General features: G+C 39.7%; 13 protein-coding genes and 1 pseudogene across 17 annotated transcripts in view; 7 read left to right on the forward strand and 7 right to left on the reverse strand.

Annotated features, from left to right (window-relative positions):
• Window positions 1–15,629: 15,629 nt before the first annotated feature.
• Window positions 15,630–20,923, reverse strand: ccdc51 (coiled-coil domain containing 51). Of its 2 annotated transcripts, none has more exons than XM_085407075.1 (7): window positions 20,796–20,923; window positions 20,227–20,307; window positions 19,946–20,147; window positions 19,706–19,843; window positions 19,425–19,589; window positions 18,471–18,677; window positions 15,630–17,874 (listed from the first exon to the last, which is right to left on the reverse strand). In XM_085407075.1, the coding sequence occupies exons 2-7, from the start codon at window positions 20,229–20,231 to the stop codon at window positions 17,311–17,313; spliced, it is 1,281 nt and encodes a 426-aa protein (XP_085263201.1). In that variant the 5' UTR covers window positions 20,232–20,307; window positions 20,796–20,923; the 3' UTR covers window positions 15,630–17,310. The 2 variants fall into 2 exon arrangements, with proteins under 2 accessions (XP_085263201.1, XP_085263200.1); XM_085407074.1 differs by having other exon boundaries at window positions 15,638–17,874; window positions 19,946–20,153.
• On the forward strand, window positions 20,900–24,316 carry tma7 (translation machinery associated 7 homolog). Its single transcript, XM_085407077.1, has 4 exons — window positions 20,900–21,035; window positions 21,889–21,944; window positions 22,498–22,585; window positions 23,621–24,316. The coding sequence occupies exons 1-4, from the start codon at window positions 21,020–21,022 to the stop codon at window positions 23,653–23,655; spliced, it is 195 nt and encodes a 64-aa protein (XP_085263203.1). The 5' UTR covers window positions 20,900–21,019; the 3' UTR covers window positions 23,656–24,316.
• On the reverse strand, window positions 22,850–33,596 carry dnase1l4.1 (deoxyribonuclease 1 like 4, tandem duplicate 1). The gene is made up of 9 exons (XM_085407076.1): window positions 33,516–33,596; window positions 32,523–32,611; window positions 31,838–31,918; window positions 31,394–31,506; window positions 29,605–29,717; window positions 28,669–28,826; window positions 28,317–28,413; window positions 27,063–27,106; window positions 22,850–23,613 (listed from the first exon to the last, which is right to left on the reverse strand). Exons 1-9 carry the CDS (start codon window positions 33,594–33,596, stop codon window positions 23,514–23,516), a joined length of 876 nt encoding a protein of 291 aa, XP_085263202.1. The 3' UTR covers window positions 22,850–23,513.
• Window positions 24,638–26,683, reverse strand: LOC146670236 (high mobility group protein B2 pseudogene; annotated as a pseudogene).
• A 5,570-nt stretch (window positions 33,597–39,166) lies between the features above and the next one.
• LOC146670237 (nuclear factor 7, ovary-like) lies at window positions 39,167–41,623 on the forward strand. Its single transcript, XM_085407985.1, has one exon. The coding sequence runs from the start codon at window positions 39,479–39,481 to the stop codon at window positions 40,883–40,885; it is 1,407 nt and encodes a 468-aa protein (XP_085264111.1). The 5' UTR covers window positions 39,167–39,478; the 3' UTR covers window positions 40,886–41,623.
• A 1,259-nt stretch (window positions 41,624–42,882) lies between these two features.
• LOC146670238 (uncharacterized) lies at window positions 42,883–44,049 on the reverse strand. Its single transcript, XM_085407825.1, has 2 exons — window positions 43,952–44,049; window positions 42,883–43,849 (listed from the first exon to the last, which is right to left on the reverse strand). Exons 1-2 carry the CDS (start codon window positions 44,047–44,049, stop codon window positions 42,883–42,885), a joined length of 1,065 nt encoding a protein of 354 aa, XP_085263951.1.
• Window positions 44,050–45,718: 1,669 nt separating this feature from the next.
• Window positions 45,719–50,011, forward strand: LOC146670239 (E3 ubiquitin-protein ligase TRIM39-like). Its single transcript, XM_085407078.1, has one exon. The coding sequence runs from the start codon at window positions 46,048–46,050 to the stop codon at window positions 47,449–47,451; it is 1,404 nt and encodes a 467-aa protein (XP_085263204.1). The 5' UTR covers window positions 45,719–46,047; the 3' UTR covers window positions 47,452–50,011.
• A 595-nt stretch (window positions 50,012–50,606) lies between these two features.
• LOC146670240 (secretory carrier-associated membrane protein 3-like) lies at window positions 50,607–58,386 on the reverse strand. Its single transcript, XM_085407826.1, has 5 exons — window positions 58,372–58,386; window positions 53,973–54,111; window positions 51,792–51,957; window positions 51,554–51,655; window positions 50,607–50,970 (listed from the first exon to the last, which is right to left on the reverse strand). Exons 1-5 carry the CDS (start codon window positions 58,384–58,386, stop codon window positions 50,844–50,846), a joined length of 549 nt encoding a protein of 182 aa, XP_085263952.1. The 3' UTR covers window positions 50,607–50,843.
• Window positions 57,137–63,026, reverse strand: LOC146670241 (uncharacterized). The gene is made up of 2 exons (XM_085407079.1): window positions 60,310–63,026; window positions 57,137–59,548 (listed from the first exon to the last, which is right to left on the reverse strand). Exon 2 carries the CDS (start codon window positions 59,278–59,280, stop codon window positions 58,444–58,446), a length of 837 nt encoding a protein of 278 aa, XP_085263205.1. The 5' UTR covers window positions 59,281–59,548; window positions 60,310–63,026; the 3' UTR covers window positions 57,137–58,443.
• Window positions 63,027–66,656: 3,630 nt separating this feature from the next.
• Window positions 66,657–70,218, forward strand: LOC146670242 (complement C1q tumor necrosis factor-related protein 4-like). Its single transcript, XM_085407986.1, has 7 exons — window positions 66,657–66,723; window positions 67,333–67,537; window positions 68,149–68,322; window positions 68,712–68,791; window positions 69,231–69,347; window positions 69,513–69,602; window positions 69,789–70,218. The coding sequence occupies exons 2-7, from the start codon at window positions 67,351–67,353 to the stop codon at window positions 69,939–69,941; spliced, it is 801 nt and encodes a 266-aa protein (XP_085264112.1). The 5' UTR covers window positions 66,657–66,723; window positions 67,333–67,350; the 3' UTR covers window positions 69,942–70,218.
• Window positions 70,219–74,552: 4,334 nt separating this feature from the next.
• LOC146670243 (complement C1q subcomponent subunit C-like) lies at window positions 74,553–79,471 on the forward strand. Of its 2 annotated transcripts, XM_085407987.1 has the most exons (7): window positions 74,556–74,674; window positions 75,470–75,587; window positions 75,684–75,746; window positions 76,243–76,396; window positions 77,239–77,379; window positions 78,603–78,729; window positions 78,833–79,471. In XM_085407987.1, exons 2-7 carry the CDS (start codon window positions 75,482–75,484, stop codon window positions 78,965–78,967), a joined length of 726 nt encoding a protein of 241 aa, XP_085264113.1. In that variant the 5' UTR covers window positions 74,556–74,674; window positions 75,470–75,481; the 3' UTR covers window positions 78,968–79,471. The 2 variants fall into 2 exon arrangements, with proteins under 2 accessions (XP_085264114.1, XP_085264113.1); XM_085407988.1 differs by lacking the exon at window positions 77,239–77,379 and having other exon boundaries at window positions 74,553–74,674.
• A 3,553-nt stretch (window positions 79,472–83,024) lies between these two features.
• c1qb (complement component 1, q subcomponent, B chain) lies at window positions 83,025–87,191 on the forward strand. Its single transcript, XM_085407989.1, has 5 exons — window positions 83,025–83,154; window positions 83,584–83,749; window positions 83,997–84,213; window positions 85,773–85,893; window positions 86,719–87,191. The coding sequence occupies exons 1-5, from the start codon at window positions 83,152–83,154 to the stop codon at window positions 86,926–86,928; spliced, it is 717 nt and encodes a 238-aa protein (XP_085264115.1). The 5' UTR covers window positions 83,025–83,151; the 3' UTR covers window positions 86,929–87,191.
• A 5,279-nt stretch (window positions 87,192–92,470) lies between these two features.
• LOC146670245 (protein SPMIP1) lies at window positions 92,471–100,974 on the reverse strand. The gene is made up of 5 exons (XM_085407080.1): window positions 100,867–100,974; window positions 100,187–100,374; window positions 99,623–99,800; window positions 94,214–94,316; window positions 92,471–93,213 (listed from the first exon to the last, which is right to left on the reverse strand). The coding sequence occupies exons 2-5, from the start codon at window positions 100,369–100,371 to the stop codon at window positions 93,095–93,097; spliced, it is 585 nt and encodes a 194-aa protein (XP_085263206.1). The 5' UTR covers window positions 100,372–100,374; window positions 100,867–100,974; the 3' UTR covers window positions 92,471–93,094.
• A 14,031-nt stretch (window positions 100,975–115,005) lies between these two features.
• The window catches only part of mtss1 (MTSS I-BAR domain containing 1), a 78,331-nt gene continuing 62,320 nt past the window's right edge, over window positions 115,006–131,016 (forward strand). For all 3 annotated transcript variants that reach the window (XM_085407083.1, XM_085407081.1, XM_085407082.1), the window contains exon 1: window positions 115,006–115,815. In XM_085407083.1, coding sequence (XP_085263209.1) covers window positions 115,744–115,815 — 72 coding nt within the window. In that variant the 5' untranslated portion in view covers window positions 115,006–115,743. The remainder of the gene's footprint in view (window positions 115,816–131,016) is intronic.

Here is a 131,016-nt window from a genome sequence, read left to right on the forward strand (position 1 = left end):
TAATTATATAATATTTTTGGGCATCTTTTTCTTTATTACATGGGACATGTTCAGAAAGTGGGGAAAGAGTGAGATGGAAAGAACACTGGAGAAGGACTGCAGCCTTTAGTACACAGACTGACTGCTCAGCCAGGTGAGTTGTTTTTAGGTATATGGGTGATCAAATTGTAGATCAAATGGAGTTACTCAGACTGCAGGCTAAACTGACCCCTGACCCTGTAAGACCCCTTTCCCCTCCCTCTCTCTTCAGTCCAGCCTCAGTCTGGTTCATACCCTCTTATTGACAGAGGAGTTTGTTGAAAATTGGATTAAACTATTATATAAATTAGCTTATGTATTAATTTTTTCTTTGTGCAGAGAGGCTGACTGATTGGTGTGGATGTAGTTCTTTGCTGTAGGGGCAGAAACAGCACTCTTTGTCCACGTGCTTGGCAACAAACCTTCTCACAAACTTAACACTGTCCATCTTCCAACGACCATCTTCCTCTTGGCTGAGGGGAACAAGTCTGATGTTTGATGTTGACATAGCAGCTACACTTCCCAGTAACTTGTGCAACAGTTTGAACTATCGATCTTGGTTCTTTAGAAATATTTGCATGAGACATTTAAATGTGTGACATTTAAATTTCTCAGACTCGCATTGAGCTTCTTGAACATTTTCATTTTAGTGTGCGTAAGTTACGGAGGACCAAAATGGCCAAAATCAAAAATAAAGGCATAGGATTTTAAAAAGTACTTATTTTTATACTATGTTTACGTGGATATTATTTTTTGAATCAATTATGTATTTTAAATCAGTAGTTTCAGTCCTTCATACTCGGTCAATCTACTGAGGGATTCAACCCTTTTTAGGTGTCATGAAGCTTCTGACAGCAGATGAGAGGCTTAACAAATTAAAAAGGCTGCATTTTAAGGCAAGTGTGCATATGTGGGTTTTTGACTTGGTATAATCTTTCTCACACTGTGGTTGTTGTGTAATTGCTTAATTCCAGAGTAATGTCAAGTCAAGTCAAGTCAAGTTTATTTATAGAGCACATTTAAAAACAACCAAGGCTGACCAAAGTGCTGTACAGTAAATACAGATAAAAATACAATAGAACACAATTTCGTAATAACACCTCGCTGATAAAAATAAAATAAAAATATATAAAACAAATAAATTAAACCTTTCTAAAAGCCAGTGAAAAGAGGTGAGTTTTAAGAGCGGTTTTAAAAGTTTCTAGGCTTTTGGAGAGTCTGACGTGAGGAGGTAAACTGTTCCACAGTCTGGGTGCAGCCACAGCAAACGCCCTCTCTCCCTTTGTCTTTAATGTCAAATACAAATACTATATACAACTGAGTAAAAATACAACGATGACAGAAAGGATTATTGCCGTTTAATCAAAAAACAGGATGGGCCTTTTCAAGCCCTGACACCTGTGAGTCATCTGATTTTGTTCAGTGATTTTTAAACAAGCTGAATGAAGTGACCCAACGTGGAAGTGAGTCTGATTATCAAGCTAAGCTATCACTATTTCATAAGTAGAAAAAATAACTTGTTTTTCTCCTTTGTATGGGAGATGGTTTCAGTGACAAAATAGTGTGCTCTAGCCTGTTTGGTGTGTTATGTGAGATTAGTATTAGAGGAAAACAGATCTAATTACAGAAAGTTACAGTAGCCTTAATGTGTGTTTTCAGTGTTAGAAGAAGTTATGAAGAACACACATAGGTTTAACTTTTTCTGTTTTCTTTTAAAGGTGTGGAGCCAGTTCGGCCTTGGTGACTCATGAGAGCTGGCCTACATTTCAGCAGGTTTGAGAACCAAACATTTTAATGTGTTTTTTAGGGACAGTTGGGGTAACTTACGTGGAATGAAAATCACTAGCCAGACTCCACAGGCTCCATGTGAGTTTAGCCATTATTGTTTGCTGCAGTGCCAAAACCACTGGCAGTGAACCTGAGTTTTTGGACCTGATTTTTTATTTTATTTTTTGGGAACTACTACTGGTTATTTTTTATTGGAAATGTTTGGGATTGGTTCAAAATTGGGATCATTGATTCAGTGGAAAAACGGTAATAAATGACAGAAATACTGATCTATAACTGGAAGAAAGAAACCAGAAAAATAAGAGACTCTGAATATTTGTAACTTCAGAAAACTGGTCAGACTTTCACTAGAATGGCTGATGTGTAATTAAGTAACTGAAAAAATTCTGTTAGACAGATTAACTATTTCAGGCACAAAAAAACTATTGTAACTTATAATTAAGTTCTAAAGGATTCTGTTACCCATGACATGCACACATAGGTCTGTGTGTACATGTTGTTGGTAGAAGGACAGTACTATTGTTCATTTTAAATAAATATATTATCTTAAACTGTCATGCCATGAGTCCCGTTTCCTACTTCAGTATATTAAAGTTGCTCTCTGTCTTAAAAGTAATTGTACACAGAGAGCATTTGATGCACATGTATATGCAGCAATGCTGAATTAACGTTTACAAAAGTTTCCTATAAGAATGAGTGAATAAATTTTGATGATAAGCTCCAGTTTGGGAATTGCAATTCTGTTGCATATTTAACAGGAAGTTTAACATGAACCTGATTTTTAAAAATGTATTTTCCCCGAAAAGCATGCCTGCTTATCTATTAGCAGCTCCAGTTTATACGTCCAGTGGTATGCTGGCTAACAATTAGCGAATTGTTGCGATACTGAAGATAACTTAAAAACCTGATAATTTTCACGTGACCTCTGTGTCACAGGACGCAACATCAGTACTGCACATCTTTTACTGCACACATCCCCCTGCAACTCTCCCTCGCAGCCTAAAGTTTGCATACCTTTAATGTACATAAATGCATGCAAAGGAGTTCTTACTAAATTATCCAAAAATGTATTTTCATATGGTTGTGTACTAAAACCCCTCCCATGCAGTGCATACGCAGTAATCTGACATCACAGGTAATATTTCTGTATATTTTTGTAGCTATTCCAGTTGCAGGGCATCATGAAGGAAAACCAGGGTCAACATGAGGCGCTCCAGTGTAATCCTCACCTGGTTACAGTCTGTAGACTGTGATTCAGTGGATGGAGATGCATATTTTTGTCAGCTATCTCTGTTTCAGTGAATTTAAGCAGCCTAGAGTCTCTAATGACGCTGGCCAGGTGCCTCCGTATGTGGAAGATAAGAGAGATTTATGAGATTTCACATCTCTTAATATAACCAATACTCCATCAAACAGCTTTTTAAACAAAGTGTTTGCCTTTTTGGAGACGAGATGAGAAGGTGAAAACTAATCTTACTGTGTTTAATCTAAGTAATCTAGAAAAGTTGTGAGACTTGTTGTCATCAGCACAAGCAGTTTATTGTTGCTTTGAATCACTTTGCAGTCTCTTCTGTCCTGTCTTTGGTCATTCTGAGTCTCTTTGTTTTTCTTTGTGAGTAAAAAAACGATTTCCTTGGATATTTTAAACTGCTCACGTCCTAACTCATTAATACTTTCTTGCTGATTTTAAACCAAATTTTCCAAACTTTCCTTTCCTCCTTTCCCTTTTTATCTTTCGTCCATTCTTGGGTTTGACCTTTCTCACAGTACTCTGTGCTTATCTGATTAACACATTAACATTTCAGAGTCTAAAGTGCACTTTTTTTTTTACCCTTGTTTCTTTTGCTCGCATTAGTTTCCCCGCTCTAATAGTGTTAATCATTAAAAGGCTATTTTCTTAGATTTTTCCACTGAAGGGCCTGCTACTCATTAAAGATTTTTTCGTGAAAGCCAAGACTTCAGTTCAGTGTTCATGTGAATTTGTTTGGATTGATTGTTTCAACAGTGTGTCAGCTATTGATTACAACTGCAAACTTAGATGTGAGGTTTGCATTTTTTCAATTATTTTTTTTTTAAAAGGGGCAAAAATTAAACAAAATCCATCATTTGATGAAGTCTTTATGCAACAACTTGAGTGTTTTTGTGGTCCTTATAACCCCACTAATATACTGGAGATCCTCCTCATCCTTTCTACTTTTAAATGATCTTTTACTCTCTGCATTGAGGGCAATGACCAATGTTGCAACACTCATATCTGTTTTTATCTGTACTTAATCTGAAATACTATTATCTCCAATCTGGTTCATTTGTTTTTAGGTAGCTACTGAGTTAGAAAAACAAAAACTATCATAGTTTTTACAGCTGTCTTTATAGCTGCTTTTTTATTTTCTCTGGTCGAGCTGTCAGGCTAACACTAAGCTTTCCCACCTTTTTCAGTGGTGCAACAGGTTTTTTCCAAACACTGAAAATAGGGAGGGAGGTTTGTGAGCATCTCTGGGCTCCTCTGGATTATGTGGTGGTTTTGAAGCGCAGTATTTTTGCAGGATTCATCTTGAAAGTTCACACAATGGTTAAAAAGAAAAAAACAAACAGTTAATGTCAGGGATTCCAGAATAAAAACTAAGCAAGTGTACTTAGTACGGGAAATTTCTGCTCAAGCAGAATATTTTACTTGTGTCATTTCCAGAAGGGTTGTCAAACTAAGGCTCACAGAGCAAACTAGTCCAATAGTTCGTGCTTTACTCAGGCCCACTTCTTGGCTCTGTAGAAGCAGGGGGAGGTCATTAGTTTTGGACTTTTTACTGTCTTTTGTAGCAGGAAGCAAGAAGAATTGATGTCAAGAAAGTGTTTGTATAAATGAATACTTTTGTCTGAGCAAGAAGTCTAAATCACCATTGTGTTTTACAGCCTGCAGCAGCAGCAGTTATGGACACTGGTCTGACTAAATGTGGAAAAACGCAATGGAAAAACAATTTTTCATAATCTACTTCTACCTCTTTATGCTCTAACATGTTTCTTTAACTACTTTTCCTCGTGTAGCTCGTTGAGATCATATTGGAAGGTATTTGGAGTTCATGTGGCTCACGAACTCTCGCCTGGAGAAAAATAAGCAGGATTGCAGAATTACAGAATCCAACAGAATACAGATTTACTGCATGTCTATAAAATACAGCAAAATATTATTATTAGAGTTAATAATAAATGAACCATTACATGATAAGAAAATGCATTGGCTACCAAAACGCAGAGATCAGAAGCAGATTTACATACAAAAAAAACACAAAACAGAAGGCCAGTGTAACTGAAACTGGAATTCATAAACAAGACTGCCAACAGGAGGGTTACAATACAGAAGACAGCAAATGAAAAAACTACTGTATACTATACACAGGAAACTACCTGAGAACGGGTAGAACCAATGAGTGCATGGTCAAACAATCAGAAAGGAGGAAAAAGGTATTAATCTAAAGAGAATGAAAATAAAATAAAACAGAATATTGCTAAATCAAAGACACGAAAACGGAAACACTGAAAAGAGCAAAAACTATGAAACATGAAGGAGAAAACTACAATAATAAAAACGAAAACAAAACCAAAGCAGAAACCTGGCATTTGCTTTGGCAGGTAACAGTTGCTTAATGTTGGTAAAGAGCTTTAGGGTCAATGAATATTTTTCTTAGGCAAAAGAATCAAAATTGGAGCAATTAATTTAAAACATTAGATTGCAGAGGACTGAGCCAAAGTCTGAGGTAAGTTCAAATGTCCAACAGGACTGAACATGTAATGGTGACTCTGCAGGTCTTAATGAGGGGATGGATCAACACAGATTAACAAAATGAATGTTCAGGGCTTGGATTTCTCTTGTGTTTTGCTTCTTTTGAAGCTCAGCCCAGTCGGCTCTTTTATCTCCTCTCATTTTCCTTGTTGCTCCAAATCTGGTCAATAAGCCAACAGTGTTGCTAAGGGACAGATAAACACCCCTATTACTGTGAATAGATATTAACCCTATTTCCCGTCTGCCCCACCCATGCACAGTATTTATGAACACAATAAATTAGTTTAAACTCAAGGACACTGATATTTCGAGCATCTTGTTGAAGCACTGGCTGGAAAGCGAGTATGTACGAGAGCTGGAATCAGCATTGGCTGAGGAAATGGATTTGCACTAATGCAAGGTCTAAGCATGGTGTATGTACAAACAATAATATCCTGGGCTGGAAAAGAAAACCAAGCCAGGAGCATTCAGACTAGAAGTGGACCAAAAAACTGAAAGATAAAAACTCCTACACCAGAAATTTCATGCCCTTTCTACAAGCCCTACATATCCACATCTACCTGGTTTATTCCATGAGTTTACCAATAAACCCGGCTCTGCCATTATTACCCTCACCTGTGTTTTTCCTGCTGTGACAAGTTAAAATATTATTTTTACTGTTGCTATTGCTACTAATTCTGATGCTGGTGCAGATGTTGTTATTTCATCTACTATGACAAAGGACTTTTCCCATAAACGTTACTTGTATTATGTTATTTCATTGTACGGTCATTTCAAAATCCTCAAAGACCCTCAGAGCTACAGAAGCACCAGAACAGATCACATGATCACATGTGTCTACTGCCAGAGCACAGAGTACAAACCAGCTGGGATTTCTTCCAAGTTGGGTAATTTCACTAACCGATCTTTACCTGCCAAATACCATAATACCTAAGGATGTGTACATGCAAGCACCTGAATGGGTAATGTAGCACATTACATAACAGAAAATGTAAAGCCTGGTTCAACCTGTTTTTTTCCAGAGCCCCCAGTGTTCAAGCAAATAAAGGCATGGCGTTGCTATGTGGAGAGTTAAGGCTCTTGTGAACGCAACCTGAGCATTCAAAGACCACAGTACCACTCCTCAGTACTTAAACTGATTATTAAAAAGAAATGTAGAGGAACACCCACGGACACATAAACAAATATTCCCTCTGTTGTTTGACTTTGTGATTCTTTGTCAATGAGCTGACTTCAACAGGTCACACACACACACGCACATACGTTTGCTACGTGCAGAACACACACACTAGTTCTCTAATCCCTCAGCCTGCTGAACTTGCTGACCCCGGCGCTTCAACAAAGAAGTGAAACCCTCTGTATTCACGTGTTCAACTCAGATATTTCCTTTTTGTGGATTCTGAGCTCCAAACGGTTCTTAAAAAAGCTCAAAACTCAGCTGCAAAAGGGCATGAACATAAAGCAACTACAAGCGTTTTTCTCGTGGGCACCTCACCTCTGCTTACACCCCTAAACCTGTTGTGCTTTTGATCTTCAGCGTTTGCAGAAGGGCAAATTAATTTTTTGCAGAACAGATCTTAGATGATTACTGTTACATTTGGTGCTGCCATCAAATTTAAAATTTTATTGGTTTAAACATTCAACATTTTTTCTGTGTTCTATTTTGAAAATGTGAGTTTATGAGATTTGCAAATCATTGTATTGAGTTTTTTTTTTCACACACACTTTCACACAACAACCAATATCTTTTGGAATTGGGGTTGTATGAAAGGCAAGCTTCATTTTTCTGACTCCTGCCTGATTGTTGCTCTGGATCAGCTTGGAGTGAGGTGCGTTTGATGTGTCTCCGTTTCGCCCATCTGTTCCCTGTTCTGATCTTTCCGCACTCTTATCTTATCAACAGTCAAGTAAATAATGATTTTTTTATAGAGCACCTCTTACAGGCATACAGTCACAAAGCACCTTACAAAAAACACATTTAGAAAAGACATTCATTATGGATACAAATAATAGAAAAAACCCACAATAAACCAGAAAACAATCTGAACAGAAGGCCTGGTTAAGCAGAAAAGCTTTCACCTGCTTTTCTAAAAAGGTCACAGAGTTAACAAAACATAGCTGTAGTGGTAAGCTGTTCCAGGTTGTAGCTGCCACAGACTGATCGTCAGTCTTGTATGAGGAATAAATAATACTTTTTGATCCAGCAAACAAAGACTGCTGTGCCTCACTTCAACAGACTGGAAATGTATTTTTTTCAATCTGTTGTTCAAAGTTTACATATCTGATCTCCTTGCCTCCAGCAAAACTGCTGCTTTTTAGGTGTTTAAGTAGATAAAGTCCTGCAGCTACCATGTTCACCTGGCTACTGCCTGGCACTATAAATACAGACTTGTGTATCACTGGAATTGCTGCCTGACTTTAGGCGTAGCCTAGATTTGTTAATCTATTGATGCATGAGAGTCATTCATCGGGGTCCAAGTTGAGCATAGTCAGGATATGTATTTTCAGTTATCTGGCTAATGAGCATGGACACATCTACTGGCAGAGGGGGCAACTACAATAATAGAAACATTTGAGGAGGTTGAATACAGGTGGTTACAGGCGAAGACAGTGAGCGATTTAAAAAAGCACTGTGCGGTAGATTAGTATGAAAAGCACTGAATGAATGGTTGTGCATTAGGATCTTTGGTGACTAAGAGTGGAAAAAGTGCTGTATTCTAGCTTAGACAAGCATCAAATAGAAAAACAGAACTCAAACCAGCAAGCTTTGGATTAGGTCAACAAGTCCAGCCTTGTTGTGGAATCATGTCTCTATAAAAAGGCTTATACTGAACAATAATTGTCAGCAACAAAGAGGAAAATAATAAAGAAATAAAGCTGCTCTGCAAAATCTTTATTATCTCTGTAAGAAAGAAAGGATCTTTGCAACACCCCCGGGGTTAAACCTGAAGATACTGTGCTAGAGGATACCCGTGCATCAGTCTGTGCCTCTGGCTTACACAAGAATTTATATGACTGATGAAAAATCTTTTATTTGCATACATGCTGGAAATGTTTTTATTACTACTGAATACCTTTTACTTACTTTCCCTTTGACACAGTGTCTGCTCTTCTCACAGGGCACGACAGGTTTAAAATGCAGGTTAGACCAGATGTTTTGTTCATCCAGCGTGTGAAAATCCTTTTTTTTCATTTTCAGAAACTTTTTAAAAAACGTTGGTGGTGATTTCTAAGAGCTGGTTGTATAACCTCTCTAAGTCTGCACAGCGTCATTTTAAGGGTCGAACTTGTTTGTTGTGTAGGTGAGTTTCATAACACTCTGCTTTACCTTCTAGGTATTTTTTAATTAATTTACAGTGTGATTGTTAATTATAGTGCAATCACTGTGTGTAAACACTGTGCTTGCATAATGCTAACATTAATAGCTTCCCACAAACACTTCTCTTTATCAGATATATATTGAAAGAACAGGAGTTACATCCTGCAGTAAAAATCACAGCAATTAACAGGATGAGTGTGTCTCATGCTGTTGATGAGACACACTTAACAACAGTATTACAAACATAAAGGTAACAAAATATCAGCAGTTTTGTATTTCTACCGGTTTTCATGTACTTGGTTCAGTTATTGTTCATAAACCGTATCTAAAGTATGTCAACAAAAAGGGCGTCTGTAAGTTTAAGAGGTGCATTTGATAGAAACATGTGACTTTGCACATGTGTCAGTGGGCCAAATGTAGCCCACATCTGCATTTCCCTACGAGTCAAATTTGTCCTTCATTGAAGTTGCTGAGTCAGTGTGTGTGTGTCTGCTGCAGCTCAGCGAGGTTCACCGACATGTCTGATGTGTCCCATTTTGGGCTCTTCAGGACCACAAAACAACCTGCTGACGCCCACGTCAAGCCTGGTGGACTAGATGTTGCTCTAAAGAGCATTCACCAAACATCTGCCTGCTCATAACTTAGCCCACATGTGCCTGCTAATCAGGGCGTTACACCTCATGTAGGTTTTTTAGCTTTCGATTAGAAAATATCTTTTCAGTTAATTTGAATTCAAGTCTAGTTTTTCTTCTTTAAGGTGACTTAAATTGTTTTGTTTTTATTACATATTATGACTATAATAACCTTGACCCCCCCCCCCCCCCCACTAGAATAAAACACACTAGAAAAAAAGAGGACAATGCAATAATCAAGATAAATACGCTAATTAATCATTTTTTAATAGATGCTACGTGCTGTTTGTGTTTATAGTCAGAGGTTTTCAAACTTTTCCACAGTGAACTATGCTATGAACAAGTCGTTTTGTTTTTATCTCTAAAGCAATTGAGGTCAAAGTTTTTACACTCAAACAGCAGTAAAACTTTTCCATCATGTTCCTTAAGTGATAAAACGGCAAAGAGAGCTTTTCAAGCTGTTTTAAATCATCTCACTGACTTTTATTGCAGTTGCACAGTGTGCATTTTCTCTGATACAGCTAGAGCTGGTTTGGGGGAATTTTTTGTGTAGTGTCCACACTAATGCTGCATTAACATTGGCTGTGCAGTGTTTGTTGACACAACAAAGTGGAAATGAAAAAAAAATTATAAATTGATGGCCTAAATTTTTTGCTAATTGTAAAATCAGCAAAAAAAAATTGTGATACAAACTGATCATCTCTAAAAGATTTCATTTTTGTAAGTCTGGAAGTAGCAGCTTGGATTTGTGGTGTCTTTTTGCAGGGTTGCTGTTTGTGTATGTGTGTGTGTTAAGTGTTGAGATTACAGGAATTGCAGAAGACCGGGTCAGTGCTCTGCAGGGCTATTTGAATCCCTCCTTCCATGGCTTTGGCCCTGCTCCCGCTCTGCTCCACTCCTGTGACCGTCTCTGTGGTGTCCCACCACTGTCACCCAGTTTATCTGAGATTTCATTTTAATTTGCTTTTGCACATGCAACATGTATCCACGCACAACTTAATACCATTAATACGGATTTACAAACATCATCATTTTGTGTTTAATGAATCTTTGATGATCCTTATTCTGACCTGACCACAGAATCAGTGTCTTCTATTCTAACCTCTCCACGTCCAAGGGTAGGATCAAAGCAGTGTCAAAGGATGCCAGGAGCTGAATTAAAGGCAGTTCAATTCTTTTTTATGTACATAGCACCCAATCATGACAACAGTCACCTTATATTGTAAGGGAAGTTATCATCATCATAATCATCATCATCATTATTATTATTATTATTATTGTTATTATTATTACTATTAGTAGTAGTAGTAGTAGTAGTAGTAGTGGGGCTAGTAGTAATCTATAGCAGTAATCTGCAGTGGAAACGTCTTTGCTGGTTTCCTGTGTCTGGGTTTCCTCTGTATCTCATGCACAAGGCAAAGTGACAGGTGACCTTTTTATTGGCTTTTTTGACAAGGTTGAGGGTTTTCATCATTCTTTTTATCTTCACCTGATTTTGAATGGATGGAAATGAGCCTAACAAAAGTGGAGAATGATAGGAGAGAGGCTGTAGGACTGCTGTACCGAGAGGGAAAGGGACAGATCATAGTGAATTTAAAGAAAATTTGAAGAATTCAGGCAGACAGATTATTGGATAAATGCAGTGATGCAAAATTTTGAATGAGACTATTTCGACACTGTAGGAAAACAGAGATTAGCAGCACAAATAGCTCAGCCATGAAAAGGAACAGAGACGAGAGAAAATTGATCTTCCTCGTTGAATTTAAATACAAATTTCCCTGCAGTCTGAACCTGAAGAGTGTTTTTGCTGAAACTAATTCAAACAGTTGATGTGGCATTTAGGTAGTTTTTAGGAGAAATGGGAGATTTGACTTTCAACTGATTTTGCTTTGAGTTTCTTTAAGGTGAGCCGTGCGGTTCAGAGTCTTGCTGAAATGCTGCTGGTTTCTGTCATTGCGTGCTGTCACAAAGAGCAACCCTTCAAATTGTAGCATTATCGTTTAATGCACTTGACAAAAATCTTCTAAATGTATTTAATGTAGGCTCAAAGCGACGACACTGAAAGCCTGAGCTCACAAACTGTGAGTAAAATGGTTTGTGCTCCTTCTTTGAGTGTGACTCGCTGCAGTTCAGAGGACAGTGCAGTGAAATTGTTTCATCAATAAAGAACAGATTGTGAGTTTTCTCTCTCTCACACAGAGTGGCTGAAGTGCGTGACCTGGATACCGCTGTCATGTGAGGAGGCACGTTACTAGACTTTTCCCTCCCCCTCACATTATTCGGAGCCCTTCACTGTCTCTGTTCCTCTTCGTCCTCCTCTCTGTTTATTGTTTTACTTGCATTCTCACTCTTTCATGCTCAGTTTGATATATTTACATACTGACAGGTTTACATTTCCCCCCTCTTACTGTGCTTTGGTTTTAATTTCAAAATCAGGTGAAGAAATAAATAATAACAGAGAAATAAAGAACTGAATTAATGAAAAGATATAGCAGAAAGGTGGGAGGACGAGGAGTGAGGTCGCACTATCATGAGATTATAATGACCTAAAATAGTTCAGGAAGGGTCGACACTTGTCTGAGAACTTTTGGAATTTGCCTCAGAGAGAATGTTTGATCTTATCAAGTTTAAGAAAAGACACTGTGCCAAGGATGCACTGTGTGTGGGAGTGGGCACTGCTTTGCAAATCATTTCATTCTGCTTTCATCTAAATTTCACACAGCATCTTATCTTGTTTGGAACTGGGGTTGCATATATGAAGCATTATGAGACCATATCATTAACATTTTTTGTCATGCTACATGACTGAATGAGGCACCACTGAAATTCCAGCTTTAGCTTCAATTCCAGCATCAAAATTATGAGTATTCCTCATTCTGAAGATAGGAATACTCCAACCATTTTTGCCAAACTGTCAATCTGAAACGTATCCATAGGCTGTTTTACAGGCTGGTCTCTGGACTTGTGTTGTTTTTGTTGTTGTATGACAAGATGACACTCTGTAAGCTTGGTTAGCTGGTCGATGAGCTGCACAGGTAAAATGTACAGACACAAATAACTGCTAATTAGTGCTAAATAACAGGTGGACAAACTGAAGCACATATTTCTGAGATGGCCAGTACTTCACAGGAAGTCATGTTATTATTCAGACAATTCTATTTAAAATTCCCCAAAATAGAACAACAGCACAAACACGGCGGTGTTCCCACTTTTCAGCATGTTCCATGAAGCCATTTCTAGAAGACAGAAGGATGTAAACTCATCATGAGGCTGCTGCTGCCTTGAGAGAAACTTGTGATGGCATAGTTTCAAGGAATAAAGTCAAGCATACAATATGTTTGCTGTTGAGAGACTTTCAGTCACGAGAACAGCACCGAGATGCTTGGATGTGAGTCTTTGGGACCTTTTTCGGCATGAAGTCAGGAACAAGAAGGGAAAAGGTCAAACACTATAGACGTTCTCCTTACAAAGTGAGCATCACACTTCTTTATGCATCTCATCTTTATTTTGTGGTGTTTTTGTGATACGATTCAATTTGCTTCTGCAACACTGCAATTTCAAATTTTACTGAGATCTTTGCGTCTTAACAGATGACCCAACATGCACTGAGTTTTAAGCGCTGACTCTCTTTCCTCTAAGGAGGAATGCTTTGTTTTTGTTTGACTCATTCTTCTTCCTCAGCACCTGTGTTTCCCACCATGCTCAAATGTCTTCATTTCTCTCTGGGATTCAGTTTGTCGTGCAAGAAGCAGCTAATGTAGCCCCAGTCAGAGGTCTGATGAGCTCACTCCATGAATACTTTGTTTCTTTTCTTTTTTCTTTGCCTGTCCCATTTGGTTCTTTAGCCTCAGAATTGTTGTCTGAAGACCAACAAGGATACCCAATGGATTTATTTTGCCGAATGGATCATCGTGGCATTGCCGTATTGGTCCATTTGATCGACCTTTGTTTTTATTATTTATTATATTTTATTTTCAAATGTTACAGACGGGACAGACATGAGTGAGGGATAGGAAAGGGAGAAAGAAAGAGGAAGGAAAAGAAAAACAGAAGGGGAGAGGGACAGTGAGAAAGGGGGGGAGAAAAAAAATCTCCTGGATCACCTGTTGAGAGAAGAAGAATAGAAAACAAGCAAAAAAAAACAACCCCCAAAGCAATATACTAAACACAACACCATCACATTAATCTAGCTAAGTGTAAACAGCAGTAAATACTAAAAATTCAATGTTGTTGTGCAGCACGCAGGACAGACAGCGCACAATGTGCTTTGAAGTAGCAGCCAAGAAAGGTGTAATTTAAGTCTACGAACAGTGAACACCCGTGTGCACACCTGTGTGGATCAGCGCACTTGTATTCAAATGGTTTCCACATGTAATGGTCTGCAAGAGGATGTAGAGAGCCATAGCCCTGTCCCCTAGGGCATGAAGCAGGCATGGAGGAGATCCAGGCCCCAGACATCCAGAGGCCTCAGAGTACGAGAGCCCAAGGAGGACCACCGGAGGGGCATCCGTGCCACCCTCATGGGAAGGGCTGAGGATCCCCAGACGAGGCGTCACCCAGTAGCCACCGAGCAGAAGCTAGAGGGGGCTGCACCGGCGTACCCGCCGGCTCTGCCGGCAGCCAGCTGTGCCAGAATGAACCGAGCCGCAGGCCCAGAGGCCGGAGGCCCGAGGGCCCCCCGCACCCCGGAGGAGGCCTGACCGAGCAACAGGCACCAGGCCCCGCCAGGTAGCCACCGGGAGTGAGCTGGTACATACCTGAGTGCCCAGCCCCGGACACCAAGAACCACCAATGCACCGACCCCTGAGGGCATCAGTCACCGGCAGGGAGTGTGCTGAGGGGAGATAGGCCTTGGAGGGCCTGGGAGTTCCCAGAGAGGTGGAGTCTAAGACCTGACCTGACATATAGACACAGACAAACAGGCACACACAGACACAAACATGCATTCCCACCCTCATGCACACATATACAAACACTCAGCACTCACCCAACATAAGGACTGACATAAATGGACATGTACACACAATCACACTCCCAAAACATACTCTATACCCCGGGTCCAGGTACCCTCGCCCCCAGAGGGGGAAACAGAACCCAGACCCAAGAGATGTTACCCTTCGCCCCGGGGTGGAGGCAAGCAGACCGTCCCAGGCTCCGCAGCAGCAGGGAGGCCAATCGGACAGAATACTTTGTTTCTAAGCCAAAAGTCTTTGCCATGATTAAAATTTTAATCCTTTTCAGCCCAAAATATTTATTGAGCTTCAAAGAGCTTAAAGAACAAGTTTATTTTCCAAATCACCATCAACATTAATCAGTTAATAAAAATGAGTGTGTGTCCTTGTTCTAAATAAAGACCAACACCTGCTGCAGTAGATTTACAAAGAGACGCGCCAAATTTGGACGCGTGAACATGCAAACTTTCCTTGTTTCCACAACACGTGACATGCTTTAGCTACAAGGATTTACTCACAGTCGCTTTCATTTTTAAAAGAGAAAGATAATGCGCACAAACCAGTTCTTCCAAACAAGACTGGGAAAAAACAAACTTTGTTTTTTTTGTCCGTGAAGATTTCATGAACAATGCTTCAGCAGTTAAAGTCACCAGAAGCAACACTGTTAGAATAAATTCAGACCAATAAAAAAGTTTTATTTTGAACTGTGACTCGTGCAAAGGCCAATAATAAAAATATAGAGCTGGTAATGAGCATAGCAGGTTGTCTTTAAGGACTATAAGGTCATTCAGGATAAGCGTCCCCTCCCTTGAATGAGCACAATATGCTGTGCAGCGATAAAAAGCAGCGTAATAGCGGCCTTTCCGACTTGTTCAGCAGACCGGAGAAAGTTGAGAGCGGCTGCCCCCTACTGGTGACAGAGGGCATTACACATTAAGCCTGAAAGTTTTGTTTCAGTTCTAAAAGCTGATCTGCGACAGATGTATAACTTAGGCTTTTTGTGTGTATAAAATATCTTTCTTCATAAAGAATTTCTATGTTTGCTGTGATGAATGATAACAAACTGAATATATTTGTATTTAGTGTTATTATTCAGACATAAGAGCCATTTAAAGACAGTTTTTCTTTCACGAGTTGTTCAGGTAAACAAAGGAAGACAGACATTCAGTATTAGCCTGCAAATCACTCTCTGCAACAGCAGTTTCTTCATATGGATGTTTAATAAACAAGGATCATCGCTCATTTCAGCACAAATAATCAGCTACATAACAGCCCGACACCAACATGACTGCACACGGGTTCAAGTACTGGAGAGGGTTAAGAGGGTGTTACACTGCAGTGCATAGGTGTGGTTGTTCTCAGGTAAATATTTAGTTTTATCTAAAGAACAAAATATATTTTGAAGTCCATCTCAGTGACTTTTCTCATGTTAATGAAAACACAGTTCTCATTATTGTTCGTTTCTATATTTATCCTCATCTTAAACACAATATTATGTCCCATGAAATCAAAGATACAGGTTTTCAGATCTAAATCAAAATGAACATGTCTTTCCTTACATACTAAAATTTCAGCTCCCTTCAGTTTTCCGTCCTGCTTTAGCTTGGAGGTGAATGCCAGTGGTGCAATCATGACCTGTGATGTGGTCCCTCTGAGGTTCAGCTGGTCAACTAACTACATCCAAGGCTGACGAGTATAAGGCTGAATCAAGACGCTGAAAACTCACATGGCACTGCAACCACCTGGCCCCACATCTGATTATGTCCCATTTCTACTTCTGTTTGACGGTGTTGACATCTACAAGTCTTGATTTTATTATTTTTAAGCTACTACTTTGTTCTCTGTATGCCGCCTTCTCACAAAGTACAGAAAATCTGAACTCTTGCACGGTAAGATGCATTTTGGCAGTGTTTTCTGATTTATAATTAAAGTATAATGGAAAGATAAGTACATAGGATATATGCACCACAAAAGGTTTGTCAATACCAGCCTTGAAGTTATCATAATTGATAAAGATTTTTTATCTAACTCTGTCTTTGTGGTCCACTCTTACTGCCGTTGTAGCATTATTTTCAGCTACAGCAGGCAGCTGATTTCAGAGGAGAAAGCTCTCAAGTGTATTGACCTCCTTAGTACCAAAGACCACACAGAGACATTTAGAGACCAGCTTTTAAAAGTAGTGGAAAACTTAGCAGCAAAAGACACGAGAGAATGAACATGGGTAAGAAGCAGGAATAATAAGGCCCCATGAATTTGTCTGTATCAGCTAATCAATCAACCCAACTCACCTAAACAATGTGCTGGAGAACTCGAGTCAGACTTACTATAGTTTTGTATCTGTAAAAGTACAGAATATCACACCAGTTAATTTTTTTCCTTCAGAAGTCTACCTTTTACTTATTATTCTTTTATTTAAACCTATAATGCTAAACTATAATAACCCAGACTCAAGTTTCTTGTGGATATTTGTTGAGAAGTCTGATTCAGCGGTTTGTTCAGTTTAGACAACAAACATCATTTTTAGTTGTTGTAATGTGGGATTCTCTTCTAAGCTGCTAAACGTGACATTCACCAACATTTAGTTTATCTGCCAGCTTGAGATCAGTGAATTTTAAATATTTAGAAGCAGTTAAAATAAGTCCTCAGCCTCATTAGTGCAGTAAGCAGCAGAGGTAGATAATAAACCCAAATCAACACCTGCAGCCAGTTTATTAGATAAACCGAGTTCACTGCGGTTTGTAATTTGCACTCATTTGTTCAGATTATTAGTCCCAGTGCCCGATAGTGTTCCCGTACATTTACATATTCAAACTGGAGGTATCGTATCTAACCAGTTCCTCTGAGCAGCAGGTAGACAGCAGAGATGGTGATGGCAGTGGCGGTGTAGGCAAACACTGCATTATAAAGATTGGTGGTCCTGATTTGTTCTCCCAGAGTCCTCTGAGTCTCCTCCAGACTCCTCACCACTGCCTCAGACTCAGCTCTCTCTGGTCTCTCATGTAGCAGCTGACCAGCTTGTGTCTGAAGCTGTGGTTTGGTCTCCAGCAGCTTCCTCACGGTTGACACTTCACTTTCAACTTTCCCAAGCCCTCGTTCCAGTTGTCCCAGTTTTGGTGGCAGGGACTCTAAGAGGGACTCGGTCCTTTTGCTTCCAGTGTGGAGATCTTTTAAGGCTGAAACAGACACAGAGGGCGAGTGTGGGGCTGTGCCTTCTTTGTCCTGGCGAACAGCTCTCCTCTGTGCGAAGGTTTCACTCAGAGCAACTCTGAGACTGTCAATGAGCGTTCGGAGCTCGTCCTGCTGGGAGCGATGGTTTCCAGCCTGGATTTTCAGGGCTTCCTGCAGGCTCTCTGGACCTTTCTGGGCCTCCAGCAGCAGATTCTTCAGCTCCTGCAGAGGAGAAAAGAGAACGTATATGAGCTGAAATAACTGCTGTCTTGGTGAGGATCAGATAAAGGCAAGTGTTAATTACAGATGGGTGACATATTAAAGGAAAAATCTACATTAAGGAGGCTAGTCCAGTCATTTTTCTAACTTAACCTGTTTTTAAGTCCAAAATTGGCCTCATGAAGGCTCTCTTAAAGGAACATGGCAGTAGGTTTTGCATAGCAAACCTTCCAGAAACAGGAACTACAGTGCTATTGGGTATGGGTATAGTTCCTGAGAAAGTCCACCACTTACTCCATTTCACTCGCAGTTTCAACAACGCTTGTCAACTGTTCTCATTCATCTTTTTCATTTTCTTATTTCTTGTTGGCATTTATAACAGTAAAGCTAAAAACATTAATAAAAAAATATGAGACACTTTTCAAAAACAGGTACAAAGCTTCACATTGTTGTTAGTGTTTAGTAAGACCTAGAGTTTAGGGGAGGGTGTTGGAACAGTGCCAGCGCAGTTGCTTCAGGTAAAAAAAAAAAAAAAGAAATAAAAAAAAAAAAGAATCGGTGCACTGAATGAGGTCCCCTAGTGTAGCACCCCTCCTCACCTGCAGGCGGACTCGGTTCACATATGTTGACCCCATGACTCCGATCAGGGCTCCGAGCACCGAGCCAATGATGGACCAGTTCTTGGTGCGTTCTGCTCTCGTCCTCTCCTTCTCGTGGCTTCCTCTAACGGCCACAGAGAATAAAGAAAACTTCTCCCTCTCTGAACCCTCTGCGTTCTCGTACGCTGTCCGGAGGCGGCGCTCCTCCTGCAGTGACAGAGAGGTGGGGTTCAATTCAATCTTCTTATCAGACATCATTAACCTCCTAGGACCTGGCGTCCACATATGTGGACATCACACTTTGGGTTATTTAGACCAAAATACTCAATTTTGCTCTACAAGGGCCTGATATCCACTTACGAGGAAACTATAGAAACTTTAAACGAATGTCTAACGAATGTTAGAAACCAAAATCAGGTAAAAAAATAAAAATAAAAACCTGGTAATTCTTTGTTCTTACATTCATTGGGTCCCAATACGCCCAAATATCAAAGAGTAATTAAAAATGCATGCCATGGAAAAGTTCAGGTCTTAGGAGATTAATGATGTATGATTGTATAATGTGAACTGTGGTTAACTCAAAATAAAAGCACTTCCACTTCCACTACTGACCTCAAACCAACTATAAAACCTAAACCAACAGTTGATGGACCACGTGTTGTTATGGAAGTCTTGACCTCAATTAAAAATAAATAAAAAATTTGTTTTTAAATCCATGCTTAATAGTCTCCAACAAACCAGTGATACCTGCAGTACGGTATTTAATTTTATTTCTTGTCACTCATGGCAGTAAAGTGAATCTCTGTGGTTTTTCGACTGTCTGTGAGATTTTGGTTTGTTTTAAACAAACCATCTGAAAAACAAATTACAACAAAAGCGACATGAAATTTAAGACATTTAATTTTTAATGACTCAAGGACATGGGTTTTGTGTATTTTAATAGCTTCAGCTCACTTGTAGGAGTTTGTGCTCCATTGTGGCCAGTTCCAGGTAGTGTGGCTCCTCCCTTGAGACTCTGTCCAGTCGGTCTCTGATCTCCTTCAGCCTGCCCTGCTGAGCCTCCAGGCTAGCATGAGCCTCACGAACTATCCCTCTGGCCACCATGAATGCTGCCTCAGCCTGGAAAATACAAAGATCTGTCAGAGAACTGTATAACAAGCACCTGACATTCCTTATTCATTATCCACTAAGTCATGTCGGCACAGACTAAACTTGGACGCCGTGTTTTTACTGACCTCAGTGACCTTTGTCTGAGCCTCGCGGACCTCATTCAGCCCCACAAACTCCTCGTACTTCTCCCACCAGTGGTTTACTGTGGCAGTGGCTGCTTGAGCCGACCTCTGACTCCACTGCCGCCCAAACTCACCTGCATGCTTAAAGATAAGAGAAGAGAGAAAAAGGATGACAGTGTTCAAATTTGTTTCATTGTGTTTTGAAGTTCTGTTGTTACCGTAAGAAGAAGATCCTTTTTGTACCTGTAAGACAGTCAAGGCACGCTCCTTCAGAAGCTCTGATCCTTTTTTCCCTTCAGAAGGGGAAGGCTTGTTTGGAGGTGGTGATGGTGATGAACCAGGCTGATGGAGAGCACTGTAGGTTCGTACCTGAGTGAGTTTGCCAGGCAGTGAGTAGCGGGACAGACAGCATGAGCCATGAACCCAGAGATAGATCTGAGCACCTCTGTACCTGACAGAGTAAAGATAACATTAACCAGTTATATTTACAATCACAAATACAGATACAATGCTCACACCAGTACCTCATTGAGCAGAGCAGCAGCAGTACAGGTTAAGAATAGTCAGAGATTGACCGTCACAGCAGCCAACACTGGAACAGGCACCTGGGAGAATAAAGGGAAAACAATTTAATTTGATTAACTGTCAGCTTTATAAGATTTGTGGCATCTTGCATAAGGCAGTCCGCAGGGGGTGTGCTGTTGTAGAAGACAGACCATCTAGTAATATGGAGCTTCTTCAGATAACTTTTAAACCTCCCAGAAATCCTGCTTAGTAGTAGTGGTTATAGGCACGCTTTCAAAGGCAATTCAGGCACAGTGAGAGCTTAGTCTGCCAATAATAAGTCAAACTCGTTCCCGGTGGGTGCAGGACCTCACGAGCACTGCACTTTGTCACAGATTCGGTTCAAAAAAATGTCTGGATATAATTTTAAATATATCAAGAGTACTTTTCCACCAAGGTTACCTACTTCCTAGCTAGCTAGATGTTGCTCCATGTAGCTACCGGCTAGCTGACTTTTCATAAGTTTTAAACTGTTTTGGGACTCTGGTGATACTGTTATGTACACAGCGATATAACAGAGCAAACATACCCGTTTTCTTCAATTATGTCAGCGGACGCATAAGACACGAATTACGTTTCTTTAGGGTAACAGGATTGTAGCATATTGATGTCAAGTATTTTCTTTGAGACAGGCAACAAGCGGTCATTCTATTTCCGGTTCAACGGGGACCTAACAGCGCGGATTAGCGAGAAGTACCAGTTGTCTTCGCAGCAAACTTTCCTTTCATTTAAATTTTATAACAAGCTGTAACCATGTCTGGAAGAGAAGGTGGGAGATTGCTTCATTTGAGATTCGTCTGTAAAATCTGCACATCTTAAAAGATACTGACGATTTTCAGTTTAGCACGTTTATAGTTGGCTAATGCTAGCTGCCGCTAAAGATAACGTTTTCTCTGACCAATCGGCAGTTAAAAATGTGCCATATTACGATTTTTTTCTGTTTTGGGATATACATACGGAAGATAGAAGATATTTTAGGCCATTTTTTTTAATTATTGGGACTGAATGGACCATTCGACTTATAAATATTATCTCAGGCAACAGACAATATAAACGAAATCTTTAAAAATTTAAATATATTCCTCCTTCTTTCTTCGAATAACCCGTGGTGGTAACTAACATTTGTATTCGAGGCTCAAGGTTTCGCGGTCATCTGGCTGCCTGTTAAGTTAAAGCAGATTTTAAGGAGTTTAGGTTAATTTTTTTTTCCAAGCAAACAAAAGTCAAGAACGCTGTGTTATTTGAATGACGTAACTTGGATCATATTCCTTCGTATATTTCATTTTTATTCACTGGCTATTGTTTATTAGATATTGTAGATTTAGTTATATTTTATATTTTATTTTCATAACAAGGTAATGAAGATTGTTTAAACTTAGTCAATTTATTTTAAAGAGAAACGTTCAGACATTGTAGTCCATTGTTATAGAATGCAATTTTTTCCCCACTGTTTTTATTAGTATACTTTTACTTTGTGGATCTGTTCTTTAAATACGTTTGCCTAGCTTAGGTTTTCATATTTTGTATCTACTTATTGTGTTATTTATTAATTTACTTTTATAGTTCTGAGTTTCATTTTGCTCTCACGGTATTTATGTATCTATGTAAATTTTATTTCTCAGGAGGTAAAAAGAAACCACTGAAGGCTCCCAAGAAACAGAACAAGGACATGGATGACGTATGTATCTGGCTCTTTCCCCCCCTCACCATAGACTGTGTAAAACATTTAATATCAAGCCTCTAAATCATTTGCATCCCTTTGTAATCAAGATAACATGGATAAGACACATTTACATTGCATCATTGCAATATTTTATACATTTCGTTTTTGTTTATTTTTTAAAGTAAAGCTGTTTTCACAGATAATTTGATACGTAAACTTTGATGTATGGATCATTTCGCTAACCCTTTCTGTTTTTTGTGATCTACTTTGTCATTTAATTCTGCTTTAGTAACCTGTATTAATGCCCATTGAAAATTAGAACTGGTGATAAAAATATATTCCTTAACTTGTTGATAACAAAATCAAATCAAATCATTGTTACACAACCCAGTGCGATGTCTTCAGGTGTCAGCTGAGAATCTGATAAATGGAAATCAGATGAAATATTAATTTTTGTTATTTGACTGAAGGGAAGAAATATTCAGAGGTAAATGTCAGCTGTGGTTTGGAATGAGCTGAGCATAAGACAGAAGCGTAGAAAGATTTTAGATTGTATGTGTCTCCGTAGGATGATGTAGCCTTCAAGCAGAAGCAGAAGGACGAACAGAAGGCCCTGGATGCGTTGAAAGCCAAAGCATCAGGAAAAGGACCTTTGAGTAAGAGCTGTGTTTATATTTTTACTTTATTTGTAAAGAACTATGCACAAAAACAAGAAGTGAAGAAATGCACCAGATTTATGTACTCCCGCAACTACTGCTACACTGCTCCGTGATCAGGTGCACACAGGAGTGATAAAATGCAAAATACATACTCAAAGCACAAGTTACAAGTGGAGTAATATAATACATGAATAATACCAATAATACCTGAAAACCTCCAGCCCCAGTCCCACACACAAAAAACAAACCAAGAAAACCCACACACTATAAAACCTTTGTATCTATATCCACCCAACATTCAATCACCAGACCATCCCACGTATATAGAAACAGAAAAAATCCAGATCAGGTTGAATTTATTAATTTTGTTTCATAATGACAAACCTTACATATTTCCAAACATACACATCATGATCATACACACCAGCTGTGGTGTTTCTATAACTGATACGTTACCAGCACACAGTGAGAGTTCAGGAATACAGTGACTTCAGCAAAGTGCTGAGCTGCAGGATTCAGGTGATCTGCCAGTTTCTGTAGCCATTTCAGTTTTCAGGGTTCACTTTTTGCAATTTTCTTATTTCCGTCCATAGACTGCTTTCAGATGTTTGTCAACTTGGTAGCTTAACCTTGCTTAACATTTCTTACCATGGCTACAGTGAAAGCCTCAGGTTAGCCCTGGTGTTTCACTGTACAGCTTGCACTTTCTCTGCAGGTCAGGAAACTGAAACAAACCCCAAACTTGCAGCAAATTTAGTCCAAAGTAGACCTCATGTCTCTCTGATGTTTGTGTCTCCTTTAAAATTCAAATATTTTATACTTTGTTTATGCTATTTTGTTTATGCAGTGATCTCTTCTTTTAAAAAAATAAAGTAAATTTATGTTATTGTTTGAGAAAACCTCTAATTTTAAAGTCTTTCAGTCATCAATATATTTTCAAACTTGAAATCTCACTGGTCACAGTTGTGGCTGCAGTTTTAATTAGATGCTTTCTAACACCCAATCTTTTTGTTTGCTTTCTCTCTCTTTCAGCTGGAGGTGGCATCAAGAAATCTGGGAAGAAGTAAAACCTGAGCTGCTGATTTTTGTTTGATCCTGTTCTCGCTTCCTTCGTCTTTTTGCTGAAAGACTACAGTTTGTTTTGCTCGTTAAAAAATAAACCGCATCAAACTCAAAACCTGCTCGGGTGCTCAACCTTTAGTGGAGTAGTACAGGGAATAAATTTAACGATGTTAGGTTTTCAAGGACAATGGCCCTCCAACTGTGATATTTCACTCATACACACAGATCAGCCACAAATCATTATTGTGTGGAGGCGTTGGCAGTGGATCTCTTTGGGCTCTTTCTGCCCATCGAGCCTGATTAGATTGAGGTCTGGGTATTTTTGGAGGCCAGGCCAACACCTTCATGTTTCTTAAGCAGTTTTTGCTTTGTGTATAGTTCATTGTCCTGCTAGAGGAGGCTGCTGCCATGCACCAATGTTTAGGTAGGCGATGACATCCTGTTCTAATGTTGTGGCTGATCAGCGTATATTGACCAATATCTTTAAATCTAGTTATGAAATGAAATGAAGGCCTGCAGCTTAAGATGTGGAAGGACTGTAAAACTAATGTCCACTGCATTTTGTGTCCATATGAAATTTCTAACCATCACAAACCAGCCCAAGTCCATGAGTTTTGTTATCTTGTAAAGAGGGAGATGCCAATAAAGTTTTTTGTTTTTAATTAATGCTTGTTATTATTTGTTCTTTTTAAAAGAATTTGGTAAGAAATCACTTAAAGCTTAATTATCAAGCTGTGTTTAAAATAACAGTAGTGATGAAGCTTTATTTGAAATGCTATTAAAATGTTTAATCTGTTTCTGGTTTTATTAAATTAAACAACAGCACTTTAGGACTGAAGAGACAACTGAAGTGTTGTAGTTACATACAGATTAAACAAAAAGGCACATACATGCTTGTAGCATTTTTTTTCAACTCAATATTTCTCATTCAGCAATAGAAACTGCTCTCAAAGTATGTATATAAAAGATGTTGCTTCAGTCTGAAAAGTGAAGCCAGTGCAGACATGCCTGGAGACATGTCTAATAGCCAGCAGGGGGTGGCAGAAAGAGTAGTGATTGTATAGGATTATAAAGGAAAGCGCTCACTGCTTTTCCTTTTTGACCTTAGTAAATACTTCAATGAGTTCATGGCCGCAATTGGTAGTTTCAAGTTTCACTGAACACGATATGTTTATTTTGTAAATTATGTTCTCCATTAATGTGAAAAAGCTACGCTAGATCACTCGATTTCATGTTAAGATCTACCGCGTACTTGTGACTTTGGTGAAAGTGGTAGGCAATAGCACTTTGCAAATCAGTGGATGATGTCACAGTGGCACACCTTCCGTCTTTCATCTATACAGTCTTTGAAAGCTACAACCCTGTTTATTAAACCATGAGTTAGACTCTAGCTAACAATTATAAGTAATGCTGAGCCTGAGAACAGATGTGTTAACGCTATTGTATGAAATCACTTTTCCAATATTTCCATCTCCTTTAAAGTAACTCTTATCTTGTGGATTTTGTTGTCCCAATAAATACATAGTATAAATTGTAAAATTGTGATTTTAATATTTATTTCAATTGTGTCGTGTTAAAAGCATAGCTTCACAGTCAGTTTTTTTTAATGGGATATATATACAATTTCATTACAGTAGAAAATTTTAAAATATAACTCTTAAAGGGGACTAAGTGACAAAAACTAAATCCCTGTGATAGGTTTGTAGCATAAACCTATTCGCTGGAACGTTAAGGACAATTTAATTACACAGCAAATTAAGACACGAGTAGGCAAAGTTTTTCATGTTTCTCGTGCACGGGAGAGAACTGGACAAACGCCGCTCCTTCGCTTGACCCCAGTTGCTCTCATCTTCTCCCCCGTAACACTGCTCTTTTATTGAGGTTACATGAATATGCATAGGTGCATTAACATACACACAAAGAGTACCTTGCCTGTGCGTTGTGTAAGTGTGTGTGTGTGGGGGGGGGGTGGGTGGGGGTGGGGTCAGAGTGTGACCCCATAAACAACTTCCCTAACCCTGCTGGTTTGGAAGTCCAGCAGTTCATCTAAACAAAAGGCACTTAGACTAGAACAGATATAGACAGTTTATCCTACCATAAAACAATAAGAGAAGGTATGACCTCTCCCATGCTCCCAGAATGTGGGTGTGAATGCCAGAACACTGTGGAATGCACACCAAGCCTATGCAGACTGCCAAAGATCACACATCCTATCACTACACAATCGATTATACACCTCTAAGCATATATGGTTAAATATTTCTAAGCATAAATGACAATAAACAATATAAATCTAACACCCTGAATTAGAAAAAGAGTACAGCTCAAATGAGGTCAACCGACAGGGACAGCAGGTTATACTGCTGAACTCGTCCAACCCAAAACAAAAACAAACATAAACAAACAAACGCATCACAAACTTCACATCCTCAAACACAGAAACAACTTAGCCATCTTCCCGTCAATATCATTTTCATCCTCGTCATCATCATCTTCATCCTCATCCTCTTCATCCTCATCATCGTCGTCAGCTGGTTCCACATTCTTGGCGCCTTTGGCTCTGTAGGCAGCCACTTCCATCTCATATTTTTCCTTCAGTTTGGCGTACTTGGCCTCATAGGGGGTCTTTTCTGTGGTACTCATCTTTTTCCACATCTCACCAAACTTCTTGGCGATGTCAGTGATGGAGATCCCCGGGTTATCCGCCTTGATCTTTTCACGGTGTTCAGAGGTGAAGATCAAGAAAGCAGAAGGTGGCTTTTTGGGCGCGTTGGGGTCCTTCTTCTTCTTCTTGCCCTTCTTGGCACCTGCAGGTGGTACATAGGACTTCATCTCCTGGTCATACCGGCGCTTGTCATTCTTGGCCATCTCTTTGAACTTTGCCTTCTCCTCAGGTGACATGGACTTCCATTTTTCTGAGCACAGTTTGGAAACCTCTGTTAATATTACTTTGGCTCCTGGGTGCTTCTTCTTGTGCTCCTTATAGAAGTCCACAACAAAGAATGCGTAGGCGGGGGTTTTTCCTTTCAGCTTTTTGGCTGCAATTAATTTGTTCTAATTAATTAATTTTAAACATGTTTGCATGTATAAATATTTTCTTTGAGCAGAAAGTTCATATCACACTTTGAACATGTCAGGAAAAAACAAATTCTGCATCTAGTTGATTTTGAACTCACTCTCTGAACATGATCTGCATATATTCAACGTAAGCATATCTTTCTAACAAATGTCTAAAACGTGTGTAAGTTTTATTTTTTACATTTTTGGGAAAGATTAAAAAAAAAACATTTCTTAATAAGAATGAAAAACTGACTTCACAATTTTAACAGGTCTTGTAGTATTATGGTACATAAGCCTTGGATATGCATAAATATCCTGCTTACCGTTTCTTTCATCTGTCTCAACTATGGACTTCAACTCAACCTCCACTGGATAATGGTCACTCACTTTCAGAGCCTGCAAAAGAAACAAAATGTACTGATTAATAGTTTTTGAACAAATATCGAGGTCTAGCTGAATGTCCCCATGAATCAGCGGTTTGTGCATGGGGTATGTTGTCTGGGGTTGCTAGGGTCTTACAAAAGCAAAATGGTGTTGGGTGAGGGGCCAAGAGAGTGTTTCACAAAACCCTATGAGGACACACTCAAGGGACCAGTTTACCCTCCTGGGACAAGGTTAGGTCTGGGGTGAGAGCTTGATGCTGTGCACCTGGTGTGCAGGTTCAGCCTGAAGAGGCAAAACCTAATGACAGTGACATGATCCTGGGCCATGTTGGCCCAGCATTCTTAGTTTTCATGTGTTTTGGGTTTTGTTCTTTATGTATGCCGTGGTTTCTAGGTTGTTCTGTTAAGATGTTCCTTATTTGATTACCCCCCGTGTGCCCCTCTGTGTATCTGTGAGCCCTCGTTTCCCCTCCTTGTGTTTTATTCCATGTTTTCCCCAGCCTGTTATGTCTGTGCTCTCCTCAGGCTGTCTCTCTTTTCTCTCCAGCAATAAAGCTGTGTTTTTGAGTTCATTCCTGCCTCCGTGAGCTTGCGTTTGGGTCCTCATCCTGCCTGCACACAGCCGCAAACATGACAGACAGTATGGAAAGTATCCATACTGTCATAATGACAGTATGGATACTTTCCATACTGCAGTGGTTTACATTTTCAAAGACAATGAGCTGACAGGCCAAGGGTAGAGTCTTTGTCAAACCCAGGTCATAGAGTTACCAAGGACACTTGAAAAGAGTGACTGTGACACTGTTAATAATTTACCCTAAAGTTTTGTTTGTAAGAATAAAGGTCCGACGTCACTGAACTCTCTCTTTTTTTCTCCCCCTATAAAGACAAGTTGAAAGCTTGCTGATTTTCAACATTTTTGTGGCCATTGATTGACGGCCTCTTAGGAATTTTAATTAAAGCCATAACACCATACCGCAGCTGTACTTTGGTACCGTCTTTAAGCAACCATGCCAGCTTTTACACACCGAGTTCTGTTTTTCATGTCCAGCTATTTCAGTGATCTTTAAACAGACTGAGTGATGTGACAAAAACACAATTATCTGCCTTATAATTTAGTGTCTAAAACCCTTCTGACTAATCATATTCTACGTGTGATATTGCAAATGAGGCAGAGAATATAAGAGTAATTCATTTGGTGAAAACCATTAATCAAAACAGACCTGCTCATCATCGAGATTAAACTCCTCCTTGAAGTTGAAGGCTTTTGCAGATTCTGGTTCCACAGCATTAAGCATGTCATCTCCATAGACCACGATCCTTAACACAGATAGGGAAAAAGGCTTATTTTAAAAACCCATAATACCAAATTTAAATACATAATTAGAAAAAAGCAAGAACATTTAGCACCACTCCATTTTAATGTGGCAAAACAAAAGAATCTACTCCTCCTTATTTCAGATAATTTGAAGAAACAGCGTGATGTGTTTATTTTCTTGCTGACGAACAGATCGATACCAGTCTCACGTCTGTCGATTCAAAATAAAGCTGCAGCCAGCACCTGCTATGCATTACCTGTCATAGGTGTTGGTGTTCTTGGTGCTTGTTGTAGTGTCGACGTTATCTCCAATCAGCCAGTGGAAGTTCTCGTCTTCACGAATGCGAATGGTCTTCATGTCACGGTTGGAAACGTACGAGCCGTCTGCATTGAAGTCACCCAAGATCATAATGTTCTGCAGCACAGACATGAAATATTTGCATTTGAGTGTTTTGCTTTAACTCCTCAATATATATTTGTTTTGTTTTCCCAGTTTAGTGGTTGGATTGGTTCATACGCCTTTTACTACACATCCATCCATCCATCCATCCATCTTCATCCGCTTTGTCCGGGGCCGGGTCGCGGGGGCAGCAGCCTAAGCAAAGAGGCCCAGACCTCCCTCTCCCCAGCCACCTCCTCCAGCTTATCCGGGGGAATACCAAGGCGTTCCCAGGCCAGCCGAGAGATATAATCTCTCCAGCGTGTCCTGGGTCTGCCCCGGGGCCTCCTCCCGGTGGGACATGCCTGGAACACCTCACCCAGGAGGCGCCCAGGGGGCATCCTTGTCAGATGCCCGAACCACCTCAGCTGGCTCCTTTCGATGTGGAGCAGCAGCTGCTCTACTCTGAGCCCCTCCCGGATGGCCGACCTTCTCACCCTATCTCTAAGGGAGAGGCCAGCCACCCTTCGGAGGAAGCTCATTTCTGCCGCTTGTATCCGCGATCTCGTTCTTTCGGTCACTACCCACAGCTCGTGGCCATAGGTGAGGGTAGGGACGTAGATCGACCGGTAAATTGAGAGCTTCGCTTTTACACTCAGCTCCCTCTTCACCACGACGGACCGGTGCAGCGTCCGCATTACTACACAACTCTGTCAAAATCTACAAATTTTCACGAAAGTATGAATTCCTGCTTTCTCTGTTGTGCAACCAACCCAAGCTACAAAGCTTTAGACACTCTCTAACTTCTCCTTACATCAGTTTTCCATTTCGTCTTAATAATCTTGATGACATCGTATAGTTCATCGAGCTCCTCCACAGAGTCCGTTGGTTTGGTGTGAACTGGGATCATAACCAGGTCCTCCACAACTACAGCGAGAACACAAATACACACAGTTTACATCCATGACTCAGTAAAAGGGCTAGATGTTACAGTCCCTGATAATGCATTGCTTTAAATGGAGAGACTCTTGAGGGATCTCTGTTATGAGGAAAGGCAGCCCAGAAACTTTACCAGCAGCAAACATCGTTGTGTGCCTCAACTTTTGGTCTTTTACCCAGGCTAATCTGCCATTTTTTCTTCCTTGGTTAGGTTTAGGAATTAGAGATCTGATCTAGATTATCATATTAAAATTTGGGACACATTGTCAATTGTGGACCTTGGATTCATCGGGTGTTTTGGCCATTATCACTAAACACCCTCATCCAAGGAGGCCCTGCCAGGGTTGATCAGGCCCTGGAGTGTGTCACTGGTTTATGTTATTTCTCTTCTTTCTTCTGTTTAGTTTTCTACAGTTTATTTTCTGTCTATTCACTGCAACTGAGAAATAATACTTACCTCTTTAGCATTTATGGAGCCTCACTTCTTCAAAGGGATAGAAAAGGTGATAGAGAGAAGTAAGACAAGAGGGACAAGATAGGAGAGAGCAGAGAAGAGAGCTGGAAGGGGGGCTGGGGCTGGCTTTCCACACCTCCCCGCTGGATTGGGCTGTACGCTCTACCTCCCCACTGCCTCCCAGAAAAGGGAAGAAGAGCAGAGGGGAGAAGAGGAGAATATTTATTTTCTCTCGCAGTTACCTGACTGCCTTAACTGCCCAAGTGATGTCAGCCCTTTTTAGGCATAGCCAGTGACTGGTCCTCTCAGCAGTGTCCTCTGATCCCAATCTCTCTAAGCAGTTTGGCTGTTGTACTGGCAACACAGCCCCTGCACCCCACTTCCACCTGGTGCACCTTGATCTTCCAGCCTGTGTCCTCTGCCTCAACTGCCAAGTTGGCATAGCGCAGCTTCTTCCGCTCAAATGCTTCCTCAATTGCTTCCTCCCATGGTACCGTCAGCTCAATGATGTACGCATGTTTTTGAGAGTTAGACCAAAGGACGAGGTCTGGTCGCAGAGTAGTTGTTACGATCTCTGTGGGAAAAATTAGCCTCTGATCCAAGTCCACTTGCATCTGCCAATCCCTGGCAGCCTTCAGCAGGCCCAGGTCCTGGGCTGAGGGGCTTGTCCTCGGCTTGTCTCCCTCCCGGACAAATGTTGATGAAAACTGATGCTCCTCTTGGTTCGTGAAAGGTTGAGCGTTGATGGATTTCCTTTTGCACTCAACTTTCTCGGCTAGACACCTGAGGACCTGGTTGTGAATTTGTGCTTGAGTGTATCTGGGACTGTACACAGGGGGCAGGACTACATTCAAGTCTTACTGATTATTTACATTAGTGTAAATTAGTTCAAATTATTGATTGCCTTTTAATAACATTTATGAAATAATTATATATTACTTAATTACCCTAAAGTTAAAACCAGCTGATTTTCTCTCCATACAAATACACACTTCCCCATAATGTGTAAACAGATTTAGATTATCACAGCTTTAAAAAAAAAAACCTGGACCAGAGACTCATCTGTACATCCAGGTTACATAAAGGTGCAGCCAACAGGAAGGCCACAGAAGACATAGTATCAGCTTTAAAGTGAGCTGTTACACTGATTACACACAAGCTTAACTCCCTGTTGATCCTTGCATTTGTTTCCATGACAAACATATCCTACCTGTATTGCTGCATCTTAATTTCAGGATGTAGGGGTCTCTGTTAATAACATCTTTTCCTGTTGTTGCCTCTTCATTAAACTGCTCATGGTTCACCAACGTAACCACATCACTTCTACACACACACACACACACACACACACACACACACACACACACACACACACACACACACACACACACACACACACACACACACACACAGTGTGGATGTTAATAATATAGTCATCTCAACTCTGGCTCTGAGCAATGAAGCACTGTCCACCTGCTTCCGTTTGCATGGACAAGCCAATCTGAAGAAAGTTTGCTTAAAGCAAGAGGGCTTTAAGGAGCACTGCACCAAGGCCCGGCAGAACTGTGAAGCATGCAAAGCTGCTCTAGTGAGTTCAAGAATAAAAATTTGAAGCTGCAAATGAACAGGATGTGTGTTGTCAGTGAACTCTCACTTGTAGATGAACATGAACTGCTCCTTGTAGCGTGTACTGCCCAGACGATCACTGATGTTATAGGTGTATCCCTCGTGGACTCTGAGAAGATATAAGTTGAGAGAAATTTTGTATAATTCTTTAATTTTGGTCCATTAAATCATGTTATGTCCTCTGATTCTCTGAAAAGAATTGGTTCAGGATGAATGTGTAACGCTTTAGTGAAACATTACCTTTTCATTTAACACAAAAAGCAGGTCAAAGTTGAATTTTTTACATTCATTCAAACTTTATTTCCAAATTACAGTTTGCCTGACAATAAGATGAACATGACCAACAACATAAATTGTTAACATCAGCAGTTTTTAGTGTTGTCATTACAGCTGTCACGCTATCAGACTTTAATACATGATTATTGAAGCCGAAAGAATTCCTGATAATAATATTATTGCATAATACTATTATACAGATGCTGCCAATAAGTGTGCTATTTAAAAAAGGAAATGTACCATTGTGTTTATAATACACAAATAACTTCAGAAGTAACTGTGTAAATATTCTTTAATGTAATAATCCTTAAAAATCGTAATCATTTTTGGTTACCATGAGAAAATTGTTATTCTTTGGGCCACCATCATCATGCTTAAACACGAGCACCCTAAACGATAATAACAGCGATGATGCTGGAAACAAAGCATTTCCTTACTTGTTGAGTTCTTTCATGAAGATTTCTATGGACTCTCCGCTGGTGTCCACCACCTCCAGGATCAGAATGATGTCATATCGAGACACAATCTTTGAAACAGAGAGAAAAAAAAAGCTGAACTGATCAGATGCGTTACTACCTTAAAGATAATTGTTCAGTTAAGATTTAGCTCTTCCAGATATGTAAAATATAAACTGACATTTTTCTATGTTTAAAAAAAAAATACTTATGTAAATATTCTGAGTTGCAACAATAAAGCTGAAGAGGTATCAAAAAAAGACAGAGATGGGAACAATCAGAGAAATGCTGAGTGACTTAAATTGTGTGGTTATAGAGGTAATGGTGGTTCTGTGAATGAAGGGCAAGCTGCCACTGAGCGTGGTTACTTGAAGGGACAACAGGCCAGTGGATCCACGTTTAAATTAACACACCCTGATTGTGTGTTTGCTATTGTGGTTCCTAAACAGCCGACACTCAGGGCGGCTGACCTGTACAGTGGCTTGTTGACTAAATATGAAACAGATCTAATACAATAACAATAATAAAACATGGGTTTAAGCAAAGAATTGGAAATGTAACCTCATCACCAGAATAAAAGTAAAGTAAAAACCAGTGATCCAATGATACAGCAAGAAACCACAAGTCAAAATACAACTTACTCCATGTATTTCAGTATATTTTCAGATGCATATATAGGATTACATTTTTACTTAAACAGTGAGTCCTGATACTTATTTTACCACTTTGCAACTCAGCTATTTAATAGAAAGTTTTTATATAATACTTAATTACTTAAATACTTAATAATTGGTAGGAGGGCTGGACTACTTTTCTACATTGTTATCGCCCTCTGTCTTCTTTCCGTGACAAAAAGGCAAAGCTTACTATTTTGTCACATGATCAGACATTTTAATGAAAGCAGGAGCCAGACCTGCAGGTCATTTACAGTTTTGTAAGGTGAAAGTATGTGTGGGCTTTTATACTGGTTATTACCTTAGTCAGGATTTTGAGGACATCAGGGTCTGACACTTTCTTCTTTCCAAACTTCTTAATGTTAAAAGATGCTATTTTCATGATGGCTGCAAAAAGAGGACAAGCATAGCAATCAGAATTATTGTCTGAAGGCCAAGAAAAATTCCCAACAGATATTCCCATTTTTCCAAGTGGACCATTATTGCTTTTGCCATACTGGTCCACTTGATTGTCATAGTTTATTCGATCTACCCGAGCACCCAGCCCCGGACACTGAGAACCACCAACGGGTGGGAGCATCAGCCACTTGCAGCGAGCGTAGTTGGGGAAGATAGGCATTGTATAGGAATTTCTTTTACTTATGTATTAATCACATTATTTTATCGTATAATGCCTTGATGCCACTGGATTTTAACATATCTCACACTCATACAGTAAGATAAATGGTGGGGTCTAGTAAGGACGTTGGGGGAAGCAGACAGCTCCACAGAAAGAAACCTTTGTCTCTTTGAGGACTCTGGGAGGAAGCAAGGGAGTGTGAAACAGCTGTGTACTGCCTTTTGTTCCTGAAGAAGGTATTTAACTGGGAACCATGTTAGGCTCAGTTATACTCATCCAACATGGAGGCACACAGAACTAAACACTGCACACACACTCATACCACCATCATCCCTGTGCCCAAGAACAGCAAACCCTCATCCCTGAACGATTACCGGCCAGTTGCACTGACCTCGGTAGTAATGAAGGTGTTTGAGAGGCTGCTGAAGAACATCATCTCCTCCTCCATCCCAGACACCACAGATCCGCTGCAGTTCGCCTACAGATCCAACAGATCCACAGAGGATGCCATCGCCCACGTCCTACACACCACTCTCAGCCATGTGGACAAGAAACAGGGTAACTATGTGCGAATGCTGTTTGTTGATTACAGTTCAGCGTTTAACACAATAGTGCCCTGCAGACTGTTCACAAAGCTGAGGGATCTGGGACTTAACAGCCGTCTGTGTGCATGGGTGTTGGACTTCCTCACTGGCAGAACTCAGGTGGTGAGGGTGGGCAGGTGCTTCTCCAACAGCATCACCATCAACACAGGAGCACCTCAGGGATGTGTCCTCTCACCACTGCTCTACTCCCTCTACACTTCAGACTGTGTGGTCACCCATGGCTCCAACACCATTGTGAAGTTTGCTGACGACACAGTGGTGTTGGGTGCCATCTCCAACAACGATGAGATGGCCTGCATGGATGAAGTGAAGAATCTGGCATCGTGGTGCCAGGACAACCACCTCCAGCTGAACGTCGGCAAGACCAAGGAGCTGGTGGTGGACTTCAGAAGGGGTCAGCACAGAGACTACAAGCCCATTATCATCAATGGAGCTCCAGTGGAGAGGGTGCAGTCCTTCAAGTATCTTGGTGTCCACATCTCCTCAGACCTGACATGGGCTGCCCACATTCAGGTCCAGACCAAAAAGGCTAGGCAGCGCCTGTATCACCTACGACAACTGAAGAAGTTCAGGGTCTCTCCAAAGATCCTCAGGATTTTCTATACAGGCGCTGTGGAGAGCATCCTCACACAGAACATGACATCGTGGTTTGGGAACAGCTGTGTGAAGGACCAAAAAGCTCTCCAGAGAGTGATCCATACAGCAGAACGCTGCTGCAGGATTGCTCTCCCCCCGCTTCAGGACACCTACACCAGGAGATGCCGGACTAGAGCAGCGCAGATACTGAAGGACCCGTCCCATCCTGGCAACAAACTGTTCCAACTTCTGCAATCTGGTAGAAGGTTCCGCATCTTCCGGGCAAGGACAGAGAGACTCAAGAGGAGCTTCTATCCCCAAGCCATCCGTGCCCTAAACACACACACCCGCCCTCTCACATCATCTATAATTGACTGAGTCAGGACTCTTCCAGACACTAAACCAAGGCACAATGTACATTTCAATTCCTTTAATTTTAAATATGTTTATATTGTCTGTCCTGTAAAATAGTCAGATGTCTATTCACATTAATGTGCAGAATTCACCTGCTTGCTGCTACTGCTGCACATTCACCCAATGTATATATATATATATATATATATATATATATATATATATATATATATATATATATAAATGTTTTTCCTCTACACATGTTGAGGAGCGTGTCAGGCTACATTTCACTGTGTGTTATACTTGTATAACTATGCATGTGACAAATAAAGAACCTTGAACCTTGAACCATACTCCCCAAAAATACTCTGTACCCCAAGGTCCAGGGACCCCCAGAAGAGCAATCCACCCCCAGACCCAGGAAATGGTTCCATTTACTCTGGGGTGGACACAAGCAGACTGCCCCCAGTCCTGCAGCAGCAGGAAGGCCCAACAGCCCAGACCCCAACCAGACGGCCAGCTCCTTCTCCCGCACCCTGCCCCAAATGGCGCACAGAGAATGGGGTTATGAAGACCCCATACAAGGGGCATGGTACCAATGACCCTCTATCAGATAGCAGCTGGCCTCAGCACGGCCCCTCCTGAGAACCCTCAATGTCTACATGTATTTAAAATTGAGAGGTGGGCACCTGCACCAGAGGTGAGGCTGAATAAACCCACTCTGGGCAGCTTTCCCAATCGGCTGAGGCCTTCATGAAACACTACAAAGTTCATATTTTCTGCAAATAACCCATGTTTTTTCCCCACGGGACAATATAAATGTTTGATAGAGTTTATACAACAGGTGTATTCACCTTTATGGAGAAACTAAAAGGATGGACATAAATACATAAAATAATTAATGAAATCAAGTATGAAAGATTAACCTGAAATAAGTAAAAGAAAATCTTGTTCAGACTCCAAAATACATGAATACATTTTAACCTGTTTTTAAATTAGTGTTTGATTAAATCAGATGATTTTTTTCTGTGTTTATTTTTATTTTTAGTCGAAATGTATCTTTTGATTTTAATTTTTCTATTGCATTTGTTTTTCTTATTTGAGGACCTTTTTAAACAACATTAAACATTTTGGAGTTGTTTTTTTTTTGCTGCTGCTGACGTATTTTAACAAATCAGTAAGCTCTTCTCAAAATCCTCCCCACTGAGATCCCTCACATTAGTGTGAGGAACGAAGACAGGAAACCTGTTCTAACAGGTTCAGTCTCCGTCTTTACAGCACTGCTTTCCAAAGCCCCGTCTCCGTTGAGCTGAGTCTATACCTGCAGCTTTACATCAATACTGCACCTTTAATACTCTATCAGTGACTCATATACACTTTTTCCTAACCCACGTACCAGCCAACAAATGTAAAAGGAAATTAAAGGGTTTACTAGAAGTCAAAACACAGTGGGTGTGACACTGACTCCATGCAGCAGTTGTGAGTCTCCAGTGATGCCTTTTCCTGCCAGATATGCTCCTTATAGAAGCAGCTTCTTCAGTTTAACCATCAGCTGTAGGGAGTTTTAATCATTAGAATTAAAGGATCTAAGCCGTCATATATGGTTTTAAATAAAGACTTCAGGTCATGTACAAAGAATGTTTACGACCTAAACACTTTCTACCCTTTCATCAACATGACATTAATCAGAGATGATACTCCTAATATGCTCAAACCTTCCATTTGCAAGGTACAGCCAATCAGAAGAGAAGTTGAAATAAGTTGATTCAGACAGGGGATGAACAGAGCAGCACCGAGGCTTAGCACAAAATAAATATGGATTATTTTTAACTGAATCATGCAAAGCTACACATACAAGAAGTAGTTGATGCGTCAGCTCAACAACAGTCTAGAGAATCATCTGTACTGTGACTGATACTTGCACCTGACATTTACTGTGCTTGTTGTGTCTTTTTAACTACATTTATTAAACTATGCCTAATATGTGTTTCCTCATTCAATTTATATAACTATTTTGATTTTTAACTTTGTTACTGTAGTGTTTCTTTCACTTTGGTTCGTTCCATTTATAAATCTATTCTGACAAAGGCTGCATTCAGTTTTTCTTTTGGTATAAACGTAATACTTTAAGTACACAAGGACAAGTTAGAAAACCTCTAAGTAAAAAAAAAAAAGTTAGGTATGTAAGAACAGAAAAAAATGAGGCAGGTGTCTTGTTGTGATAGGGTGAGATGCTCATCCTTTCAGGACTGCCTCTGAGCAGAGTTGGTTTTGGGTACTCGACTAGCCTGCACGCCTCCTAGATGTTTTGGGCATGTCCAAGTGGAGCAGACTGAGGACACGCTCTGCAGAATGCATCAGCTGACTTGGGGAATCCTTCGAAACGCTGGAGTGTGTGGCGGGGAGAAGGAGATCTGGAGAGGCTCAGACTCAGCTAATGGTGGAAAACTAATAAACAAAATAAAGAATGAACAGTTGTTCACAGGCCTGGGTATGAGTCCACACACATCAAGGTGGATATTAACTGTCAGTGTTCCCGCCCTGGCGCCACTTATTGTTTCCAAGTTGTGGTTTAACCGAGCACAAAAAAATGTTGTCGGACTGGTTTGCTTTTGTGCTCCTATTTAGACACCCGATCAGAAGAGATTGCAGCTGATAACAGCTGCAACAAAGCAAGCAACCTCAATCCTGATGATGTTTTGGTAAAAACTGGGAGAAGGTCAGGGGTTCGAATCCACTGAACGCCTACCCTGAGGCACCCATGAGCAACGTACCGTCCCTACACACTGCTCCCCAGGCGCTGCATTGGTGGCTGCCCACTGCCTCACTGTGTGAATGGGTTAAATGCATTTTTCCACCCAGCAGTGGTGGTAAACTCAAAACAAGACGCAAAAAGAAACTATATCAAAATGGACCATGGACCATGACAGAAAGACCAGCACTCATTTCCTGTTTCAGACACCTGCTCAATGATGACCAAGGTGCACTAACGCCAACAAAGTATTAACTGCAACCCAAATAATCTCCTCTCCTTAAACTTGTCCAGGTTTTTTCCTACTAACCTAAAGGAGCACTTACCAAATCTTTTTTTGCTGTAATACGTCAGTTAGAGGGCAGGTTCAAATGTGTTCTTGGGTCATTTCGTTTGGAGACTTGTCGGTGGTTTGCACCAATCATGTGTGGTTCTCCCTCTGGCTGCATGGATTTTTATTGGGTACTCTGGCTTACTTCCTTCCTCCCTAAGAAATTCATTCTAAATTAGCCATGTGAATGTGACTGTGAGTGATTATCTGCCTCTTTGTGTTGGCCCTGTGATTACAACCAAGCCAGAGCATACCCTGCCTCTTTTCCCACAATCCTGAATTTGATAAGTAAATTTAATCAAATGGATTTGTATATTTGTATTTTTACTGCTCTGTGTAAGTTCACACTGAGATATTTATAATTCCTGCTGGACTCCTTTGTTTTTTTCTTTACTTGACTTTGACATTTGCTTTTCTTGCACTTTTACCTTAATTTCCTACATCTTGGCCTCTTTCATGAGCCACAGTTTGTTCCACCTCTATTTAACATTGTTCATTAAAAGCTTTCATTAAAAAACAAAAAACAAAAAAACAAAAACAGTTATGTATTCATAATAGCAGAAGGAGTCATTGTACTTTGGTAGCCTTTAAAAGGATTGCCATGGAAAAACAAGACAAAACATGGTAATGACAAGGTAAAGGAATCAGGTTTGAATTTGCAAGACAGAGCTCATCCTATTACTCTACCATGACATATTTGCTTACATTATGTGGCAGTCTCCAAGCAGTGTGACAGGCTCCTTTAAGTGAAACCCACTGATGGGTGGGCGAAGCTCCACCTCTAACCGCAGGACCAAAAAACACAGGAAATGTATTTCTCTCAGCTATTGTTCACTGGAAGAGAGGCTCCAACTGAGAGGAAAGGGGAAATAATTCTTCACAGCAGAAGTAAACGTAACACAGCATCGTAATCCTGCATTTCAACCTGCCTTTGACTGAAGAAAAACAAGCAAAGAGAAAGTGAAGTTGAACTTCCTCCTTTCATGCTCTGCGCTGTAGCTTTTTACTTTCAACTGAGAACGAGAGAATGGCTTATAATCCAGAGAAGGACCTGTCCTGTCCTGTCTGCCACGACATCTTTGATATTCCTGTCGTCCTGGCATGCAGCCACAGCTTCTGTAAAACCTGTGTGGAGACCTGGTGGAGAGACAAACCCATAAAAGAGTGTCCGGTTTGTAAGGAAAGACCTTTGCTGGGTGAGCCACCGGTTAGTTCAGCCTTAAAGAACCTGTGTGAGGCCTTCTTACAAAAGAAAGATCAAAATGCTTCTGCATTCTCTGAAACTGTTTGCAGTCTGCACCATGAGAAACTGAGAGTCTTCTGTTTGAATCATCAGCAGCCAGCGTGCCTCGTCTGTCGAGATTCAAAAATACATCTCGGCCACAGCTTCAGACCCGTTAATGAAGCTGCAGAAGATCACAGAAAGGATCTCAAGGAATCCTTGAAACCTTTACAGGAGAAACTGAAAGTGTTTGAAGAAGTTAAAGAAAAGTTTGATGAAGCAGCAGAACACATTAGGGTCCAGGCCCAGCAGGCAGAGAAACAAATTAAGGAGGAGTTTAAGAAGTTGCATCAGTTTCTACAAGATGAAGAGGAGGCCAGAATCACTGCTTTAAAAGAGGAAGAGGAGCAGAAGAATCAAATGATGAAGGGGAAGATTGAAGGTCTGAGCAGAGAGATAGCCGCTCTTTCAGAAATAATCAGAGCCACGGAAGAGGAGCTGAGAGCTGAAGATGTCTCGTTCCTGCAGAACTACAAAGCTGCAGTGGAATTAATCCAGCAGTGCCCTCTGTTGGATGATCCAGAGCTGGCCACAGGAGCTCTGATAGATATGGCCAAACACCTGGGCAACCTAACCTACAACATCTGGAATGAGATGAAGGCGATAGTCTCCTACTTTCCTGTGATTCTGGATCCAAACACAGCTCATCCAGAGCTCATCCTATCAGAAGATCTGACTGCCGTAAGATCTGTAGAGGGGCATCAGCTTCCTGACAATCCGGAGAGGTTTGGCTGCTATTGCATTGTCCTGGGCTCTGAGGGCTTTGACTCAGGCACCCACAGCTGGGATGTTGAGGTTAGAGACTCTACAGGCTGGGTCTTGGGTGTAGCAGCAGAGTCTGTACAAAGAAAAAGTGAAATAAAATCTGGACTTTGGCGGATAATGGGGCTAATTGAAGATAAATATGCAGCATGCTCCCCATCACAACACACCTTTATTCACCCACTGAAGGAGTTCCAGCGGATCAGAGTTCATCTGAACTGGGACGAAGGAAAGCTGTCATTCTCTGATCTCGATACTGACACACACATACACACCTTCATACACACTTTCACGGAGAAGCTGTTTCCATACTTCATCAATAAGAAAGAACACCAGCTAAAAATACTTCCGCTGAAGGTTTCTACAACAGTAAAACTGCTTAATCAATGAAAATGATGGGATTATCAAATACTATAGGTCATTTTATTTGTTCAAAGATCTTTTCTTTGTTCTTGACTTCTGATGAAGCTAATATTGAAAGCATGCTAATGTTACTTAAACGACACATGCTTAAGATTTTGTACTGAGTTTGAATAGGTCAGATCATTTTGTATGGTATGTTAGGCTGGGAAAGAAAAAAAGTCTGAGTTGAATATGATGTCAATTACTATAATGGACATTTCACAATAAAATTCACATCATGTAAATATATTTCTTTCAGTAATGTTGTATCTAATGTAGGTTAATGTAAGCGACTAGCTTATTTGGATTTTGGTATGTATGCCTTCTGGTCCACTGGCATTTTAGATAGCAGCTAAATTGCAACGTGCATGTCTGGTAGCATTGGCAATTTTTAAAACAAAAAGTTGGGCTATAGCAAATGCTTTTGTTTTGTTTTTGTTGTAAAATCAAAGGATTTTTCATTATAAAATGTTTTCAATATTTGTTTGTGTTAGTTTTACAGTGGCTCAATATTCATTTGATACAATAAAGGGATGGCGTCTCATTTCACCACAAAAATCAGTGTTGGCTAATACTAAATATACTGATCATGTATTAGTCTGCTGATGTTTTAAACACTTTGTGGTTCAAGTAGCTTTACAATTGTCCATCCATCCATTTTCTTCCACTTATCCAGGTCAGCGTGGTGTTGTGGTGGGGTGTATGTCAGGCTCCACCACAACACCACTCAGCCAATGCTATGCACTAAGTATGTAGCATTAGCTTATGAGTTTGCACCCTCTATGGTTCTGTGTTCTGTAATTTCCATTTATGTATTTATTCTATGGTGTGTGTTTCTTATAATCTCTCATGCATACTGTATGTCTTGACAAGTGTGTGTATGTGGTGGGGCTGATGTTACACACTTACATAAATATTGTCATGAATAGCAGTCTGAAGACAAACCAGACTTGTGGTTGTGGCAGGAACATTTCTTATATCTCATGTTATATCATTATAAGCAACACAAGCTTCTTCGCTAAAGCAATGGTAGCAAGTTTAACTGTAAATAAATATCTGTACCTGTTTTAAGGAGCTTCATTGTGTTTTATTTTTTCATTTTTTTTTATCAACCAATAGTTTTCCATTCATACGCTTATCTTTTATTCAACTTTTGAAGAATCTGTGCATTCCAGTGATAAAATATCCAAACAGAAAATCCAAGAAGGTGAAGTAAAATTCGGGCGAAGAGATTACTTCTTCTTCTTTGGACTGCTCTTTTTAGGGATCCTCACAGCAGATCATCTAATCCTGTCTCTAGCACCCTCTTCTGTCACACCACTGCTGCTGACAGTTTCAATTTCTAGTTTTTCCAATTCAATTTTTATTGACAGACTTTATGTCCATAGTCCAAAAAAAAGAAAGAAAAAGAAACAAGACAAAACACAACATATAAACCTTAATAAAAAAATATTAAATATTTGTAAAAATATAAAACCATAATATACATAAAATACACAATTACTTAGAAGAAATCAATAAATACACAAACACTTCAGCCAGTGCTTCCTCAGACTAGATGAGTAACTGGAACCACTCACCGCCGGATCTGTGAGTGCTAAAATTATACTGTTACTAGAGCCATCCAGTTGTTCCCTAAAAGTGAACATCAGATTTCTTAAACGTGCTTTAAAAATCCAAACACCCACAGCTACAAACATCTGACTGGCACTACCGCCTCTAGGTATCCTACGAAGGATTCTCATTGCATCATTATATGCAACATGCAGGTTCTGCGTGTCTGTGAAGGTTCTCAGTCATCCAGGTCATCGTAGTCTAAGGAGCTTGGAAAGAAAAGCGTCTGGACTTCTTTAAGTTGCTTGAAGACGTTTCACCTCTCATCCGAGAAGCTTCTTCAGTTCTAAGGTCAAATGGCGGAGAGTCCCAGATTTAAACCCCGTGGGGCTACCCCCAAAAGAGGGACAAAAGGACCCCCTGATGATCCTCTACCTAATCACATGAGCCAAGGTGTGAAAACAGGTGTGGGTCACAATTTCGGGTGAGTTCATTGTGAAACCTATCCCCACCCTATCATGTGATTTCCTGAGGTCAGATGGCCCAGGATGTGAGTGAGTGTTAAGGCGTTTGGGAAGGGATCCCAAAACTGGATTAGAGATGGCAGACAGTTGGTGTCGTAAACCCCCGCCTCTGTTCAAAGATGGTCGCTCACAATGGACATAAATGGCTTCTTTCACTCCTCTTTCAAACCATCTGTCCTCTCTGTCCAAAATGTGAACATTGGCATCCTCAAAAGAGTGACCTTTGTCTTTTTGATGTAGATGGACAGCCGAGTCTTGTCCTGTGGAGGTGGCTCTTCTATGTTGTGCCATGCGCTTGTGAAGTGGCTGTTTGGTCTCTCCAATGTAGAGGTCTGGGCATTCCTCGCTGCACTGTACAGCATACACTATATTGTTAAGTTTGTGTTTAGGAGTTTTGTGTTTGGGATGAACCCGTTTCTGTCTGAGTGTGTTGCTGGGTTTGAAATGCACTGGGATGTCGTGCTTGGAGAAAACTCTCCTGAGTTTTATGTAGCCTGATACACCGGCTACATGAGGGATGACAATGTTGTTGCGTCTGTCTTTCTTATCCTCCCTCGCTGGTGTCTGATCTTCTTTTCTGTGCATCTTTGCTGACTTTATAAACGCCCAATTAGGATAGCCGCACGTTTTGAGTGCTTCCTTTACATGTGTGTGTTCCTTCTTTTTACCTTCAGGCTTAGAGGGAACATGTTCTGCCCGGTGGTGTAGGGTCCTAATTACTCCAAGTTTGTGTTCCAGAGGGTGATGGGAGTCAAAGCGGAGGTACTGGTCCGTGTGTGTGGGCTTCCGGTAAACTTCGATGTTGAGGTTGCCATTCTCTTCAATGTGCACAGCGCAGTCCAGGAAAGGCAAACAGTTGTCCTTTGTGTCTTTCCTGGTGAACTTGATGTTTTTATCCACGGCGTTAATGTGCGCAGTGAAGGATTCCACTTCTTGTGTTTTGATTTTGACCCAGGTGTTGTCTACATATCTGTACCAGTGGCTGGGTGCTCCCCCTTTAAAAGAGCTAAGAGCCTTTCTTTCCACTTCTTCCATGTAAAGGTTGGCTACAACAGGTGACACAGGGGAGCCCATGGCACAGCCATGTTTTTTGTCTGTAGAAACCCTCGTTGTATTTGAAATATGTGGTGGTAAAGCAGAGGTCTAACAGTGTGCAAATCTGATCAGGTGTGAAGTTGCTGCATGCGGGTTCTGCATGCTACATTGTTTGTAGGATGACCACAAGGGGGAAGTATATAGCAGTGTGCAATATGCTTTAAACAAAGCCACTTTAACTGGAAGTGAACAAAAGCTGAATTTGCGTGCAATAATATTTGCCTGCACATAGAGCTTACAACATTGTCTGTATATGTCATCATCATCATTCATCATTCTCAGCTGTATGGACAAATCATCAACATATAAATTAAATAAAATTGGAGATAAAATCCCACCCTGTCTGACACCATTGCTAACACCAAATTCCCCATTTAACCTGCATCTTCTAATGAGTGTACCAGCAAGACAGAATCCTCACAATGTATCGAGGAACTCCCCGTTGCTTCAATTTATCAAGAAGTTTTCTGTGGTTCGCTCGATCAAAAGCTTTGGAGGCATCAATGAAACACATGAGGACAGATTAATTTTTTGCCCTATTCTTTGAGTGCATATATGCACATCCCAGTGCAGTGCTTTTGGAGACAAACTGATTATCCAGGGAAGAGATGAACACACTATCTCTGTCAAACAAGATTCTTTCTAGCACATTAGATAAAATACTGGCTAGTGCAATCGGCCTATAATTATCCAGACAGCTCACTTTTGCAGCTTTATCCTTCATAACTGGTACAAGTAAAATACACAGCATGGAGTCTGGTAGTACTCCACGAATCATAAACCCAGTGAAGCAGAGCGCTAGAAGAGGAGCTAGTCTTAAACTAGCATGTTTTATTCTCTCAGCTGCAGACTCATTGCAGTTTAAGGTTTGACAGTAAATATGTAACTGAATTCAAACATAGGCTTAATCTGTTTGCAAATTTGATATGAGGCCAGGAAATACAGCATATGTGTCCTGTTTTAGGATCATATAGCCTATTAGACTAATGTTTACAGAAAAATAAAACTGTTGTAAAATTGTTTGCTGCCAACAAAAAAAAATAGATGCAAATTTATTCCTTGATTTAAGAATCTATCTTCATTACTGATGCCTATCAGGGAAATGCAAAAACTTTAAACCCTCTTACCCTCCCCACAAAAGTCTGAAGGAACTTCAGGAAGGGTGACACTATTTTCTGGAGAATTGATTGGTAAATACGCAGTGATTTCATATCTGCTGACCTCTAATGTGAAACCTAATCTGGTCCAGAGCAACAGCACAAGTTACAGTGGTGTTCTACAATGGTAAGAAGTGAACCACCATCATAGTACAGAAAAGCCAGGGTTAAGACTAACAAGGAATCCTGCTTCAAAGCACAGGCCTCAGCTCATTTTCTCTTCTTTTTTTGGCAGTTATACTTCTACAGCATGTTTGCAGAATTCTCCTATTATCATTTAAAAATACTTTGTCTTTCTCTTCAAATGTCCCTGGAATTGCATAAAACTATAAGTTGGTGCTACATTTCATACCTTACCTGAATGCAGCAGAAATAAGTGCCTAACCTACTTCTATTTTAGTTGTTACCAAAAATGGGAGGAGCTTCTTTTGTTGGTCTTGTCTAATACAGAAACTATATTTAAGGTGCTGTGCCCTGACATAGTGGCTTAATGTCTGACACACATTCCCTGGAAAAACGTCACCTAAGAAATACCTGGAAACGGTTGTTGCTCATCCAGTAGGGAGAAAGAGACACGCCCTGAGAGGGAGAGAACGATTATCTCATTCAGATCAGACACACGACTTCCTGAGGGGGGAAAGCAACAGCAGCAAATACTGTGAGTACTGCAACTTTAAATTGCTATCCCATCTGTGATTCTAAGAAGGAAAAACAAGAGACTGGGATCTTCCGGGAACTTTCTGGAGGAGTGAGATTAGCCACGAATGACTGCTGTCGCATTGTGCTTTCTGCCTGCCGTGTTTTCAGCTTCAGTGAGATAATGGCTTTCCAGTCTGAGGAGGACCTCTCCTGTACTGTCTGCTTGGATATTTTTAAAGATCCTGTTGTCCTCTCCTGTAGCCACAGCTTCTGTAAAAGCTGTCTGCAGACATGGTGGGGTGATAAAACAGTACATGAGTGCCCACTTTGTAAAAGGAAATCATCGAGGAGTGACCCACCTCGAAACCTGGCATTAGCAAAGGCGTGTAAGGCATTTCAAATGGAGAGAGATCAGAGGGTTTCTGTGGAGTCAGAGGCTCTCTGTTGCCTGCACTCAGAAAAATTCAAACTCTTTTGTCTGGACCATCAGCTGCTGGTGTGTCTTATCTGCAGAGACTCAAAAATGCATACCAACCACAGGTTTAGACCCATCCAAGAATTTGCACAGGAGCAAAAAAAGGGGCTCCAGAAATCCTTGAAGCCTTTACATGAGAAACTGAAAGTATTTGAACAAATTAAAGAAAAGTGTGATAAAACAGCAGAACACATTAAGGTCCAGGCTCGCCACACAGAGAGACAGATTAAAGAGCATTTTAAGAGGATGCACCAGTTTCTACAAGAGGAAGAGGAGGCCAGGATCACTGCACTGAGGGAGGAAGAGGAGCAGAAGTTTAAGACAATACAGGAGAAGATTGAAAGTCTGATCAGAGAGATAGCAGCTCTTTCAGAAACGATTAGAGCCACGGAGGAGGAGCTGAAAGCCGAAGACGTCTCATTCCTGCAGAACTACAACGATGCAGTGAAGTTAGTCCAACAGCAGCCCCTACTGGATGATCCAGAGCTGGCCACAGGAGCTCTGATAGATGTGGCTAAACACCTGGGCAACCTGACCTTCAACATCTGGAACAAAATGAAGAAAATGGTCTCCTACTTTCCTGTGATTCTGGATCCAAACACTGCCAACCCAGAATTTATCCTCTCTGAAGATTTGACAAGTGTAAGTCACGGAGAGCGACAGAAGCTTCCCGAAAACCCAGAGAGGACTGATTATCATCGTTCTGTCCATGGCTGGGAGGGCTTTAACTCAGGGACCCACAGCTGGGATGTTGAAGTGGGAGACAACACAGCCTGGTTTGTTGGAGTGGCAGCCGAATCCATTCAGAAAAGGGAGCGGGTAAAATCAGGATTCTGGCAAATCGAGTTCTATAATGGTAAATACAGCACACGCATACTGGGAGCCCCACCGTCTGCTCTCCGAGTAAAAAAGAAGCTGCAGAGGATCAGAGTTCATCTGGACTGGAACAGAGGAAAGCTGTCATTCTTTGATCCTGATACTGGCTCACACTTACAGAGTTTCACACACTCTTGCACTGACAAGCTGTTTCCATGCATAGGTACTTTAAACGACATGCCACTGAAGATATTGCCAGACAAAATTTCTGTAACAAGAGATTATCTCAGTTAAAGTTTGGTGTATTTGATAAGCAGATGCATTGTCCTTCTGTGCGTGGACAGACACCAAGGTAATGTGTCAAAGTATCACACACATGACCCAGAACCTAAGGTTTCTCAGCAGAAAACTGCAACGAAATGAGAAGATTAATGGTTTTCTTACCCCCCGTAAGTGGTTTTAATGTTACTAATGTTTGCATGCTGTAAAATCTGTAGACTTGACCCCCCAGAAATCAAGAAGTGGGAAATTCTGCCTGCGTTTCAATCATGTTCAAAGTACTTATTTACCTACTTAAGAAGGATAATAGCTGATTTATCCTACAGCAATAAATGAATGGGGTGTATTGCCATGAACAATTATGTCAGGTTTGTTTTGAATTAATGAAGTGTAAACCATGGTATATTGGAAAACTAGTACATCCAATAACAGTATTGAAAAGAAGAAAAATGCGAATTCAAATGCAAGGCTAACATTATGCTAATGTAGACATATGCACTTTTTCTTGTTTTTATAACTCGGTTCTGATCATCTCTCTACAACCCACATTTCAGAAAAAGTAACGGTTGCTTAAGGTTTGTCATTTTCAAGTTAACATTATCAGCTCAGTTTCTCTTGTGATGTCGGGTGGCTGTAGCTCAGGAGGTAGCGCCGGTTAACGACTAGTTTCAAGGTTAGTGGTTCAATCCCTGGTTATTCTAAACTGTATGGATGCTACCCAAGAATGGGTAAATGGGGCATGTTGTATACGGTACTTTGGGTGCTTAGCTAGAATATAAAAGTTCTATATAAGGTCCATGTTAGGGTGATAGAGACACATAGATATAAAGACATCATTTACTACAGCACGGTTTCAACAACAGTGTTAACAATTAAGCTGAAAAGAGGCAATAATGTAGCATACTGAAGTAAAACTACTCTACTTAAAGTTAAATGCACTTTTTATTACTTTAGTTCAGATAATTAGAATACACTTTTTAATGATGTGCACCATACACAAGTTGTTTGTACTTGTAGAAACTATACAACATGTTAAAACACCCAGAACTCACTGTTGTCTCATCTGTGTGCCCCATACACAGCACAAATGTGTGTATCAATTATGTGACAGATCTCCTCTGTTTCTAACCTATGCCTAATTTGCTGTATTTACAGTAACACTGGTTTCATTAACATTTGAATGATAAAATGTAACATGAACTTTGACTGGTAGTCACTGATCACTGCAGAAGTCTTGGAGTCTTTTAGTTTGTTTTAATCTGATCCAAATCAGCGTATGAGTTTGCAAAACTTGGAACATTTTCCTGGTGTTTGGAAAATGTTGAACAGTCTTTGAGCTGCTTCCTGGAAAAAGAGCCCATGCCCGGTGGATTACATGTGATGCCTTTGTTTATTTTATTGCTAGTTGGTACAGTCTATGCATTCTGCACATCCGAAAGAATAACATTTTAACATAACTGGCTTCTTTTTACATACATGTTCTGAAAAATAGCTCAATATAACCAAGTCAGCTTGAAAAACTAGCATGGGTTTGGTAAATACACTTATAGAGTAAGTGCAGTGTTTCCTGCTTGTCTGGTGCCATTTCATAAAATGACCACATGGGGAGGCTGTAGACTTTTTCATTTTCATTTAAAGCCTTGGTTGTCACTGAGACTTTATTGCAGTCAACAGACACTTAAATAGGTACATCTTACTGATACTTTGTTTTGTTCATATTAATGTGACAGCATCATGCAAATTGCTCTTGGTTCTCCTTTGACCTCTGACATCGACGAGGCAGTTTTACTCCTGCTCACTGGACATTTTCTCTTTTTTTGGACCATTCTCTGTAAATATCAGGGATGGTTGTGTGGGAAATTCCCAGCATATATGCAGTTTCTGAAATTAGCCTGCCTTAAATCACCTTTGTTTCCTATTTTGATGCTTTTTTTTTCAGTTCTCACAGATGGGACAGACATGGCTGGGGGATAGGAAAGGGAGAAAGAAGAATGAAGGAAAAGAAAACCAGAGGGGAAGAGGGACAGTGAGAAAGGACACTTAAAAATATATAAATCTCCTCAATTAACCGTTGAGAGAAAAAAAAGGAAAAAAGAGAAAACAAGCAAAAAAGAAGAGAGCGGCATAATAAACACAACACCATCGCATTAATAGCTAACAGCAAATAACAGTAAATACTAAATATTGAACAATGTTGTGCTGCACGCAGGACCGACTGCGCACAATGTGCTTTTGAAACAGCAGCCAAGAAAGGTGTAGTTTGTGTCTGTGAACAGTGAACACCAGTGTGGATCAGCACACTTGTTTCTCCACGTAACGATCTGCTAGAGGGTATTCTGACGCTTGACTTGAACTTCAGAAGGTAGTCTTGACCTGTGTCTACATGATAAAACGATTACATGTTTTGACTTGCTGTCATGTGATTGGCTAATTTTAACTTTAACAAGAAATGGGAAAATGTACAGAAAAGTGAGTTTACATGTGCGGCGTTTGATTTGCACTTTTTGAATGTTACGCAATTGGTGGGTGTGTGTGAAAAAAAGTTTTTTTTCAAAATGCTTAAGAATAAACATTAAAGGTGTCTTTGTTGTTTTCTGTAGTTATTTTTGCACCACATATCTGTTTTTTAAATACTTTTTTTTATACATCCGATCAGCATTTATCGGGTTTGTGAATTTTTGTGTTTTGTTCTTCATATTTTCCTTCTTTACTTTTCAAACATTTCCCTTTTTCCTTTCAAAATATAAGAAATACTTTAAATGCTAATCGCTTCCTTTCATTCAACTGCATATCGTTAACTCTTACTGATGCAGTCAGTCTCAAAACTACACTTTATAAGAGAGCCAGTGTCATCCATACCATCATGAATAGGACTCATCTGGAAATTAATTCTTGTTGAATCTATTTATCTACCTGTCTATTTTTTTTAAGAAAACAAAGGTAATTTAAAAAGTATCAAGCGCGTTGGCAAAATTTGCTTTTACATATCATCTTTTTCATAATGTCTAATAAGCTTCATACAGTTAAACACAATTATTATGACTGAAACACACGCTTATTCTCGCTATTAATAAAAGTAGTATACATGTATGCCTGAATAAAAACAAACAGATGAGATGTTAGAACTCTTTTATTTTTGGAGCAGGCTTCAGGATCTTTATTACCTCCTGAATTTCCTCCTGAATTTAAATATTTTTAATGTTAGATTTAATTCAAAGTCAGCTGTTTAAATAAGAACAGCACATATTACATGAGGGGATATGACAGGTGAAATATTCAGTTTAAAATATACTGACAGCTCTCCAAGTAAGACTCTAAACTGAAATAAAACGGTTCAGTTATGAAGAGCTTAACTTTAATCTCAGCCAAACACTAAGATAAACCAAACATGAACATTTCTAAGTTATCTAAGTGACATCAACCTGAGTTGAACACGACATGACGGTTTCTGCAGTAAAAAGAGTGGCATTGATCATCATGATCGCACCGGCAATGCAACTGAAGCTCAGAGCTGAAAGGCTCACAATCCAACCACTGAAGGACAGAGAGAAACACACAAAGATCAAACATACAAGAACACATACTGTGAAAATAGAGGTTTAAAATAGTATCCTCATTTGTCCCTAAAATTGAATAGGTATTGATAAAACAATATGTAAAGCAGGTATTAAATATGCACTTATTATCATCACCAAATTAAAGACTTTTGAAGAAAATAAGCCTTTTTTCAACTCATTCGATTCATTTTTATGGCTTACAACAACTATACATGCATGATACAGAGAACAAGCAATGCACCTAGAATGAACAAAGTGCATGGGCAAGAACAACAAATGTAGGAATCACATTGCTCAAAAGATTCAGAAAGAATTTTGTATTAGTTCATTAGCCAATATGATTGGACTACCTTTCTCTATAGTTAAAAATAAGATCCAAGTCTTAATACTTCCAAATGAGCAGGATTTCTAGTATTGTTTAGACTTTAACTGAGCCATATACTTTTGGGTTTTAATGCAATAGTTGCTTTTCTATCAGTTTGACCTACTGACTGCCAGCAACCACTCGCCAGCTAGTTTTTAGCTGGGATAACAAAGAGATGTTTGTTTAGGTACCTTACCTGAACCCCCAACCAGGGATGCCGATGGTCATGATGACAAAGACAACCACTTGGGCAAAGAAAATGAAGAAGAAGGCAAAGAAGTTGAAGGAGCTGTCATTCCTAGAAGAGGGAACAATATAATTACTGAGCTGTCTGCACAGTAACTAACAACTCAGACAATTTTTTGTGAGTGTACTGAGCAAAAACCAAAAAGGAAAACAACTCTGAACTTCTTCACCAAGAAGGAGGTACACACCTGAAGGCTTTGTACACAGGTCGATACCAGCAGATAAAGGAGCAGGGAGTGAAAAGTACGACCCACAGGGCGGCGAGGCACAGACCAGAGCGAGCATCACTGGACGAGGTGATGCAGAACAGGGCCAGGGAAGAGGTCAGGTTGAAGAACAGCTTGCCTGTGCAGACTTGACATAGATAAACAACAAAGAGACTATGAATAAAAAGGAAAAGAACTGCAGCCTGACTTTAGGGATCAAAACCAAACAATCCTTCTCCCTTTTGACTCTGGCTGATGCAATATGATGCCATTTTTCACAGGTACTGTTGTCGTCTGCTGCCTGGTCAAGATTTCAGAGTGTGACAGGCTGTTATTAAAAAAGCTCCACACTGTTTTTAAATCTCTTGTTCTTTGCATTTTCACACAGAAACTGCATAATGTAATCTTAATAACACTTTCACAGTTTTCCAGGTGTCCTCAAAATCTGATAATTCTGCAAAAATCTAAATTATAATTATTAATGACACAAGCAGTTACAGGCTGTTTTTACTGGATACACCCTGTGACAGCTCAGTCAGCTGAATTGCATCAGCTCTTAAGAAAAGATGCAATTTGATGCCATCTGTCCATCTGTATGGACAGATGGCAGGAATATGCCAAATATGGTACTTTTGGTGCTGTCCTTTGGCATCTGATACCAGGCAGTATATCCTGCAGGTCTTAAAGCAAACAGTCCCCTCTAAAATCCCCTCTCTGAAACTTCACAAAATGCAGTTAGAAGTTCAATATTTATGCCCTCCATCATGTTTTCCAAAGCCATTCAGTGGTCCAAATTGGAATTTTTGCAAGGCCAATTCTGGCCTCCAGGCCTTATGTTTGACATCTCTGCTTTATCCATTTAAAACTGTAAAAGAACAAAACTAGAACTTGTTTCTGTTTTGTTTCCCTTCTATTTAGCAACATTTACTTTCTCTCTCACTTTCAAAATCCGTGTCAAGTGTCAGTATCAAGGAAATATTAAAGGCTCCTCTTACACTTTTTTCCTGGCCTAATCTAAGAGACAAGGTGTGGAGAAATTCTACAATTTCTCTTTGAAGGACTCAAGGAGAACTTCTGCAAGCTTAACCAGCTGGATTGGTTGTTTTGCAGATGCCCCATGTCAGTGTCCCCAAGTCTTTGATCTAACAGTGAAGCGCGAGTCTTTGTACAAACATTCAAGCTCTTGTGCCAGACAATGTAGGAGAAGTTACGCATGCACGAATCAGTTTACTGTCTCCAACTAGGAAGTCTTAAGTCTTGGAGGGGGGGGGAGGGGGGGGCAGTTATTCTCCCAGGCTGAAGAAGAATAAAGTCAAAAAACACTTTGGTGTCACTGGGATGTCATCAGTTCATTTCCTATTCGTTTAACAGGTGTTACAATGTATGAACACATCTGTTAGAGCCAATCTATAGAGAAATATTTTTGATACTGTTTCAGTTATTATGTTACATGTCGTGTAAGAAAACACAGCCATAAGTAAATTTAAGAATTTCAATGGATGATTATATTTCTCCCACTGAAAACCCTATGTCCAGAGGAACAAAATCAACTTTTGGGGATATTAGAACATTTCTTTGACAAAAAAAAAAGCAATCAGTGACAAGAAGTACTCTTTCTTCTGAAGAGTAGTGTAAGCTCCAGCATTGCAATGTCCTTTTTTAAACCATGACACCAGCACAATGTCACCCCTCAGGGCGTCTTTTTTCAATGCGCAGAGGGAACTTCAGCTACTATCAGCTGCCTTAGGTGCTCCTTAGGTGCTTTTATGAAGCAGATTAGGTTAGCTGGTGTTATCGCCAGGTACTTTATATAGAGTAACCAGTTATCCACCCTTCTTCATGTCATAATGAATCCAGCATCATGCACTCTGCTCCGTTGCACATATAAGTCTGGAAATGTGTTATATCCATGTTGTTATTATCTATTTATAAACTCTGTTGAGTACACAAAGCAATGAAAAAAAAACTGGAGCCCAATTCTTTGTATCTGTGCATATACTTGATCAATAAAGCTGATTCTAAAAAAAAAAAAGAATGTGGCTGGCTTCTTTTACTTGTGAAGCTGTGGGTGCTCAAAAATTGCAATAATCACGTACACAGTAAGAAATAAAAAATAATGTTGGACAACGGTCTTTTAAATCTGAAGGTTTCAAATTCTCTGACTTCTACACTTAACTCCCGTTGCTCCTGCTACGAGGTTGTGTGTCACAAGCTTCCGCTCTATACTCTCCAGCCCCTGGGGTTTCTTTGCCAGCTCCTCCTGCTTCCTCATCAGCTCTGCCTTAGCAGCATTCACTACAGGCTAGCACAGAGTGAATTAGGCATTAGAACTCTATGTCAAAGTTATTATGCATAATTACATATATAGGTCCCAAAGTTGTTCCAATGGTTGTGTTTAGGTATATTGCTGGTTCAAGTGAGTCATTCAGGCAGGTCTGCTTAAAATTGAGGTGGGATCCATAAAGCTGGTGGCATTAAAAAAAATCATACAAATGAAATCCTGTCCTGCTGATTATTTCTGGGATTTCTTTTTAAGCATTCAGCACCCAGATATACACAGCAGAATTTAGTGCAACGCTTCCTTTTAATAGCCATGAAAACACTCCTGCTTTTCTAGATCCAGCTTCCCCTGAACGTTCAGATGGTAAGCTGATATAAACCACAGTAAAGAGGGTCTTTACTGTATAGTGTTTACCTAGGAGTTGTAGGAGCCATATTTGTGAGACTCTGTAGGCGTTGTCATGCTCTTTGGGGTCTGCACAGGTGCAGATGGAGGAATGGTGGAGGAGGCTGTAGCATGGTTAAAAAACAAAACCCGACATCATACTTCAGTCTGACAAAAAATGTGGTCACCAAAAAATTATTCCAAAGAAATTCACTTGGATTTAGTTAGTGAATGAAAGAATTATGAATTAAAGAATTAATTGTTAATTAATTAAAAGTATTAATGTATAAGAGCATACATATACAAATCATACACATTTTAAAACAACACAAAAAAGTAAAATTACACATTTATGTCCACAAGTAATATCTTACTTTTTGTGAACTGATCTTTCTAGATCTTTTCTGAGTACAAAGCTGCAGGGAACAGCATTCAGACCTCTTTATTCTTCATTCTGAAAAGCCTTTTATCCCATATCTCACACACAGCTATATCCTGTGGAGCAATAACCTTCTCTACTCATGGTGGCTTCACTCATTTGACTTTTATGCCCCACTGGGTTAAGCCATTATCATTATCATCATCCTCCCCTTACTTTCAAAATTTACTTTATTTAGAGTCAGTTAGTCAAACCCTTATTTTGTTTTTAAATGTATTTATTTATTTATTTTTTGCAGCACATTATTTATTTTTTTCCTGTTATTTTAGGGAGAAAAAAGGTCAAAAGGTACCAGAACAGAACTTTGGGTGATTCATTTTAACAGACAAGACGTGTATAACTAAATAAACAAAAAAGGATGATATTAATATGATAATATAATAACTCTGGGTTTAAGTAAGGAGTAACATTTTAAAGTGATGTATTTCTAGACCCGGTTTGTAGAGTACGCTTGGGGAGTGTGATCGTGTGTACAGCGTCTCTTTATGTCTGTCTCCACGTTGGTTGAGTGTGGAGTAAGTGCATATGAGAGCATGAGGGTGGGAATGGATGTTTGTATCTGTGTGTGCCTGTATGTCTGTGTCTATATGTCAGGTTGGGTGTCAGGCGCCACCTCTCTGGGGACATCTCAGGCCCTCCAAGGTTTGGAGGCCTATCTCCCCCTACCACCACTTCCCCTGCCAGTGGCGGACTCCCTCAGACATTGGTGCGTTGGTGGTTCTTTGTGTCCGGGGATGGGCGTCCAGGTACACACCGGCTCACTCCTTGGCGGCCGCTTATCGGGGCCTGGAGCCTGGGGCTCGCTCGGGCCACTTCGGAGGTGGGGTGCCCCCGGCCTCTCGGCCTGGGGCTCGGTCACTCAGGCACGGCTGGCTGCCGGCGGAGCTCACGGGCGCGTCACTGCAACTCCCCCTGGCTTCTGCTCCGCGGCTGCTGAGTGAGCCCTCATCTGGGACTCTCCTCAGCTCTTTCTGGGACAGTGGCGCGGCTGCCCCTCTGTTGGTCTTCCATGGTCTCTTGTGTTCTGGGGGCCTCTGGATGTCTGGAGTTTTGATCTCCTCCATACCTGCTTCATGTCCTGGAGGACGGGGCTGTGGCCCCCCCACACCCTCTAGCAGATCATTACATGAAGGAACCTTTTAAAAAAACAAAAAACAAGCGCGTCCATGCTCACAGGTGTACACACGGGTGATCACACCCACAAACTACACCCTTTTTGGCTCCTACCTCAAAGCACACTGTGTTCTGTTGATCTTATGTGCTGCACAATAATGTTTAACATTTAGTATTTACTGTCATATTCCCATATATCATTGTGATGCTGTTTATTCTATTACTCTTGTTCTCTTCTGCTTGCTTTCTTTTTTCTTTCTCAGCAGGTGATCCAGGTGATTGATATATGCATTTTTTTTTCTCTGCCCGTTCTGTTGGTTTTTGTCTTTTGCCCTTCTCCCCCGTCCCTCTTCTCAGCTGTTTCTCTTTCCCTCTTTCTTTCTCCCCTTCTTTCCCCCAGTCAAGTCTGTCCCGTATTCAGTAAGTGAAAATAAAATAAACAATAAAAGGTGAATCAAATGGACCATTACGGCAAGGCTGGGATGGTCAATTTGGTAAAGTAAATCCGTTGGGCATATTTGTTTGCCTTTAGACAACAATTCTGATGGCAAAAGAGCCAAACGGGACAGGCCAAAAAAAAAAAAAAAAAAAGTGATATATTCTCTTCATTTTGCCCATATTTCCTCAAACTTTAACCACCTGGAGTATCATGAAGAAGGCGATGTTTTACCTGTCTTCTATGCCTGGGATTTCTGGTTTAAGCCACTTCAGATCATAATTCTATAAATGCTATATTGACAGCAGTATATTTATAAACACAGTACAAGTATATAGGACAGTATGTTGGACCCCTGTAGTTCTAGGCATCCCCCCCACACACAAATCAATCAAACCATATCTGATGAAAAGAGCTTAAAATGTCTGCTGACTTTGCTTCACAATAGTTTTTAAATGGACTTCAAAAGATCCCAGCAGTGTATTCATATGTGTGGATTTGTGACATTACTGTAAGCAGGAAGTGGCCCATCTGTGTGAGAAATGTAACACCAAAGTCATGGAAGCTTATGCAAAGTTATTTACCACCATTTAACAATATAGGCTTTATTGTAATGTAATTTATTTGTAAATGTTCCATAATTAGGAATCTTATTTTGACATTTTTCAGTGTACAGTTTAAAAAAAATGAATATTACTGATTTAAGTGCTACAGAATCACCAGTTTATGTCTATATTAATGTTACAATTATGCTATTATACTCTATATTATATAATTGACTCATAAATGACTTGAGTCTAATATTTTAATTGCTAGAACAACTTGGTTGCTTGGGGGTTAAAAGCCTTTTTACCTTGTGAAGGTACCACATCTTTACTGTTGCAAAAGTCCCCCACAGATTTCAATTCAGGATTCTCTGAGTGCCATGCTTCTCTATTAGAAAGGACTCTGTTCTGCATTTTAGGAAAAACGGGATTACAGAATGGTGCAATTCACAAATATACTGTAAATATTGTTGTGAGAAGGTATGCAGCTTGTGAGCTCTGCTACAAATGCTACATTTTGCTGGTTAACAAAGATCCGTTAACCAGCAGAACCAGTCCTGGTCCTTCCTCTTAAAGGAGCCCTTTCCCCCCCACAGTTACCATATGCGTGCGCATAGAGAATTATACGATCACTTGGATTCTCTCTCTAATATTCTGGGGTCCTTAGTTTACAGTATAAAATCCCTTGGGATGACTGCTGTATACAGTTAAGGTCAGAAGTACACAGTCATCATGCGCATTAATTTCATGAAATTCAAAGGCTTTTAATTTTTTTAACTGTTCTTTTTCCAGGGTGGAATGACTGTACAGCATACATATTTAATCACTCTATAAAACAAGAATTGGGTGCACTAGTTATTTTGGATTTTCTCTTATCCATACAGGGTAAAATACACTTAAAGGTGATCCTGAAGATTCAACAGTTTCTTTTAGCTTGACAGGGCCGAGACCTATCAACTTCTCATTATTGCACACTTTCTGTAAATCTAATAAACTTCATTTCACTTCAGAAATATCACTGTGTGTGTCTCCTATATGATATATTTAACTGAAATGTTTTATTATAACAACCAACGATTTATACAGGAAAATAATGACTATTAACAAGGTTGTCTAAACTTTTGCATCCCACTGTATATATAAAAATTCCCCGCTCGCCCCTGCGGGCGGTTTATCCTTCAAGCTCGGGTCCTCTACCAGAGGCCTGGGAGCTTGAGGGTCCTGCGCAGTATCTTAGCTGTTCCCAGGACTGCGCTCTTCTGGACAGAGATCTCTGTTGTTGTTCCTGGGATCCGCTGGAACCACTCGCCTAGTTTGGGAGTCCCCGCACCTAGTGCTCAGACTACCACTGGGACCACTGTTACCTTCACCTTCCACATTTTCTCGAGCTCTTCTTTGAGCCCTTGATATTTCTCGAGCTTCTCGTGTTCTTTCTTTCAGATGTTGCTGTCACTGGGAACCACTACATCTATCACTATGTCCGTGTTCTTTTGTTTCTCTACCACCACTATGTCCAGTTGGTTATCCATCACCATTTTGTCCATCTGTATCTGGAAGTCCCACAGGACCTTAGCTTGGTCATTCTCCACCACCCTAGACGGCGTCTCCCATTTTGACCTCGGGACTTCCAGGCTGTATTCGACACAGATGTTTCTGTATACTATGCCAGCCACTTGGTTATGACGTTCCATGCATGGTTGGGTTCCATGTATCTTACTGATGTATTCGTGGATGTTTGTTGTCTCATCCTGGACCGTGGTGCTGACACTCACCAGTCCCCGGCCTCCTTCCTGCTGCTTAGCGTACAACCTCAGGGTGCTGGACTTGGGATGAAACCCTCCATGCATGGTAAGGAGCTTCCTTGTCTTGATGTCAGTGGCTTTTATCTCCTCCTTTGGCCAGCTTATTATCCCAGCAGGGTACCTGATCACGGGCAGGGCGTAGGTGTTGATGGCCCGGATCTTGTTCTTACCGTTCAGCTGACTCCTCAGGACTTGCCTGACCTTCTGCAGGTACTTGGTGGTTGCAGCTTTTCTAGTGACCTCTTCATGGATCCCATTTGCCTGTGGGATTCCCAGGTACTTGTAGCTGTCCTCTATGTCTGCAATGTTGCCTTCTGATAATTCAATCCCCTCAGTTCTGACTACTTTCCCTCTCTTTATTATCATCCAACTACATTTCTCCAGTCCGATTGGCATACTGATATCATTGTTGTATATCCTGGTGGTGTGGATCAGTGAATCATTTTCTCGTTCACTCTTGGCAGTAGGCATGAACCATGTCGGGGCCTGGTGCTGTCCAACTCTTCATACTGGTGACCCTTTCTTGGATGTCTGCCACTGTGATGGTTACTGGACCCTGTTCAGGGAGGTTGCTGTGGTCTGCCCTCAGATCCACTAGTCACTGAGCATTGCCGTTATGGGTTGCGTCCTTCTCCCATATGCTCTTCCAGTATTGTTCCATCTCCAGCCTTGGTGGTGCTGTTCCCATATTGTTCCCCTGCCACTGAGAGTACACCTTGGCTGGTTCTGTGGAGAACAGCTGCACATTTACGCCGACATCATCTTAGTGCAAAGACAAGTGGAAGCAGATAAAAACAACAAGCACGCATGCTACAAACTTTACCCGAGTCATTTAGACAGCCGTTAGGACATGATTCTCCTTATGGGGACCTGATCTGTTTAATATGCTGCTGAGAATATAGCCCAGAAGAAGCGTAGAGTATAACTTTTATTTTGGAAAGAGCCATTTCTCTGTAATTTTTCCAAAGATGAGTGATTTCTCAATTTGTTGTTTCAGCAACATTAAATTAAAAAACTGTACTTTTGAGTTATTTATAATTTTAATAAATGACAAATTAAAAAGGCATGAACATTTTTTTGTATCAAAAAAATATCGAACTGTGACACCAAATTATCGAACCGAACCGTGAATTTTGTGTATCGTTATAGATGTATAGTTTAGTTGAAGATCATAATTCTATAAAAGAGTGAAGTGAAAAGTGAAACAGAAAGCATGAGGACACCAAAATGACTCTGCAGCAACTTACAAAAAGAATTGGAATTAACACTTATTCACAAGAACAATTGTGCTTTACTAAAGATAATATCTCAGAGCTCAGGATTATCTGTGTGAGCATGCTTTCTTAAATATTTGAACCAACTCAACAACCAACTGGTTGCAAACCAGAAGCCAGATGCTTAGAAAATACACAGGAAGCATGAGAAACAGGCTCTCTGGGTCTCTGTGACCTGTGTAACAAAAGCAGCAATAAAAAACTGGTTAAACCAAATAATGCTCACGTCAGTTGTATTGTGAACCAGGTTGTAAAGGTCCAGTGTGGTATCCTATGTGTCTGTTGTGTTGAGTCACTGCAGGGTCAGACAGGACAAAGACAGAGTTATTCAGCATCCTTATTTATCAGTGGGCAAACACTGAGGAGGATCTGGCAGGCCCTAAAATAACTCACATGAGCAACAACACACCATCCATTACCCTGACGTTAGCTTCATGTCCAACATCTCTCACCTGAAAAGGGTAAAACTGAGAACTATAAATAAAAAATGTAAAAGCACAGTGGCTCTTAGAAAGGGAAACATGAAGAAAGTAGCTCTAAATTTAAGAATAAAATATTAGAAGATAAACATCTGGGAGGAAAATGATAAGGCAAGTAAACTTGTTATCAAGTAAATTTAAAATAATTTAACAAACTATAAAGATACGAACAGGGGAAATAAGACAACAATAGAGAAAAGTTGAGAAAAATATAATTCAGTGAGTAAACGAAAGCTTAAATAAAATAATTACTGTTTAGAGTGTAATGTTAACAACAACAACAACAACAACAACATAATTAGAAAGTTGTAATAAATGTCATTAAGCGTAACAGGAAAGTAAGAGAAAGGAAGGCAAAAGTGATTACACTTGAGACCTTTTAAGGAAAATGAAAAGTTTAAATTGAAAGAAAAAAAAAAAAACTGGCTGTGAAAAGAAATAACAGAAGTAAAAGCTGCAGAATACATGGCTGGCCATCCTGCAGCCGCGAATCACTACAGTTGCCTAAGAAAAAAAAGCATTGTCAGATCTCATGAGAAAGAATTAATAAAGGGATCTTTGGTATCTGGAACACTTTCTTTGGTGCTGGTCAGAATGTGTGTAATCTTTTAGCTTGTCTTGATGTCAGTGGCTTCTAAGAAATAACATTTTGAAGAGTTTTAGAGGAGCTTGGCATAGGGTTAGGTCTTAACCCTTCAAACCCCAGGGTGTCAGGCTTGAAGCAGGAGTGTTTGTAAGTTTATAACACTCCCACAACATTAGAGGGACTTTGGCCACCTAATAGGTCATCCCAAATGAAAATTGTGAACAAACCCCAAATTAGAAAATGGGGCATAGACGGTCTTTCCTCTGTGTGGCAGGGTCCAGTTGTCTGTGGATTGACGCATTCAAATTGCCCAAAATGCATACTCTAGCAGGAACTGCTGGACTAAATGACTAACTCTATTCTAGTTATAGTGTGCAGAAGTAGAGTTTGAAGCACTGAGGAGGGGCATGCAGTCTGACTGGGCACTTGGCAATCAAGAGTTGGGTATGGGGCAAACTGAGAATTCTGTTGTTCCTTATTCTACTTGTTTTCCAATTTTGTTGTTGTCATTCAAAGTCTGTTGTTTTCTTTCAACTTCCGTTGTCTTTCATTCAAAGTCTGTTGTTTTCATTCAAAGTCTGCTGTTTTCATTCAAAGTCTGTTTTCATTCAAAGTCTGCTGTTTTCATTCTAATTCAATTTCATTCAAAGTCTGTTGTTTTCATTCTAATTCTGTTCTTCTCATACTAATTCTGTTGTTCCTTATTCTACTTCTGTTGTTCCTTATTCTACTTCTGTTGTTTTCTTCCTAATTTTGTTTTCATTCAAATTCTGCTTTTTTTTTTCTTCAAATTCCGTTGTTTTCATTCAAATTCTACCCGCCTACTACGCTTGCAAAGGTAAAATGATTGGCTAGAATTCAAAGTTTATTACATCTCAGGGAAAAAAGCACCGAAAGAAAGCACCGAAATGTGCGCTGCTTTTCGGTCTGGTTACTACCACATATCATACCGGTACCCATCCCTACTGAGGAGTGACAAAATTTTCTCATGATAGTCTTTCTGGTTTAGCAATACTGTGTACCTGCCCTTGTCTGCTGGAAGGATGATAATGTTATTGTCTCCTCTCCTCCATGCTGATGTTGGATGCTGGGGGCTTCGCATTGCTGAGACAGGCTGAAACCTTCGTCCGTAGTTTCTCTGCTTCCACGTCTGCAATATTGTTGTTTCGAATTGCTGTTTCTGTGGCTGTGATCAGCTCCACTAGCAGGATATGTCTCGGCATCACAGCAAAATTCAACCCTTTAGCAAGGATGTTTTTCTCTGCTTGGGTGAGCTGTCTGTCAGACAAATTCTTCACCCACTTGTCCACATTGTCGGTGTGGCATCCTCTCTCCATGGCCACTGATGACATTCTCCCTATTTTGCTTGCTGGTTTCCGACGAAGTCAAACTTCCTTTGTTACCTGGTCTTAGACTTCTCATGCTGTGCTAGATGAGCCTTCTCAAGGAATTCAAACACCTTTTTAAGAGTATTGTCATCTAGAAGCATTGTAAGTCTCTGTCGGATCTGCTCCTTTCGCCATCTTACAATGCTGTGATTGCAGCCAGTCCCCAACTCTCTGTAAATGGTACTCATGGCCATTGATCAGTAGTCTTTGATCAATGAGCTTTGATCAGTGGTTGTTGATCAATGGTCATGAGACTTTGCATATTAATAATCAAGGAACTGACCTCCCAGCCCATTGTTCCTTCAGTGGTGCTAGTTTCAGTCATTATGCAAATGTACTGTTTATAAGATTGGGGAAACCTGCAGTCAGCTGAGACTGAAGAAGTCACTTGGATGAGTGACAAAACATTTCTCCCACTGAAAACACCAGATGAACAGAATCAAACTTTACTTACCTGGTTGATTGAGCATGCATCAACACATCATTATCCAGCATTTTGCGCATAAATTGTTATTATTAGTTGTCACATCCTGTTTTTGAGAGTTAAAATACATAACATTCATATAAGAAATAAACTGTGTAAACTTGTGTAAACTGTATGTGGTGTTAAATAGGCCTATACTACTGTACTTTAATGTCACTCACAAGGGTGGTACTTCAAGAGCCATATATTTTATTTTATGAGGTGGTACTCATTGTGAAAAGTTTTAGAACCACTGGTCAAAAGAATTACAAGTATATAGTTTCCCTCTGTGTATGTGTGTGTTTGTGTATCAGAAAATAACCTACCAAAAAGCTGTGGTCAACACAAATGGTCATCCTGACACACGCACAGGCATCTTCACCTGCAGAGTACAGGGTACCGATTACTTCGACTTCCACACTGTGGAAACACGCTGAGGAACACAAGACAAAAATATGAGGCAGGGAACTGACTATGGTAAGCAGACAATCTGGCGAAGGTTCAATGTGAGCACTGGTCATAAATACTGCTGAAGTAATTGCCAACAGGTGAGGAGCGAGGAGGGCTCCACCCAGGGGAGGAGAGCCAATGCTGTGGAAAATTACTCAGACTCACCCAGATCATGACAAGAACATTGTGGAGGGCTGCACCAATAAGCCTATAGGACACAGGAGTCGATCTCCAGGCCTCGAGGGCCGGAGTCCTGCAGGTTTTAGATGTGTCCTTGATCCAACACAGCTGATTCAAATGGCTAAATGACCTCCTCAGCATGTCTTGAATTTCTCCAGAAGCCTGGTAATGAACTAATCATTTGATTCAGGTGTGTTGACCCAGGGTGAGATCTAAACCCTGCAGGACAACGGCCCTCGAGGCCTGGAGTGCGACACCCCTGCTATAGGAGATCAAATTAATAAACTGAATGTTACAGCCCTAGCAGGGCCTCCTGAAACTGTCCTTGTGTGGGTGTGGTGTTCTTTCTCCTCCTCTCTTGCACCACCCCTCTGTCTCTCTCTCACTCTTCTCTCTCCCCGGGACACAGCTGCTTTTTATTAGCCTTGTTTACCAAGGACCCAGTCAGCAATCACCTCTCTGAGGCTATATAAGCTGGGGATGACCTGCAAGGGAGGTGGTTTTTTTTTTTTTTTTTTAATACCCCTCTGGTGCTACATGGTTTTTTTTACTAGGTTTTAGAAAGGCTCCTTTGAGTAGTAAGTAGATGGGCTTGCGGTCCCTGGAAGTGTTTCCCCATGGTGAGGAGTTAAGTAAGAAGTGTGGGAAGTGCCTCCCTTATTTGTTTGGTAGTTTTTCCTTTTGCTGTTGCAACTGCTTCCTTTGTTTCATTGGCATTATTGGTAAAACGGTGTTGCCGGCTCTTTAAGTTAAGGTTATTTGTAATAAAACTACATTGTTCGTAATAAAACTATATTTTTATAGAACACCTCTGTCTGTTTTTCTTTTCATTCCATTCCCGGACCCATTTGTTACTGGTCCCCACACTCACACCCGTAGACCACTTTGTGGAGATGTAACACTGAAATAGAAATCACAACACTGCTGAATTAAAGACTAAACTTTTAACATAACTGGCTTGTTTTTACATATCATACATGTTCTGAAAAATAGCTCAATATAACCAAGTCGGCTTAAATACACTTATTTAAATAGAGTAAGTGCATTGTTTCCTGCTTGTCTGGTGCCATTTCATAAAATGACCACATGGGGAGGCTGTAGACTTTTTCATTTTCATTTAAAGCCTTGGTTGTCACTGAGATTTTATTACAGTCAACAGACACTTAAATAGGTACATCTTACTGATACTTTGTTTTGTCCATATTAACGTGACAGCATCATGCAAATTGCTCTCGATTCTCCTTTGACATCTGACGTCAACAAGGCAGTTTTACTCCTGCTCACTGAACATCTTCTCTTTTTTTGGACCATTCTCTGTAAATATCAGGAATGTTTGTGTGGGAAACTCCCAGCATATATGCAGTTTCTGACATCAGCCTGCCTTAAATCACATTCCCCCCCCCCCCCCCCCCCTATTCTTATGCTTGACTAGAACTTCAGAAGGTGGGCTTGACCTGTGTCAACATGATAAAACGCTTACGTGCATTGACTTGCTGTCATGCTGTTATGTGATTGGCTGAGAAATGGAAAAATGGTAAATGGCCTGTATTTGTATAGCGCTTTACTAGTCCCGATTATATAGAAAAAAAAGTACATAGAAAAATATATAGAAAAGGGAGTTTACATATATGGTGTTTGATTTGCACTTTTTGAATGTTATACAATTAGTTATACAATCGAGGTGTGTGTGTGGAAAAAAGTTTTTTCAAAATGCTTAAGAATAAACATTAAAAGTGTCTCTGATGTTTTCTGTGGTTATTTTTGCACCACACATCTGGGTTTTTTTAAATACTTTTTTTATAGATCCAATCAGCGTTTATCTTGTTTGGGAATTTTTGTGTTTTGTTCTTCATATTTTCCTTCTTTACTCAGTTACTTTTTAAACATTTTCATTTTTCCTTTCAAAATATAAGAAATACTTTAAACAAATACTGAAGACTAATGACTTCCTTTCATTTGCATATTTGAGCACATTTTCAATTCAATTCATTTTTGTTTATAAAGCGCCAAATCACAACATCAGTTGCCTCAAGGCGCTTTATATTGTAAGGTAGATGCTACAATAATACATACAGAGAAAACCCAACAGTCATATGACCCCCTATGAGCAAGCACTTTGGCGACATAGGAAAGGAAAAACTCCCTTTTAACAGGAAGAAACCTCCGGCAGAACCAGGCTCAGGGAGGGGCGGGGCCATCTGCTGCGAGCGGTTGGGGTTAGAGAAGGAAGACAGGATTGAAGACATGCTGTGGAAGAGAGACAGAGATTAATAACAAGTACATTTGAATGCAGAGAGGTCTATTAACACATAGTGAGTGAGACAGGTGACTGAAAAGCAAAAACAGTGCATCCTGTGCAGCCTATGGCTATTGCAGCATAACTAAGGGAGGATTCAAAGCCACCTGGTCCAGCCCTAACTACATACTTTTAAAGCCTAATCTTACAAGGTCATTAAGATAAGATCGGGCCTGATTATTTAAGACCTTCTATGTGAGGAGCAGGATTTTGAATTCTATCTATCTATCTATCTATCTATCTATCTATCTATCTATCTATCTATCTATCTATCTATCTATCTATCTATCTATCTATCTATCTATCTATCTATCTATCTATCTATCTATCTATCTATCTATCTATCTATCTATCTACCTTTGAAACTGTGATCAATAAACCACATATCATGAACCATATTTTCTTGTTTTTTAGCATCAGGTGTAACAGATTGTCTTTAAGTTTATAATGACACAGTTTATATTTAACTGAAACAGACTTGTACATCTCACAGTGCAGACAAGTCAAAAAGATCTTTGTGATGCTGAACTGAAACTATAACCTTTATTTAATCACTGTTCTTGTCGGATCATGAGTTTTACTTCCTTCCTTATTTTGCACAGTGTGTGTGTGTGTGTGTGTGTGTGTGTGTGTGTGTGTGTGTGTGTGTGTGTGTGTGTGTGTGTGTGTGTGTGTGCATGTCAGAAAGTGTCAGGATGAACCACTGACTCATTTTTTCAGTTTAATAAGAAGTCTGTTCACCAACAGAAGGAAATCCCGTCCTTCCATTGAAGATCCAACAATCAGAAAACCCGACAGGTGAGTAAAATAACACATCAACACACAGAAAACATGGAATATTGTTAAATATTTGTTTGTCAACAGCAGGGCAGTGTATATAATAGAAATGTTAAATAACTTAAAGATAAAGTTCACAGTGTGATCATCTCTGGACCAACTTTCAAGTCCTTGAGATTGTTAATCAAAGATAAATTAGCTACAATTAATGTGAACAAGAACAAAATCAATTTAAGCTGTTTGTAAACCAGCTTTCCCTTAAACTAAAAGCTTACATCAGCCACTAATTTTGTTATTTCTAGTAAATTAAATGTACCGAAGGATTATGAACAGTTATTATTATTAACGGTTTAGTCTTAAACAATACAACAATGTGATGTGTCATTTTATCCTCTATTCTATTCTAGTTTATTGAATTGTTTCAATTGAAATTTATGAATATATGCTTGGAAATAGCTGTTGTATAAAGTTTCTACAGGATTTGCAGAAATAAAAGTGAACATTTCTAATCTGAGTCCAAAACATAAAGTGTCTTGAGGAAGCAGAATAAATATAGAAAAAGACAGAATGTTTATGTCTTTACTTTGTTTCTTACATAGTTTCTTATTTGTAACTCTTGACTTTGACCAGATTCATCTTTGCAATCAAATGTTAAATCCAGTGTTTTGGACCATGGGTGGTAATTATGGGCTAGCGGTCTTGGTGGGCGTGGCCATACTTCTGGAGGCTGTCCAATGTCAAGTGAGCTGCAAAGGAGCTGATGGTGAGCGAGGAGTGAACGGCGCTCCGGGCAGAAATGGGTTGCTTGGAATGAAGGGAGAGAAAGGAGAGCCAGGTAACACCCTGCTAAATGCACAAACATTAACCTGCTTACCGCACTTGGTTTATGTACTTATTTTATCTTAACTGTCAATACAGAAGTTGAAAAAAATAAACAACATAAGTTGAATAAAAACAACAGAAGCTGAATAAAAACGACAGAATTAGAATTATAACAATCATTTATCTGCATTATTATGTTATTCTTTTAGAACACATTCTACTTTATCGTTCTTTCTCTCACTGTTAGTCCTCCGCTTCTTTTCAGCTCACCTCAGTGCAAATCTTCACATGTTTCAGTTTCTGTCACTTTTGCAGCTCTTCCTTTACTTTATTGTCTCTCTACTGTTGTGTTTTTATTCAACATCGTTCTGTTTTGTGTGCTTTTGCAGTGTTTTTCTATTTACTGGTGTGCTTTGAAATTTTAGTTTACAGTTTGATGCTCCGTGTGTTACAGAACCACTACACTAAAGAGTCAGACGTGCTCCACTGATAATGAGTGACATTGTTACTCTGTAATTGCTGGATGTATAAATAAGAAACAAAGTCTTCACAGGTGCTTTTGTCACCCCTCAACTGGTATAAAACTCAAAGACTGATGTGGAATAATTCATTTTCTATTTGTAGCTGTGATGATTCAAGGTCCAGTGGATACAGCCAGCCTACTGAGGCAGAAAGGAGAGTCGGGAAATCGGGGCACGCAAGGACCCCAGGGCCCAAAAGGTTTCCGCGGAGATTTGGGGAAAGAGGGTGAGGATGGCCCCCCAGGTCCTCCTGGCCCAGACGGCAGGTTGTCCCAAGGTAACGAAGAGATCATTTCTGACCTCGCCATATGCTAACATACAGAGTATATCTTTTAAAACACAGCAAACATAATGCTGAACTCATATTGAGTACACAATAAGTTACACAATGGATAATAAAGCAAGGCAACGTGGAAATGAGAGTTTTTTTTCTTTACTGGTACGTTTAAGCTAGCATATGTAGTCAAACAGTTATCCAGCATCTTGTGCATAATTTGTGACATTCACATGTTACTCATAAGCACACATAGTGTAACATCAGAATATCGAGTGACCACCAGCATTGAGTGTCCAGTCTCATAACATAGCCATGAGTTCTACCTTATAAATTACACATTAAACGCATCATTCATACTTGTGTGTATGTGTGTGTGTGTGTTCTCTTAGCAAGACACACCTCTCAGCAGGAGTCCCGTTCGGCCTTCTCAGTGATCAGAACCGACAGAAATTATCCTGCCTTCAACCAGGTTCAGTCTGATGCCCATCACACCTTTCACTCCCTCAGATGTTTCATTTCTCATATTCTTAGTCTTAATATCTGGACATGAGTCCCTCTTAATGTCACACACACGAGTTTGTCACCTCCCTTCAGCAATATTTACCCATGCAGATATTTTCAGTTTTATCAAGTCACAGTTTGTGTGGACACAGAGTCCTGACACAAAATACTCTTTTAAGAACAAGGTCCAAATGTGACGATTACATTTTTTTCGTTTGAAGCCAAACAACTGCCACTTTTTGACCTCAATCTCAAAATTTTGACTTTGAAATCAAATAATCAATATTTTTTTCTTTTTTTAATGCGGCCCTAATACTGCTTCATAAACAACAGCCTCTCGTTTTTCTCTTACAGTTTTTAGTTACAAGGTTATTGTTTTCCTCTTTGTGTGTGTGTTTGTGTATCAGAAAATAACCTACCAAAAAGTTGTGGTCAACACAAATGGTGATCTTGACACACGCACAGGTGTCTTCACCTGCAGAGTACAGGGTACCTATTACTTCAACTTCCACTCTGTGGCCAAGGTAACTTGCTCCTGTCTGTTCCACTGTAAAATAAATCATACATATTGTGCACATTAGTGTGGCTTATGCTATCATCTTGACAGGCACATTGTGTGTTAAATGCAGTGAAAGCTTTATAAGCTTATCCATATTTCTTCCCAACATTTGTGTGTTGTGTGTTTTTAGGTCAGCATGTGCCTGCAAATAGTCTATGATGGACCAAGAAGAACCCTGGGATTCTGTGATAATAACAGGTCAAACAGGCAATCTGAGCAGGTTGGTTTCAGGTCCAGTGAGAAACATGGAGGGAAAACATTTGATCAAACAACCACACAAATATCTGTTTGTCTAAAAGAAATCCTCCTCTAATAATATCCCTGTATATTGCCTTGGGTTATTCTTTACACTAACTGCAGCATTTTGTCACGAAGCCTCGACTTGATCGGCTGTGTTGCCTTTCAGGTGCTGTCAGGTGGTGTGGTTTTACAGCTCGCAGTTGGACAGAAGGTCTGGCTTGAGTCCTTTAGGGAAAACCAGGGACCTACTGATACCAGGGAGAACCAGGAAAAAAAGATCATCTTCAACGGCTTCCTGCTCTTCCCAAGTCCAGCATAGAGTTCAGCTGTACGCTCAGAAATTTAACTTCACAATGGAGTCTGTGCTCAAACACCAGACTGCATCACTTTGTCAGTTTAATATCTAAAAATCTCATATTTCAGTTGTTGTTTTAAAAGCAGCATCACAGCATTAACATGCATTATCATCTAAAGAACACAATTTCATGTGAACATGTAAGCAGGTAATTTTGTGTCTACTCATGTCAGACTCATGTAAATTTTGATTATTAGCACTGACTAAATAAAATTGAAGGCTATTATTCACTGTGATTGTGTCTGCTGATATTAAATCAATGAGAAATGTACTTTCATACAATTTGATAAATTAAATTGTATTCATCTTTAGCATCCAGTAAAGTAAAAATACAGAAGATATAAAACCTCCTCAGGATCAAGGCTAGAGAGCCCCAAAAAAACCTATTTCAAATGGGAGGGGTCGCCACAGCGTGTTTGAGATACAAACCTCCCAGTGATTTGTATCTCCTCCTGATACTGAACCAGAGAGCTTTCACATGCTAGGTTAACTACTAAACAATGTACATCATGCAATGCAACAGACAAGGCTAGAGTTAAAGATTGATGCTTTTAAAGGTTTTTGTTTTTTTTCCAAATACATGCTCTTTGGATTCCAGTACTCACAGATATAGATTGTAATATATCAGTCAGCACCAAGCCCATTATTTCTCACTGAAGAAGATGTCGTCTGCAGGTCATCTCAAGAACATTCAGGAATAGTTTCAAAAATCCACTGCTGTAAAACAGTTGTAGTTTTAGATAACAGTGTTTTATGCTTTGTTGCAGTAGTGGAAGACTCAGTGGAGTGCCTGGAAAAACTGTAAAACTTGTGAAAATACAGTTAAAAGTCCAAAATGTATGGAATAGATTTTGTGACTGGCTGCAAAGTTTTCAATGAAAAACATAAAAAATTAAATCTTTGGGGTAGCCTATTTTAAAAAAAAATATTCTAACGATGGTTAAAGGTTATTTTACAGTGACAGGTTGGCTATCTCTGCACACTGTTGTTGTTGTGACTGTCCGGGCTGAAGAGAGTGGGTTGTACCGGAGCACTCTCCCCGGAGTTAACGGCCCATTTGCCTGTGTTACTGAGTAAACAGACAAACTGAGATCAAAGCGTCCCGTTCTTGAGAACATATGTGAACATTACAGTATATATATTCATATATGTGTATACTGTTAATATGGCTGCTCATATTAAACATCGTCAGTGTTTTAATAGAGGTCAATGTAAGGACAAATCACACCACATCAAATTCCCCAAAATGAGTGGTGTGATTTGTCCTATCCAGGTGCAAGTGATGAGATGGAGTGATGCTAAAATTTTACCCCCTGAGTCTGAACTCTCTGTGTAGAGATGAAACTCCTCCTATCTCTCTCTCTCTCTCTCTCTCTCTCTCTCTCTCTCTCTCTCTCTCTCTCGCTCTCTCTCTCTCTTTTTCTCCAGCTAAACAAAAACAAAACTGAGGTAATAGTCTTTGGTGCCAAAGAAAAACGATTACAGGTCACCAGAGAACTTCAATCTATACACCTAAAAACCACAAACCAGACGAGAAATTTGGGTGTAGTGATGGATGCAGACCTAAACTTAGAAAAACACATTAAGACAATAACAAAGTCAGCTTCCTGTCACCTCAAGAATATATCAAGGATAAAAGATCTGATGTCTCAACAGGACCTGGAAAAACTAGTCCATGCATTCATCTTTAGTAGGCTTGATTACTGTAACAGCATCTTTACAGGTCTACCTATATTTCACTCAGGCAACTACAGCTCATTCAGAACTCTGCTGCTCGAGTCCTCACTAAGACCAAAAAAGTGGACCACATCAGTCCAGCTCTGAGGTCCTTACACTGGCTGCCTGTCCGTCAGAGGATAGACTTTAAAGTTCTGATGCTGGTCTATAAAGCTCTGAATGGTTTAGGACCAAAATACATCAGTGACCTCCTGACCCAGTATGAACCTTCCAGATCCCTCAGGTCACCTGGATCCGGTTTTTTCTCAGTTCCCAGAGTCAGAACCAGACACGGAGAAGCTGCATTCAGCTTTTATGCTCCTTATATCTGGAACGAACTCCCAGAAAGCCTCAGATCAGCTGAAACACTCAGTTTATTTAAATCCAGGTTGAAGACTCACCTATTCTCAGCTGCATTTGAATAAAACACCAAATCCACACTGTTAAGCTTAAATTTCAAAACTAACATTTTAACTACTGATTTTATCTACTGTTCTGATTTTACCTACTGTTTTTTTAATCAATTTTAAATCATGCTTTTTATTTGTTTTTGTTCTTTAATGTCTCTGTAAAGCACTTTGAATCACCTTGTTGTTGAATTGTGGTATATAAATAAACTTGCCTTGCCTTGCCTCTTTTTTTTAAATTTTATTTCTGCCCATGCACAAACAGCTTTTACTGCCCATCACCCTTTAGCTGTCTAATTTATCAAACAGGAATATTTCATGTGAGCCCCTCCTAAGGTGGTGAGGGAAGTGAAACATGTTCTGTTGTTCGCACTTCTTCTTTTGGTAAACTTTTGTATCTCAGCAGACCTCTAACTTCTGTTTGTGTGTACATTTGGTTGAATTGCTCAAATCTGTTCTTCAGATTCTGTCATGAGTCAGAAACGTTTCAGAATCTTGTACTTTCATAATCCCACTTTTTATACCAGTTTCACTGTGGTGGTTCACAAACGAATAACATTCATGATTAGGTGACCTTTGTAAAGAATCAGTCACGCTTGGTCAGGACCCCAAGAGTCAGTTTTTAGGACCATGGGTTAAAATGTTTCATTTGGCATTAACTTTGTGAGCAGTTTGAACCAAATCTCAAGTATGTATGTCTGGTGCCTAAGTATCCCGAAACTGGGTGAAACTAAAACAATACTTTATACCGAAATAAACATCTCTTTGTATTTAGCTTGATGAGATGATGAGATTACAAATACTTTATTTATCATCAAATACTTTTTATATGATTTGAACCTACTGTGCGCTTACCTCTCATTGTCATGACTTCCTTTCATAGTAAAACCTACTTCACCCCATAACCAGCAGCAGGTTCAGTTTCCTCAGAGTCTCTTCCACCATGGACCTCACCAGCAGCAGCAGCAGCTTTATTTAGGTTACAGAATGTAAAGCAGAATGTGACAGACTATCACCCCGGAACTAAATAATACAAATACTTCCAAAATGTGAAGGCCGTCCTGTCTGCCATCACGCTAGCTGACCATAATGTGGACTAACACAGCTGTAGGTTTAAATACACTTCATTAGCAAGTAGCAAAATAAAAAGTAACACAGACAATACAATGTCAGTTTGTTTATTTAAAAAAGTAACTAAACTGATCACATTGCTTGTAATTTAAATTACACTGAAAAACGAAGAGCTTGGTCTGAGGGCAAAACAGTAAGCACAACATTATGAGTAATGCAGCAGGTAGTTATTCCAGGCAAAATGCATCACCATGGCAACCATAAACAGGGATACAAAATCAGAGCTGTTCCAAATCTAACTTAAACCTTAATCTTTTCCTAAATTGAGGTATTTTGTAATGCTTAAATTTAGCATAGTTCTTATATCCTCACCCGATCCATGTTATGAATATAAAAGTCTTTATTTATCCCAGAAGTCTGAGAAACTGTGTTACAACAACCAGTTACATTAAAAAAAAAACCCAAAAAACCAAGACATCAACAATGATACAAAATGTAGATTAAATATCATTTTAATGCAGATATTTTTGTATGATGCAATGTGATATTTTGTGTCCACAGAGCTAAAACACACGAGAAAGGGTTCATGCCTTATAGGTGGCATGCCATGGCATGCAGCACAACCTTTCACCACATCCACAGTGATTCTGTGTGAGCTGATGGAGGAATCCAAACTCATTTAAACAGCAGCAACAATGACAAAATCCCTCAGAAAGCAATGTAGAAGCCAATGATAATTCAAATAACAACATATTGAATTTGAGTCTTTGGCACATGCCAGTCTCCAAATGTTTTGACCTTTAAAGTGGAAAATATTAAGCTTGTGTATATAGAGAGGGATTAATATATAAAAGACCGTAAGGACAGAAAATCTTGATTAGCAAAATGGTAAAAAAAAAATCCCCAGTAAAATTCATGTCCAGAAAAAAGAATCAATAGATTAGAGGTTGTGATTATTTCATTGAGTCTATGTGGTGTAATATTTTAGAATCGTGGAAAGGAAATTGAGTTGAAATGAGTTAAGGAAAAAAGGTGTAGGGAATATTAGTTCAGTTTTTTTCAGTTTGATGATGAATAGACAATGGTGTGGTTAATTTTGTTTATTTAATTGGATTTCTTGACAATGACAAAACCACCCATTTCCTTATGCATCACCAAGACCTCACCTGACAACTGCAAACATCTGAAATGTTCAGAAATCTTTTGGAAAGATTAAAAGAAGAAAACTGGAGCCTTTTTTTAGGTTCTGGTAACTTTGCTAACTTTCTAGTTTAGGATTTGCTTCTCTGTTCTCTCTTTCTTTCTTGTGCTTCCAGCTGTCAGTAAAACCCAGAAATGCAGAACTTCATTTGCTCAGCATAGAAAATAATCAGTGACGTAAAGTTGCTGAATCTTTGCTTTTGACTTTGGTTTCCTTGTGCGACTGTAACACAACTCCGAGCGTCTCTTCAGTTTGCGTTTAACTCATCGTGGTTGGTTTTATTCTCCCGTCTTTTCTCTCAGGTGAGGTTTCTACATTTATGATGAATTATCTGTTCAGCTACTGATTGATCTGTTTGTTACTCTGAAGCGTTCATTGAAAGGGTCTCCTGTTTCCCGTTTGTTTATTATGTTTGTGTGTCCCGTGCATTAACAGAGGAATTTAAATTCAATAACTGATTTAAAAAAAACCTTTCTGTTTCTGACAAATAATTTTGCACTTGTTGCTATTTCAGCGCTTGTTTTTCTCCTTGATGTTGTCCTTGTTTCCTCCTCTCCTTTCATTCCTCTTTGTCTTTGCTTTCCTTTCCTAATCCATTCTCCTTATCCATGTGCCTAGAGCGATACATGACTTGTTATAAATGACTTATTGGCCTATAATCTGTGAAAAATATGACTAACATTTTTCTCATGAACAATATTAAGCTATTTTAAGCCAGAAAGAGTACATCTATCACAAGGTAGAAGCAAAGATACTGTTACATTTTGGGTACTTATCCAGGTGAAAAATGTAACTCACACTAAAAATGTCTTTTCAAGAGAGATCTGACCAAACATAAAATCACAGTTCTTTTAAAATAGCTTAAGGAATCAAAGAGAGTTTGATTGATTATGATGTCAGTACAATAATGTGGAGCCATAAAGATACTTGCAAAATATTCATTTCTTCATTTTATAGAAAAACCCTTCCTCATCACTACAGTCTATCTACCAATATAAGTTAAGACATTACTAATAAAAAAAACATAATTTTTCTCTTCTTTTGCTCCATTATTTGTTTGCTTCTCATCTTTTTCCATCACTTCTCCTCCCTCTCAGGATTTATCCATCATGCTCCACCATTGTTTCCTCACTGTTGGAGCCCTGCTCTCATTGGCAATATCCGGGCTAATCGCTATGGAGACCTGTCCAGCTACAGGGATGCCCGGAATGCCAGGCGAGTGCATTTTTGTGCACATGATTGTTGAGACTGATGTGTTTTTGTTCTCTATTGGTTTTTTGAGTTTCATTAGAACTTTCTGACCATCTTCAGGTATTCCTGGGCTTCCTGGAAGAGATGGTCGTGATGGACAAAAAGGAGAGAAAGGAGATCCAGGTATCTAGAACATAACTGTGTAAAAGCAGGTTATGATAAGGGAAAAATCATTTTGTCACCAATGTATCCTCTACAAAAGGAGAGAACAAACAAAGCGCTGTATTTAGGTCATTCAGCCAGCGCTTCTTAGGCCTGCCACACATATATTGCTGGGTCTTATCACTCACTTAGAAGCCTTCATCACCAAAACGATTCCACTGCAACCATAGATGACCATAGATGGCTCTGGAAGCAATCCCTGTGGCTAATGTTAGCAGCAGAGCTATGAATGCACAGATTCATACATCTGAACATTGGAATTATTGGGACTTGCACGTGATATAATCATCTGCAAAAGTCTGTCTGCTGAAACCAAAATGACTTCTGTTTAAGTGCTGGTCAGACTTACGGCTCCTGGATTAATTCAACTAAATGTCAGATTGTAATCCCTTACGTTACTGATCACCGAGGAAAGTAATTACATTAATGTACTAATGCTTCGAACTTGTTTCTTTAGGAACAAAGTTGCAAGGTGGTCTTGGGCCTCAGAAAGGAGAGAAAGGGGAGCTCGGGCCAGAGGGGCCCCCTGGTAAAAGAGGTCAGATTGGGGAGTCTGGGAAGCCAGGTACCCCAGGAACTGCCGGACCTCCGGGAGAACCAGGAGAACAAGGGTAGGTAAACAGTTCAACAGTTTACTCAGTAAACTGTCAAAGCTGGATTATACCCTGGCCAAATGAGACAACTGCTTGAGACCTAAAGCAGGTTAAATGCTTCTCCAGCTTTATGTGTGCTACATTAATTATATGAAACAAAAAAGGCCATTCCTTGATTTAACTATATGAAATGTATAACTGGTAATGAGTTTATTTTTTAAACCTATGTTTAATTCATTCATTCATTTTAATTAAATTTTGTGTAAAGAGTTCCAAATCAAAACAATAATTGCTTCAAGGCACTTCATATTGTTAAGTTAAGACTGTAAAATAATGTAGGAGCGAAGTCCCCCCCAAAATCAAACAACCCCTTATGAGTAAGCCCTTGACAACAGTAGGAAGGAAAAACTCCCCTTTAACTGGAAGAAACCTCCAGACTCAGGGAGGGACAGCCAAATGAGGGTCGTGGCATTTGGGAGGTGAGGGAGGGAAGGAAGACAGGACAAGTGGAAAGTGTGGAAGACAGCCAGAGATTAATAATTTCTCCACGGGGATCAATAAATTATACATTATTATTATTATTATTATTATTATTATTATTATTATTATTATTATTATAAGTAATGATTAAATGCAGAGTGATGTATAAACATGATGAGAGTAAAAAGAGGTGAATGAAGAAGCAGAATCATGCATCATAGGAAGGCAAGTATTGCAAAGGGAGGATTCAAGATGAGAGCATTATGTTCACTGTTAAAAACAAAACAAAAAAACAGTCCACTGCAGTTGTTCTGCATTAATTAGCTGCTTTAAAAAAATGGCACCCTGTTCTATTAAAAAAATACTCTCTGTTGCTGCAGGGCTGTTGTAGTCCAGCAGCAGGCGGCCTTCAGTGTGGCCAGAGCGACAAACCAATACCCAGATAAAGCCAGCGTCATTAAGTTCACAGATGCAATCACCAACATCAACGATGACTACAACATAAACACAGGACGCTTCAGGTGAGACATTTTTCTTTCAGGCCAGACCGATCACTGTAGGTGTGTTTGCCACTTTAATGTTGAATGATTAATGTTAGTTTTAAAATTGTAAAGACTCATTCGGCAGTGAAACGTGATGGCAACAATGATTCCTGCTCAAACTTTCATAATAATACATTTCACAATGATCATAGAGTTCAAGCACTCATACTATAACAATCAGAGACAACACTACCACACCATCATAATTAGGATTTTGGAGGACTGCACATGAGCATGTCTGCTATTTTATTTAAATAGCACCGAATCACAAAAACTGTTGCCTCAAGGTACTTTATATTGTAAGTTAAAAACCATAAAGTAATACAGAGAAAAAACTTGCACTTGGCGACAGAGTGAAGGAAAAACTCCCTTTTAACAGGAAGAGGCTCTCAGCAAAACAAGGCTCAGGCAGGGGCACGCATCTGCTATGACCAGTTTGGGGTGAGGGGAGGAAAACAGGACAAAAGACAAAATGTGGAAGACAGCCAGAGATTAATAATAAGTAATGATTAAAAGCAGAGCGGTGTATAAACCTGCATACATCAAAACACTCATGCACAGTTAATTCCAATCATCAAGCTCCACGTTCTTCTTGCTTCATGAGTTACACCAAGAGTCTTTGCATCCAGTCTTTGCGTCTTTCCCATCCACTCGATTCCCCAGATTTAGCACTCTGTGACTTCCTCTTGCCAAAAATCTTAACCTCCTAAGACCCCAGCTCTTCCATGGCATGCATTTTTAATTTCTCTTTGATATTTGGGGCATATTGGGACCTGATGAATGTAAAAACAAAGAATTACCAGAGGAGGTTAAGAGTTTAACAACAAAGGCTTTGAGGTTAGATTGGGTCTTCTACTGATTGCTCTAGAAAGCTGTCCAAATGTGCAGAAGCAAAGGAACTGAATTGAAACAGGCGTCAAAAGGCTTGAAACTTTATGGTCTCACCTTGTAGTTGCTGAGACACACTACATTGCAAAAAAAAAATCACTCATCCATCCACATCACTGAACTGAGGGCATACCACCGGTGGAAGTCCAGTCCTGAAATTTCCTTGTTACCAAATATTCCAGAGTTAACTGTGAATAACATTTTGATAACTCCGCTGTTTTGAACAAAGTAATTCTGCCCAATATGACATAAGACATAAGAAACAAATCCACTTGTATAGAATCATCTTCATTGTGTTGTTGTGTCGCATGTAGGTGTCGGGTCCCAGGAACGTACTACTTTGTGTACCATGCCTCGTTAGATGAAAAACTGTGTGTGTTGCTGAAGCGTGACAACATGCTGCTGGCATCGTTCTGCGATCATCGGCAGGGAGGGAGACAGGTACAAGCATCAGACGATAACAATTCCTATTATTGGGTCAGAGTGTATTAACCTCTGAAATAGATATATCCTCCATTTAATTTTTGAACTCCGCTGATCCTAGGTGACTTCTGGTGGCCTGGCGGTGTACGTGTCAAAAGATCAAGAGGTTTGGTTGGAGACTAAAGACTACAGAGCGATGAGAGGAACACGAAACGGATACAGCATCTTCTCTGGCTTCTTGCTTCACTCTCACTGACCACCCCCAGGACAGGAAACCGAAAACAGTTTGACAGCTGAATGACTGAAACAACATGAAAACATTTTCTTACTGTTTCTTCACAATGATCATTTACCTTTGTAAAAGGCACAGAATGTTTATTTTTCATTTTCATTTTTATTCAGCGGCCAACATGCACCATTTTATTCTCTTTCTGCTGAATCAGCTCTGAGTTCCTATCAGTTGAAAAGCTGACACTTCAAATGGAGAAGATCTTTGTGTCTGTAACTGACTGTCGATGGTTCTGTCTAAAATTTGAAGTTTCTCTTGTTCAGTTTAATAAAGTTGGTTTCATACTCAGACTTTCTGCAGACTCAGTTGATATTAATGGGTGTGATTTTTAAATGCATTTCCAAACACAGTTTGATTTTTCTAATTTCCATCATTATCTCGAGTTCACATTTAAGCACAGAATGTCCCATCAGCTCCGTGCCTCGCTGTCACATAGTTTAAACAAACAAACTAAATAAAGAGCTGAGCATCAACCAAGCCTTTGTGTTGTTGTGATTCTTTGAATTAATGTCTCCATTTATTATATATTTTCCTTTTCTGTTCACTTCAAAAATGACCACACTTTCAATGATCACACACACACACACACACACACACACACACACACACACACACACACACACACACACACACACACACACACACACACACACACACACACACACACACACAGCAAAGAGAACAAAATCAGTAAAAGAAAGTCGCATTTGAACAAACTAGCAGTAAAATTGATTGTCAGAGACTACATACATCATGAGGGAGAATACGACAAAGAATAGAGGGAGACAGACACAGGAGGGGATTAGGGCAGAGTGGACACACCTGGGAAAACAACTGGACAGAATCTAACCGATGAGACAGAGGAAGTAAAAGTGAACGCACACGAGAAGACGTAGTGGCCAGGACTAAGACATAAGAAGTTGACAGAACAAACAAAGCAGAACACAGGGAGACCAGCGAGACACAGGGACATGACTGGAGATACAGAAATGGCTCACAAAAAGAGAACAAACTAGGATATGAACAGACGACAAACAGAGGATATGATACATGACCTGGGAAAACAACAACATACTAATATTACCAAAAAACAAACTTAAACACAAAAAACCAAATACAAAAAAAAACTTAAAATACTGAGTTGGAGACCCAGGATGATGACAGGTACTATGTGATGTTCAATAAAACCTGTGGAATAGGTTTAGATGATTGTGGTGCATTAAGGTAACAATATCTATCCTCCACACTCTCAACTGCATGACCAGAGCAGAAATAGGGGATTTGCTTCGGTTGCTGATGAAAGGAAGACAGTCAGGAACTTAGTTTCCCCAGTATAAAGTGAATGAATGTGGAGGTGTTTGTTTACATCCAGCTATGAATGACTTATCGCACCATAGTTAGTGACCATGAGTGCACACATACATTACATTGTCAAAAGCATTCACTCGTCTGCCTTCACACACATATGAATGTCAGTGAAATCCCATTTTTAATCAGCTGGGTCTAATATGACGTCATCTGAGCTTTTGCACCTATAACAGCTTCAGATCTTCTGGGAAGGCTTTCCAAGTTTACAGCTGTTTTTATGGAATTATTGATCATTCTTCCAGAAGTGCATTCGTGAGGTTAGACTGATGTTGGATGAGAAGGCCTGATAGTCTCCGCTCTAATTCATCCTAAAGGTGTTCAATCAGGTTAAGGTCAGGATTCAGTGTAGGCCAGTTAATTTCTTCCACACCAGACCTGCTCATCAATGCCTTTATGGGCCTAACTATATGCACTTATGTGCAGTTACGTTGGAACAGGACGGGATCATCCTCAAACTGTTCCCGCAAAGCTGGGAGCATGAAATTGTCCAAAATGTAGTATGCTGATATGTATGTTGAAGCAACATGAGTTCTTTTCACTGGAGCTAAGGGGCTGAGCACTGTAGCGCCTCTGGGAAAAACATGCTCACACCATAATCCCCCCCTCCACCAAACGTGGCACAATGCAGAAAAGGTCTCCTGGCAACTGCCAAACCCAGACTCGTCCATCGGATTACCAGACGGAGAAGCGTGATTCGCCACTCCAAAAAATACATCGTCACTGCTCTAGACTCCAGTAGAGGTGTACTTTACACCACTGCATCTGGTGTTTTGCATTACTCTTGGTGAGGTAAGACTTGCCTGGAACTGCTGGTCATGGAAACTAATTTCATGAACTTCTCTGTGCTTCAGGGAATGGAGCTAATCTCAAGGCCAACTGAAGTTTCAAGGTCTTTAGCAATGGAGTTGGCGACCTGGACACTACATGTCTCAGCATCTGCTGACACTGCTCTGTGATTACATCCTACCACTTCGTGGATGATTTGCTGCTGCGATCTAAAATGCAAGAAATGAAAAGAGGATATGAGAAGAGAAAATGCCAAACTAGCAAATTAACAGGATGCCATTATTAAAAATAAACACCAGCTACATAATGTGGAGCAAATCAAATATTTTGTGGAACAGATACCAACATCCAGAATGAGGTTAGGAGTTCAGCCGCACACTGCCTGGAAACACTGTGTTTTTCTGACAATAAAAAAGAAGTTGATAGAAAAACAGAACAAAATGTTAATTTAGAGGAAAGATTTTTTTTAATCAGATGCCCTCAGTGATGCTTCATCATCAATTCTTCATTTGGTGGAGACTTCTCTGACCTTATCTGAAACAGTTTCACTTCCTTAGAAGGTTTCAGAAAAAAATTACTTTCTTGGGTAAAACTGACTAAATGCAATAATCATAAAGAATCAAATGAGAACAGAACAAACAGGAAAAAGTAGATAAATTGAAATATATAACATGCTGGAAATTACTGGTAGAATGTAAATGAGACTGATGGATGTAATTTCCATTTTGTTTTGCTATATTTTCACTTCACAATATTTTAATAACAATATATATTTGAGCCATTTAATTCAAAAGTTCTTTATTGATTAAATTTGGACTTAAAAACATAAAAACACAAAGACACTGATCAACTACAGCTGTCTTTGTCAGGACATTTGTCAATAAACATCATCCAAACTGAGTTATCCTGGTGGATGAGTTCTAAGAAATTTTCCCCCACCCCCAGTTGTTATGAAGAAGGGGCCAAAATGTTTTGTATCATGTATTTCAGCTTTAAAGTTGCCACCTCTTTAAAAACAAAAAACAAAAAAAAACAGTTATTTCCCTATAAAAATGTATTTTTGCTTCATGGATCCAATCAGTTTCGCATGGGTTGTAAAATGATATCTGATGTGATGATGTTGGTTTATATTCCTCCAAGATAAAAAAAAATTAGTCTTAAACCAGTGTTGAATAAAAAATAAAACTGAATAACTTACGTTATATTTTTAGATGTATAGCATTTCCAAACATGCAGTTAAGAGTATGTACAATCATATATATAGTTGAAAGGCAAATCATTTCTGGATGTTCATGATGCAAAAACAATAAATCTCTGCTCAGTTTAACACTTCAGCGCTTCCTCCTTGGTATTGTTCATAACCAATGTCAAATTAGATGTAACATTTATTTCATTCATTTTTTGTGATTATTGGGTGTTTCATTTTGAATAAGTATATCTAGAGATGCAGTGGTTAGTAATTTTACTTCACAGGAAGACAGTCGTAGGTTTTAATCTTGAGGTCTGTGGACTCCAGTGTAGTTTGCATGCTCCCCCATTTCTGCATGGGTTCTCTCCAGGTACCCCAGCTATTCTATTCACTTTTTTTCACACACCACCAAATCACAACAACATCATCATCTCAAGGCAATTTTCATTGCAAGGTTAAGAGCCTACAGCAATAAAGAGAAAGCCCAAATAATCAGACCAGACCATATTTCTCTGGTAACCTAAACGGCCTATTAAAGACCTGCTGCAGTATCTTCAAAACCCAATAGGGGGGCCACAGATTGGATTTGTCCCTGTAAGTCCCTACAGAGTGAAGAATTAGTGTTGTACCACAGAAAGGATTAATAGTGACACCAATAGTTTTTCTTCTTGCTCTCTTAAGTTTCACTTCCTCTTTTTTCGCCCGATTGAGCTGTGGCAGTCACAGTGAAGCACAACGAAAAGTCTTCATCTCCGCTCCCCATCAGCTTATCGCTCCGCTGCAGCAGGAAACACTTTATTACCTGCAAATGGTGAGATGATTTTTACAGATACTAAAAAGCTAGCCAGACAAAACTGTACAGACTTGTACAGAAGTGTTGGGTTTCCTCACATTTCTTGCTGAATGGTTGTTCATGTTGGATTCAATGGTGTCAATTATCTTTCACTTTTTAAGTGTAGTTAAATGTTTTAGAGTTCTTGTCTTTTACAGATTTCTTTTTAAAGACTCAAATGTACTTATCCTAAACATTTTCCTGTATTTTTTGTATTTTAATTTATTATTTTTGTAAGGATTCAATACAATCTTTAAAAAGTTATATCTTCAGTTTGTAGCTTGTCACTCCACTTAGATGGAAATTCTTCTGAAAGCTTTATTTTATTTTATTTTTATGTTTTGGTTTATTTGTTTTTTTATATGAGGGTCTATTTTTTTGAAAGGTAACTCATATCTGTGTGATCAGGCCCTCCAGTGGCTGAGCTGCAGTACTGCAGTGTTGCTGTTTCTGGTTCACATCACCCCAGCTGACATGCAGTCCTGCAATGGGGGAATCCCTGGGATTCCTGGGATACCAGGCACTCATGGGCCCAACGGCAATGATGGTGCTAAAGGAGAGAAGGGAGACCCCGGTGAGCGCAGACTGCACATGAAGAGAATAAATACTCAATATTAACTGTACACTATATGGAGTGCAGGTTTTCGTTCCTATTACTAAAACATCTATTTAGTCAGAGGACTTCTTCATTAACAGATTTAAAAACACTTCATTGGTGCATTTGCCAAGCTGGCCAAAAGATAACTGATTATCTTGTACTTCAGTTTCAATTTCCACTGATATTTTTATGCTGAGTAATAACTGTTTATTTGCATGAGCAGGTGAGGCAGATCATACCATCAGGGGTCAGAAAGGAGAACCTGGTCCAATTGGTCCTCCAGGGCGACCTGGACTGAAAGGGGACCCAGGCCAACCAGGCAGTAGGGGGTTACCAGGTCTACGCGGGCCGAAGGGAAGCCCCTTTGGCCAACAACAATCCTATTTCTCCTTGAAATCTACGACATCATCAGTAGTAGATACTCCCATCATCTTCAATGGGTCAGTGTGCTGAAAGTTTTGAATCTTCAGAATGAAAAAAGAGTGATATTTTATTTCAGAATTGCTAGGTAAATATAGAAACTACCCAAAGCTAGTAGTAAGGAAACAAAAAGGGAAAAACTGTTTGATTGGATGACAGATAAAGTGACCAATGAGCACCTGATTAACTTAGTTATTCTATTTAAAAAACACTGACTAAAATAGCGGCATATAGTAAAGTCTCCACACATAACAAGTTTTAGATTTTTGTTTAAAAACATGAACAGTAAGTAACAGATTCATCAACACTGTGTAATCTTAGTTGAACCATAGGCTGTATATGAAAGATGGCAATAGCTTCCAGGTCTGAAAAATGCAGCCACTGCTTAAACTTGCATTCTTTCTACTGGCCAACAGGGGGTGACTGGTCCAAAAAATCTGATTAATAGAAAAACGACACTCAGCTCCTTCGATTTATGACCTCATTAAACATCATCCTGAGGTGGTTATTGTTTCAAATAGTGTTTTTTAAACTTTTTCAACCCAACAAGATGTTACTCTATTAAAATGTGGTTTTAATTAGAGTAATACACACTGGAGGGGGAGCCGAACCCGAATATGGTATTCGGAAAGGCACAAATAACGTGTTTTTTACAAATATTTATTTTGAACAAATATTTAAAAAAAATATTTGTGTTCGGGAATAAGAAAAACTTTATTATATTAAATTATATTATTATCTATTAAAAACCTGAGTTTCCTTATGAGACCGCAGAACATGACTAGATGAGTGAGTGACATGTGAAAGAGGTGACTGACACGCACTGCTCCACACAGCAACAGAAAAGGCTCGAAAAAAGAGTGAACTGCTTCACAATGTTTGCTGAATTGATATTTTTGTACCTGAACTGGGTTCCAGTTTATAACTTTTGCGAAGATCGGGAGATTATGCCATTGCGCTGCATCATTGACGTCTGCAGTTGGGTGCTCTGGTGTTCCTTTGTCTTTACATAGCTCTGTTAGCTCAGTAATTTAGACAATAGGCTGTTGACAGAGTAACGTTAACGTTCGGTTAAAAAGGTTAAAACAAGGTTAAAACAATGCTTGTGTAGTTGTCACTCATTAACTTAGCTGAAACTCCCCACATGGATTTGGGGAACCGAATAGAAGAATGTTGCTGCTGCTGAGCCATCTGGCAATGACGTTCAATGACGTTCCTTGTTACATGTTCATTGCTGGATTTATGGGAAAACATCAACTAATATTGCATATCCATAATTATTATAATGGATATAATTAAAGAATACTTACACTATAATGTTTGTTAAAAGTGCAACGCAAAAAAACTGGATTTTTACCCATTTTTAAAAAATATTACTCGAATACAAATACAAATACTTTTCCCTCCTCAACAAATACAAGTAAAGATTCAAATACCGGCTGCTTTGCACATCTCTAATACACACATTGCTATGAATAAAAAATAACCACAGCTCTTTGTTTTGTAAGAACTAGCACAACTCAAAACTTAAAAAAACAGAAAAACAAACTATCGTTGTTGATCTGTAAATCTCCCACAGACCAATTTTGGCTGAAGCGAATGAACCGTTTCGAGGAGAAAGACTGACAAATGATACAACGTACATCTGCACCAACAGAGGCATATATTTCTTCAGTTACCACATCTCAGGAAAGTATAAGGTGAGTATGAATAATTTATTCTTGTAAAACTACTCTGTATTTTCTGTTTCTGCCAAGTTCGTGTTTGTCCTTCTCCTTTTTAGTGTTCCAATATTGTATAGATTAAACTGCTGTCATGTTTCCTACTCAACTTTCAAGCTCAGTACTTACAACTTAAAGTATGAATATTAAAAGCCTCATAATAATTCCACCTGATAGTAAAAGGGAACAGTATCCACAATGAGAACATTGATATCAAAGTTTTTATATATATATTTAAATATCTCTTGAATTCTTACTTGAAATTAAATATTTCTACATTAACAAAAAAACTACTTCATTCTGGATTTTGATTCCAAATTGGGAAATATTCAGAAAACTATAAATTAATATGCATTATCAGGGAGGGGAAACTACAACAACTCCAGTGATCAAATTTCATACATTTTGATAGGTTTGATTGTTTGATTGTAAAAATCATTATTAGCAATGATTGTTAAACCTTTTGGAAAAAGCCTGTAAAAAAATGATTTTTTTTTCTCCATTACTTTATTTCTGCCAGTCTTTAAGCCAATCCTTGTCTTTTATATTTTTGTATTTCCTCATTATGTTGGAAAATAAATGTAAAATACACAAATCTTTTAGAATATAAAGTTGCGATGATTTCCATGATTTCTATTATTTACAATTTTGTTTGTTTTTGTATTATTTAGATTCTTACAAAAACAACTTTTGTAAAGTTTATGTAAAATGCAGTCACACCTCTTGAAATAATTCTTATATAAGGAATGCTTGTTTACAATCTTATAATAAATAAAATTCTGTGTGTGACTTGTGATCCTCTAGGTGTGCCTGAAGTTGGAGAAAAATGGTGTAAGTGACATGGAATTGTGTGACCAGTATAATGGGTTTCTGGTCGTCTCTGGCACGGCAGTTCTGGAGCTGGAAGTTGGCGACGTGGTCTCACTGAAGACAGTCAAGACAAACACCATCCTGACAGGCCAGGCCAGCGCCAGCACCATATTCACTGGCTTCCAGATCTTCCCAACCTCCTAAATCTGCAGTCTCCACAGTTTAATAAATTACAAACCTTCTGGGACAGTTAAAGGAACTAAATGATGTTTGTGTCTTCTTTTTTTTTTTTTGTGTCTTGTGTGTTTGTGTTTGTGTCTTCTTTAACAGAGCAAAGACTACCCACATTTGTAAAGGTTAGCTCTGTGTTGCAGAATTCATCCCATTACACTAACCACAAATCATGTTTTACTCATGCATGCATTACGGAAACACAGTAAACAATTCCCCAGTTTTACTTCACTGTGTCTGTAGTGTTTTGTTAAAGGTCCAGTGTTTACTGCTTCCACATTAACTGATATGGAAATATTACAATAATGTGTTTTAAGCTTCTTTAGTTCTTTTGTTTAATTATAAGTTTAAGTCTATGAACACATTTAATTTTAAGCTCTTCTTTCACATGCCCTCAAAGTTTAACTTTCTTTACTCATAAAATTACTAAATGTTACTTTCATGATGTTTTACTATTATCAGATATTTTACAGGTTTACATGACTAGCAAATTCTTCCCTCTTGTGGTCAAATGTAAACACTCAAATGCAAATGTTTTTCATGTCCGCTGTGACACATCTTAAAACAGAATGAATTTTGTTAAATGTATCAGAATCAAAATCAGAACACTTTATTAATCCTTAAGGAAATTATATGGTTACAGTGGCTTCAAGACAATAAGAACAGTAACGCACTGAACTAAATTGAATAATACAATATATTACAATTATACAAAATATAAGAAATAGCTCTAATATATACAAATTACTAAATTATACATATCCAGAACATCACAGAGATTTAATATGTATGATTTACATTTTACTCTGAGCTGTAAAACTTGTCATTTGTTATTCTCACTGTAGAGGATGTGCACAGGATGTAACTATTGCAATGTGTACTGTGCATTAGATTAAGGACTTGTACAGGGAGATGGCCACAAGCAGGAATGATTAACTGTGTCGTTCAGTGGTGCGTTTGGGTAATCTCAGTCTCTCACTGAACATGTTCCTGTGACTGGCCAACACGTCATGGAGTGGGTGGGAGGTATTGTGCAGCATTGTCCTTATCTTGGATAACATCCGCCTCTCCTACCTTAAGGTGCAGTGGTATTTTTTAACTCAGTCCAGTTTATTATCAATGTAAACTTAAAGGTATGTATGGTCCTCCACAATGTCCGTATCGACCCCCTGGATTGAAACAGGGGTCACAGGTTTCCTGGTCCTCCTAAAGTCCACAATCAGTTCTTTGGTCTTTGTCATATTGAGCTGCACCACATGACAAAAGAGAACCACAGCCTGGTACTTTGTCTCATCACCGTCACTGATGCATCCAACCACCACAGAATCATCAGAAAACATGAAGATGGCTGGTCTCTGTGCGGTGGCTTAAGTCTGTGGTGTAGAGGGGAAAGAGGTTGCTGATCACCGTGTGAATGGGTGGATGACTGGATGTGTAAAGCACTTTGGGGTCCTTAGGGACTAGTAAAGCGCTATACAAATACAGGCCCTTTTTGTCAGACACACAATGCTGAAGACGCATATCTTGGTCTTCCTGTCAGAGAGGCATCTACCTGCATCACTATCAGCTTATCACTATGGAAGGTCGGCCTGATGGTATTGAATGCACTGGAAAAGTCAAAAAACATGACTCTTACTGTGCTCGCCGACTGGTCCAGATGGGCATAGATACGATTGAGCAGGTAGATGATGGCGTTCTCAGCTTGAGGTCGGGCTGGTAGGCAACCTGAATGCACACCATAAAACTAAATCCAGGTTCTTATTTCAATTTTTATATACCATTATAAAACTTTGGCTAAACCTTTTGGCTCTACAAATAGCTAATATTCACAGTGTACTTACTACTAGTCATTGTCTTGAACAACAATTTGAACAACACAATTTTAAAATTAGCTCCACTGACTCGTTCTTATAAGGTTGTTTATTACTCTCAAATTTCTCTCTTTCTGGGCTGGTGATGGGGACATGGAAACTTATTTTAAAATAGTGGTAAGTATTATACAGTGGGGCAAAAAAGTATTTAGTCAGCCACCGATTGTGCAAGTTCCCCCACTTAAAATGATGACAGAGGTCAGTAATTTGCACCAGAGGTACACTTCAACTGTGAGAGACAGAATGTGAAAAAAAAATCCATGAATCCACATGGTAGGATTTGTAAAGAATTTATTCGTAAATCAGGGTGGAAAATAAGTATTTGATCACCTCAAACAAGGAAAATCTCTGGCTCTCACAGACCTGTAACGTCCCCTGTAAGACGCTTTTCTGTCCCCCACTCGTTACCTGTATGAATGGCACCTGTTTGAACTCATCATCTGTATAAAAGACACCTGTCCACAGCCTCAAACAGTCAGACTCCAAACTCCGCCATGGCCAAGACCAAAGAGCTTTCGAAGGACACCAGGAAAAGTATTGTAGACCTGCACCAGACTGGGAAGAGTGAATCTACAATAGGCAAGCAGCTTGGTGTGAAAAAATCAACTGTGGGAGCAATCATCAGAAAATGGAAGACCTACAAGACCACTGATAATCTCCCTCGATCTGGGGCTCCATGCAAGATCTCATCCCGTGGGGTCAAAATGATCATGAGAACGGTGAGCAAAGATCCCAGAACCACACGGGGAGACCTGGTGAATGACCTGCAGAGAGCTGGGACCAAAGTAACAAAGGTCACCATCAGTAACACACTACAACGGCAGGGAATCAAATCCCGCAGTGCCAGACGTGTTCCGCTGCTGAAGCCAGTGCATGTCCAGGCCCGTCTGAAGTTTGCCAGAGAGCACATGGATGATACAGCAGAGGATTGGGAGAATGTCATGTGGTCAGATGAAACCAAAGTAGAACTTTTTGGTATAAACTCAACTCGTCGTGTTTGGAGGAAGAAGAATACTGAGTTGCATCCCAAGAACACCATACCTACTGTGAAGCATGGGGGTGGAAACATCATGCTATGGGGCTGTTTTTCTGCCAAGGGGACAGGACGACTGATCCGTGTTAAGGACAGAATGAATGGGGCCATGTATCGTGAGATTTTGAGCCAAAACCTCCTTCCATCAGTGAGAACTTTGAAGATGGAACGAGGCTGGGTCTTCCAACATGACAACTTGCACAATCGGTGGCTGACTAAATACTTTTTTGCCCCACTGTATAATAATAAGTGACAGTAAACGATGAACAGTAAATTGTTGCTGATTGAATCTGGGTAAGTGTTTGTTGACAAGTTATCTCTCAAGGTTAGCTGCTTGATATTAATTACAGTGATATGACTCGTGACATCAGGCTCTGGCCATTGACTACATATAAGATGGAGCTTTTGTGGCATTAGTCAAGCTTCAAGGTGGATCCCTCTGTGAAACTGAGGGATGCTGTACTTTTAGTACGTCGCCAACTTCAGGCCCCTCTTCTGTGGAACCAGCTTCCAGTTTGGATTCAGGAGACAAAATCCTGCTCCTCACATACAAGGTCTTAAATAATCATCTTATCTTAATGACCTTGTAGTACCATATCACCCTATTAGAGCACTTCGCTCTCGCTCTGCAGGCCTACTTGTTGTTCCCAGAGTATTTAAAAGTAGAATGGGAGGGAGAGCCTTCAGTTTTCAGGCCCCTCTTCTGTGGAACCAGCTTCCAGTTTGGATTCAGGAGACAGACACTATCTCTACTTTTAAGATTAGGCTTAAAACTTTCCTTTATGCTAAAACATATAGTTAGGGCTGGACCAGGTGACCCTGAATATTTCCTTAGTTATGCTGCAATAGACGTAGGCTGCCGGGGGATTCCCATGATGCATTGAGTTTTTCCTTTCCAGTCACCTTTCTCACTCACTATGTATTAACAGACCTCTCTGCATTGAATCATATCTGTTATTAACCTCTGTCTCTCTTCCACAGCATGTCTTCTATCCTGTCTTCCTTCTCTCACCCCAACCGGTCGCAGCAGATGGCCGCCCCTCCCTGAGCCTGGTTCTGCCGGAGGTTTCTTCCTGTTAAAAGGGAGTTTTTCCTTCCCACTGTCGCCAAAGTGCTTGTTCATAGGGGGTCATATGATTGTTGGGTTTTTCTCTGTATCTATGAAGCGCCTTGAGGCGACTTTTGTTGTGATTTGGCGCTATATAAATAAAATTGAATTGAATTGAATTAAAATGAAAACGTGAGTACCAGCTCTCGTGGGCATCATAATTACAACTAATGATAAACAAAACAACGATAGTGAATTCAGTGAGACCTAAAACTAGAAATTGAGACCATAAACGCATCAGAAATGTGTTTACTGAGATCATAAATCAGCTGAGCCGCAGCATCATTCCCTCATGGACGTCTAAATGCTCAGGCTTCTTTTGGCAGCCCAATAAGTCGCCTCCTCCTGGCCATGAGTAAGAAAGCAGGTCACAGTGGGTCGATTTTTTAGACACCATCCATCTTTTATCTGTGAAAAAAATATTTCCCCCCTCCTCGATTTCATTATTTGTTTGTTTGTTTGTTTGTTTAACTTTGTGTTGAACATTGGGGGGGGGGGGGGGGGGGGTAAATCTGGGTAAACTCCTAGATGATTAAACATGCAGCTATTTTGCTGGTAATAGTAAATTAGTAAATAAAATCAACAGTCTATTTATGCAAGATTGGTTGGGTGTTAATATGGGGGGGGGGGGGGGGGGGGGGTCATAACCCCCTAACCCCCCTGTAAATTACGCCCCTACCCCCTCCATGAGTGAAATCATAATTTCAAAACTGCATTTTGTAGATTCTGTATAGAGTCTACTTCCTCCACAAAACAACTGGTGAAAGTGGTTTTGTGAAATTGATTTAATGCACTTGTGACAGGAGTTGCAGGATTACAACATTCACTGTAAGATCAAACAATGTACGTGATTAATTAACATAAATAAACAGCTGACCTTATGAAACACAAACGCCTCAGTTACAAAACACTCAGAGAAGGACCTTTAGCTTGAAATTATACTGATCTATTATTCTTTTTTCTTCTGTCATATATGCTCTTACATAATTATAATGAAGGAACTGACCTCCCAGCCCATTGTTCCTTCAGTGGTGCTAGTTTCTGTCATTATGCAAATGTACTGTTTATAAGATTGGGGAAACCTGCAGTCAGCTGAAACTAAAGAAGTCACTTGGATGAGTGACAAAACGTTTCTCCCACTGAAAACGCTACGTCCAGATGAACAGAATCAACTTTTGGAGATGCTCTTACATTAATTGTGGCCAGACTGCTCTAAATGCCTGCTTGGTGTCAGGCAGTCTTCTTTATAATTTTGGCTCAGCATGAGCCATAACAGATAGGATCCACTAATGTGGTCAGTTCATCTTAAGCTCCACTCACATTCTGTTTATAGGCAGCAGCAAATCAGAGGAAAGTTTCCTTTAAGATGAAGGAGCTGGACAACTAGTTTCAAACAGATGATAAACTGAGGAGCTGCACCAAACCCCAATAAAAATTAAAGAAGGGTTATGTTGTACTGTGAGTCATGCACTATTTTTACAGTCCAAGAGCAACTATGGAGCACGAAATGAGCAGAAAATATAGTCTTTAAATAATTATGTTTAATTAGGAATCAATACTAGCCTGTGCTGTGTAACATTTCCTCTGGTGGCTCATTGGAATACACCTAGTACTCAGGTTTCAGGTGTATAAAGGTCAGTTGCTTCTTCCGGACTCTTTCCAGGCAAGATACTCATTAAATATCCAACACTTGGTATCAGGTTATTAGACACTTAACCATACAGCCATGTGCATTGTAAACAGACAGCATTACAGGAAGTACTGGATTTCAGGATGGATTGATGGGCTGCATGTGCACTTTTTATTCCCATCACCATATTCCTGACAGGACATTTTATCTCATGATAAATATGACCACTTACAGGTGTACTCATGTATCAAAGCTTTGTTTTGTCTTTTGTTTGATAGGAAGTCATAATCTAAGTAGTTCAACACGTACCTTCGAAAACTTCTAAAACAAACAGAAAAAAAATACAATTTTTTTTTTAAGTAAATGAGTTTATAATACCAGGAAATCCCCAAATCACATTAGCCTAGGGTTATAGTTGGACATCTGTTGGCACGATTGCCTTTGAAGTGCTCTTTACCCTCATTAAAGAGCAGCCTCTGGTATGGGGTAACAGAACCTCAGCCTAGGGTATCGGTGGCTGCTGGGCGGCTGAATACCCCGTTCTTTGCATAGAAGGTGTTCTTCACCAAGGATGACCTGGCACTGGATGGAGTTCTGTAATCTAGCGTGTAGTCACCTGTGGATAAAGGAAGATTACAATAATCTGAAGAATTACAAATTTGAGCGGAAAGCATCTACAGATCTACAAATCTGTGGTGGCAGACAGGAACTGAGCACATTCACAGTAAAACCTGTCTGAGTTAATCACAGTCATGGTGTGAATGTTGTTCAGTTAAACTAAGTCTGACAAAAAAAAAAAAAAAAAAAAAAGACAAAGGATGAACTGAAGCTCTGCCATCACGTAATGTCGCATACTGCTGTTTCTGATGTCATTTAGAAAATAAATAAATAAATAAAAAATAAATAAAAAATAAACTAAGTCTGACACTGGCCCAGTGACCTCCACAGGCTGGACCCAGTGATGCACTGAATAATATTTAGTTAATAAAAACTCAACAATTTCTATTACTACAACTGGAAGAAATTGACCTAATAACAAAAATCTGAAAAATATGATTTTGTATGAGTAGAAGCTGATAAGGTAAGCTAGCAAAAAATGTGCAGAAAGGATTGTCAGGCAGGACCATGTGTTTTTCTTTATTTTCATCATACATATATACTGTTTCAGTGGTGGATGTTCATATTAATCACGGCCAGAGTTTCAAATAATCTGTTCAGCACATGCACATGTAATCTCCCGGCATCAAAACCTCAGCTTTCAGACTGCTCTGAATACTCTAATTTACTTTTTTCCTCTCCTATTGGATCTATATGATGTTTGCGAGAAAGGTGGGACATGCCTGATATGAGGCACATACCTCTGACTGTGATCAGACTGAAAAAAAACCCAGCTTGCATTGTGTAACCTTTAAGATATTTAAATTCCAAATAGTGACTATAGTTTAATCAGTCACTGTTACAAGATCTCCTGGTATTAAAACACAGGATTACTACCGATGTTATAGTACATTTAGTACCTAATGGTGATTTTTGATTCAACAAGTTTATCTTTCTAAAGTTTATGCATCATTTTACAGTCACCACACCACAGGGGGCAGATTGTGACTCCATCGTACCAAGCCTCCAGCCATAATCCCAGGAGGAGAGCAGGGGAAAGTTAAACTTCTCCTCAGGTTTAATGTGTCCACGTCTGTGCAAGTACAGAGTTCTCCCTTTGCCCTGCAAAAGACACATAGATTACATAAAACATCACTTTTACAAAAATGTAGGAATATAGGGATATACTGAATAAAATTACTAAAATGATAAAATGGCAGGGTTTATTTTATTATAGCTAATTATTAGGGGTGCAACGATACACAAAATTCACGGTTCGGTTCGGTTCGATACTTTGGTGTCACGGTTCGGTATTTTTTCGATACAAAAAATGTTCATGCTTTTTTTAATTTGTCATTTATTAAAATTATAAATATACATTTTAACCTAAAAGTATAGTTTTTAAATTTAATGTTGCTGAAACAACAAAATAATAAAAAAAAATAGATCTATCTGATCGAGGAATCACTTTGGAAAAGAGAGTTTATTACAGAGAAATGGCTCTTTCCAAAATAAAAGCTATACTATACGCTTCTTCTGGGGTATATTCTCAGCAGCATATTAAACATATCAGGTCCCCATAAGGAGAATCATGTGCTAACAGCTGTCTAAATGACTCGGGTAAAGTTTGCAGCAGCGTGCTTGTTGTTTTTGTCTGCTTCCACTTGTCTTTGCACTAGGATGATGTCGGCGTAAATGTGCAGTCATATTCGTTGTGTTCCCACTAGTGCTGTCAGCGTTAATCTCGTTAAAATGACATTAACGCCATAACGCGGCAAATCTCCGTTAACAAGTTACCGCAGATCGCCCCGTGCGTGGGGCTGGACGGCCAACACGTTAACAAGCTAACTGTGCTAACGCACTAGTTTCCACCAATGTAATTGAGCATTGCGTGGCACATCCGACATACTGTTTTACTTTTGTCCATGACGCGCTTACCATCAGGGTCATACTTCACATGAAAACCAAAATAGTTCCAAACACCAGATCTGAATGAGGGTGGGGGAGGTTCAATTTCGGGTAGCGTTGAGGCAGTTGCCATGTTGCAACGAGCTTAGCTTCTGTCTTGTTAGCTTGCACTGCGCTCAGTGGATCTGCACTCGACAGTGCAGCCTAGGCGGAGTAGATCCACTGAGCGCTCAACACAGACAGCATCGTCAGAAGAAAAGTTGATAAAATAAATAAAAATGTTTGTATTGTTCGATACATATGCGTACCAAACTGAAAGCACTGTATCGAACGGTTCAATATCGATACGAGTATCGTTGCACCCCTACTAATTATCTTTCCAAGTATCTCAAAGGATTAAAGAGGACATTCATCATGGCTCCTGCCACAGCAGATACTTGCAGCTCACTTCACTCAGTTATGCTACAGTCACACTGTAGAAAACTGGAAATTGTGGCACAACCAAAATATCGTGAACTTGCAGTCTGATTGCCTTTGAAATGGTTGATTTGAGCACAGGGACAGGTCTGTGACCACTTATGAGTTGCTATCTTCTATGTGTTGTCAGCAAGATGGAGTCAGTCCAACAGAGAGAGGTAAGTGGAACAGAGAGAGGTAAGTGACGGACAAGGTAAGCGAATCATGTTGTAACTGATGTCAGACCCCGGAGATTTTTGTGGAAAATTAAAGCGAATGGTAGTTTAGAATTTAGAATTGAACAAATTCCTTTAAGCTTCAGTATTACCAAATACACTTATCAATTGTCTTATAACTAACAACATTTGTCTAAATCATCTCCAACACCCTGGAGAACAACGGGGAGAGTTTAGAGGCTCTCCAAGATTACATCAATCGGTGCTTCCAGGATCTGGTAACGAAGAAGGCCCAGAGTGCACCTTCCCCGGCCAAATCGGAGACAGTGTCGTCGAAAAGATGTCGCCCGGCAGATTCCCCCGGCATAACATCGCCAGCCGGCAAAGATATTGCCGACATACTGGAGTCAATCGACAAACGACAAACTGCAAGTCCAGTTTCGATGCAAGGCTGTCCTTGGTGGAGATTCCTCACTGGGAATTTAAGCCCTTGCAAGAATCCCTGGAGTTCAGCCAGCAGCAGGTGGAAACGCTCGCTGCTGAAAATGCCACGCTAAGGGAGTCGGTGAAATGTCTCACAGACAATGTTACCCAGCTAAATAGAGAAAATAAAAAACATAAAAGAGACAGTTATTGATCTACAAGCTCGTGGCATGCGTGATAATCTTGTATTTTCTGGTATTCCAGAAGCCGCTGGAGAAGCCGCGGAGACTACGGTGAAAAGCTTCATCAAAACCCACGTGTGGGGGTGCCTACTGGGGTCAGTGGGGAAGCTGGCCCCAGGGATGGGTCACTTGCCCCTCCCTTCCTTCCCTCCCCATCTCCAGCTGCCTCCCTCTTCCCGCTCCACCACAATCACCCACACATGCAGGGCCTTGGGGTAAAGATGTGTCACCAGGGTGCAGGGGAGGCATCCCCCCCTCTGTCCCCTTCTGGCTGCCTGTGCCCCAATTTTATCTCACAATTTAGACATTCACATTACTCACACTCTCATTACACATACATATAGGATCTTGGGGGTGGGCACAATCACGGAGTCCAAATTACCATCAGGGTGTACACCTCACCCCTGGCGTCGTTGCCCACCTCTCAATTTTAAATACACGTAGACATTGAGGGCTATCAGGAGGGACTATGCGCTTACCTGCTGCTCCTTGGCAGGTAGCTCCATGCCCTCCTGGGTTTTAATTGCACCTTAGAACACACATGCATCAACACTACAATGAGCGGGTGGAGGGAGGTTTGGAGTCTTCTCCCACCCCCATTCTCTGCGGCCTGCTGGAGCGGGAGGGCTAGGTGGAGTTGGCCGTCCGACTGCGGTCTGGAGTGTGGGGCCTCCCTGCTGCTACGGAGTCGGGGTGGTCTGCCTCTCCCCACCGCAGGGAAAAGGGTAACACCACCTGGGTCTGGGTGCAGTTTCCCCCTCCAGGGGCAAGGGTACCTAGACCTGGAGCTTAGAGTACGCTTGGGGAGTATGATCGTGTGTACAGCGTCTCTTTATGTCTGTCTCCACGTTGGGTGAGTGTTGAGTAATTGCATATGAGAGCATGAGGGTGGGAATGGATGTTTGTATCTGTGTGTGCCTGCATGTCTGTGTCTATATGTCAGGTTGGGTATCAGACGCCACCTCTCTGGGGACATCTCAGGTCCTCCAAGGTATGGAGGCCTATCTCCCCCCACCACTTCCCCTGCCAGTGGCAGACGCCCTCAGACATCAGTGCGTTGGTGGTTCTTTGTGTCCGGGGATGGGCGTCCGGGTACACACCGGCTCACTCCTTGGTGGCTGCTTATGGCCTGGAGCCTGGGGCTCGCTCGGGCCACTTCGGGGGTGGGGTGCCCTCAGCCTCTCGGCCTGGGGCTCGGTCACTCTGGCACAGCTGGCTGGCCTACCGTCACTGCAACCCCCCCGGCTTCTGCTCCGTGGCTGCTGAGTGACCCCTCATCTGGGGCTCTCCACAGCTCTTTCTGGGACAGTGGCGCGGCTGCCCCTCTGTTGGTCTTCCTTGGTCTCTTGTGTTCTGAGAGCCTCTGGATGTCTGGAGTTTTGATCTCCTCCATACCTGCTTCATGCCCTGGAGGACGGGGCTGTGGCTCCCCACACCCTCTAGCACAGAGGTCGGCAACCCTAGGCACGTGTGCCACAGTTGGCACGCAAAGGGTTAACTGATGGCACGACCATAGCTGGACTGGCCATCGGGCATACCAGGCATTTGCTCGGTGGGCCGATGATTTTTTTTGTAACGGTATAAACAATGAAAGGTGGTGGATTGGCCAGATGCTGGCCGCTGTGTAAAAATAACTCAGTTGTTTGGTGGTGGCTTTGGCGGAGCTTCCACAGATTCAGTAAAATTAACAAGTGGAGGCCAGCAGGTGGATGAGGGAGAGGGGAGACCCGAAGAGGAGAGACCCGAGGCAGCCGATGGTCCGAGTGTGAACTGAACTTCAGGTAAGAAGTTATGACCTGCAGTCTATCTGGGTCAGATATAAACCAAGTTTAGGTGGAGTTTATTTTCGTTGTGCTGACTTTTTACAGTCAGTTACAATAACTCATACTGCGTGAGCTAGCATGACAGTTTCTATACAGCTGGGTGGGTGCTATGATGTTACTGATAGTGAACTTTATTTTATTCATAAGGTTAGTTTGTGGAGTTGCCAACCGTCCCGTACAAACGGAATCGTCCCGCATTCAGAGAAATTATTGCGCGTTTCGTGTTGAGCTGAGAAGGGACGCAGTTTGTCTAGGATGGAAAAAGACACAAAGACACAAAGGTGGATTTATTCTGTCGTTATGCTGCACAGCTGCCTCTTCTTCTCTCATTATCTCCTCCTCTCTCTCCTGTTGCTACTTTAATCATGAAACTGATCAATGAGCAGCTGATCGGCTTTTCTCTCTTGTTTGTTTATCGCCCACTTTGCGCCAGAAAGAGGAAACTGCCGGTTGTCGCGCTAAACAGCAGCACGTTTAAGCTTGATGAGCTGTTGCTAGAATGTATTTAATATTAATTTCTAGTATCAGTTGATGTTTGCTGGAGCCACAGCTGTAAAAGCTGCTGGTCATGATGTCGGTTTGTATATCTGGTGAGAGGGAAACATGAAGATGAAACCAGGAGATGTCCTTACTGAATCATCAGAGCTGAACAGGTGATGGAGAAACAGGTTTACCTTTTAGGTTACATGAGTGAGTTGAAGGGAAGTTATGAACTGTTTCTGAGAGACAAATAACACCAGGATCCTTTTTTATGTAGCTGACAGCTGGTAACTGTGCAGGGGCGGATCTGGCGGATCTGGCGGGGCATTAACAGGGAAAGGGGGGCACAAAGAAATACTTTCTTATTCTCTTTTAAAATGTCGGGCTGCTATTAAATAATTATCTGAAGCTTACAACCAAAGTTTTTATCTGACATAAAATGTATGGAAATCATACATATACCAACAAGACTGTACATCACTGTCACAACAACGTTTGTTTTCATTCAAAGGCTTAATGGCTTTAATACCTGGTGGGCCGGTCTTTAGTCAAGCCCGGGCTGTTTTTTTGTCCCAGTCCAGCCCTGGGCACGACACGCAGTGAATTAATCTGAGAAGGTGCATCAAAAAATAAATGGCCGCGCCAGCGGTGCACATCGCAAATCAGCTCGCATAGGCACATTAGTTGTGCCGCTTCTTAATGACGGTATCTTAGCTAATAACCCCAACTACCAGATTCAACTTGTAATTGGCTAAAAATAACTTAGCCTACTGGTAAGAGGGATGTTGTTAGCTTTCCATATTCCGACACTTCAAAAGCTTCAGGAGCTTTCCGCTGAAAGCAAAAGTGATGATATTTATATTTAAATGTTTAAATGTTAATTTTATGAAAGAGAGTTTGACTGTCAAAGTGATTCTTACATGGTGAGAGGAGTCCTGATACAGAGCCTCTCTGGTGTGGGGCGAAACCGGCCTCATTAGAGGAGGCACACTGAGCTGCTGTTCACCTCCCACAGAGCACACAGGAGGAGGAGAAGGGCGACGAGGAAGAAGGTCGCTCTGCTTCTCAGTAGTCCTGGCAACAAGAGGCACAACAGCCCTGATGGAAGATAAACAGAAAGTTAATGTTTATTTTCATGCGTGTGTAATGTCATGGTCGCTGGAATCTGTCATGTTTCTGAGGTTTGGACTCTTGGTTAATATTAAATCAAGTCACGTTTATTTATGTCCCACATTTAAGGCCAACAGACGCTGACCAAAGTGCTGCACAGCAATCATCTACAATGTTGGTTAATATTAGTGTCACATTCATGCCTAGCTACCCCCAGTAGGTTTAGTCTAATTATGTGGGTCTCAGTAACATCAGATAAATCTGCTTTTACCCAGACCATGAAAACAAATGATAGCTGAGCACATGTGGATACTCAAGACAACTAAGGTTTTAAATCTTCACTCTTCCACTTTAAAATAAATGAAGGGGCTCACTGAGGGTCAGCAGGTATCTTTGGCAGCTGTGGCAGCTGTGTGGGCTCTTTGCTGTTGTTCCAGGGATTGTAGCAGGATGGGTAGAGTTTGGCATAGCGGCTCCTCCAGGTTAAACGGGTCAACATCTCCTTCTTGATCTGCTCCCTGTAAGAGTTCTGGCTCTGAGTCGTCAGCAGGTCGCGCATTTCCTGCCCGGAAAGCCAAATTTAGTGTGAGAACAGCTAACACAGACGCACAAGTTGCTTTCGACATTGTTTTTCTGAAAGATTAATAGTTAACACATAGAACTAGAAGAAGCCCTCTCAGATAATGTTTATGCCCTAATTTTGAGTTTTAAAGAGCAGAATCACAATACCAAACATCTGTAAGATGCAAATAAATCACAAATGTCACTGTCTGGACAACTTTTCATACTTACAAATAATTGTGCATTTTAATTTAATTATCTTGTGTCCATTTTTTGATCCTTCTTAAGCTGGAGCTAGCTCTGAAGCTCTGAGTCCCTTTTATTTAAACAGCAGCTCCACAGAAACAACACAACAGCCATCACAAACTGGCCATAAGAACAGTCAATGAAAAAGTCACAACAACATATCCTACCAGAGTTATAAAACGGCAGATTATATTTTTATAGTATAAACAAATGGCAAAAGATAATTGTTAGATATAATATAGTTTACCTTTTGTTCAATGCCGAGCTGTGCAGGATCAGTTTCTCACTGTGGAAATGAGCTGTGGATCAGATAACGCTGGGGAACGCCAGGAAACACGACACTCCCTGTTTTTCAACTCCTACATACCTGTGTGTTTGCAAATAGATACCACTGTGGGCACTAATATCAACTAATAAAATTCCTCACAAGTTTCTGACTGATAATTTTTCTTTAGTCACAAGCTAAATTTTTGGCAAATGTTGAGCAAATGGGAGGCCCTGCCTTTCAAAATAAGTCTCACACATGTGTTTTGGCAATTGAGTTTTTCTGTTAAAAGCTTTTTGTTGTTGGAAATAGGCAAGAATAAAGAAAGACAACAGAAAAAAAAAAGAATAAATCATTCCACAATCAATCCAATATAATTTTACTAAAATTATTTCTGTACAATGACTTTAGTATATTAGTCATATTAAAAAATAATCAGGAGGGGAAGTGTCAGATACCATGTGATGCTAATTAAATGCATTTTATTATCAGCAATCACCTTCCCCCAACAGGGCGCAATAGATGGATGCACCTCCGTCAGCCTGGTTCTTCCAAAGGTTTCCTCCTGTCAAAAGAGAGTTTTGTCCTTGCCACAGCAAAATATTAGTAAAGGCTCTCCAAAACTAGAATGAGGAGTTGATTCTGATAACTGAGGAGTGTTTCATTTTGTGCCATTTAAAATGAAATCCAACAAACTCATTTATTCATGGCTGTTAGGAAATCTAGAAAAATCTTGGAAAGGAAGAGAACCATAATGTAGAAACTTATAAAGTGTCTGCTGTCATGCAGTCCTCCACTCATGTTTCAGCCCCATATTCTCTTGAATGCATCAAATATGAACTCTGAAATTTGCATCCTAGAATTGAGTTGAAGTAAAGCTAAAAAGCATCTTTACTTTATACAGTCAGCAATGATGACAACCCTGGTTTAAAAAATCTGTAATATTGCAATGATTTGATAACTTGACACATCAAATATATTAAAAAAATCACTCACAGGGTTTTTTTAAACTTTGATTGGTCAAACAGCAGTAGTGTTAGAAAGCAGTTGCTTTGCTGAATCTTGGTGGTAATCTAAATTAAATCTCTACCAGGTTTTTGGAAACAGAGTTGTAAAAGAAGGCAGCACAGTGGCTCAGTGTGGTCTCACAGGAGTCAGGCTGGGGTACTTTTTGCAGCATCAGCTTCTTTCCGTGAAGAATTTCCATGTTCTTCCCATTCTGAGAGGTACACCCCCACCCCCACCCCTTTCCAGAAACACACTGTTCAGCTGGAAACTCTAAACTGGTGAGTCAGTTCTTAACTGGAAAATAAAATTGAATATTGAACCTGTTTCTGCAACTTGATAACGTTTGCAGTAAATCTCATCAACCACTAGATGGAGAAGTTAAAAGTACAGTCAGTGAGTATATTTACTGGATGGTTAACAGATTTTTTTGTTTTTTGAAATTTTCGACTCAGAAGTAAATGGCCTGTATTTGTATAGCGCTTTACTAGTCCCTAAGGACCCCAAGGCGCTTTACACAACCAGTCATTCACCCATTCACACACTGAATGATGATGATGATGTGTAAAATAAACACATTACAAGTCCAGGTTTCTGGGCACCCACATGTCTGCTGATCCCACCTGGACCCATGGATCCACCTCTGCCAACCCTGGAGGCCATCATCAGATCCTCCTGTGTCAGAAAAGCCAGGGCCATCCCAGGTGACCCCTTACACCCCACCCACTACCTGTTTGACCCGCTTGCTGATTGACCTGCCTGATTGACCTGCCAGGACCTGCCAGGTCAATCAGGTCCCACATCTCCAGACTCACAAAAAACTTCTTCCTGTGGGCCAGTTAGGCTGTTAACAAGCACTAGAGCAAATCTGAGCGTCTCTCTGCTCAGATCCCAAATCTTTGTACTTTTAAATCATTTTCCCTCACTCAAGCCTAGCCTTCTAGAAACCAAAGAAGCTTTTAAAACTGTTTATTTATCTCCTTCGCTGCCTGCTGGGCCTTAATGTGTTGTGCTCTTTTAGCACAATTTTCTTTAACTTATTTGAGAGGATTTCAGATCCTACTGTAATGTGTTCAGGGTTTTCTGAAGCTTCTTTCTGTGATCCTGTGCAGCCTCCTTGATGGGTCTGGGAATTTGTGGTTGATGGGTGCTCTTGAATCTCAGCAGATGATACATGCTGACTCCTGATGGCCTCAGCTAGGTTCCTCAAGACCAAGTCTGACCAAGAATGTGGATCAGGTCGTTGAAGGTTTTTTTTTTTTTTTTATAAACTGGCAACTCCCATTGTTTCTCCTCTTCCCACCAGTTCTTTAGAGACTCCCTCCTCCCCAGAATGGAAAGAGATCTTTTCTCCAAGTGAGGCTGAAAACACACGAAACTTTTAGTTGGGTATTTAAAAAATGTTGCTTAATGCCTGCCGAAGGTGGAAGTGGTAATTTTCATTCAGCATACCAGTACTTCATCTATCAGCCGAATTTGTGATTTTCTGTATTTATTTAGATGAATCTTCTCATGGTCCCCTGAAACGTTTCTCAGAAGAAGAGCTCTCAGACCTGAGTTTTATCTATTTTGTGTGGATCATCACAGCAGAGATGCGTTTCATTTTAAGGTGTACATTTGGTTTATCAGAGCATGTTTGTTGGGTCAGTCTTTTCATTTCTTCAAAGTTGGCTGTTTGGTAGTCTGTGATTTATAAATAGGAGCAAATTAGAAAAAGACAGTACACTTATGCTGTGAAATTACTGCTGCCACCTTTTATTACCGTAAACATTAGTATGTTACTGATTTAATCCAGATTTCCATTTGTATTTCTTTCTAACTGCACCTTTCTGTACTTTGGCCTTGAGCCCATGTTGCTTCAAAGACTTCATCCCCACTCCTCCAGGCTGTTGCTATGAATGATGACATCATCCAAATAGGTGGCTGCATATGGAGTTTGGAGGCACTTGGTTCATGAAGCAATTGAAGGTGGTTGTAGCCCTAAATGGAAACCTAAATTTAAGTGTCATGAGCTCGTAAGTTTTTTTTTCCTAAAGGGAGTTCACACAGGAAGTGTGCAGAGATGAGGTGATCACATCACCACAGACCACAGAAAGTCGACCAATGATGGGTGAAGAAAAGGTTGGTGATAGAAAGTAGGCATATCCCAAGTTTAACTTTGAGGCGAGTGACTGAGCGACTACCAATGAAAACAAAGGATACAACTGACTGACATATGATAGATATGTTAATATATTACAGGGTTACCTAGGCAACTGCAGTCTTCAATCAACTCTAGCAACCAACCGCCAAAGGGACAAAGTGATGGATGATGAGCAAATCAGCTCCTGTCTGGATGTCCCTTTGGGCTCTGAAAAACCTGGGGATTAATCTCAATCCTGAGCCATTCACTTGACAAAATCCATACAGAACTGTACAGACCAAATCTTCTTAACCACAAGAACAATGAGGCTAGATAAGAATATCATAACAACCCATCTTGCATTTTCAGACTAGCTTTCAGTTCTTTTTTTCAATTTTCTGCAAGAACTGGTAGCATGTTGATTGCACTGACACATACAGATGAGTCTCACTCCCCCAGCCTCACTGTTTATGATTTTTGTTTCATTCGCTGTGACACCACAGAAGGTGTGTCCCACTTGGTGAGCAATTTAGAGCTAAAGATGAAAGCAATATAACTATCTCCCCTTGCAAGTTTTCTAAGCTTGGTATTGTAATGTTGCTGTTTCTTGCCCTGGAGCAAATTATGCAGTGTAAACTACCTTGATAACTCTCAGAGCCAGAACATACTGAATTTAATTCCCCCCCCCCCCCCGCCCTCCCTACCAGTTTTCCTAAACAAGTGTTTCTTTTCCCATGGAACCCACCAACAACTCCTGCACTGCAAACAACATAAAGTTGAGCCACTGCATTCATCATTGTGTATGAACCTACAAGTCATAAATTTTATATGCTTTGTCTAATATTCAGCAGTTCATACTTGGGTCACTACCTTTGCAGAGATGTCGTGTAAAGGCATTGCTTTAGCACATTCCGTTGCACAGCAAACCATCACAAAACATCTTTTTTTGCACACTTTGGTGAGACCTCTATTTAAGGTAAAGGATCTTTTGGAATTGACAGCTTATTAACTAGTTGTAATTCGGGACATATTAGCACAATACAACACAGCCCAGGTCATTATTCTATCCTGAGTTTTATCATATCTCATTTAACCAGCCATCAAGTTAGAATGAGCCACCTGGGAAATAATTTCCTGGTGCTATTTCTTCACCAACAACTGAGTGATTTCTTCTCCATGTTCAGTCTCATGGCATTACTCTATACAGTCTATAGAGACAGCAACTGATGTCATCATCAGGTAATACTAAAAAAAAAAAGACAAACTCTTGAAACTCTAACTCACCCATTTTATTGTTTTATTGTCAGAACATTTTTCTGTTGAAGAGTGAACTGGTTTGCAGTAAAATAAATTGACCACAAGGTGGAGACAAACACAAACGAACTTAAAGATGCAACCAGAGATGAACAGCCAGCAGTTTGTGGTTGTAACCAAGCACACCATTGTTTTTCTTGTGAAATTACCAATAAGTTTGATGTGTCACATGGCCCTCTTCCTATTGAAAAAACAAAAGTTGTATCCAAGATGGCCGACTTCTAAATGGCCACCATGGTCACCACACATCTTGAGGAGTTTGCCCCCTCACATATGCTAATGTGCCACAAACAGGACTTTAATAACACCAGCCATTCCCATGTTATTACGGTGTATCCATATAAATGGGCCACCCTGTAGATTAAATTTAACAATAATTTTCTTACATGACATTTGACAAAGGAAACATTGAACCCTGTCGATTAATCGGTTTAGACTATAGATATAAAATACACACATCAAATGAGTTTATGTAAAAATATGTTTCAGGCATTGCAGTGGAGAACAAACAAATGTTTCCTGCAGCATCACTTCAAGTGGTTATAATTAGAGTAAATCTGCTGCTGGTTATCCTCCTAAAGGATATTTTTTTAGCTCATTAGAAAAACTGTCAGTTCAACAATAGTGGTTTAGTATGTCGTAGTATTCCACCTTATGTGTTGATGTATTCATTCGTACAATTAAAACAGCAAAAAAATCATTTGATATGAATAACTGGTTTAAAAAACGCCTTAAAATATAATGCAACACATTTATACTTCAACCTAAAATTCATTTTTGAATGTTTTTCCTTGTTTCTCTGATTATTTTACTTGAGTACAGAATCTGATCTCTTTCTCCACAACTATTTTTTTTGTTCTGTGTAACTCATGTGCTACCTCTGAAAAGTCTAACTTTATTTTTAAAAAAGGCACAATGATGTTCAGTGTTTGCAGATGTTTGATCAAATTTCTAAGTGAACCTTCTCTCTGGTTTAAAAATAGAACAATTGCTGCTTTATTGTTGTTACATTATTCTGAGCAGATGTTTTGGTCTCCATGTAAACCACATTTGTGTTTGGTATATGGTAGTCAGTGATTAGGCACACACACACACACACACACACACACACACACACACACACACACACACACACACACACACACACACACACACACACTTACTTACTTACTTTCAAACATGAGCACATACCATTGTGGCATGCTGGTAGCCATGGGAACAAGATTGGTAGTAAGGCTGGTGTAGTGGTGACTCAGCTTGTTGCCGGGTGAATCAGGAAAATACACTGAGACACACACAGATGCACGCACACACAAACATTCGTACACACTTTGTGTTTATTATGTACTCGTTGCCACATAATAAATATGGAGTGAATGTGAACAGCCTGCATGTTTGATTAAGTGAACTGACAGCGCATAATCGCTAGTGAGTCATTTAATGGTGGTTTCCTGTCGCTTACAGTGGTGCTTAAAACCGGAACAGACCAACACAAAAGAACTAAATGGGACATCTGAGAAGGCTTTAGCATTTATCAACAATACCCAAGCACATATATGGACATTTTTAAATGCTCATTAATGTAAAAAAAGTAAATGGCCTGCATTTGTATAGCGCTTTTCTAGTCCCTAAGGACCCCAAAGCGCTTCACACTACATTCAGTCATTCACCCATTCACACACACATTCACACACTGGCGATGGCAAGCCACGTTGTAGCCACAGCTGCCCTGGGGTGCACTGACAGAGGCGAGGCTGCCGGACACTGGCGCCACCGGGCCCTCTGACCACCACCAGTAGGCAAACACGGGGTTAGTATCTTGCCCAAGGATATTTGGCATGCAGCCAGGAGGCAGCCTGGGATCGAACCACCGACCTTCTGATTAGTGGCTGACCTGCTCTGCCACCTGAGCTACAGCCAAAAAGTCTTCTATGAAGACCTCTTTTATGTTACAACACCTGTCTCCATTGGGAAATGGGAGCATTTTCCTTCATTACGCAGACTACTTGAAATTTGGGTCATCTTTGAGACATGCAAAAACAGTACATGTGTACATAGTACAAAATATGCAGCCACCACATCATAAACACAAGTATCAACTATAGTTTTACTATTAACAACAACAACAACAACCTTTATTTATAGAGCACATTAAAAGCCTAGGCATACCAAAGTGCTTTACAAAAAAACAATAAAATAATACAGTTAAGAGCATTAATATCAAATATAATAAGAACAGCAGACAATGTTCACAGGAGAAAGCCACTAATAAAATGGACTGCAGCACATAGATTATAGCAGACCCAGTGCCGCATGATAGAGAACACCAAAAATGAAGGAATAGTAAAAAGTTAATGCAATAGGTCGCAGTTAACAGTCAGCATTTAACGGGTAGAAAAGGCAAGTTCAAAAAGATAAGTTTTAAGGCGTGCTTTAAAAGAAAAAATAGAATCAGACTCCCGAATGCCAATCGGGAGGCTGTTCCATAACTCAGGTGCAGCAAAGGCAAACGATCGATCGCCTCTAGATTTCAACCGAGATCTGGGCTGAACTAACAATAACTGCGAGGATGACCTTAAGGCCCTGGCAGGGACATAAGGGTTTAAAAGTTCCTTAAGATAGGTTGGTGCAGTATTATTGATAATTTTAAAAGTAAGCAGCAAAATTTTAAATTGAATACGGTATTTGATAGGCAGCCAATGCAGCTCAGCAAGAACCGGAGTAATATGGTCAAACTTCTTGGTTTTAGTTAGAATACGTGCCGCAGCATTCTGAACTGTCTGTAATCTATGTAGAAGGGTAACATGGAGACCAGAATAGAGTGAGTTACAGTAATCTAGTCTTGACGTTACAAAAGCATGAATGAGCTTTTCTAAGTCATTATACGGGATATAGTGTCTGGCCCTGGAGATGAGACGAAGCTGATAAAAACTAGATCTGACAACAGCAGACACCTGTTTATCAAGTTTAAAGGAGCTGTCAAACAAGACACCCAGATTCCTGACAGTATCAGAGAAAGAACTAGTAAGAAAGCCAAAGGAATCTTGAAGTTTGGCGCGAAGGGCATTACTGCCAAAAATCATGATTTCAGTCTTTTTTTCATTGAGAATAAGAGTATTTGCCAACAGCCATTTCTTGACCTCACTCATGCACTCACGAAAGTTATTTAAAGATAAAGCGAGATCATCATGTAACTCAAAATAAATCTGGATGTCATCCGCATAATAGTGAAAAGCAATGTGGTATTTCTCAAAGATAGCGCTTAAAGGAAGCATATACAGTGAGAAAAGGGTCGGGCCTAACACAGAACCCTGGGGGACACCACAGCAAACAGGTACAGGGGAAGAGGAAGATGAGGCCAGATGTACCGAAGAAAGCCGATTGGAGAGGTAAGATTTGAACCAGTCCAAGGCAGTGCCCTTTATGCCAACAGAGTGCTCTAATCTTGCGACTAGGATGTTATGGTCAACCATATCAAATGCAGATGAAAGATCCAATAGAACTAAAACAGAAGGACGACCATTATCAGCCATAAGTAAAAGATCATTAAAAACACGAAGCAGCGCTGATTCAGTGCTATGATGTTGTTTAAAGGCTGATTGGAATTTATCATTTATATTATTCTCGTCCAGGTAGGTCTGCAGTTGAAGTAGAACCACCTTCTCAAGGATTTTAGCCAAGAAAGGAAGCTTGGAAATCGGTCTATAGTTGGCAAAATCACTATGATCCAGGTTATTTTTCTTTAAAACGGGTTGAATAAAAGCATGTTTAAGAACTGAAGGTACATAACCAGAAAGCAAGGAGAGGTTCAATATAGACAATAGACAGGGTCCAATTACATTAAAACAATCCTTGACTATACGAGATGGAAGAACATCATGTATTAAAGATAAGTGATTCTGAATATTCAAAGCTCTTTAGTCTATGAGCCACATTTGCACATTAATAGCATGTTTTGTTCTATGGATTTTATCTGCCCCACATCCAAAGCTAATTTTGAATCTGGGAGGAGACTGTATTTTTAGCATTTCCTACAACTAAAGTCATACAAACTCCACACAGAATGACCCCAACCCCCTAGCCCTGGGGGCAAAGGTAACACTAAAAGAAGTCATTTTAAGAAGTCATATTAACCCTCCATTGGGCATGGGGAGCAAAATCTTATACTCACAAAAGGGAAAATGCTCAAAAAAGTTCGGATGACCAAAATGCTGAAAAAGAACAACATGACATCAGAGCTTAATCTTTACTCACATCCCACACAACCCTGACTTTATTTCCTATGTGAAGTCAGCTAAGGTTTTAAGGTTTATACAGCTTTGTTCAAGTTCACTAGCCAAGCATGCATTGCTCATGAGGCTTATTTTTAGTAGGTAATAAAACAATATTTGTGTGGCTTTTCTGTTGTCTCATACTAACAACAGCAACCACATTAAAAAAACAAAACACGGCAACAAGATGCACTCAAACTTATTCATAACCCTACATAAGTAAAGGTTTTGTGAGAGCTGTTCGCAATAAACTTTTGAGCTGAATGACTGAGTTTGGATTTACAAAAAAATCAATGCACTATTTACTTATATCCAGTTATAGTAACATTGCAATGCTTTTTTATGCTTTTAATGCTTTTTATGCTCATTTCAATCTCGATATTTTTTTTATCATTGGACTCTTCTGCAGGGGCAGCAAGGTGGGGTAGTGGTTATCACTGTTGCCTCACAGCAAAAATGTCCTGAGAAGATGGCCTCTGTGACATCATCAAGAACAAAGAGTAGAAAAGAGCTCTTTGCTCTTTCTAAGATAGAGCTGGACTGGTCTGAAGTGAATTTGTAATTACCATATTTACTTGTGTGCGTGATGATCTTAGTATGTGAAACTTTGTGCATAATACGAACGTCCAACATGACAATATAAAAATACTGAAAACCATAATAGGTTCCATTTATAAATATTAGCATTTATTAAATGTTGTTCTGCACTTATAAACAAAAATCCTGCCTGCCATAAATGGCAATAAGAGCCACATTTTCAGAAAGTCTCTCCTCTAAAGCATTTATGGTGCTTTCCTCTGGACTGTTCTCAGTCAAAAGACCTGCGTCAAGAATGAAAAAACAGAGGTCAGTCACCTACTTTCACATCTGGCTAATTGGTCCATGGCTTGGATGTGACTGTTGGGTTATTTGTTTCTTAAAGCTGCAATCTAAAAAAAAAGTCTCACTCAGCTGCAGACAATAAAGAGGAAACAGCTGGACACCACTATAATTACAAGAAAACAAATGACTCCAAATGATTAATTTCAATTTTTTTAAGAATTAAAAACAGCAAGTGTGGCCTGTAAGATAACATGACCCTTGAGACGCCTTTTTCCTGTGCAGGCATTATGGTTTGAGCACACTAAACCGTTCAGAGACAAGGATTTCTGAAGCCAAATGCATCTGTGGCTCCTCACGGACAAGAGTGCTATAAATGTAATCCAACTCACACAACTCCCAAATTTTTAAATAATCATCAGGACAAATGTGGAAAAGACAGCTCAGAGGCGAAGCGTTAGAGAATAATATAAGCAAAACCTGGTAGCAAATCATCAGGTGGCCCTCACTGAACTGCAAACCAGGTGTTGGAAACTGTAACTATTTCCTCTTTTTTAATTTCACTTCATTTAATTTCATATGCAGCGCCACTTCACAACAGTCGTCTTCAGGTGCTTAATACAATAAATAAAGATCTTTCAATATTTGAGAAAAACGAAAACAATCTCGTAATCCACTATGAGCAAGCACTTGGTGGTAGTGGGAAGACAGAACCTTGTTTATAAACAGGAAGACACCTCAAACAGAGGCATATAAACACATGGGAAGTGAAAAGAAGGGAGTGGAGAAAAGTGTTGATTACATCACGGGAAGTCCCCCAGCTTGCTGAGTCTATTTCAGCATCGCTAAAAGTTGGTTCAGGGTCACCTGGTTCAGCCTTAAATACAAGTTTTATCAAAAGGGAAGTTTTAAGCCTGATCTTAAAAGTAAAAATGGTGTCTATCTTCCAAATCCAGACTCGGTGCTGGTTCCACAGGATCTGCCTCCCATCCTACTTTTCAATTCTCTAGGAACCACAAGTAAGCCTGCAGTCTGGTAGCGATTATGCAGCGATTATGTTAATATTATTACTATACTATACTATCACACTATTACTATGAGTTCTCTAAGATATGATGGGATCTGATTGTGAGAAAGAGATTTTTAAATTCAATTGTGGGTTTAATAAGGAGCCAATGAAAATGAGCTAATATCTTTTCTTTAGTACTCTCACTTACATGTTTTTGATCAACTGAAGGCTCTTCAGTGAGCTGTTAAGGCAGCCTGACAATAAAGAATTACAAGAGTCCACCCTAAAAGTAACAAATGCACTTATTTTTCTGCATCATTTTAATTTAATGCTGTTTTAACAATAATGTGCAGATGATAGAAGGTATTAGGGCTGGGCCATATCATACCGTTCACGGTAACACCGGTATAATGTTAGGCAATGATAAGAAAATGAAATATCGCGATAGAATATGGGTAAAACGAGTGCGCAGTGCCTTTGTTTTCATACACACATGGTGGAAAAAGCATGGCGGCGACAGAGAATTAGAAGGGCGAAAGCGGATCGTTGATTGAAACAGATAAACCCGAATTGGTTTGTAAAAATGGTGCCAACTTCAGTGGTGTGGAACTGGTTTGGTTTTTGTCTGTCAGATACACACCAAAGCACAATTTTTGGTAGAACATCTAAGCAGCCAAAAAACCTGGCCACACACTGGGCATCCGGGTTAACGCGGTTATGGCTTTAATGTCATTTTAACAAGATTAACGCTGACAGCACTAGTTTTAATACGACTTTGATAAGCTACAAAGCCGCATGGCTTGATTCATTGTCGGTGTCACGGTCTGCGGAGGCAGACCGTGCGGAAATGTGTGTGGTGGACCCAGGAGCGAACACAAGCGAGGATGCAGGAGTGGAGTTAAACAAAAGCGAGCCTTTTATTCTGGCTGATGAAAGGAACAAAACAGTGAGGGCAGCATAAGAGTAATAGTTCAAACAGAAACCTAAACTGGACATAAACTAAGGAAAAGCTATGGCTGGAGATACGGAACACAGGGGGTGGTAACACAGACGACGCGACACAGACTACATGAAACACAGAGACTAAATACACAAGAGGGATGATCAGGGAAAGTGGCCACACATGGGAACACAGCTGACACAGATAAACATAACAAGACATGGCAGGAGTAAACAACACTGACGGGAGACTGTCAAAGTAAAACAGGAAGTACACAGGTGCAAACAGGAGGAGAGAGAGAGCGCGGGCATAGTGGGCTGGGGAAACATGGAATGAAACAAGGAGGGGAGATGAGGGCTCACAGATACATAGAGGGGCACACAGGGGATAAAAGTCACAAGGGGAAGTCAAATAAGGAACAACACAACAGGACAACTTAGGAAACATGGCCTAAATAAGGAACGAAATACAAAAATATAAGAAACTAAGAATACTGGGCCCACATGGCCCAGGACCATGACAGTCGGAGCATTACGGCTACCATTTCAGGAGCCTTGCGGAGTGATAGGTACTGTGCTTCAACATAATATTACGGTTTGGCGTGTGTGTATAACCTCTTTTTAAGTTTTGTGGATATTATACATGGTTATGCTCAGGATATGTCGGCCAATTTCCACTGGAAATTATTTTTGGTTAAAACGTCAGCAAGGAATTTGCATTTGCGCTGTTAAAATTTTATACAGCTTTAATGCACATAAAAAATAACTGCTTGTTTAATTGAAAATATATTGATGGGTTTTTTTGCACTAATAAAGTTGTGAAGTGTGTAAAGCCTGTAAAGTATTTTGTCTCGCGTCAATTATATCATTATCGCAAATGTTCAAATATATATTGTGATAAATATTTTTGGCCATATTGTCCTGCTCTAGAAGGTATTCCTAGATATTTGTTTAATATGCAAGTTAAAGGACCTACACTGCTCCAAACTCACTCCAAGGTTCCTCACAGTGTCAGTGGAGGCTAAGGTAAAGCCTTGAGAGTAAATACCTCGTTACACAGTGCGATTCTCAGATTTTTAGAGACAACTTGCTACAAGTCAGTTTTGGCAGAAGTGATGAATAAACAGACACAAGTACGTTTTCTGCAAAGACTCCATTCGTGTTCAACTGGCTGATGACCAGTTTAGCTCTTATTGTCATCTCCCAGTAAAGTCACATTAAAGTCACAGCTTGTAGCTCCGCCCCGGCAGACTGCCGCGTCTTCAACACACAACAAACCTCCACTATGCACGGAGGCAGCAGCTTCAAGTGAGCCGAACGCTGCTTCGACAGGAAATTACGTAGCACTACAAATAAAAAGCCCCAACAAAGTAAACCTTTAAAAACACATTTTGACTCAGGTCTACTTATCAATGCATTTCAAATGCAACTTTTCAAGATAATTTCTTGTATATAAAATAAGGGATTGTGCAAGATGTTAAGGACAAAAATAAAGTGAGTTATTTTATTTGTTTGCTTACAAAATAAAAATGAATTGCCGCCACTGGAACTTTGGTAAAAGTATAATGGTTTAATAAACTTCACACAGAGGCAAAATATCCATTTATCACATTTAGCCAAGAAGACTAATTTTCACTTGGAGTCCCCAGCCAGGAAAGAGTTTTATTAGAATAAAATAGCAAAAAAAAAAAACAAAACAAAAAAAACCCCCAAAATAAATTTATAAAAGTTATCCCAAACAAATAAATGTTGTTGCTGTTGTTGTCAGATCATGTGACCTAATTGATTGTTCAATAGGAAACATTTTAAGGCAACATATTCATATTTGGAGGTAATAAATTCCAGGCAAGAACTGCTTGAGATGAGAGTGCTGATTGGCAAAAAAATTGGTATCCATAATAATATGCAACAATTAGCGGTTAAAACTGACCACATGAGTCAATCTGTAGATGCAGTCACAAACTCCTAAAGTACTGATGGAGCGCTCTATTTAAAATTTTACTATCTAAGAGAAGTCATCTTAAATTAAAAGTAATTTCATCTCAAATTACCAGTTCACAAACTAGTTCAGTGGGCTTCAGGTGCTTGCTGGCGTGTGGTTAGGCAATTAGTAATATGAGAAGAGATTGTATGCTATTATCCTCCATGTACAATATTTTTGTATTTCAAATGCATTTTGTTTTAAAGTCTCATTTCCACACAGGAACAGGCAGGTAATTTTAATCAAGTAAAGCTGCGCAGAGCTGAAAAACTTACCTTGCTTTAATGTATAAATTTCCTGTAAAATAAGAAACAAAAAGTGCCTTTTAGAATTTATTAAATATACTGTTTAACGTTACATGTATAGATTTCAATGGGAACTGGAAATGTCCATCTCAAAATTTTGAGCACATGTTCCCCAGCCAGTAAAAACATGAAAGAAGCAAATAAGAAAACAGCAAGTGCTTTGTGAGTTTGGTCCTTTTTTTATTATAACTCGCCGAAACGTGAAAACGCAATTTCGAAATGACAGAAAAATTAAAACTAATAAAAAAAACTACAGTGACTGAAATTTTAGATTGATGGCTTTTATTGTGAAACTCTTGACGGGATGTGGGCGCTGTCACTTCGGCTACCTTGATGCGCAGTTCGCGGACGCGCTCATTCACTTCAGGTTAGGACTCCCACTGGAGTAAGGAGAGAAGGACGGGGCAGCGTCTGTCGTTAAAACTCGCAGGAGGAAAACGTAAATCACTCGGATACACTCCTGGAAACAACGACTTTCAGAACGTTAAACCTGAGCAGCACATCAGCTGAAAGCCGCGTCGGTTTATTTTTGGGCCAACGGATTGATCCCGGACTGTGTGCGCGCGCGTGTTTTCCTTTGGATGCACATACACACACAAACACGCGCGCGCAGTCACACAGGTTGCTAGCGGAGTTAGCCGGGTTTGCTAGCTCGCTGTGGTTAGCTGGGCTTTCCGTCCGCAGGGAGTGAACGCAGAGCGGGGTTAAAGTTTAGAAACAGTGCCCGACATTTTCCAGACAGAAGGCTGCTGGTTCAGGCATGATGTGTGGGTTTTTCGGAGGTTTGTCAAGTTGGCCGGCTGGTAGCATTGGCTGACTGAAGCCCAGCATTAGTACCTCGGATTGGACTCATGTGTGTTCCCCGCTTCTTCCTTTTCCACTGCTGTTTTTAAACAGTTTTTTTTTTTAAAAAAGCGGACTTTGCCCTCGGGGTGTTGTAACTCCGCTCCCTATATTAAATAAAAGCCTCAATTGATTCTTCTTTTGGAGTTTCTCAACACTTTGCTGGAAGTTTTTATTTCTTTCTCTTCAAGGAGGAGGTAAAAAAAAGTTGTTGTGAAGTTGAGAAGGATTTTTCCAAGCCTGTGGAAAAAATGGATGCGGGAATAGAGAAAGAATGCAGCGCCTTGGGAGGGCTCTTCCAGCTCATCATGAACGACATGAAGGTAAAAAAAAACGGACATACAAGTCATCTCATTACATGTCGCTACATCTTTTTTTTTTTAATCAAGCTGTTTTTTCCCCTTTATTTTTTGCATACTTATCCCAATATATTGGGTTACCTGTAATATCAGACTTCAAAAGTCATATCTGCTTCATATTAAGTAACTTCATGGCAGCAGCCTGTAATATTGTAAGCCTGTTATAATATTGTATTGAAGATTTGACCCTTGCAATGCTGATTTGGCAGTTCTATTTATTCTCCGTGAGACTTACACTTTAAAAAAAAAAAAAAAAAAAAAAAAAAAAAAAAAAATATATATATATATATATATATATATATATATATATATATATATATAAAATTATGACTGTCATGAACTATTTGATTGGGACAGATTTGGACATAACATCTAAAAAATGCATAAACAAAGTGGAATTTAAAATATAGAGTCTCAGGAAAGCACGAGTAAGCTTGAAATTTAGGTTATTAAAGGCTTGACATGGGATTTCTGGATGTGCAGTGCTGCTGATGTTGATTAGGTAATGAATGAGCAGAGGTTAAAACTGGAAGTGGGCCATCTGAGAGGGTAAGAGAGCTGGATGGGGGTGGATTTTACCAGCTGTGCACCCTTTGATGTTTGTCAAACACTCTGCCCTTTTGCTGCCTGTCTGTCTGAGTTCCACTGCTCTCAGATGTTCATAGTTAGCAGCTTCTCTTTTCCAATCTCATCTCTTTTTTTTCTTCCCCCCCCTTGGTCCAGAATAGGCAGCAAATGGCTCTGGTTCTACTGGCCTTTCACGTACTGGCACTGGCATGGGCATGGGTGATTTTTACTGATCAGGTTTAGCCATTTGTTGACATTTTGGAATCAGTTAATCAGACTTTGGGAGTTTTTAAATTTTACTTTTCACTGTGGATTTCCTTTAAACTCAGCTTATAAAAATAGATGCATAAATATGATCTGAAGTAAACTCAGCCTGCTGTGCTTGTTTGGGCTTTTAGGTCATGCCAAAATGAAGGTAATGTATGCAATGCATTAAAAACATAGGATAATACCATTGTGCTATGTTTAAGAAAAAAAAGGTGTCCGGTCCGATTGGTGTGCCAAAATGTCTATATTTGGGTAAGGTTGGGTTGAGTACAGTGGGTTGTCTACCAATGGGAAGGTCAGCTGATCGATCCCTAGCTCTTCCTGTAGAAAGGAGTACCATTATATAAGTACCAGTCTGTTTACCAAATCACCAAGATTTTTCTAACTTTTTTTAAGTGACCTTTAATTTACAGAAAAATCCATAGCTTACTGTTAAGTAAGGTAACTTTGGCAGTCTTCTAGAGCAGTTTATATTTCTCATTTACATTTTTACCATAGAATTACAGATTAAAAGATGGAACTGTATACTGGGAGGCATATTGAGCTATGTTGTTGGACCAGGAGGTGACCATGAAGGGAGTAATGGATGTATATTCAGTCCTGTTCTTGGTTTTTATAGGGATGATCTCTGTACTTTTGAGCATGGCTGTGTACTTGAGTGTACCTGTTATTAATTATTTATTTTTAAGCCCAAATGTCCTTGTTCTTGATATATTTCTTCAATAACAACTTTTTTTTTTCTTTGTCAGTATTTGCTATTATGTATTGTCAGAGGGGGTGGTAAGAAGTAAGATTAATAGGTTAGCAAGGTATTCTAAAGCTTAAAGTCAGAGTTTTCTGTGTCATGGAAGTTGCTCTCTCCTTACCTGGCTAAATCACCATCATAACTTCTGCTGAACATATAACCAGAGCAGGTTATGTTCAGTCTGGTTTGAAATCGCATGCAAGCTCCAGGTTTTCACTGTTTCCTTTATTCATAGCACGTTTTGTGTGCAATATAGATTGTTTGTTGGGGAAATGTTAAAATGTGCAGCCTGATGAATAAAGACTGCTTTGTATTCTCACTGTGATGTGCAGGATTCAGCTGGTGATGCAAAAATGTGTACATATTTTAATACTTCATTCTGCAGGTGCTAGAACACAGAACAAACAGCAAGAATACCAAGTCAGTCGGTCAAATTAATTAATTGTCTACTTTATTATTCTATGGGACAGTAACATTTAATGTTTAAATGTGTCTGGTTAATGTACCGGAACTCTAATGCGCCACCATCTTGTTAAAAGCATATACTCAGCCATAAAATAATAATGAAAACTGAAACGTTTTACTAGAGTATTGATTTTCTCCAGTAGCTTGTCTTATTTGTAACAGCGTTGCATTTTATTGTTATACATTTTTATGTTTCTTATAGGTCATCATTATGTAGATAATATTGTGGTAGGTGGCACTCATAGGGATCATTTTGTTATATGACATGTGAGCGCGCACAGAGCCTGAAGCAGATGCTTAACAGAGGAAGTTGAAAACCACCGTTGTGTTACCTGCCATCTCCAACTGGGGGTTTTAGCTTTTGTCAAGCCTGGTAATGCAAAAGAAGGTTGTTTGTGTTGAACTTGCTTCACTGTATCTTTATGCGTGCTCAATCATCCAGATAACTCATCCAAGTGACTTCTTCGCTACGTGCAGATGAACAGAAGCAACTTGTTGGGATTCCTTCATTGTACACTTTTCTGGTGTCCTGTTACGAAAACAACCTACAGCAGATGAGTCAGTCTTCAGAAATACAGCGATATTGTGTAACAATGGATCTTCGGGTGACTCACGGAAGCTATAGCAGCTCTACTTTGAGCTGTTTTTATTTTTCTCAACATTGTAATGCACATTCTTGGACTGAATAATACACCTCTGATTGAAGCAGACCTTCATCTCTAATAGAGGGGTCATGTTGCTGTAGTGAGTGAGTGTTTGTTGTCTGTTACTGGATCTCTGTGTGATGAAGAGTCTGAGGAAAATTAGTTAAACGTTTTGCGCGTAACATGATGGAACTTGCAGACGTCCTGTGGTGAGAACAGCAAGCAGTACACATGAGTCACTTCTGCTGTCAGATAACAAGGAAGAGGAATGGTTATGATCGAGTGTATGTGCGTGTGTGGCATCATATCCTGGTTCACCAACATGGCACAGACCCAATAGGGGCACTGCTACCATCTGACACACACACACACACACACACACACACACACACACACACACACACACACACACACACACACAGAGTCATGTCTAATTAAGTAGAGTCTCTCTTCAGATAAATCTCTCCTCCGGGCATCATAACGTGCCTGTGAAGATTTCACACTTCTGAATTAACCAATAGGCAGGGAGGCACAGATGCTTTTAGCAGATTGTAGGTCATTTTGTGATGCACTGATCCAACTTCTTCCAGTTCTGTTACTAAGTACTGATCCAGTACCGGTGTTAATAGTCAGGATTATCCCTATGTAGATTATGCTTTTCATCAGACTTTAAGGAAGAACATGAGAATATTATTTCCTGTGTAAGAGAATAAATCAGGAACTAGCAGGACCAGGATGGATTAAATAAAAAAAAGACGAAACTTCTCTCCCTCTTCGGCACTTGTACAAATGGGACTTAAGAGTTGATTGGTGCAGTAGTAGTCCTGCATTTCCTCTCCCCATTGGACGGCTAGGAAAAAAAGTGACAGTGCTTCAACTCATGGTGGCCAGGAAAAAAATTACATAATGGAAAGGAAAAACCAGTTCAGTTAATCTAGTTACAGTCTGGATTATTAAGTAGATATTAATGGTAAATATAACTTCATTTTTCCCCCCCATGGACTCCTCAGAAAAAGGTGATGGGTGTGTCATGACATAGCCCAGCAGAGTGAATCATAATAGCACCAACAGCCCTCTTTTCTTCCAGGCTATTGTCCACACATGTCCTGATGTGGTTATGCGTTGCTCCAGTGGAGTGGTTATTCTTACACTTATTCTTCTTTCTTACAGCAAAAATCTTAAACACAATTATTTTGCGAAATATTGGGTTATGGATTATTTGATTGATATTAATTACTCACTGACTTTGGAGAAATTGTGGATTGATTGAACTCTTCATTGCATTTAAGTGGATTTCCTTGAAGTTTATTTATAATTTTTATGAAAACGAGAAAATAAATGAATATAAGCTTAATTAAATTTGTCTGCCAGGGCGTTAACTTTGACCTCCACAGAATAGCAAAAGCAAAGGAAAGGGTGTCATGAAAGTTAGAGTTAAAAAATTGCACAGCACAAACTTGCATACAGCAATTTAATTTCTATATTTAAATACAGCTTAACTGTGCTAGGTAGTGGCATTGTTATCTGCTTTACATTTGGCCATCATCGTTTAAAATTAAGAGAGAGAGAGCAAGGGCTGCAGCATTGGAAGCTTTGACTAACATGCACACCCACACCCAGGACCGGATGTTGCCTAATTTAAATGGACTATGGATTGCAGTGAAATATGTGGTTGATGTTTCACCATCATCTCAAAAAGTGTGTTGGATTGTGCGTTTTCCCCACATTATTACAATGCTGAATCAAGCATAATGAACTTTTAGATCCGAATGCTCCTTCAGTTCCCATTGGTAAACGAACACCGAGACGCTGCTGAGAGTTAAAGTGTCTTTCTCTCTCACCTCCAATAAAATAAACGGTGTATGTTCTTTAGGTGTTTAGGTGACATTAGGGCTGCCACAAACGATTATTTTGATAGTCGACTAGTCACCGATTATTTATGCGATTAGTCGACTAATCAGATCATCATCCATTGAACTTAAAACGTACAGCTTATTGCACCAGCAGCATCTGCTCTTATATAACTATCATTAGCTTACAGCTTTAAGCTTTTAAGGTGCTAACTAAAAATAAAGACAAGATGATAGTTTATTCAATTTTAATGAAATTTGCAGATTGTTTCGGTAAAGTTTAATAAACTCCTTGCTATCTAAAATATAACAGGACACCGGAGAATATTCTCAAGCATCTCACACTTCTGATAATCAGTTGTCTGCTTGACGTTTATTCAGCTGTGTAAAAACTATAACTTTAATCTCAGCCAAACAGATTTACTCAGGAACAAATAAAATACTAAAAAAAAAAAAAAAAAAAAAGCCAAACAATAACATTTTTAATTTATCTAAGTGACTCATATATATTTAACCTGAGTAGCGAAAGACAGCAGTGGGTTTGAAAACAATTTGCCGGGAGTCCGGTGTTCTCACGGCGCTAGTGACCTAGCCCCCGGCTAGCTATCGAGCTAGTGGGTAACAGACGTCTCCGAAAACGTCGGAGCGCTTTTGAAAATATGTGGTGTCCTGATAAACTGAGCCGATATTTGAGGTTTACACAGCTACATTCTCGCCTGAAAATATGTTAAACGTTTATTTTGTGACCCAGAAAGAATAATAAGAGTAATATTAAAACTAACTAGCTGCCGCCATTGTTGGAAACTGAGCAGGGCCGCGCTATGAATTCTGGGACACAGCTTCCTCTTCGGGGTTTAACGGCAGCTGGCATCCTTGTACATGCAGTGCTGCCATCTTCTGTTTCAGTCCGTTATTACACTCTTAAATCCTACTACTCATTCCTGCGTCTTTTGCGATCTTACAAAGCTTCAAACGACGCGTCGACTATTGAATCAGTCGTCGACGATTTTGATAGTTGACGTAATCGTGACTAGTCGACCAATCGTGGCAGCCCTAGGTGACATCCATAGATTTGGGGGGGGGGAGGGGAGATTCGAGGTTGAGCAAGTTATGGCCAGGCTAACATAAAAAAATTAGCACAGGGGAAATGGAGGATGAGGGTAATTTTTTTTTTTTTTCTGAGTAAATGTCCATGTTGAGGGTCCTTGATGGACAGTGATAATTGGCATCATAGAAAAGAAAGGAAAAAAATAGATCAAACTTTAGCCAAGAAATCATCTGAGATGATATAAGATTAATAGTTCAAGTGTTTCCTTGTCGTTTGGATTATTTGGTATCAGTAAAGTCCCAATCCTAAGTTTAATGCTCACTTAGAAATTTTAGTCTGACGAAGGGGGAATATTTTCTGAAGTGTTCTAATAGCACGAGTAAAAAAGCTGGAGAGTCAGAGTATAACTGTTGAATAGTTTTGCGAACTTGTGTCTGACAGAGCTTGGCAGAATGTTTACATCATCAGTTAACACACGGACTGTCTTAACAGCATGTGTGGAAATGCGTCCAAGAGCTAAAGAGGCTCTCAGTGTTCATTCACTTAAGACTCCTTAGCAAGCAGACTTTCTGTGCTGTCTTAAATTGAGGCTCCAGTCCACAGCTCTATAAGATAATTACATTATCTTATAGAGCTTACAAGTGGTCAGCTGTGTTTTAATCTCAACTCATCATCTCATTATTATATTCTCCTCCAACTTCCTCTTTGATGCAAAGACATGTTACCTATCAGAAGAAAATCCATGCTGCTGCAGCTTCATTAGACCTTTGAGTTCTCCTGGAGAGAGACAGACGGATTATTGATTTCTGTCTCGGCTATATCAGGAGTGGCGTTATGAGTCATCGACCTCCCACACTCATCTGTTTTTGCTCACATCTATCCTTCCATCCTGACATCCTTGGTACTTCTGTTTTCATGCTCTGACTGTATCCCCCCCGTCTTTATTGGTGACGTCACACTGCATTTGTCACATTGCTCATATAACGTTTATGGTTCCTCATAGTTTAGTGTGTGTGGCAGCGGCTGATTTCAGGGAAGTCTTAGTGTTGTTGACAGGATTATAGGCAGCCTCAGGTGAATGTGGGCGAGGACACACACTCTTAATGAGCATGCGTTTCTTCAGAACTGGCCAAACAAACTCACATGTAAAGGTGTGTCATCTGTGTGGTTATGTTGTGAGGGAAGGAGGAAGAATAATTAAAATGAGAGCAAATACAGAACTGAAGGAGGGACATTAGAAATAACAGGTTGAGAAATGGATAATTAGGAAAACAGAAGACAAAGAAGAAAAAGAAAAAAGTAAATGAAAGAAGAGATGTGCCTCAGGTGATGTTTTAAAGTTGAGACAATGAACAAAGACCTGAGCCTCCTCCCTGGATAAAATGATCAAACAAAGTAAAGCTACATGCATTCAGGTGCTTTTAAATCGATCATTGTCATCAGTAAGCTGCCCTCTAGCGCATTAAAAAACAGTAAAATCCTGCTGAGAAAAGCTTAGTGCTCACCAGCTTTACACTGTTATGATTTTTCTTCTGAGCATATGATAGATTAGTGTGCAGAGTTCATTGCAGCTCTGAACTTTTCCAGATATTACTTAATGGAGCTGTAAGGAGAAAATGAACAAACTGCACACATTAAAGAGTGCTAGCTTCCTGAGTACAAGGGTAAAATGATGTTTTGTGCCAATGTGAGAATAAGCTAGCTAATTGAAGCTAAATGTAGTGTCAAGTTTCCTTCTTTGCCAAAAACCAGTGTATTTTTCAGGACTAAGAAATGTCTAACTGCGTGTTGAGCTGGGGAATTGATAAGATTTTAATTTCATGAACAATTTGGTCTTTCATCAATTATGAAAACTAGATAATCAGGATAAAAAAAAACAATACTTTTTATGTTTTCTTTTAATATCCCTTTACAGTTGTGCCCTGTTCTAGTTCAGCTAAAATGTCAGGAAGGTTGTCTGCAGCTGACTTTGTCTTGAGGATTACCTGTTCTAATTTTGTCAGCACATGACTGAAGTGTTGGTTGGGTGTATGCTCTTCGTTGCTGTCTTCATGGCTACCATGCAAATCCCTGTGAATCCCTGTGAGCAGTCTAGACCTCTCTTTCCCCCGTCTGTCTTTTATCTCCTTTAAAAAAACCTCTTGATAAAATTAAAACTGTAAATATACATGTAATTTAAAAGTTAAGTAAATTTTAAATTTCAGTAATTATATGATATTGAAGTTAATAAATAACTGAACAAATGAACAACATTGAAAATATTGACTAAAAATAATAAACATACACCTTAATAAAAAGGTTTTAATGTTATTATCCAGGGCTTTTATTCATGTGGTCTACTTCTGTTCAAGCTGTCCTTTATGAGGCACTAAGATGTGTTAAACATTCTGGCCTAGCGTATTGTATTTCTTAATTACTGAACTTACAAGTGGACAGATATTAGCTGCAGTATTAAGGTATGACATTAACCTTATTTATTATCTCTTTGTCAAACTTCCTGTTTTGTTTTATGTGTAAAATGGTTAAAGGCAGCAGTAAGATAATAAGTTTATAACTTTTCTATTAAAAAAAAAGAAGAAAGATTATTAGGCTCTGTGGAAGGTCACCTTAGGTCATGTAGGCTGCTGAGCTTGCAATACACTGGTTTAAACCCTGAGTAATCTAACCTAGCCTCATTGCCTTAACTATATTCAAACCAATAATGCTTAAGCATACAATCACCCCTGAAGGCAAATTTGAGCAGGAAAAGTCCTGTGAAGACAAACTGATCATGCCCGTCTTATTCATTTAAACAGACTACATTTCTCAGATTTTACTGCAACCTTTCAGATCAGGCTGATCTGTTCTAACGTGCAGAAACGCAACCTCACGAGGATCCAGCTGGTGAATCACGATACAGCAACAGACTTGACTGTGCATGGAGTTCAGCTTAAAAGAGGGTGTTGGATTTAACTTACAAACACCTGGATATCATTACATACATTACCTATGAACAGTAGTCATTACATACTTATTTGGTAGTTCTTGATGCAGAACCTTTAATTAGTTGCAGGAAAAGAGTTGAAAGTTTCTTTCAAGAACTGGAAATTTTCATCTTTTTTGTTTTTGTAGCTCTGTAATGCTTAATGTTTTTTATGAGATGTGGAGAAATGGATGCCTAATCAGAAGGAGATTAAGTGGCAAGACTGAAGAGAAAGAGATACTCAAATCATATGCAAAGAAATGGTCACATGGAGATCTGCTGTCCTTTACTTCCTCTTCTCCACCCTAACGGGAACCCCTGTCAGCACTTTGGAAAACGACAACTGAAGATTAAGGAAAGAGCCAAGAAAATTACTTAACTGCTGGTTTGAGAACATGAAGTGATGAAATATTGAGCATTTCAACATGAAACTACAAGGAGCCACATATTCAGAAAACATTCAAGGCATCTGTTCAGTCTGTCTACAATGCATTAATGAATTTCTGTAACTAGAGTTAAAAGAAACTACAAGTACATCAACTAATGGGCCTAAAATAATATAGTAAAGAGTTTAAAGTACTACAATGTTTTTCCACAGTTTTATGTTCTGTTTGTTGCAGGGCAGCTGCAACAAACGCCTATGATATCAACCAAAGCTGACTCATAAAGTGGTAGATAACAGACTTCTTGAGCCTGGGGATTTCATCCTTTTCTGTAAATCTATAATTAGCAATTTAAAAAAAAAGTACATTTACCATTTACTAAACAGGGCTGAATGGGGACAGCAACAATTATATTTTGATCTGCTATGTTATCATCTGAGCAAAAGCAGCCTGCTTAGGGTCTCATCTCACCAAAATTAAAGAACTCTTTAGACTCTTTATTCTCATTCTCATTAGACTTCGCCTGTGGTAAAAGAGAAGCCATACACAAAGGGGGGTTAGGTTTAGTCTTTCGAATTTTGGAAAGCAGATGGTTGTCCTTATTCTGCACTGCAGCCTTATGGGTCCTGGTTTGATTGATCTAACCAGGACATATCTAGTACCAACTTTTTCAGTTATGGAGAGGAGAGTTGGAGTATGACTGACTGTGAACCAGGATATTCTTTGGGGATGAAGCAGAACACTACATTTCTACATTTCCAAAATGAGAGTGATACATTCTGCACAAAGAAACTGGCCATGGACTGTGTTGGAGAGATGGAAAAATAGAAGTGCTATATCTTGGAGTCACAGCTTACCTGATATGAAAATTCAATGTTGAGATGAAGTGTCTGATGCAAAATGGCCACTGTTGTATAAATGAAGAGGAAGCACATGGATAGAGAAATATTATCTCTCATCTCTTTTAGTTCCTATTGTACTTCTAACGGTTCAGCATAATATTTTTAGTCTGGAATCAACTGACTGAGCCTGGCGGGTGCTTGTGGACCCTAAGGAGTAACCTTTTTGGCTCTTAAATATAGCAAACTACGTGAGCAACTTTATGGTATTACAAATGTTATATGAAGAAAGTAGGGAAAGATGCAGTCCAAAGAAAAAAATCATGAAACATAGGAGAGAACAACGAAGTGTACGGGAGCAAACTGAAAGAAAAAATATTTGCGTGACATCAAGGAATGTATAATAAAAGAAGAGAAAGTCCCTTTTCCCCTGCCATTTTCTTATGAAAAAGAAATTCAGATAAAAGATCAGACTGCCGAGTGTGGACCACGTAGACTTTATAGAACAAACCATTAACTCGCGTTGACACATCCTTCCATCAACCCCCACTCCTTTTTAGTCTTCTGTCTTTGAGTCAACCAGTGTTACTCAAACATAACGTCAAACAAACTATCAATGTGCTGTTTGAACAGTCTCACCCTCTCTCCCCTTTGCTTTCTGATGCCTTCAGCACAGTTCCTTTGAGTGCGCCGACTGCCTCCGACATAATTGGCAGGCCAGTGGACAAAATGTCTAGTTTATATTTCCAAATATATATATTTAAGCTAACGTAGTAATTATTAAGTTAACTTCTAAGCTTCAGCTGTGCTTTATCCCAGATGAGAAAACTTTGTGGTTATGTTCTAGTTTATTTAAAAAAATTCTTTTAGTATCGCCATACCCTTCCATTATTGAATGAACAATCTCAAAAACAAACACTGATATTCCTGTGCCTTAAAAGTGCGACCAAAATAGGGTTGTGCCAGTGAATGATGGTCTTTTATTTCCAATAGCTTGCTATGAATCAGTCTTTTATTTAAAGAAAAAAAATCAAGCACATTCCATTTCTTTCTTTACAGTTTTGTGTTTTTGCTCTTCAATTAAAGCTCACTCACATCTTAGTTCGGCTCCAGTCAAGAAGACTAGGAAAGCCTGTGGCCAGCAAGACAAATCGATAGAAAGTAAAACCCTAAAGGTTTATGTGGGTGGGATTATTGAAGGGTGCATTTTTCTCCAAATTACTCAAGGTCTCTCAACCTCCATGACTGATGGCTTTGACGATCCGTCACTTCCACTGTTGTTACCATGCAGATCTCCCAAGGTGTGAACATCTGCTGCCCCTGGGACTTTATAGTTTGTGAGCTTTCGGATTATTGCTACTGATTTTTGTATCGACAGATGGTTTGCCAGATTACTTTTTGACATACTACTTTGGAAACCTGTGGTTCAGTTGATATTTATAAACGGGACAAGTTCTTTATAAAGAACACACAGAGATATAAATTGTTCAAGCAATTAAAATGTCATTTATTTAGCTGCAAATTCAGATTGAATTTTCCAGAAGGAAAAGGCTGTGTCCAAAAAGAAGCCAAGCAATATTGCAATCAAGAACAACTGGACTCTTCAAAATTTCCTAACTTCACCGTCTGCAAGTATTTTCATGCCCGAAAAATGTAATTTATTAAACAGTTTGTGTTGCATAGACTGCATAAATTGCACTATTTTGACTAAAATCCTCACCCAGCGACCGTCTCAGCTACCAGGGAAAAACGCACAGTCAACCCGCCAGACAGTGAAATTTGCCCCCTTTGTGATGCTGGTAACTTTTCCATCTTCAACCTGTGGGGACTGTGGTCGCTCAGCGGTTTCTTATAAACATAGTGGAGTTGTTTTTTTTTTTTTTCTTTTTTTGTCAGAAGTTCAATCATGTAAGAATGTGCTACAAGTGAGCATTTAGCCATTTGTAATTCTAATAAATAATACAATACAGTTTTACATTTTTAGGTTAAGAATTGAGCATAGATACATTTTTCAAACCTGAAAAACACAAAAATTCTTTTTTGAAAAATTTCTTTTAGCTGTTTTAGTATAAAATTTTCACAAATGGGTCAGTCTAACTCAAAATGTATATCTGGGTTTTCTAGATAAGTTTAAACATGCATCCAACAGATTTTTGGAGATTTATTGAACAATATAAAACAAACAAAAATAATGACGCTCAGAGTAAGAGCTCATTAGAACATTGTGTGCATTATCCAGTAGGTCAGTGAGATACTGAGAATGAAATGCAACCAAAAAGCCTACAACAATGTTTTCTGTTAATGAAATGAAGATGAAATGAAGGTAAAACTTACACATCTTAGTGGTGCGTAATCGCCAGGTTTCGCTTTCAAACTGGTTTCTGTGGAATTTCAGCCATCATATTGTTTTAGCAAATAACTTTTCCACGGTGTGACACTCAGTGATTTATGAGAAGGTGTGTATCAATAGACCCACACATGTCAAGAGTGGATTTTTCCACTAATAAAACTGTGGAATTAGAAGTAAAAGATGGGAAGGCTTGCATTAGGTGACCAGATGTTTTTTTTTTTTTTTTTAAGTAGATTGATGCTTTACTCAAACAGTGGTTAGTTTCCGATGATTAAGTTAACATTTAAACAGACCATTCTGCATTCTTATCCGATAATCTGAGACTTGGTGAAAGTGGCACCTCTTCTAGGTGTACTCAAAGACACTGAGGTCATAGGTAACTGTGGGTTGTTTGGGCAGTTTGCAGCAATGCTTTGTTCGGTCCTGCTGGTTTAGCAAGACAATTGGTTGATTCAGCTTCCTATGTGAAAGATGGAAACCAAACAATGCCTGTTAATCCATTTCACTAGGGTAAACATAGGGTTTTTCCCTGTACAGAACTGCCCTTTTAGGGAGTGAATATGGATGCAAGTATGATTAGTCCACATTTGAACTAATGAGTCTGTGTCACCTTACCATTTCATCAAAATGAAACTCAAATAGAAAAACTTTAATTTTTTTTAACGTCTTAAAAATTTTTTTTATTACAGCTGTCTGATTTTCCTTTGGAGGATGGTCAAAGCCTCTTCAATAAAATCTCTTTAAAATTTCTTTTTTTTTTTTTTATTAGTCTTTTTTGCCTATATAAATTAATGGCATTTTTTTTGCATGTTGACTGATGGATACAAGTGAGGTTTAGCCTTAATATCATCCTTTCATTAGGTTAAGCTTGTTAACTGAAGCTCATGTGAAACCTGCTTGTCCTGGAAAATAACAGCTCCTGTCTGTCAGTAATACCCACATCTACACAAACTCTTATCAGTTTATTTGTGTTTTCTAAAAGATGGAGCATAAAAAGCACACACACAAACTATGCAGTGAGCTGCACGCATGGCTGCACAAGTGCAAGTAAGACCTAAAGTACTTAACTATATTTGTACAGCAGCAAAATGCAGTTACATGGACAGAAAGAAATTCAATGGAAAATGCTACACAGCGCAGAAGAAAAGCTTAAAGATTATTTTAAGTACTCCTTGAATTATTAAGTAGACAGTACATAGTAAATAAACCAAGCAATATATATATGCATATATATGCATATGCATATGCATATATGCTTCTGTTCTTCTTAATCTCTTGTTGTTCTAGCACTTTTGCTGTGCACTGCAGAAGTATTAGCAAGTATTAGCTATTTTTCCAGACTGTTTTGGGAACGTCTCAGACTACTTGATGCCTTGATTGTACTTTCTCGGAGAGCTGGAGACATGACGGCCAAATAGTCATTCCTGTTATTATACTCTGTTCTTGTACTTCTTGGAAGTCCACCACATGGACAGAATGCATAGTTCATGCAGTGTAACGTAAAATCTCTGTTGCCGAATTCTTGCGGCAAAAAACGAACAAAACCTCAAAGACTCACAGGTCTGTCAGACTCGAGCAGACCGTAGTGAACTTGCAAGTGCAGAAAGTGTAATTGAAACACTAACTGTTCGCATAGCTTAGGGTAGCATTATGGTTAATTTACACTTTTGTGTTGAAGCATCATTTATACTTATTTATACTTATGTATGTGGTGTGTGTACATTGCTCTGCAATTTTGCCACCAAAACAATACTTGGTGCTGAGTTTGGCCTCGTCCAGTCAATTCAAATATTGGCGGTTTCTTTGGAAATGCATAGGAGGTAGGAAACGCAATCGCAGTTATTGTGGGTTTCACTGAGGTGACATGTAGTCTAATTTCTGGGGAAGTTGTGGCATAGGGTTTCAGGAGGGTTTGATTACAAAATAGTTTTGGCACTGAAGCATAACCTCTTTCAGTATTTCTGACATGGCTTTGTTATTTTGATAATCCCATTGACGTTAGTATGTTGCACCAGTAATTGTGCTTTTCACTGGTATCTGAACCTCATGTTATATCTCTGTCTGGCTGATTGAATGAATGAACCAATGAATTCAGTGGTTGGCTGACTAGTTGAATGAGTGGCTGAGTTAATCCTTGACTCTAGGAAGGTCACCAGGGCAGTATACTCCTGAGATGTCACGTCTATCTCTCCTCTCTCTCGCTGCATCATTTCTTTGTGTTGGTCAGTAGAGCAAGTCAGGATTACCGTGGTAGGATTAGATGCTAATGGCAGGTGACTACACACACCGAGGTAATTCTATACCTATTAATGCTGCCCGGTTGACTAAGCAGATAGGATAACAGTGTGTGTTTGTATGTCTGTCTATGTATGTATGTATATGTGTTCTCTACAAGGAGAGCTTAGGCTGTGTGAATAGAGTTTACTGTGTCAGTGCCAGTGGAGGTTACGTACAGTTTCCACTCCTTGGGCAGAGCTTAAAGCAGGTATAAAAGCTGTTTGATTAAAAGAAGTGAAGATGTATAGTAATTATCAGACACCAAACCTAACACTGATTTTAAAACAACTCAGGGATTAAATTTAGGTTTCAACATTGGGGGAATTCCCCTTTAAATGTTTCCTTTAATCTTATTTATAGACTTTAGGGGAGGGATACTACCGATTGGAAGTACAGTATGTCCTATTCTTACCTCACATTGTGCTTTGTCATCCTTTTTTCTGTCTTTATTTTTTCTTCTTTTTTTTCTTTTTTTCTTGATCCCCTCTGTCCCATCACGTCACCACCTCAGCACTGGTCACAAGTTGAACAGATTTTTTTAAACGGTATTTACATAAACATATTATAAGCCACTTAACCAAGAAATGTATGTTTGAACTAATGGTTCACCTTGGCTTTACCTATATAATGTTCTTGAGGATTCACATCGTAAGCGTTGGCTTCAGTGGGACTTACGTTTGAACTAATCGTTCCAGAGTCAGTCGTTTTTTGCTGAGGTGTTTCCTCATTGATTAATTTGCATTTTAGCTAACTGAATGGCTTGGAGTT

The sequence above is a fragment of the Rhamphochromis longiceps genome, linkage group LG5, assembly GCF_057381845.1.
Source record: "Rhamphochromis longiceps isolate RC_006_pf linkage group LG5, R_longiceps_female_GT1.1, whole genome shotgun sequence".
Classification (NCBI taxonomy): domain Eukaryota; kingdom Metazoa; phylum Chordata; class Actinopteri; order Cichliformes; family Cichlidae; genus Rhamphochromis; species Rhamphochromis longiceps.

Coding starts and splice junctions, on each gene's coding strand:
- ccdc51 (XM_085407074.1), bottom strand. Junction 19,844..19,945: donor GTGCCTTGACTGTCTTACAG/GTACAAAAAGGA, acceptor CTTATCTTTAAG/CATGCAGGTGAGTTTGGGCG. Junction 17,875..18,470: donor TGAACCGAGTCCGCCTGCAG/GTGAGGAGGGGT, acceptor TCTCCTCTGCAG/GAGCTGAAGAATCTGCTGCT.
- tma7 (XM_085407077.1), top strand. Junction 21,945..22,497: donor AGAACAAGGACATGGATGAC/GTATGTATCTGG, acceptor GTGTCTCCGTAG/GATGATGTAGCCTTCAAGCA. Junction 22,586..23,620: donor ATCAGGAAAAGGACCTTTGA/GTAAGAGCTGTG, acceptor TCTCTCTTTCAG/CTGGAGGTGGCATCAAGAAA.
- dnase1l4.1 (XM_085407076.1), bottom strand. CDS start 33,596: ATGAAAATAGCATCTTTTAACATTAAGAAGTTTGGAAAGAAGAAAGTG. Junction 31,919..32,522: donor TTCATGAAAGAACTCAACAA/GTAAGGAAATGC, acceptor ATATCTTCTCAG/AGTCCACGAGGGATACACCT. Junction 23,614..27,062: donor CCAGTGGAGGTTGAGTTGAA/GTCCATAGTTGA, acceptor TCCAGCTGAAAG/AGAGAGAAAGCAAACAAAAA.
- LOC146670237 (XM_085407985.1), top strand. CDS start 39,479: ATGGCTTATAATCCAGAGAAGGACCTGTCCTGTCCTGTCTGCCACGAC.
- LOC146670238 (XM_085407825.1), bottom strand. CDS start 44,049: ATGGGCTCCCCTGTGTCACCTGTTGTAGCCAACCTTTACATGGAAGAA. Junction 43,850..43,951: donor GGGGGAGCACCCAGCCACTG/GTACAGATATGT, acceptor CAAGTTCACCAG/GAAAGACACAAAGGACAACT.
- LOC146670239 (XM_085407078.1), top strand. CDS start 46,048: ATGGCTTTCCAGTCTGAGGAGGACCTCTCCTGTACTGTCTGCTTGGAT.
- LOC146670240 (XM_085407826.1), bottom strand. Junction 51,958..53,972: donor AACGGGAGTTAAGTGTAGAA/GTCAGAGAATTT, acceptor ATCTATGTCAAG/TCTGCACAGGCAAGCTGTTC. Junction 51,656..51,791: donor CCTGTGTACAAAGCCTTCAG/GTGTGTACCTCC, acceptor TCCCTCTTCTAG/GAATGACAGCTCCTTCAACT.
- LOC146670241 (XM_085407079.1), bottom strand. CDS start 59,280: ATGCCTACTGCCAAGAGTGAACGAGAAAATGATTCACTGATCCACACC.
- LOC146670242 (XM_085407986.1), top strand. CDS start 67,351: ATGTTAAATCCAGTGTTTTGGACCATGGGTGGTAATTATGGGCTAGCG. Junction 68,792..69,230: donor ATTATCCTGCCTTCAACCAG/GTTCAGTCTGAT, acceptor TTTGTGTATCAG/AAAATAACCTACCAAAAAGT. Junction 69,348..69,512: donor ACTTCCACTCTGTGGCCAAG/GTAACTTGCTCC, acceptor GTGTGTTTTTAG/GTCAGCATGTGCCTGCAAAT.
- LOC146670243 (XM_085407987.1), top strand. CDS start 75,482: ATGCTCCACCATTGTTTCCTCACTGTTGGAGCCCTGCTCTCATTGGCA. Junction 75,747..76,242: donor AGGAGAGAAAGGAGATCCAG/GTATCTAGAACA, acceptor TTGTTTCTTTAG/GAACAAAGTTGCAAGGTGGT. Junction 77,380..78,602: donor ATAAACACAGGACGCTTCAG/GTGAGACATTTT, acceptor TGTCGCATGTAG/GTGTCGGGTCCCAGGAACGT.
- c1qb (XM_085407989.1), top strand. Junction 83,750..83,996: donor AGGAGAGAAGGGAGACCCCG/GTGAGCGCAGAC, acceptor TTGCATGAGCAG/GTGAGGCAGATCATACCATC. Junction 84,214..85,772: donor ACTCCCATCATCTTCAATGG/GTCAGTGTGCTG, acceptor AATCTCCCACAG/ACCAATTTTGGCTGAAGCGA.
- LOC146670245 (XM_085407080.1), bottom strand. CDS start 100,371: ATGCGCGACCTGCTGACGACTCAGAGCCAGAACTCTTACAGGGAGCAG. Junction 99,801..100,186: donor AAGATACCTGCTGACCCTCA/GTGAGCCCCTTC, acceptor ATCTTCCATCAG/GGCTGTTGTGCCTCTTGTTG. Junction 93,214..94,213: donor GGATTATGGCTGGAGGCTTG/GTACGATGGAGT, acceptor CTTTATCCACAG/GTGACTACACGCTAGATTAC.